General features: G+C 50.0%; 37 protein-coding genes across 37 annotated transcripts; 17 read left to right on the top strand and 20 right to left on the bottom strand.

Moving 5' to 3' along the window:
- Positions 1-2182: 2182 nt before the first annotated feature.
- Positions 2183-3285, top strand: FTJAE_605 (NADH-cytochrome b5 reductase 1; the record flags this gene model as incomplete). Its single annotated transcript, XM_037352623.1, has 4 exons — positions 2183-2342; positions 2407-2488; positions 2539-3082; positions 3136-3285. The coding sequence occupies 4 exons, from the start codon at positions 2183-2185 to the stop codon at positions 3283-3285; spliced, it is 936 nt and encodes a 311-aa protein (XP_037212307.1).
- A 479-nt stretch (positions 3286-3764) lies between these two features.
- Positions 3765-7464, bottom strand: FTJAE_604 (tetratricopeptide repeat 1; the record flags this gene model as incomplete). The annotated part of the gene is made up of 2 exons (XM_037352612.1): positions 3765-4802; positions 4864-7464. 2 exons carry the CDS (start codon positions 7462-7464, stop codon positions 3765-3767), a joined length of 3639 nt encoding a protein of 1212 aa, XP_037212306.1.
- A 1160-nt stretch (positions 7465-8624) lies between these two features.
- Positions 8625-10054, top strand: FTJAE_603 (aminoadipate-semialdehyde dehydrogenase large subunit; the record flags this gene model as incomplete). The annotated part of the gene is made up of 3 exons (XM_037352601.1): positions 8625-9745; positions 9795-9914; positions 9970-10054. 3 exons carry the CDS (start codon positions 8625-8627, stop codon positions 10052-10054), a joined length of 1326 nt encoding a protein of 441 aa, XP_037212305.1.
- A 759-nt stretch (positions 10055-10813) lies between these two features.
- Positions 10814-14734, top strand: FTJAE_602 (aminoadipate-semialdehyde dehydrogenase; the record flags this gene model as incomplete). Its single annotated transcript, XM_037352590.1, has 7 exons — positions 10814-10941; positions 11011-11222; positions 11279-11342; positions 11407-11591; positions 11875-12575; positions 12627-13129; positions 13189-14734. 7 exons carry the CDS (start codon positions 10814-10816, stop codon positions 14732-14734), a joined length of 3339 nt encoding a protein of 1112 aa, XP_037212304.1.
- Positions 14735-15656: 922 nt separating this feature from the next.
- FTJAE_601 (sorting nexin-41) lies at positions 15657-17772 on the top strand (the record flags this gene model as incomplete). Its single annotated transcript, XM_037352579.1, has 5 exons — positions 15657-15721; positions 15787-16126; positions 16182-16448; positions 16498-17631; positions 17677-17772. 5 exons carry the CDS (start codon positions 15657-15659, stop codon positions 17770-17772), a joined length of 1902 nt encoding a protein of 633 aa, XP_037212303.1.
- A 709-nt stretch (positions 17773-18481) lies between these two features.
- On the top strand, positions 18482-19713 carry FTJAE_600 (mRNA guanylyltransferase; the record flags this gene model as incomplete). The annotated part of the gene is made up of 2 exons (XM_037352568.1): positions 18482-18663; positions 18726-19713. 2 exons carry the CDS (start codon positions 18482-18484, stop codon positions 19711-19713), a joined length of 1170 nt encoding a protein of 389 aa, XP_037212302.1.
- A 523-nt stretch (positions 19714-20236) lies between these two features.
- Positions 20237-21587, bottom strand: FTJAE_599 (uncharacterized protein; the record flags this gene model as incomplete). Its single annotated transcript, XM_037352555.1, has 3 exons — positions 20237-21236; positions 21299-21410; positions 21467-21587. 3 exons carry the CDS (start codon positions 21585-21587, stop codon positions 20237-20239), a joined length of 1233 nt encoding a protein of 410 aa, XP_037212301.1.
- A 2684-nt stretch (positions 21588-24271) lies between these two features.
- FTJAE_598 (sister chromatid cohesion PDS5) lies at positions 24272-28808 on the top strand (the record flags this gene model as incomplete). The annotated part of the gene is made up of 3 exons (XM_037352544.1): positions 24272-24700; positions 24754-28182; positions 28233-28808. 3 exons carry the CDS (start codon positions 24272-24274, stop codon positions 28806-28808), a joined length of 4434 nt encoding a protein of 1477 aa, XP_037212300.1.
- A 742-nt stretch (positions 28809-29550) lies between these two features.
- Positions 29551-31730, bottom strand: FTJAE_597 (Snf5 subunit; the record flags this gene model as incomplete). The annotated part of the gene is made up of 2 exons (XM_037352533.1): positions 29551-29859; positions 29925-31730. 2 exons carry the CDS (start codon positions 31728-31730, stop codon positions 29551-29553), a joined length of 2115 nt encoding a protein of 704 aa, XP_037212299.1.
- A 1790-nt stretch (positions 31731-33520) lies between these two features.
- Positions 33521-35148, top strand: FTJAE_596 (methionyl aminopeptidase; the record flags this gene model as incomplete). Its single annotated transcript, XM_037352522.1, has 4 exons — positions 33521-33611; positions 33837-34025; positions 34087-34899; positions 34958-35148. 4 exons carry the CDS (start codon positions 33521-33523, stop codon positions 35146-35148), a joined length of 1284 nt encoding a protein of 427 aa, XP_037212298.1.
- A 2131-nt stretch (positions 35149-37279) lies between these two features.
- On the top strand, positions 37280-41832 carry FTJAE_595 (essential subunit of the histone deacetylase rpd3s complex; the record flags this gene model as incomplete). The annotated part of the gene is made up of 6 exons (XM_037352511.1): positions 37280-39552; positions 39825-39912; positions 40335-40666; positions 40723-41169; positions 41221-41428; positions 41497-41832. 6 exons carry the CDS (start codon positions 37280-37282, stop codon positions 41830-41832), a joined length of 3684 nt encoding a protein of 1227 aa, XP_037212297.1.
- Positions 41833-43511: 1679 nt separating this feature from the next.
- On the bottom strand, positions 43512-47134 carry FTJAE_594 (RNA binding protein; the record flags this gene model as incomplete). The annotated part of the gene is made up of 2 exons (XM_037352500.1): positions 43512-46764; positions 46896-47134. 2 exons carry the CDS (start codon positions 47132-47134, stop codon positions 43512-43514), a joined length of 3492 nt encoding a protein of 1163 aa, XP_037212296.1.
- Positions 47135-51043: 3909 nt separating this feature from the next.
- Positions 51044-54003, bottom strand: FTJAE_593 (STE STE20 PAKA kinase; the record flags this gene model as incomplete). The annotated part of the gene is made up of 4 exons (XM_037352489.1): positions 51044-51453; positions 51507-51606; positions 51652-53704; positions 53990-54003. 4 exons carry the CDS (start codon positions 54001-54003, stop codon positions 51044-51046), a joined length of 2577 nt encoding a protein of 858 aa, XP_037212295.1.
- A 2869-nt stretch (positions 54004-56872) lies between these two features.
- Positions 56873-58914, bottom strand: FTJAE_592 (glycyl-tRNA synthetase; the record flags this gene model as incomplete). The annotated part of the gene is made up of 2 exons (XM_037352478.1): positions 56873-57268; positions 57319-58914. 2 exons carry the CDS (start codon positions 58912-58914, stop codon positions 56873-56875), a joined length of 1992 nt encoding a protein of 663 aa, XP_037212294.1.
- A 1514-nt stretch (positions 58915-60428) lies between these two features.
- FTJAE_591 (AUR kinase) lies at positions 60429-61726 on the top strand (the record flags this gene model as incomplete). The annotated part of the gene is made up of 3 exons (XM_037352467.1): positions 60429-60527; positions 60586-61557; positions 61610-61726. The coding sequence occupies 3 exons, from the start codon at positions 60429-60431 to the stop codon at positions 61724-61726; spliced, it is 1188 nt and encodes a 395-aa protein (XP_037212293.1).
- Positions 61727-62034: 308 nt separating this feature from the next.
- On the bottom strand, positions 62035-62872 carry FTJAE_590 (mitochondrial inner membrane protease ATP23; the record flags this gene model as incomplete). Its single annotated transcript, XM_037352456.1, has 2 exons — positions 62035-62262; positions 62324-62872. 2 exons carry the CDS (start codon positions 62870-62872, stop codon positions 62035-62037), a joined length of 777 nt encoding a protein of 258 aa, XP_037212292.1.
- An 827-nt stretch (positions 62873-63699) lies between these two features.
- FTJAE_589 (glutamate 5-kinase) lies at positions 63700-65395 on the top strand (the record flags this gene model as incomplete). Its single annotated transcript, XM_037352445.1, has 6 exons — positions 63700-63745; positions 63814-64001; positions 64063-64173; positions 64235-64505; positions 64561-65175; positions 65340-65395. The coding sequence occupies 6 exons, from the start codon at positions 63700-63702 to the stop codon at positions 65393-65395; spliced, it is 1287 nt and encodes a 428-aa protein (XP_037212291.1).
- A 111-nt stretch (positions 65396-65506) lies between these two features.
- FTJAE_588 (60s ribosome subunit biogenesis nip7) lies at positions 65507-66132 on the bottom strand (the record flags this gene model as incomplete). Its single annotated transcript, XM_037352434.1, has 2 exons — positions 65507-65847; positions 65907-66132. 2 exons carry the CDS (start codon positions 66130-66132, stop codon positions 65507-65509), a joined length of 567 nt encoding a protein of 188 aa, XP_037212290.1.
- Positions 66133-69328: 3196 nt separating this feature from the next.
- On the bottom strand, positions 69329-71030 carry FTJAE_587 (argininosuccinate lyase; the record flags this gene model as incomplete). Its single annotated transcript, XM_037352423.1, has 6 exons — positions 69329-69775; positions 69847-70279; positions 70338-70388; positions 70445-70638; positions 70692-70909; positions 70970-71030. 6 exons carry the CDS (start codon positions 71028-71030, stop codon positions 69329-69331), a joined length of 1404 nt encoding a protein of 467 aa, XP_037212289.1.
- A 773-nt stretch (positions 71031-71803) lies between these two features.
- On the top strand, positions 71804-72711 carry FTJAE_586 (TIP41-negatively regulates the TOR signaling pathway; the record flags this gene model as incomplete). Its single annotated transcript, XM_037352412.1, has 2 exons — positions 71804-72520; positions 72580-72711. The coding sequence occupies 2 exons, from the start codon at positions 71804-71806 to the stop codon at positions 72709-72711; spliced, it is 849 nt and encodes a 282-aa protein (XP_037212288.1).
- Positions 72712-73115: 404 nt separating this feature from the next.
- FTJAE_585 (uncharacterized protein) lies at positions 73116-74888 on the bottom strand (the record flags this gene model as incomplete). The annotated part of the gene is made up of 1 exon (XM_037352401.1): positions 73116-74888. The coding sequence occupies one exon, from the start codon at positions 74886-74888 to the stop codon at positions 73116-73118; it is 1773 nt and encodes a 590-aa protein (XP_037212287.1).
- Positions 74889-75539: 651 nt separating this feature from the next.
- Positions 75540-77369, bottom strand: FTJAE_584 (RNA helicase mitochondrial; the record flags this gene model as incomplete). The annotated part of the gene is made up of 1 exon (XM_037352390.1): positions 75540-77369. The coding sequence occupies one exon, from the start codon at positions 77367-77369 to the stop codon at positions 75540-75542; it is 1830 nt and encodes a 609-aa protein (XP_037212286.1).
- A 453-nt stretch (positions 77370-77822) lies between these two features.
- On the bottom strand, positions 77823-79500 carry FTJAE_583 (uncharacterized protein; the record flags this gene model as incomplete). Its single annotated transcript, XM_037352379.1, has 3 exons — positions 77823-77889; positions 77944-79207; positions 79263-79500. The coding sequence occupies 3 exons, from the start codon at positions 79498-79500 to the stop codon at positions 77823-77825; spliced, it is 1569 nt and encodes a 522-aa protein (XP_037212285.1).
- Positions 79501-81814: 2314 nt separating this feature from the next.
- Positions 81815-83248, top strand: FTJAE_582 (uncharacterized protein; the record flags this gene model as incomplete). Its single annotated transcript, XM_037352368.1, has 3 exons — positions 81815-81884; positions 81937-82938; positions 82983-83248. The coding sequence occupies 3 exons, from the start codon at positions 81815-81817 to the stop codon at positions 83246-83248; spliced, it is 1338 nt and encodes a 445-aa protein (XP_037212284.1).
- Positions 83249-84686: 1438 nt separating this feature from the next.
- Positions 84687-85734, bottom strand: FTJAE_581 (uncharacterized protein; the record flags this gene model as incomplete). The annotated part of the gene is made up of 3 exons (XM_037352357.1): positions 84687-84763; positions 84817-85625; positions 85697-85734. The coding sequence occupies 3 exons, from the start codon at positions 85732-85734 to the stop codon at positions 84687-84689; spliced, it is 924 nt and encodes a 307-aa protein (XP_037212283.1).
- Positions 85735-91069: 5335 nt separating this feature from the next.
- On the bottom strand, positions 91070-92144 carry FTJAE_580 (transcription initiation factor; the record flags this gene model as incomplete). The annotated part of the gene is made up of 4 exons (XM_037352346.1): positions 91070-91159; positions 91207-91313; positions 91386-92052; positions 92109-92144. The coding sequence occupies 4 exons, from the start codon at positions 92142-92144 to the stop codon at positions 91070-91072; spliced, it is 900 nt and encodes a 299-aa protein (XP_037212282.1).
- A 1001-nt stretch (positions 92145-93145) lies between these two features.
- Positions 93146-94303, top strand: FTJAE_579 (uncharacterized protein; the record flags this gene model as incomplete). Its single annotated transcript, XM_037352334.1, has 2 exons — positions 93146-93293; positions 93381-94303. 2 exons carry the CDS (start codon positions 93146-93148, stop codon positions 94301-94303), a joined length of 1071 nt encoding a protein of 356 aa, XP_037212281.1.
- Positions 94304-94677: 374 nt separating this feature from the next.
- Positions 94678-96765, bottom strand: FTJAE_578 (f-box Fbl2; the record flags this gene model as incomplete). Its single annotated transcript, XM_037352323.1, has 1 exon — positions 94678-96765. One exon carries the CDS (start codon positions 96763-96765, stop codon positions 94678-94680), a length of 2088 nt encoding a protein of 695 aa, XP_037212280.1.
- A 4723-nt stretch (positions 96766-101488) lies between these two features.
- FTJAE_577 (CAMK CAMKL PASK kinase) lies at positions 101489-105146 on the top strand (the record flags this gene model as incomplete). Its single annotated transcript, XM_037352312.1, has 4 exons — positions 101489-101634; positions 101723-102122; positions 102171-104817; positions 104872-105146. The coding sequence occupies 4 exons, from the start codon at positions 101489-101491 to the stop codon at positions 105144-105146; spliced, it is 3468 nt and encodes a 1155-aa protein (XP_037212279.1).
- A 554-nt stretch (positions 105147-105700) lies between these two features.
- FTJAE_576 (uncharacterized protein) lies at positions 105701-109069 on the bottom strand (the record flags this gene model as incomplete). Its single annotated transcript, XM_037352301.1, has 5 exons — positions 105701-106995; positions 107047-107139; positions 107189-107758; positions 107808-108428; positions 108490-109069. 5 exons carry the CDS (start codon positions 109067-109069, stop codon positions 105701-105703), a joined length of 3159 nt encoding a protein of 1052 aa, XP_037212278.1.
- Positions 109070-109716: 647 nt separating this feature from the next.
- FTJAE_575 (rRNA-processing efg-1) lies at positions 109717-110689 on the top strand (the record flags this gene model as incomplete). Its single annotated transcript, XM_037352290.1, has 2 exons — positions 109717-110023; positions 110085-110689. 2 exons carry the CDS (start codon positions 109717-109719, stop codon positions 110687-110689), a joined length of 912 nt encoding a protein of 303 aa, XP_037212277.1.
- Positions 110690-111405: 716 nt separating this feature from the next.
- Positions 111406-112372, top strand: FTJAE_574 (uncharacterized protein; the record flags this gene model as incomplete). Its single annotated transcript, XM_037352279.1, has 2 exons — positions 111406-111607; positions 111675-112372. 2 exons carry the CDS (start codon positions 111406-111408, stop codon positions 112370-112372), a joined length of 900 nt encoding a protein of 299 aa, XP_037212276.1.
- A 385-nt stretch (positions 112373-112757) lies between these two features.
- FTJAE_573 (tRNA 2'-phosphotransferase) lies at positions 112758-113699 on the bottom strand (the record flags this gene model as incomplete). Its single annotated transcript, XM_037352268.1, has 2 exons — positions 112758-113420; positions 113490-113699. The coding sequence occupies 2 exons, from the start codon at positions 113697-113699 to the stop codon at positions 112758-112760; spliced, it is 873 nt and encodes a 290-aa protein (XP_037212275.1).
- A 1007-nt stretch (positions 113700-114706) lies between these two features.
- Positions 114707-118377, bottom strand: FTJAE_572 (uncharacterized protein; the record flags this gene model as incomplete). Its single annotated transcript, XM_037352257.1, has 2 exons — positions 114707-116596; positions 116782-118377. The coding sequence occupies 2 exons, from the start codon at positions 118375-118377 to the stop codon at positions 114707-114709; spliced, it is 3486 nt and encodes a 1161-aa protein (XP_037212274.1).
- A 9959-nt stretch (positions 118378-128336) lies between these two features.
- Positions 128337-130706, top strand: FTJAE_571 (tyrosine phosphatase; the record flags this gene model as incomplete). Its single annotated transcript, XM_037352246.1, has 1 exon — positions 128337-130706. One exon carries the CDS (start codon positions 128337-128339, stop codon positions 130704-130706), a length of 2370 nt encoding a protein of 789 aa, XP_037212273.1.
- A 930-nt stretch (positions 130707-131636) lies between these two features.
- On the bottom strand, positions 131637-132983 carry FTJAE_570 (HUDP-galactose transporter related isozyme 1; the record flags this gene model as incomplete). The annotated part of the gene is made up of 3 exons (XM_037352235.1): positions 131637-131869; positions 131924-132717; positions 132775-132983. The coding sequence occupies 3 exons, from the start codon at positions 132981-132983 to the stop codon at positions 131637-131639; spliced, it is 1236 nt and encodes a 411-aa protein (XP_037212272.1).
- Positions 132984-134404: 1421 nt separating this feature from the next.
- Positions 134405-135664, bottom strand: FTJAE_569 (KH domain protein; the record flags this gene model as incomplete). The annotated part of the gene is made up of 3 exons (XM_037352223.1): positions 134405-134542; positions 134622-135202; positions 135265-135664. The coding sequence occupies 3 exons, from the start codon at positions 135662-135664 to the stop codon at positions 134405-134407; spliced, it is 1119 nt and encodes a 372-aa protein (XP_037212271.1).
- Positions 135665-136138: the final 474 nt, after the last annotated feature.

Below are 136138 nucleotides of genomic sequence, written 5' to 3'. Positions count from 1 at the left end.
AAAGTCACCCTGATCTCAGGCCAATAACCGGCGAGTCCGTGAAGCTACAGGATAGCACTGCAACGGTCGTATTGAATCTACACTTGCAGGAGCTAAGTTGGGTAGTTTTCCATCCACAGAGGCCCCTGTCGAGAGACCCTTGAAAGTTGACGGCCTGCACTGCAGTCTGCAGCACCTCATGTACCATGTCATGTACTCCGTACCAGTATGTGGGTTTTGATGCTTGACACGAACGAACGACGCCGGCTCCAATGTGCTCTAAAAAAGAAACCAACGCCCCCACTGGTGGATATCCATGCTTGATGGGCGATTACTGCGCTACATAAATTCAGGGACCAGACTAATAAAAGTTGCTGTCCTCCATCATCTACCTGAGTAGTGATACTCTATTTCATGGCAGTTCCCTAGGTTGTTTGTGGATAACTCACCTAGTCACCGTCCCTCGTTGACCGCTCAATTGCATACCTACCTAGCTTAGAGACATGTGGATAAGGAGGTTCCTGATGCTTGGGAAGTGGCATGTCCATGAGGCTACTGAGGTCCAGTGTACGCTGACATCGACAAGAGAGTTAAGACTCGACATAGACAGCTAACAAATATTTAGACAAATTTAGAACCTTGGAGCATCGCTGAAACATTGAAAGTTACTGGAAACCTACGCACAGTCGAACAATATTCTGCAACTGTGTTACTTCCACCAGCTCAATTTCGCCCATCGTCTACAAGAGTTCCATTTCTGAAGGCTCTCGTGTCTGAAGTAGTGACTAGGAGTTCAATTGGGCTTGTAGTATATCTTACAACACTCTGTATAGTCTCTCAAGTATCGCTTGAGACAACAGATAAATTGCTTACCGTCGATTCCAAACATCGAGGTATGTCCGAGCGACGGCTGGCGGCAGATATGATCAAATACAGGATACCTATCCCGCAAGATGCTATCTGACGAAAAAATGCTGTTCAATGATATCCCTTACTATGGTCCTGGATGCAACCTCGTGGAATTTGCCAAGGCTCTGATGGGAGCATCCTCTGCATCTTCGAATTCCTCTCAATGTAAGTTGACTCATAAGTGTTGTTGTGACAGTGGTTCTTTTCAACACGTAGTATTTAGGTAATCATCATGCCATGCTTAAGACTGTACCAAGAGCTTTTCCTTTTTGTTTGACTTAGTTTGGTATCATGAATCTAGATGAATTTGAAGCAGGCTGTATTGTGACGTTGGGAACTATCCCATCACAAGGAGTAACAATGCTGAGGCCTTTGATTCGATGGATTTGAGTAGTGAGATGATAAAGAAATCTCTTAATTTATACAAATTCCGAGGTACGGTAGTTCTGACGGCCACTTGAGGTCCGAGGAAGATATCCCTCGTTCAAATACCAAGGTAGGTAGTTAGATCTCGGTAAGTAAGTTAGTAGGTAGAGGGGTACTACCAAACTACGGCAGGCAAGTAAACTGCCCAGACACTGAGACATAACTGTATGGTCCACGCTAGCTTGTATTAGGTGAGCTTTGCCGTAACATCTACCTAAGGTACCTAGGTATAAGTTGATAGGAGGGACATCCAATGATTTACGCCAAGGAGCAATACAACACAACACAAGGCACATTACCTACATTTACCATATATAAAGCTGCCATCTTCCTCTTTTGAACTTGACAACTCGGCAATGATTTAGCTCCGAGAGTTTTACCTGCTCGTGATACTCTGCCATTAACTGAGTATCAACAGTCATTGTCTGGCCAATCAGATCTATCAACACTCATCGATAATTATTCTCACGATCAATCGGTATTTTCGACCGCTTCACCGTCCCCGCCGTCTGACCGCCTTCCCAAACAAGCAAAATCTTCCATCAGCCATCAGCGATTTCGGAAATCGGCCTTCGGTTTCCATTTTTCATAGCAGAGCTACCCCCTCATCCTCTTCCTTTAAACCGTCAAACGCCTCAGCTTTCTTTTGCACCCCGCAAAGCAAAGGCGAAAGCAGAAGCAGAAGCAGAAGCAAAATACTGCCCTTTGCACCTGGATCAGGTATATATATACATACACGCTTCCGTACAATCTCACACGAGCTCACTTGCAAGGTCCAATTGCTCGGCCGAGAGCAATACACCAAATAAACAGAGCTTCACCTCCCAGTCGCTTTCCAAGGCGGGGATCTCCAAAGCAAAGCTCCACCATGTCTGACAACAACTCGCTCTTCGCGAGGCACTACATCGATTATGTCTACGCCCCTGGCCTGCTCCTCGTCGTTGGCACTCTTATCGTCAAGAAGGAGTGGGCTCCTTGGGCTCTTCTTGTCGCCGTAGCATTCGGTCTATACAACTTCATGGCCTTCCGTAAGTTGCCGCCAGATAAAATCTCCCCCAAGTCAATGTCGACTAACTTGTAATCGCATCGCAGAGGTCAAGACAACCCTCAAGCCCGATGTCTTTCAGGAGTTCGAGCTCGAGGAGAAGACCATCGTCTCTCACAATGTCGCCATGTATGCCGCCCCCCGTCCTCGCCCTGTTCGGTATACTGATCTCACGATAGCTACCGCTTCAAGCTCCCCAGCCCCAAGCACATTCTCGGTCTTCCAATCGGCCAGCACATCTCAATTGGCGCTCCTTGCCCCCAGCCCGACGGCACTACCAAGGAGATTGTTCGTTCCTACACTCCCATCTCTGGTGACCACCAGCCCGGCCACGTCGACCTCTTGATCAAGTCTTATCCTCAGGGCAACATCTCCAAGCACATGGCCTCTCTCACCGTCGGTCAGACCATCAAGGTCCGTGGCCCCAAGGGCGCCTTTGTCTACACTCCCAATATGGTTCGACACCTTGGTATGATTGCTGGCGGCACTGGAATCACTCCCATGCTCCAAGTCATCCGCGCCATCGTTCGCGGCCGAGCTGCCGGAGATAAGACCGAGGTCGACCTCATCTTTGCCAACGTTACTGCCCAGGATATTCTTCTCAAGGAGGACCTCGATGCTCTCGCTAAGCAGGACTCTGGTATCCGCGTTCACTACGTCCTCGACAAACCCGAGGAGGGTTGGACTGGTGGCGTTGGCTACGTCACTGCCGACATGATCGACGTAAGTTCTCTCGCGCTCAACTTTGCTACTTTCAGCGACTGACCATATTCTAGAAATATCTTCCCAAGCCTGCCGATGATGTCAAGATTCTTCTGTGCGGTCCTCCTCCCATGATTAGCGGTCTCAAGAAGGCAACAGAGAGCCTTGGCTTCAAGAAGGCCCGTCCTGTCAGCAAGCTCGTCGACCAGGTCTTTGCCTTCTAAGCATGCCAGTTTCTCCAGCTTTATAACCTGTGCCAATGCCTTACTCCTCTCGGTAAGGAATCGTACCGAGGCTCATCAATAGCAATGTAAAAGCCAGCCACCTCATATATATGTATGTGTGTATATATAGAAAAATGAGCTTACAAGAGACGGAATGATACATAAAGTCTGATTACGGGACACGGCCGCTGAGGAGCCGCACATCCCAGGAATAGATGAAGGACCACGACACGCGAAGACATGTCAATTCACGTTAGTTGTATACCACAATTTACTCACTTAATCTCAAGTATCATCTCTGTCGGGGCACACCACAGTCTATCTAGATGACCAATTGTGAAAAACTCGCTTTCCATTCATTCCTACGCCATGATGTAAAAACCTTCTAACTTATGATACAAATAAACCCAATGGGAGGGAACCCTTTTTCAGCTTATATTAGCAAAGTTACATTCTTAATTATCAACTTGTGGCTCCTTTTACTCGTCTTCGTCTGCGTCGGCCATGCTGGTATCTGCAGCAGGACGAGACTCATCACCAGAAGCTTGCGCAGGTGCATCCCCATCTTCATTGTCCTCTTCGTCACTGTCAACGACACGTCCACGACGAGCTCGCTTGTGCTGTTGGCGCGGAGCGATCTCCTCCTCGTCATCGTCTTCGCCTTCCTGGTTGGCGCCGTCGTCGACCTCCATCTTGTCATCCTCGGCAACCTTCTCCTCAGCCTCAGATAGAGGAGTCTCTTCGCGATCGATGTTTCTCTCGGCACGCTCGAGCTCATCATCTTCGTTCTCGTTCTCTTCGTCGCTGTCAACAACAATCTCGGCCGACTTGAACTTGGATGATTCTTTCTTTGTCAGACGACGGCGCTTCTTTGTGCGTTCCTCTTCTTCTTCGGACTCATCGTCTTGACGGTCACTCTTCTTCTTCTTCTTTCCTCCTGATCTCTTGGGCTTTGGTTCTCCCGAGGCCCTTGGAGCGGTCTTCCGCTTTCGTTTTATCTTCTCTCCCGTCTCGCTATCAGTCGTCATTTCGGCCTCGGCGCGAGCCCGTTCCTCTTCCGCGCGTTTTTCAGCTAGGGCCTTATCTTGTGCAGCAATCTCTTCACGTTCCTTCCTAATCTTTTCTTGTCGCTCCCGTTCTGCTTCTAACGCCTTTTGACGAGTTTCTTCACGGCGACGGAGCTCGGCCTCTCGTAGCTCTTTGGCTGCCTGTATTTTCTCCTTATTTTTCTCCTCCCACTCTTTCTGCCTACCGATGGCTCGTTCAAGCTGTTTACGCAAGGTGTTACGGGCCATGTTCGCACGCTGCTCGACATCGTGCTTAGGGTAAGGGGTTTGCGGATGCGTCGCAATCTCATCCAGTGACGCGATAGCAGCCTCGAGGCCCTCAGCGGCCTTTTCGAGCTGTTCTGTCGAGCGCTTATTCTCTGGTAATCCTTGGACCATTGTAACAAGCTGGATTTGCACAAAAGCCACGTTGAACTTGTAATGCATCTGCTCAGGAGCAACCTCGAGAGCCTGTCGAGTAGGAATAAGCATGTGTACAAAGTACAACGAAGTATGAGAGGAGGGCACTGACCTTCTGAGCACACTCAAGCGCCTTGATGTGTGCATCCACATCACGTTCCGCCCGCCCACGATTCAACCATGTTCGACCCAAACAAGCGAGGATTGTTGCATCGTTGGCTTTGCCATCTTTGGAAAGAGCAATCTCATAGTGCTCAATGGCCTTTGAGTATTGTCTGAGCTCAGCATATATGTGTCCCAGGTTAACATAGAGGTGGGAGTCCCTGATAGTTTCTCGGACCTTGTTGAAAATCCCCAGTGCCGCCTTGTATTCCTTCTTGTCCTCGACAAGAGCAATGGCCACACCCTGCGCAGCATAGGCGTTCTTTGGATCCAGCGATAGCGCCTTGTCAAAAAACTCAACAGCCTTACCGTATGTTGCACTTCGTTTTTGTTTTTCCGAGTCCGATTCACGGCGCATCTCTCGTGCCTGCATGAGATACAGATTACCCATGCCCACGAGAGCGTGTCTATCATGTTTGTCATAGTTTTGAAGCGTATGCTTGAAATGGCGGAACTCATTGTCCTCACCCAGGTTAGCTGGGCGTTTCCTTGAGCCAACCCGGCCCAGATACCAGCCGTACAAGGCCCGGACCTCCAAGTCGGTATTGTTCTCCTGGTACAACTTGGCGACAGCATCAGGACCTTCCTTGTTTGGATTCTTCCTGAGCTTGATATAGGCAAGTCTGGCGCGAGCATCCGTGTAATCGTCGTGTCGAGCTAAGAGACTTTCGTACACCTCAACAGCCTTGTCTGTGAGACCTCTAGATTCGTAGCTTCGAGCCAAGTTGAAGCTAATTGTGGATACGAGGGCATCTGTGTCCATCTCAGGGTCCTTCTCGCCAATCTTCATGCAAGCACCTAGCGCGGCCTCGAACAGGTCACTCGCAAGCTCATGTTTCTCAGCTTGTGAGTGGAAACAACCGATGTTGTTAAGTAACTGAGGGGGCAGCGATTTGCGAAGCGCAGCCTTGATCTCGACCTCATCAGTGACATCTTCAGGTCGTTCGGATGCCGGGACCTGGTCCAATTCAAGTTGCTCAACTTGTTGCAAGCATTGCAGAGCCTTGTCAGGGTGATCCGTCTCATACAGGCGTGCCAAGTTAAGGAGAACTGAGGCATCTGGCGATAATGCCTTCTTCGGGTCCTTCCAAGCATTCCGTACGCCCTCCAGAAGAGCGGTCGCTTTCTTGAGTTCAGCAGACTTATCCTCCTTGCTATCGCTTACCTGGGTAGCGAAGACTTCCTCGGCGTACAGTGTGCCCAGGAGAATCATAGCCTCATGGTTCTTGGACTGTTGGATCATCTTTTCCAGACGAAGCTTGGCTTCTCCCAGGTCATTTTTCAAAACTGAGAGCTGAGCAACGCCAAATTTAGCAGGAAGGTAGCCCGTCTCAGCACCTCCGCGAGCTTCATCGGCACGACGATAGTAATCCGTCGCACGCTCCGTGTCACCATCATAATGCTCTTTTCTCGCAAGCATGTACCAGCCATCACTGGCAATGGCATTGACGTCTGTGTACTGAATAGCTTTGTGCGCCAACTTGTCGGCATTGTCCCACGACTTTCGAGACAAGAAGTAGCCGGCAAAAGTCGAGCAGGTAAGGGGGAGGTTTTTGTCAAGTTTGAAAGACTTCTGCGTGTATTCTGTCATGGCCTTCTTGTAAAGCTTCAAGAATTCGTCGCTGTTTACAGGTACGTGACCGCTCGCATCCAGGTAGTAGAGGCCGAGGAGAATGTTGGCAACCTTTGAATCAGGGTTGATCTCAATGCACCTCTCCCATGCCATCTTGGCGTCATCCTTGAAGCCAAGCTGCCAGAAACAGCAGCCAATACCAATTCGGGGATCTGGGTCAACCAAGTCAGGCATCTTTTGCAGAACATCCTGGTAAATTGTGAGCGACTCGGGGTACTTGTGCATTGAAAATAAAGCACGAGCTTTTCCCATCAGTGCAAGCATGTTTTTACCCTGGGAGACTCGTAGGGCATCGTCGAAGGACTTCACGGCAGTCTTGAGGAGCTCGTGCTTCTCGGAACCGATGCCTCCAGTAGTCTTGGACGGTGCCTGCAAAGAGGCCCGTAGAAGGAGGAGAACGCCGCGGGCGAGAAATATGGGAGGAAACGATGGGTTGAGTCGAGCGGCATCGTTGAGGGAGGATGTCGCGAGCTGTAGATAATACTCCTTTGTCTTGGCGTCAGACACAGAGGTGCCCTCGGGTGCGACACGGGGAGCCTCTCTGCTCTTCCACAGATACATCCAACATAGACAACAGATCATGCTGACTTTATCGCGCGGGTTGGAACTGTTGCTCTGGATGGCGCTGCCGCCTCGCTGGAGCATCTCGATGGCATGATCGATCTTGTGTTGTTTGGCATAAGCTAAAGCGACGGTCATCCAGTAGGTTTTTGCGGCGCGCTCGTTCTCGAAGAGGGTACAGAGTTCAGTAGGGTCGTCGACGAGGTCCTCGAGGTCGATCTCGACAGCCTCGTCTTCCTGGTCACCTTGCACAGGGATGTCGATGGCGGAAGGGATGTCAGTGAATCGGGTACTGACCGGCGCGGACCGTGTTCCGCCATTGACACCATTCGCGGCTGCTGTTTGCGAAGAGGACATTGTGGTTAAAAAGTGGCGTGAGGATAAAAGAGTGGTGTTGTTCGTTCGGGAGTAAAAAAGTTGGTTCGAGGAACGCGTCGCTTGGAGCTGTCAATGCGCCTCGAGTTAAAGGAGGATCAGCTCATCGAGTGGTTCAAAGACCAAGGGACATAATCAATCGCAGAATCTGAGCGAGCCTGTGTGGTGTTGTCTGTGCGGGTTGTGATGATGGCGCCGGAAGTTTTGGGCGTATCAACTTGGTCTTGTTGAATTCGCAGGATGAAAGAGAATCTGAGAAGCTGCACCTGGACGAGTCTTGAATTGCGGTACGTACTTGGCGCATATTAATGGGGCGAGAGCCGCTCGCTGATTGGCCAATGACTTACACGGCGAAATCTCCAGCTTGAGGTGATTACATGGAAGGATCCTAGTAATGAGACAGTCAGGCTCTGTAATAATAAATTTCAATTTAGTAATTTGAGCTAATAGTAGCACTATGGTATTGTATGTATATATTTCTATCTGATTTGCTGTAAATAGGACTGTTTCTGCCTATATAAACTCTATAATAATAGTTTACTATATTTAATGATATTAAAATAAATACAAGTAATAGCTTTTTTTCCCCTATAAGTTTCTATACTACTGGTTATTCTGTCTTATATTTCATGCTCTTATTGATGTCCTGTATTTCCTTTTTTTTTTTTTTTTTTTTGCCTTCTAGATTACATGAGTCAGAAAGGAATATGTTTCTATGCAGTGTATTCCCCTCTATTCGTACTTCTCAAACATCACTATCGTTATGTACGGCATCGCAATCCCTCTCAGCGCTCCAGGCTCTCATTTTCAAGCGTCAAACACTAACATTTCTATAGTCATATTACTTGAATCGCTCACAGGCCCGGGTTGGTGGCCTGGCGACCACTGGGCAGCTGCCAGACAGTGTCAGCCAGCTTTGCCAACGATGAGCTATCAAGCTCGGATATCCATATCCCTCCTGGAGGTTCAGATATGTTTTTCATTCGGAGCATCTAACCTCATTTCTCTTCTTTCTCCATGCCGTCAGTTACTCGGGTGAAAGATATTATCTTCTTCGTCCTCGCCTATCCACTGGGAGGACTTTCTCTCCAACCTTACTTTCACTTAGGTGCAGATAACACAGTCCGGAAAGCTTCGATGCGATGGCCCCCGTTACTCCTATCGACCAGGTGGGCATCGCCTGTCCCAACATATTGAGCCTTCATGTTCGAGGTCACAAGTGTTTGGGTTGGGACTGCCTGACTCCCTCTGAACAAGCAGGTATTATCACCAGTGCTACAGTCATCTTGATCGTTCTTCTCTTTGCCTACATGTACTACTTAGGAAGAATAACGACAGCTCACCAGGAAATTGTGCTCCGCCGCCAACGGAGGCGTAGAAGACGCTCGTTGGCCCTCGCCCCGACTTTTTCACTAGTACAACTACCTCCTGTTCCGAGATTCCCAAGCCAACAGGTATCATATCAGCCTGTGCTCTATCACCCCCCTCTCGCCCCTCTCGCTCCAGCTCCCCTCCCGCATCTTCAGGGTCCTTCGGGAGTGATGCCTCAGCAGCAGATCCCAGTGTTTCTACCTGTTCAGCCAACTACATATGTTCAACCACAGCCAGTATTTCAACCTATGACTCACCAGAATGAGCCAGTCAGACCAATGCAGCGTTCTAGGTCGTGTCCAGCTTCTATGTCTTCAAGCGGTTTACCCCCTCGGCATCCTTCATGGCGTCAGCGTCTCCGTCGAGTGTTTGGGCTTCCTCTCGGAAGAGCTTCGACCGTGGGTAGCGAATCAGTTCCCGGAACCCCTCTCATGCCACAGCCTCAGCTTGAAGGCTCTCATCGAAAATCGAACGCATACAGATCTACGGATAAACAAACAGAGGCTCATGAAGCACCTCGCGCCAGTCAAGACCTTGGGCACAACGGCGATCCCTCGGATCACTCTCGAGGAAGTAATGGGAGTGATACAGTTGGCAGTGATAGAATCCGGTCGCCAGGTTCTGCTGCAGCGACAGTTCATAGTGACGACTTCGATCTTATCTCCAATGTGCAACTATCGCATACTCATCAGAACGCATCCGACGCGCAAAAATCTCGCGCGCAAACAAATGTGTCAAACGCCAATGATAGCAACCTGTCAAATTATCACAACCCTTTGGCCGTGCTACCTCTTCGACCCCCTTCCGATCCCATGGAAAGGACACCGACTCCCAAGTCTAAAATACTAGACACTCGACAGCATATTGACCAACTCAAAGTTGTGGTGCCTGGGTAGGGTACGCTCGTATACCAGATTCATCTAGTACTAACATACCATCAGGCGGCAGTCTCGTGCTTGTACGCCAACATTGTCCCGTCAGTCACCCGTTAGGACATATCATCCTGAGTGCGAGCAGCACCACCGAGGTCGTGAGATGCACAGAAGAAATTGGGACAGCACGTCAGTTTATGTGTTCACATTCTTGGCTTTGATTGATACTGATCTACTGAGTTAGACCTACCAATGCAAACTACATGACTGAAGGCATGACTGGCCCTTCAACACCTCAGCCCACTCATCAAGGGGGCGGCATCTACTAGCCATGTGCTTGAGACTTGAACACTACATGTGGCTTGTTAGTCTGTAACATGTGATTTCGGTTGCTTAAAAGAGGTGAAGTGTGAGGGATTGAACTGAAGGATCCAGTAAGGAGAAACTAGATTTCTTTGCAGGAATGTGTTGGCAGTTACCATTTCATCAGTAACAACATTGTTGGTGTATAGGTAATTGAGTCAATGTAACGGTCAACAACCATTGGATTTCTTCCAACAGCTGCACCCGAACTCGGCTTGGGCTAGCCAGGCTCCGCGGAGGTCACGGGCAACCAACTTTCCACTTTCCATTTCTTATGCTGTTGGCCAGGTCTCCAATGAAACAAGGAGTCAAAGAAAACCAGTCCCAAGGTCTGGTAGACTTGGAGTAAAAACACCTCAGTCTTTTTGTCATTTGGGTAGGAAATCACTAACTACTGGTACGTATTTGTATACCTTATGTAAAGCGACGTCCAAAGATGCGTAATAGGGTCACGTGCCCACCTCCACATCAACTATCTTACCCTATACTGGCCCTCCGCTCTCGGAGCTCCATAGAAATTTCCTGTGTGACGCATTGAAAGCCACAAGCCATATTCATCCATTCTTAAATGGCCTCAAACTGTCGCTCTGTTACATCTGGGGACGACATATCGAGAGTTTAAATTTATCAACGCCCTTGGGCCCTCAATCCTTTTGCATTATTCATTCATTGGCTGTAACTGTCAGGAATTTTCCTTGCATTGTGTACAAGTTCAGCCGGGCATAATGTCGCTACCTGACCCTACTGAAGATCTCGACTGGGGAGGCTACATTGGAGGCATTCATGAGATATTCCACAAGAATGCCGTGGCTCATCCTGACAGGCTTTGTGTGACAGAGACTGTGACCTCGAAGTGGGTTGACGATGTCCCTTTGCATTGAAACATGGTCGCAATTGCATCAGTTGCTAACAACGCATGCAGGGCGCCAACAAGAACCTACACCTACCGCCAAATTGATGAAGCAAGTAACAACATCGCCAATTATTTACGCGACTCCGGCATCCAGAATGGAGACGTAGTCATGATCTTTGCGCACCGTTCAGTCGAATTGGTCTGTGCATACATGGGAACCCTGGCTGCTGGTGCTATCGTCACTGTCCTTGATCCTCAGTACCCCCCGCAAAGACAGCAAAGTATGGTATACACCGGACGAGAACGAAAATCAGCATTAACTAACATACCATACCAGTCTATCTTCAAGTTTCCAAGCCCAAGGCGCTCATCTCCATTCGCAAGGCTACGGAAGAGAGCGGGTAAGGCCAACCCCAACTCTTGATAACCCGAGAGCTCCCCTCCCTGATTAACGTCTTGACACAGTCCTCTTGCTCCTCTCGTACAAAAGTGCATTGATGATGAACTTGCCATTAAGATCAAGATCCCAGACCTCCGCTTCACCGAAGATGGCGAGTTGATTGCGGGCGAAGACAGTGCTGATATTTTTGCCAATGTTAAAGGGAGGGCCTCAACACCCCCCGATGTGCTCATTGGACCCGACTCCAACTGTACGCTGTCATTCACGAGCGGAACGCAAGGATTGCCCAAGTACGAGCTCTTCTTTTCTTTTTTTCTCCAGCTTTTTAAGAGCTCGAACCTTTATTAACGTTCAATAGGGGAGTGCTTGGCCGTCATTACAGTCTAGCAAAGTATTTTCCGTGGATGGCTGAGAGGTTCGGCCTCTCATCAGAAAGTGTATTCGCCTGTCTTTCCGGAATTGCCCATGATCCAATCCAGCGAGGTGCGGGATTCATTCACTATGTGTTGCAAATGTGACTAACCCTGGCTCAGATATTATGACGCCTCTGGCCTTGGGCGCAAGCCTAATCCTACCCGCCAAGGAGGATATCCAGCACGTAAGGTTGAGCGAATGGATGAGAAAGTGGTCACCAACGACAACTCACCTCACGCCTGCCATGGGACAGATTCTGGTTGGTGGCGCCACAGCGCAGTTTCCTAGCCTGCGCCAGGTCTTTTTCGTTGGTGATGTCCTCACTACTCGGGACTGTAGGAGTCTCCGTCAGCTAGGTCCCGCCTGCACCATCATCAACATGTACGGAACCACGGAAACTTCTCGCGCTGTGTCCTACTTTGAGGTCCCTTCCGCCCAGGAGGACCCTGCAGCTCTGGACTCGCTCGGCGACTCTATCCCCGCTGGCTGGGGCATGAAGGGCGTCCAGGTATTGGTTGTGGATCGAGAAGATCACACCAAGATCTGCCCGATCGGTGTGGTTGGAGAGATCTATATCCGCGCTGCTGGTCTTGCCGAAGGATACCTTAATGATCCTGAGAAGAACAAGGAGAAGTTCATTGATAACTGGTTCGTTGATAACGAGAAGTGGGTGGAGGCAGACAAGGCCAACGATAAGGGCGAACCTTGGCGCAAGTACTACAAGGGGCCGCGAGACAGACTTTACGTCACAGGTGACCTTGGAGAATATCGACCAGACGGAGCTGTGCGTGTCCTGGGCCGTATGGACTCACAAGTTAAGGTGGTCAACGTTTGATTCCATTGTGCGTTTTCACAAAGCTAACTCTTACAGATCCGTGGATTCCGCATTGAACTCAACGAGATTGATGCGAACCTTGGTGGCAGTCCTCTGATCCGAGACTGCAAGACACTGGTTCGAAGAGATCGTAATGAGGAGCCGACACTTGTCAGCTACATTGTGCCTGAGATCGCTGAATGGAAGCGTTGGCTTGAGACTCAGAGCCTCCAGGATATCGACGAAGAGGGTGTAGAAATGGGACCCTGTACTGTCTATCTCAAGAGGTTCCGCCGTATCCAAGCCGAGGTGCGAGACCACCTCAAGTCTCGCTTACCGGCGCACTCCGTTCCTTCGATCTACATTGTTTTGCAGAAGCTGCCTCTGAACCCGAACGGAAAGGTTGATTCTCCTAATCTTCCTTTCCCCGATGCCTCTCTCATGACAGAGGATGCTTCGGAAGAAGATCTGAAGAGCTGGGAGAGCCTATCTGAGACTGAAAAGACGATTGCGACACAGTGGTCGACCCTAATCCCGGGTTTGAACGCCAAGATGGTCAGGTATGCTTCCACTGATAGTTCACATATCCACCATTTCAATACTGACCCTCGATCTCCAGGCCAGACTCAAGTTTCTTCGACTGCGGTGGCCACAGTCTTCTTGCCCAGCAACTGTTGCTTGATATTCGCAAGGAACTACGTGCCGATGTCACCATCGGTGTCCTCTATGCAAATCCCACTATTCGAGGCCTGGGCAGCGCAGTCGACAGTCTTCGCAGCGGCCAGGCTGTCACAGTCGATCATTCTAACGATAATGTTTACTCTGACTCTCTCGATGAGCTTACCAATACTCTAGACGCGAAGTACCAAAGTGCGGATCCGGATGCTCTGAGCCCTTCTAACGGCGCCACTTTCTTTCTTACCGGGGCTACTGGCTTTCTCGGCGCATACTTAGTCAAGGATATACTGGACAGAAAGAACACTAAGCTGATCGCTTGTATCCGGGGAGCCAAGGACCTTAAGTTTGCCAAGGAGCGTCTTGTAAGATCCCTCAAGGGCTACGGTCTCTGGCAAGACTCTTGGGCTGATAGGATCTCCTGCGTTATTGGTGATCTCTCTAAGCCTCGCCTTGGCCTAGACGACGCTAGCTGGAAGCATGTCGCTGATACAGCTGATGCATTTATCCACAACGCTGCGTACGTCCACTGGATCGCTCGTTACGAACAGATGATGGGGCCGAATGTTCTGTCAACTATCGACGCTGTGAAGCTTTGTAACGAGGGCAAGCCCAAGCTCTTCTCATTCGTTTCCTCAACCTCGACCCTCGACACCGACTACTATATCAACCTGTCCGATGCCCAGACAGCTACCGGCCGAGGCGCCGTCCTTGAGTCCGATGACTTGCTCCCCAACCGAACCGGTCTAGGCACTGGCTACGGGCAAACTAAGTGGGTTTCTGAGCAACTCGTCCGCGAGGCCGGCCGCCGTGGTCTCCGTGGCGCAATCGTCCGACCAGGATACATCCTTGGCAGCCGCAACAGCGGTGTTTCCAACACCGACGATTGGATCGTACGCCTCTTGAAAGGCTGTTGCCAGCTTGGTGCTCGTCCTCGCATCATCAACTCGGTCAATGCTGTCCCTGTCGATCATGTCGCACGCGTTGTTGTCGCTTCGACCCTGAACCCTCTCCCTGGCATGAACGTGGTGCATGTTACTGCTCACCCCCGCCTGCGGATGAACGAGCTCCTCTCTGCGCTAAGTTACTACGGTTACGAAGTACCCGAGGTAGACTATGACATCTGGAAGTCGCAGCTGGAAGAGTTTGTCTCGGCCGGAGCCGTGGAGAAGGATCAGGAGCAAAACGCATTGATGCCGCTATTCCATATGGCTACTGCAAATCTCCCAAGCACTACTCGTGCTCCTGAGCTAGATGATAGGAACGCTGTGGCTGTTCTTAGGGCCGATGCAGACCGCTGGACAGACATTGACGATAGCGCAGGAGACGGCATTTCTCGTGAGGATATCGGGAGGTATCTACGGTACCTTGTTGAGATCAAGTTCATGGCCGCACCCACGGGTAGAGGACGTAAGCTGCCCGAGATTGACACCTCGATCGCCGAGGCGCAAGCCCAGTGGGGAGTTGGTGGTCGCGGAGGTACCTCATAAGAAGGCTCTGTTGGATAAAGGCATTGAGTTATGTTTTTGTGACAAGAATACTTTCCGTAGATAAGTAGGTAGGTAGAAGTTCAACGCGGAGTGGCTTGGGAGAAAGGGAATCAAGAGTGCGCTCGCGCGAAAGACGCGAGCATGAGAACAAGGCTTTGTCACCATTAAGCTTGGCTTGTCTAGTAGAAAAGCAGAGTAGAAAATTGACATTTGGTTACATAAAGCACCTATTTTGGTACTCAATATTGACTGATGGAGTTCATGTGAATACCTATTTAACTCGGGCTGCCATTAGAAAGGTTGTTCCACAATGGAACAGGCGGAGCCCCTTCCATGTCACTTGTCCATCCCAAGAGTGGGTAACCTAGGTACCCTAGGCACTTAGGTACGGCACAGAAGAATTGACTAATTGATAACCTAGGCCAACTTCAGCCATCCATAAGGTAGGAGGTACCTAGGTAGCCAACTCGGCCCAGCCCCATTCAACGTCATCCTATTCCCCTTCATTACCTTGCCTAGGTATCCGAACTATAGGCACTAACCTTACTCCCACCGACGACCAACGACTGCGACATCCATCTTCACCTGGGCTTCTTCTCATACCTGGTCTGCTTATTTCTACTCCACGGCCAGGAACAATAGGCCTGAATGTACCCAAGGTAGTCAGCTCCAGCGCATGAATTATCGTCCATATCGTATCGCTTCATTCGACCCATGCTTGCCCCTCCCCCGCTAGCTACTATCTACTTTGCGCTTGCTTGAAGCTCTCGTCCTTCACCCGCAGCCTACCAGCTTCTTACCTTACCGTCCAGGCTCCTGGCTTAAAAGCGCGAAATACCTACCTAGAGGTAGACCACCTTGAGCTGTATTGAGTACCTCTTTCCGCAACACCTGTCGCGATTGCCCTCAGCAAGTCGTCAGAATGTGGAATGACGAGGACAATAACCCGTACGGCACCAGCTTTGACAGGCGGGACTCGCAGTCATCGTCTGTCAATCCGACGTCCCCGTCAACTCGTAATTGTACGTCGATTACCCATACCATTTCACTAGACAGCATTCCCAAACCGTCGCTGAGATGGTTGATTCAATTCTGTCAGAGGCCGAGGACCAGATCAATGATACTTACGATTTTCTCTCAGACCAATCGTTCGAGCCACCTCAAACACCAACCTCCGGTAGCGATGATGAGCATGGCCAGTTTGGCCACGGCGGTGATGACGGCGATGGGGACTCGGCGCAAGATCCCGGCCCCAAGCGCAAACCTGGTGGTTACGACAGTCGCATCGAGCAGATCCTATATGAGAACCCCAAATTATCTATCCTCATCACGGATGCTGGCAAGAGTCTAGAGAGCGGCGGCAGATATATCGTGTACACTATTAAGACTGGCGTACGTCCATCTACTGCTGGTCCTTCGAAATATTTCACTGACGACTACGTGACAGGATCTCGAGGTGCGCCGCCGATATTCAGAGTTTGCTTCTCTGCGCGATGCCCTTACTCGCCTCCACCCTACCTTAATTGTTCCTCCTATCCCTGAGAAGCACACGATGGCTGATTATGCTGCGAACCCCACGAATGCGAAGCAGGACCAGCAAATCATTGATCTTCGAAAGCGCATGTTGGCGGTCTTCTTAAATCGCTGCCGCCGAATGGACGAAATCCGAACAGATGGAGTTTGGTGGCGATTCCTGGACCCTAACGCTAGCTGGGTATGTCGTGTCTCTGAACGCGCAGATGCCACTACTAACTGCATAATAGAGCGAGGTCTTGCACTCTCATCCCGTGTCGTCAATTCCCAAGTCGATCTTGAAAGCGCCTCCGTTGGACCCCGCAAACCCAACTCCGGCGCACAGCTACTTGCCAATCCCAGCAGCATCGGCAAAGCTCAAGACGGCGGCTGGTACCAATCACGATAATAGCTCGGGCCATATACAAGCAGGGCCTCACGCCTTTGGCCGGTTTCCACCTGAGGGTCACAATCTGGGCGAACAGGAGCTGGACCCTTATTTCATCTCATACGAGTCCTCGATCAAGGAACTCGAACAGCTTCTTACCGGCCCAATGGAAAAGGTGAACAGACGAACTCTCAGCCATCTGTCTTCATTGGCGGCCGATCTCTGTGAGCTAGGTTCCGTCTACAACGCCTTTGCGGTTTCAGAGCAGGCACCATCACTCGGACCGGCCATTGAGCGAATTGGCCAGGCAGCTGATCTATCATATATCGCCACAGAGGAGCTCTCGGGTTCCCTGGGTGCTAGCTTTGCTGAGCCCATGCGTGAGCATGCGCAATTTGCGGGTGTTGTTCGAAGTGTACTAAAGTATCGTGTGCTCAAGCGTGTACAGCAAGACTTAACTAGCGAAGAGCTGAACAAGAAGCGAGCGCTGCTCGACCAACTAGAGCAGAGTGAAGCCGAGGCTCGAAGGATTGAGAACTACCTCTCCAGTAGTCAGCAAATATCACCACCACCAAAGCGATCGACGAGCCTCAAGGAGCCGTCCTCTCATCAACGGCGTGATGGTGGCCAGGACGACACCGAGTCCATCGACTCTGACTTTCCTGGGACCCACGGAGACTTTTCCTCACACACACCTTCGGCCAGTCAGGGGTTACCCGAAAGGAGTACCAGTGCGCCGTCCCATAAGAAGATGCCCAGTGGGAACTCGATAACGAACAAGATCTTTGGACCCATCCGACATGCAGTACAAGGGGTCGTTGACGTCGATCCAGAGAGGACACGCCGCGACTTGATTGGAAAGACGAGAGAGAGCATCGGTCAGTTAGAACAAGCTCAAGTTGTCTCGGAGCGCGATGTCAAAGAAGCCAGCGCGAGTGTTTTGAAGGATATGAAGCGATTCCAAAAGGACAAGGAGGACGACTTGCGACGCTACATGGTGAGTTTATGAGCTCAGTCTTGACTAGTCGCTAACATCCACCAGCTCGCCTATGCTCAGAGCCAGATCGAGTGGGCCAAGAAAAGTAAGCAACAATGGGAGGAAGCTCGAGCAGAGGTAGAGAAGATTGACGAGTCTTAAACATGTTTTATTCTGTTGTTTTGCGTGCCTGATGGGATGGTTTGAAAGCCGTAGATGATAAGAAGAGAGGAATAATATTCCCATATAATTCGTTGGCTTCTTCTCTGCTTCGGCCTTTGCACTGACACTCATGTTACTTATGGTTTATCGTGAAGTTGTGCAAATCTGCGAGTTTCGTGCAGTCCTTCTCTGATGAATTATTGGTCTCGCCAGGAGAGCCACTAAAGACCGTACAAGTGTCACAGGAATGCATACCTTGCAAATAAACATTGCACGTCAGCTCTGGGAAAAGAAAAGAAGAATAATTGAAATAAAAACTTATAATTTTATTTTATTTTTCTTACCATTAGCCTTATACAAGGCCATCAAGCTCTTAACTTTTCAAACTACCTAGGTAAGGCTCAAACAGTGAGGCCCCTATAGTAAGCCAGCCTCATGGAGGTTAAAATCAGTAAAGGTCTACCTGGCTCAGTGGCGCAATTACTATCTTAACTAGGTAAACTAGCAATATAAATACAGCCTACAGGTCCCTTGACAGCAACCTACCTACCTATCCATGGATGGCTGGGAACGCAATGAGGTAAGGTAGTACGCGATCCTGCTGTAAGTGTTCCTTATCGATAAGCATTTATCATAAAGGACAGTAGCTTCATTGTCGCAACAACAATCAAACCTCCCTCCGCCATTGCTCCTCACCGCAGTCATCGCGATGGCCCAACAAGATGGGCCCATCGCCTCTATCGCGGAGCCAGGCATCAAGGCTCAAGGACAACTACTCCACGAAATGCGCAAGGAGGTCGCAAACCTTCTCAACAGGTCTGCCACTGGCTTTCCCGGTGCGCAGCCCGTGAGCTTCGCCCGTCAGCATCTCGAGGAGCTCGCTCAGCACGAGTAAGATTGACATGGGACGCTGTCTCGCTACCTAGAACCACCAGCTAACGGCGGCCTTGTAGTTACTACGTAGTCGAAAAGTCCGACGGTATCAGATATCTCCTCTATTCGACAACAGACGAGAATGGAAACGAGGCTCACTACCTAATCGATCGCAAAAACGACTTTTGGTTCATCACGAACAGGAGCCTGCACTTCCCTCTCGAGAACTCCCCAGAAGCATTCCACACCAACACGTTGATCGACGGTGAACTGGTTTGGGACACAGGCTCCGACGGGAAGCGCGTCCCCATGTTTCTGGTCTTTGACTGTCTGGTGCTGGATGGTGCCATGCTCATGGAACGAACGCTCGACAAGCGGCTCGCATATTTCGATCAACGATTCTATCGCCCCTACAAGAAACTTTATCAGGAATACCCTCAGGAACTAGAGTTCCAGCCCTTCTACGTGGAGATGAAGAAACCCCAGTTTGCCTACGCCATTGATATGATGTTCAGAGATATCCTCCCCAAGCTAAAGCACGGCAACGACGGCCTCATCTTCACCTGTCGCACCACTGCTTACAAACACGGCACCGACAACCACATCTTGAAATGGAAGCCGCCAGAGGAGAACACTGTAGACTGCCGCCTGTCCCTGGACTTTGTGGAAGTTGAGCCCAGCGACGAGGAGCGTCGCGAAGGCATCAGTGAGCCATTCATTGATTATGACAGCGTCCCCAAGGCTGATCTCTACGTCTATGCGGGGGGCAGCGGCCCCGAAAAGTACGAATATTTTAACAGCGTGTTCATCTCCGAGGAGGAGTGGGAGACTCTAAAGTCGCTCAACGATCCGCTCAACTGGCGAGTGGTTGAATGTAACATCGATGAGCAGGGTCGGTGGCGTATTGTGCGCTTCCGTGACGATAAAAACGAGGCCAACCACATCAGCACAACTAAGAGTGTGCTTCAAAGCATCGAGGACCGGGTTTCGGAAAAGGACCTCTACAGAGCAGCTGGGGAAATCAAGAATGCCTGGAAGGCTCGGGCGAGCCGGGGCCCTGCAAGGTAGAATAATCGACAGGCAAACACGGCGTCTGGGGATATTGGTTCTGTATCGATGGGGCAAGGCGTTGGGAAAGGATTATGGATAGGAGATTCTCAAATTTCACCACTGAACCGCATAGCATCTCGCAAGTTCGATTTGAACAGACACCTCTTCTTAGATACAGTCATAACCGACATGAAACTAGGAGTTATTAACAAACCACCTCAAGTAACGTCAACATCAAGAATTCGGTGCGAAATTAATAGTACCCGTGCTGCGTTATTGAACTTTTTAACCTAGACCTAGTTCCCGGCGTCCCCTTATTCATTACCTAGGTACGCAGCATAGCACAAGCCAAGAGCGGATTTACAGATCATCTCAATTCCATTTCCAGTTTGGATACCAAGTCCAATGCCAATTCTGACCGCAGAAACTCCAATTCTCCTGACGTGGCCCATGCACATCTTGCAAGTGCTTTCTTGCCATTCCTTTCCTTGATCACATTTTCTCAAAAGGGCAGCATATGCGCCGATAACCACGTCAATGCTCAGAGCGCAAACATGATAATAGCCACTAGCATGACGGTGCAGCTAAGATTGGTGGTTCCGCTGGTACCTCCCCACCCACGAGGCTCGGGCTTCTTGGTGCCTCCTGAGACGACAACAGGAGTCGGAGTAGGCACAGTAGGCACAACAGTAACGCTACCGGATGGACCTGGAAGTAACGTATTGTTGGCGGTTGGGTAAGGTGGGTAAGCAGGAGGCGGAACCATGATAGTTGTTGTAGAAGTTGAGGGCACACCAGCAGTTTCGTAAACAGTCGTTGTGGTGCTACTGGTAGGAGAAGCGGTCACGGTGGGTGAACATTCGGGGCATTTGCTAGTCAAAGTGACAGTGATGAATGAGTCGGGAGCTGTGATGGTCTTCTCAACGGTGGTGTACTGGGTGACAGTGCTCAGGCCTTCCCGAGGTGGATAGAGACTTTGAATGGTAATAGTTGTGTGCGGTTTGGGGAGGATGGAAGATACCTCGAAAGAATTCGTGGTGGTCTCAGGACTGGAGCTGGTGAGGGCATTGGATGAACCAACAGTGAGAGAAAAGTCGGTTTTGCTCTCAGTCACAGTCTGTGGGTTACCGGTGACGATTGCGTCGGATGGACCACTGGTAAGAGAGAAATCTGTTTTATTCTCGGTCACAGTCTCTGGGTTACCGGTGACAATTGCATCGGATGGATCACTGGTGAGAGAGAAATCAGTCTCGTTCTCGGTCACAGTCTCTGGGTTGCCGGTCACGGTGGCTCCAACAGCATCACCCGAGGAGCCCTGGGAGACCTTGTCGTTAGGTACAGTGATCGTGTAGCTCTCTGTCATGGTAACGATCTGAACCTCACAGTACTCGATAGTGCTCTCCCGTGTGGTGACAGAAACGGACAGGGCTTCACCAGGCACAGTGACATAGCGGGTTCCAGTAACGGTTGCAACCTCGGTGACCACATCAGCATTCGAGGTGTAGCTGACACCATAGATTGTAGATAGAGCCGTCTTGGTCCTATTTCTAGAGGTCAGTGGCTTCTCGGATATCATAAAAGTACCAGTGAGTCGGGCACATACGAGATTGGGTATGAACCACCGGTGCTCTCGAGATGGCGAGCAATGTTGTGCGCCTGACCACTTGAAGGAATATCGGCATTGTCGTTTCCCAGATAATTTAAATGGATGTTGGCTATTAATTGGTCAGTTTGTCGCAAGTTGTGGAAACAGCAAGTTCCAAAAGCATACCGTAGGCTGCGCCAACAACACCCACGCCAAACATGACGGGGATTGCACATATGACAATCAGAAAAGCAACACACAGATTGACAAAGAATCGGGATCTCTTCTGCTTGCCACCCCGGGACATTTGGGGAGTTCGGGCAGAGCCCTTCTCGGGATTCATCAAGTCCGCCACTGGAGATGGAATCAGCCTTGGGGAGTACTGGAAAGCAGTTGCACACGTACTTGGATCAAAATTGATAGTGAGTAATACTGGATAATCAAAGTCACTGCTATTGAGATTAGCAAGCTATTCGACAGGTAAACAAAAGTACACAAGCGCAGTTCGTGATGAGGGCGATGCAGTCCCTGACACCCGAGACCAAGTGAAGGGCAGTGCTATAACTAACAAAAGAGTAGAAAATGAGATAACAGATACATACCGATCGAGTGGATAGAATAAGGCCTTTTCTGGGTGGAAAGACAAATTATGTTAGACGACGTTGGAGTAACGAAGTTTGGAAGATGGAGGAGTAGAGTACAAACGAGGGACGAGAAGAGGAAAAGGTAGTGAGGGTGGGAGAGGGAAAGGAGCGGATGGCCTGTTGAGTGATCCAAGGAAAGAAGCAGGGCTGGAAGGAGGTTCCTTGGCGGCGGGAGAAGGCAAAATTCGATGAACAGAGCAGGAGAGGCAGTGATTCATCATGGCACCAAGCAAGAGCAGGGCCGCATATTACTCTGCTGGCAGCTGGCAGCCAGTGGCAGACTTAACGCTTGCAGTAGCACTTAACAATCTTGTCTCCCAACACCTACCTTGGGACAATGGAGTTTCGAAGTGAAGCAGCGATCATAAATCTTGAAGGATGGAGAATAATGGCTTACATTGAACTACGGCGATTTCAGTTGCCTTGTTCCGCCGTTGATCGAGTGTTAGATGGGAGTTGAACAGTAGCTAGATCTCCCAATGGAAAGGTGACTAAAAGGATCGGCCTGTTTTAAAGAGAGAAGAGGCATGAAATAAGAAGAAAGGTAAAGAGGTTGCATTCTTCTTCTAAAGGGGCAACGGCTCAACTTGTACTCAACAGCTTGTCACCAAAGCACTACAGGCAGTCGAGATATCCCACGTAACACTATCGTCCATTTCCATCCACGGAAGATGCCCTTTCATAGGCGGGTACAAGTTAATTATCCCGTGGGCAGCAACTTACAGGCTAGCAAAATAATTCGACATATGGTAAACGATGGGGCCAAACTTGTGCGACAGACATTTATCCTGAAATGCTCCAGGCCGAAACCGCAAGGGAACTTTCTAGCATGAAACCTCACAATGGAGGCTCTGTGTGCCAGATTCGCCTCACGGTGAAATGAAGCAAACATACCCATGGTCGTACATAAACGGCTCTGTTGCAACGATTCGAGGTATCACGGTGTTCGCAACACTTAAATCCAATGTCGTGCATGTACGTACCAGCAGAGCCAGCAGAGTTGAATTATCGGTTAATTGTTGAGCTTCTAGATACGAGATAAATATGTGATGACAAGGTAATACAGGAAAGGTAGTGCTCGTGATATTGCTGTCTCTCAACTCTCACTTGGGAGCCGTTCACTTGGGACCCTGGCATATCTCTGTCAATGGGCCATCCATATAGACTTCAATTACCAATGCGGAGTTCGATTGCCTTGGCAGTGAGTGGGCAGGCAGCTAAAGGTATATATATCTGGAAGCTATGCCTGAAGATGGTATCAACGACGCTTGACTGTCAGACAGATGCTATGGGCTACATAATCCCCAATTAGGAGCCACGACCATGTGACAAAACCGTGGTAGCTCACAATGGAGGTTTTGGTTGGTTGCTTTAACCTAGGTAGGTATATCTGTCTCCAAGACAGGGAGCATTCAACCAAAGTACATGAATAGGGCGATAATGAGAAGAACAAATTAGTGTCTCAGTGTGAAGTTCCAGATCGGAGCCAAATCGCCATCTCAGTGAACATCAACCAACAATGACGTGCCATGTTGTCGAATGGTGGTTCAATACCTTGGCAGTGCAGTTGTGTTAAAAAAGAAGAGGAAATTAATAAAAAAAGCGAGACTTGAAGTTGAAGTTTTATGTGCCTAGTTGCCTCCATGGTAAGGAAGCATACTGGTAAACATCAAGGGCATATCCTATTGGTGGGGCAACTTCCCAGGCTATTCAGGCAGTGACTGAATTACCTACTTAGGTATAGGTAGGTATCGGCTTTCTGGTCGGGTGCTACCTTAGTACTAAGCTTTCCTACCTTACCTATACCTTACCTAGGTACCTCAAGGTAGTGACTTAGTAACTACCTAGTAGTACCTATCTTGGTCAAGGAGGCTCCTGTTCATGCTGCTTGGCTGAGTACTTACCAACCCACACACCCACCCAACATCCATCCCCCATCGAAGTGGAAGTGGAAGTGGAGTGACTAACATCCAAAACTAAAAGTAAGGTCGCGTCGCGCGCACGGAACACGCCTCCGCTTATCACAAGAACATCTCTCCTACTACGTGTCTAGCCTTGAATTTATCGTCGCCCTCGAGACTTTGCTGTCTTTACGTTAGCTAACTCCATCGCTCTGGGATTACCATACTTGCGCTACCTCCAACGGTGCTGGTAACGCATCGTTCAGGCCTTTGCTACAGCAAGCGCATGCGATGCGGTGTTAGGACCATTACGCACCCCAAATTTCGTATCCCAGGCCAAATAGTCACAGCACGCCGTCTGCCGAAGCATTATTGTTGGGTTCACTCCTACGCCCTCCAGCTCCTTCAAGAGAAGAATTCAATCGGCGGTTTTTGTATAGCGCATGATGGCGCGTCGTCGGCGCGTCGAGAAGCCTCCTCAAGTGGTGGAGGAGGAGGAGGAGGAAGTCGTTGAGCGGGAGGACGAGCAAGACCAAGAAGAAGAACAACACGAAGAGCGCGACCATGACTCGGAGAATGAGGAGGAGGGCGAGCAGCGCAGCTTGACTTTCGACGAAGAAATTTCCTGGAAACCCGCCAAGCCAATTCCTACGAGCACTCTAATAAAACGACTCGATAAATTATCCAAGGAGCTCTCCGATCTTGATCAAGGCGCCGCCGACCTGGACTCCATCAGGCATGTGGCCAAACAATTGGGACACCGTAACCTACTTCAGCACAAGGATGGTGGTGTAAAGGCATACACAGCATGCTGCCTTGTCGACATTCTTAGGCTCTTCGTTCCCGATGCTCCTTTTACCGACGACCAGATCAAAGTGTGTTTCGCACGATTCTCCATTTGTACCTGTACCATGCTGACATGCTCCAGATGATATTCACATTGTTCATCAAGGATATCCTGCCGGCTCTGCACGATCCCACAAATCCATATGACAGCCAGCACAAATACGTTTTGGCATCCCTTACGGAAGTCAAGAGTATTTTGCTCCTCCACCAAATCTCAAATTCTGACGATCTACTGTTAAGGCTCTTCAACAGCACATTTGACGGAGTGTCGGCGTCTGGTTCTAAGGCAGCGTCTGAGGAACAGGTCGCTAAAGATGTTGAGATTCACCTGACAGAAATGCTAATGCAGTTGATTGACGAGGCCGAGAGTGTGTCAGCTTCTGTTGTCGACGCGATTATCAGTCAGTTCCTGAGAGCTGCTCCTCCCGGTGGAAATCGACATAAAGGACAGAACGGGAATCAATCCACTCTTCTTCTCAAGGAGGAACCACCAGCATATGTTATGGCGAAAAATATATGCAATGGATGTTCCGACAAAATGGCACGTTACGTAAGTCAATATTTCAGTGACGTTATCCTTAACGCTTCCGGCTTCGCTACGAAATCCAATGGGCAGCGACATGCGGATGATTCTGATGATGAAGACGGGACTCTTGGCCCATCAGAGGCAGATCTGAGGAGTCTCCGCCAAGCCCATCTACTCATTCGCGAACTGTGGCGAGCCGCCCCGACAGTTCTTTCCAATGTAGTACCGCAGCTCGATGCTGAGCTTTCAGCCGACAATGTGCATCTTCGTCAAATCGCCACAGAGACAATTGGCGATATGGTTTCAGGCATTGGCGCAGCGGGACCACCACCTCCTCCTTCGTTGGAGCCAGCGGCTTATCCTCCCATAAAATTACTGGATGATACTCCACCCCCGGCCGTCGAGAACGTCTTGACAAAACCTTACTCTCCTCAGTCTTTTGCTCAAACACATCATGCCGCCTATCGCAACTTCGTTGGGAGAAAGAACGACAAGGCCGCCATCATTCGTGCCGCCTGGATATCTGCTGCCGGTTATATATTGGCCACGTCTGCAGGAGGCATTGGTCTCAGCCGTGAGGAGGAGAATGAGCTCATCAAGGCACTCTACGAAAAGCTTAATGACAGCGAAGAGAAAGTTCGACTGGCTGCGGTACAGGCAGTCGAACTGTTCGACTTCCGCGATATCGTTCTGAAACTAGGAGCTCTCGGAGGTGTAGAGAAGACTGGCTCAATATTCGCCAGTTTGGCCGATCGATCTCGTGATAAGAAGCCTGCCATACGTGTTGAAGCCATGGTTCTACTCGCAAAGTTGTGGTCAGTTGGTGCTGGGGAGATTGCTGATGGGCAAGAGGCTGTCATATCCTGCTTAGGCGGTGTGCCTTCCCGTATCCTCAGTGTGTGGTATATCGGCGACGAGGATCTCATCATTCTTCTTGAACGGGTCATGTTCGAGTGTTTGGTCCCTTTGAAGTACCCCTTCATAAAGGGCGCAAAATCAAAGGCGGCCTCTCAGTCACAGACGGCCAATAGCCAGGCGGATCAGGACAAGATTCGCGCAGAGAGGATCTTACTGTTGCTTAAGTCATTGGATGCGTCAGCCAAGAGGGCTTTTTTCATTATGCAGGCTCGTCAGCCCCAGGTTGCCAAGGGAGTTGAAGTGTTCATTCAACAGTGTGAAGCCTATAACGGTGGGGTGATCAATGCGAACGAGGAAAAGGTCAAAGCCGCCTTGAGCAAGACCTTCCAGTGGTTCGGTGCTTTTTTCCCGGATCCGCTCAAGGTCCGTAGCGATCTCCAGAAGTTCGCGAAACTCAACGATCGCCGTTGTTACCAGCTTCTCAAGTTCATTATTGCATCCGATACCGAATATCTCCATGTTCGAAGAGCCATTAAGGAGTTGATTGCCAAGGTCCAAAGTAACCCAGGGTCATCGAGCTGTTTGGATACCCTCATCCCTCTAATTTACCGGGCCGGCTCTTTGATGTACAATCGAAGTCACTTGGCTACGATCATGAACTACTCCAAGAATGACAAAGCTGGATTCTCTACAGTTGCCCATGAAATCTTAAATGACATTTCACAGCGGAATCCTGCGCTTTTCAAGGCTCATTCGGACAATCTCAGAAAGGAGATCATCAGCCAAGCACCGTCAGGCAGCCAGCCTAACGAGCCCGCCGTGGTGGATATTCTCAAGGCATATTCGTCCTATTCCAAAAGATATCCCCAGGAAATTACCTATGACAAGAAGTTCATACAGGTTCTTATGGATTACGCCTTGTGCGGTGTTCCTGCCAGGAGTGCCAAGTATGCAGTCAACATTCTGCTTGCTAAGAACGATGACAAGAGTAAAGTTACTGCCACTGCTCTTCTGCAAAGAATCATGAAGGACTTGAAGTATGGCTCGCCGCATTTCTTGACGAGACTGGCTGCAGTCAGTCAGCTTGAACGCCTAGCACCAACAGTCACTCTGGACTTTGATGAAACAATCAACGACCTGACAATCAAGCAGATTCTGCGTCAAGTACATACCGATGACCATAACCCCGAGGTTTCATGGGTCGAGGATGAGGACATGAACGAGGAACTGCAAGCGAAGTGTCTTGCCATGAAGACGCTGGTCAATCAAGCGCTCGCCAATCAGGACGATGATGACTCCCTGACTCGAGTGAAACTGGTCTTTAAACTCCTGAAAGAATTTGTGGTACAAGAAGGAGAGTTTTGCAAAGTCAAGGATACTCCATTGGCTCACAAAAAACGACTCAGACTTCTTGCTGGACTTCTGATCCTGAAACTATGTACTGTCAAAAAGTACGATGACGAGTTTGACCCCGCTAGCTTCAACAAGCTTGCAGAGCTCGTGCAAGACACAGAACTTGAGGTTCGTCGTCATTTCATGGAGAAATTACAAAGCTACATCACTCAGGGAAGACTACGGGCAAGATTTTACACAATGCTCTTCTTGGCTGCTTTCGAGCCAGCAGCAGAACTCAAAAGCCGGGTAGAGACCTGGTTGAGATCCAGAGCACGACTCTTTGCTCAAAACAAGACTCACGTACTCGAGGCCATGATTAGCCGTTTCATTCCTCTACTCGCCCACCATCCTGACTACAGCTCTGACGTTGATGACCTGGCCGATTTCGCCAACTATTTCGTTTTTTATCTTAATGCTTGTGCGACAGAAGAGAACATTTCCTTGATCTACAAGTACGCGGAGCGTGTCAAGCAAACACGCGATGCACTAAACCCCGAGGCTAGCGAGCGGATATACGTGCTGGCTGACATCGCAATGGCAGTTACACGCAAGTGGCAAGAGAGGAAGAACTGGGTTTTCCAGGCTTATTCCGGCAATGTTGGCCTGCCAAGCGGTCTTGTGCAAAGCTTGCCATCGAGTACCGTTGCCCATGAGATTGCACAGAAGCAATATATGCCAGAAGAGCTGGACGAGAAGTTGGACGAATTGCTTAAAGCTGCCGATCGCAAGAAGGTTTGTGCTCCTTAGTCACTATGAAGATTACTTCTAATGATTGATCATAGAAACGAAAATCAACGGGAGAAAAGCAGGATCCTCCAGCAAAGAGGGCGAGAACTCAAATCAAGACAGTCATTCGAGAGAAGCGTGATAGCAGGCCAAAAAAGGTCTCGAAACCTAGGAAATCCAAGCCAGTCAAAGACACACCACCGCCTTCAGAACGTCGTCGCAGTGGTAGGGCTCATAAGGTGTCTGTCTATACAGAGCGAGAAGACGAGGAAGACGAGGAGGAGATGCTGGAGGGTGTAGCCGACTGGGAATATCCAGAAAACGATGGTGAAGGTGGCGAGGCCAGTTCAGGCGACGATGAGTCAGAGCTCTCGGATGCTCCCCCAGAGGAAGATGAAAATGGCGATAGTAATAAGGCATCGGACAACGACGAGCCTCCAGAAGCGGAAGCGGATAAGCCCGAAGAAGCCCGATTCAACGGAAGAAGCCCAGCTCCGGCACTGAAGAACAGGGGTGCGTCTAAGCCAGCTGTCAAGGCTAGAGAACTTGCAGAGGTAAAACGACCAACAAGGTCGACGAGGCCACGACGAGGCAAGGGCACAGACGATATGGAAATTGACGCTGACGAGTAATCAAGGGGCCTAAGTACCGTGGTTGGGATTACAGGATGCAAATATATTGAAATCATGCCTCTTCTATTATTGTTGGGTCTGATCTTCTCTCTTATATAGATACAAGAGTGGTGACAAAGTTGATGAGATTCGGGGAGTCCATTTGACTTCTATCATACAGGGAAGGGAGTCTTTGGTTTGTGGTTAATTGTCTTGTCGTATACCCTCTCATACGGGACTCGAGCAATAGCATTTCGTTCTCATGGCATTTCAGTCTCGATTTGCAATTCGTGAGTGACCTTTCATGACGTATGTACCTAAAGGGCCAGTCATAGCTATACATGTCAAGCATGAGAAACATGCGCTCTGATATTGATATTGATATTTCATTCCATGTCCTAGCCCAATTGTACAGCGCCCAGTTCTCCCGTAGACTCCAAAATGAATAATAGACCAACCTGAAGAGGGGGAGACAGCTGTTCGTTTCGTCGGTTCCTCATGACCCCGTCATTCCCTTCTCTGCTCACAGAACTCGAGGCTTTATGTACAAAACAATGATGAAAATCCACCAGTCACAAACTCTCTGTCTTTGAAACTAAAAATCCCGAGGCCATGTAAATTTGCAAAGAACCAACAACGCCCCTTTTGTCATCGAGCAAGATGCAGCCCAAGACAACAAGGCCGGGCAGTAAGGTATACGTTACAGTGGCGAAACCTCTGTTTCACATGCTGCTCGAGAAGCACCCTCATAATGAATCGAAACTCAAGGATTGGCCTCCCTCGCCACGCGCTTAGCAACAGCATTCTTGTGCCCTGAGAAATCGAGATGGGTCTCAAACTTCTTAACCGTCATATCTGGGCCAGGTGTATAGAGCTTGGTTGTACAGTCCAGGCAGCGGATACGCGGCAGCCAGGCATATTTAACACCTTCGGGCAGAGGCTGGCCTTGGATAGGTAGCTCTGTCACGGGGTGCAGAAAGGAGTACTTCATCGTGGCCTCGAACCTGTCGCCACGGTTATAGGTCTTCTCTAAATCCTTGAGGGCATTGACAAGCCATTCCGGGGCCGGGGGCTGGAGAAGCATTGCAGTCAGTACCACTGTCGATGTGCGTATTATTCAAAGGCTTGGTGACCTACTGATGGCATGTGAGAAGACTGTCCAGGAACTGTCGGAGGGGCCGGTAGCCGGCCAAGTTGGCCTGGCGGAAGGGACGAGGATGGAGTTGCTGAAGCGTGAGGGATAGCGCTGGACGGGGTCGAGGGTGGCGGTGGCATGGATCTTGAGGGAGTGGAGGAGCTTGGTGCTCGTGGGAAGGACACTGGTGTCTGAGACGGCGGCCTCAAGTCTGAGTAGTCGCGGTTCATCAACCGCCTCAGCTTGTCGCGGGACAGCTTTAGTGTCACGATCAACTGCAAAGGCTCCTCTGTTTCCTCTCTGAACCGGCGGGAGGTCCTAGTCTCGTGGTGATGTGTAATGGCACTCGATTCAGGGGTTTCAGACCGGCCGAGGTTGGCCATTCTTTGCTGAGCTGCAGATGCAGCACCGCGCATACCTCGTGTTCGAGCAGTACCACCCGTGATTTGTGAGGGGGCGGGTGAATCAGGAGCTGAATCGTCGCTATCATCTGAATCAGAGATCTCCCCATCACGTACAACGCGCTTCGCCCTGGGGCCAGCAGCCCGTTTGAAGAGTCTACTCTCGTCGATGGTAGCTGCAGCCCCAGGCAAAACAGAAGAGACGACCAAAGTTCGAATGGTTCTTTGCCGCTCTCTAAGATCGGGCAGCTGGGGACCTCCTCTTCTGTTGATCGATCTCTTCTGGCGACGCTGCTCACGAGAGAATATCGTCTCATTCCGCTCCAGATCTGCTTCGCTGAGTTCGTAGAGATATGGTGCGTATTCCTTGGCCTGCTGCTGCGGTCGGAAGACCGTGGGCAGAGGAGTCTGGAGAAATGCGCCGACGAGATCAGGGTCTTCGACTGGCCGACCATCGAAAGGATGGCCGACGCTGTATAGACTCCTGGTAAAGAGCTGTGTCTGCTCTCGAATACAGTGTGCGATGGCGGTTGTAAATTCGCCAGATAGGGACAGATCCCGAGCCATGTTGGCAGCAAAGTCCTCTGGCGAGTTTGACGGGTTATTGATTTCCCATTCGAACTGGTCAACAAGGGTATGCTGGCCAATCGTGATATTCAGCTTGACGAGGATTCGCATCTCGTCGTTTTTGTATGCTGAATAGGGGAGCTCGGGGTCAAGCGCATCATCTTCTGAGTATACCAGCGGGTAAAAGTCGTTGAGCTGCTCTCGCATTTGATGAACAACCTGCTCGTACACCGGTTGAGACGCGGGTGGCTTTAGGCCCATATCTTCGACAAGTTGCGCGGCGAACAATTCGACCTGGAGAAGCCTCTCGTGCAAATTCCAGGTAAAAGTATCGCGCAGCTTGATCTTATCCCACTCGATCTCTAAGCGCAACGGGACCAGCTCCTCGTGCTGCTCGGCCTGCTTCAGCATATCCTTGCGCTTGTACTTGAGGGGTGGCGTCGTTCGTTGGCCAGGTCGGGGCTTCTGGGAGGGATAGATGATTCGTGAGGGTCCTTGGTTCTCTGTGTATCCATTGGCGAAGCCATTGTAGCCCTCGCCGTAGAGCCTCGACGGGGGGAACCATTGGCGGTACTCGGTGCGGACCTGGCGGTATTCTTGGATCTTGTCGCGCGTGTCGCTCATTATCCTGCGTGTCTGGTCGAGCTGACCGCCGAGCGCCGCGGCGGCGATGGCATCGCGGGTGATGTACCGCTCGACCATGAGTTTATCGAAGGACTCCTTCGTGCGCACCGGCATATTACTAGGGGAGTTCGAGGAGGGAACATCCTTATCTGCGCCAGTGGCAGCCGAGCCCGTGGCCGGCGCCGAAGACGTTGACGCGGAGGGCTGAGCGGCCATGTTCAGACGGTAACGGGGGCGCGGATCGCGGTCGCGGGTCGCGGCGCAGCGGAACTGCCGCGTCAGAAAGGAAACAAGCGAGAGTTTACAACTTTTTGTGTTCAGTACGCGGCGGATAGTTGGATGTCTTATCTGAGCGTTGACCTTGGCCGGTGGAATCGGCGTTGTTGGGTGAAAGGCTAAAGGTTAAAAAGCGCGAGGCGACAACCTTAAGGTAGGCTTGACGATTTGTTAAGTTCAGTTAACTAAGGTTGCCAATGCTGGTGCAGGCTGGCCACGCTGCGACGGGACTGGGACGGAGTTTGATCAGCCAGGGCGTCCTGTGGCTGCATGTAGTTGTACACTCTTTAGACGTGATGTTCTGTGGGAACTGATGTATCTCGACTCGGCTGCGCCACTTGTGTCTGTATCCAGGTGTGGCTTGTAGTTCGGTGAGTTGAGGTACCAATGGATCTGACGTTTTATGCGTGCTTGTAGTATCTACCTTGGCCTATCTGGCTTTACTTTATCTGTGTTTTGGCTTGGGATACCTCATGTTACTATACAGTTCGCAGTCTATAATCCTAAGAACGACTGATACTGAATATTCTATCAAATGACAATGCCAAAGTACCTGCAGCATATTAAATACTGCAACTACAGAGCTATTATTACCAATCATATTTATTTTCTTGGCCAATTGTGAAATTTGTCATATGTATGTGGTCTACAAGCTTTTAAGTTTGAGGTTGTCATGTTGATGTTGACGTTTGTGATGTGCAACTCATAAAGGCTGGAGACAAACAGCTTGCACATGAAATGTATATCTAACTGAATACAAGTTATCAAGTTATGATACACAAGTGATCCTAATAAACCGCCCTGAAGCCATAACCCAAACTCAAGAACTGTCAATAGGCGCGGGACCTGGGAACTCTAGGGTATGTACCTTAGCCAACAGAGGCTGACGACGGATGGGAGGGGCCGACAGCCCAAGGCTAGTACTCCGTAGGTAGATGCCCAATATAGAAATAGCCCAGGGCTGGATGAAGTCATGATTTGTGGCATGGATGTGTTCATTGCCCCTCATCACCAAGACTGCTTGGTTTGTTGCAATAAATGAATGATTTGTGTCGCCAAAAAGGTGGCTATAACGTGAGAAAGTGAACATGTGGAGAAATACAGAGCACATGTTCAGGCTTCTTTGGATATCAGAGAAACCATTTACTGAATATCGTCGGCTTGGATCATCATCAAGAATTGCTCACGGACGCTCATGTCTGCCTGCAAGCATGTGGCGGCTGCTTGCGCACACAAATACGCCCACTACATGGATATTTATTCGCTGATACTAACTTAATCTGCAGTCGAGGCATCGAGGAAAGGCATGAGCCGGGGCAACAAGAGGCCAAATATGTATACAACGACTACAACCCACGACAATATCCAGGTAGATACCTAGGTAGGCAGGCAAATGCCTGATGCCGAATCCGGAGGATAGTTGGTAATAATAAATAAACACTGCCTCTTCAGGCTCTAGGTATCTTCCACCAAATATCCCCATACCTTGGGTAGAACAATCCAAACCCTGTTGTCTAAACCCTCGCAGCTCAAACCCCACTTCCAAGTCCCCATTCCACACTGGGCGCTGTTCGTATTGGATTGGATTCTGATTCTTGTGTGCGCGTGCGACTGACCCGACCCGACCTGACTTGACTTGCTCAAGCTTTCATCCACCTTTCCCCGGCATTTGCATTTGCAGTTCTTCTTTCACCTTTTTAAACCTAACGAGTCAACAAGTATTGCCCATCATGTCGTCCGAGACGAAGGAAATCGGTGAGCTCCCCCCCCGGAAAAAGCCCCAATTAGCTGTCCCATCCAATCCCTCCTCTTCCATTCCATGTATGTAGGATCTCAGAGCTCCTTTGTAGCTATGCCGTGCCCTGGGCGACTGTCCCGTCAGAGGCACACGACTGACCGTTGCTACCCCTCGTTGCTCCTCACTGCCCCGCCACCACACAACAACATTTACTGCGAATGCCCTCGTCATCAGCACCCCGCGATGGCCTCACACGGGCACACCAATTTCGTCGCATTGAGCTCTATTGTGCTGACATAACCGCACAGACTACTCTCTGGCCAACCCAGATACCCTCACCAAGTACAAGACCGCCGCTCAGATCTCCGAGAAGGTTCTTGCTGAGGTGTCCAAGCTCGTCGTTCCTGGCGCCAAGATCGTCGACATCTGCCAGCAGGGTGACAAGCTGATCGAAGAAGAGGTTGCCAAGGTTTACCGAGGAAAGAAGATCAACAAGGGTTCGTCGCACACGCAAAACTTGGTCTGTGAGACATCGCTGAAGCTGACACCGCTTAAAAGGTTTCTCTCACCCCACTACCGTCTCTCCTTCGTCCTACGTCACTCCCTACACTCCTCTCACCTCCGACGAGGCTGAGGCCAACACCGAGATCAAGGATGGTGAGGCTATCAAGATCCAACTAGGCGCCCAGATCGATGGCTTCGGTTCCATTGTCTGTGACACCGTGATTGCCACCCCAGAGGACAAGGCTGGCGACAAGATCACCGGTCGCACCGCTGACCTGGTTCTTGCCAACTACTATGTAAACGAGCTTCTCCTGCGACTGATGATCCCCCCTGGTCTCCTCACTCAGGGGAGCGAGGAGGAGAAGGCCAAGGCGGCCTCTCAGAAGGCCCCTACACAGGCCAAGATCACCAGCCTCCTGGAAAAGGTCACCAAGGCCTACGAAGTTAACCTCGTCGAGAGCACCACCTCTTGGTTGTTCGACCACAACGAGATCGAGGGTAGCAAGAAGATTGTCCTTGCCCCCGCGGAGGGCACCAAGGGCGAGGGTGTTCCTGAGGTTGGTGAGGTATGGGGTGTCGAGACCGGTGTCAGCCTGGGCTCGGGCAAGGTGAAGGGTCTTGATCAGCGTGCTACCCTCCACCGACGCACCAACCAGACTTACGGTCTCAAGCGACCCACATCGCGAAAGATCCTCAACGAGGTCCAGAAGAAGTTCGGCATCTTCCCCTTCAGCTTGCGACAGCTTGAGGACGAGCGTGATGCCAAGTCTGGTGTCGTCGAGTGTGTCCGTGGCAACGTATTCCGCCAATATGAGCTAGTTGGTGACAAGGACAACTCCCCTGTTGCTCGATATCTCACAACCCTCGGTAAGTCGCACATCGAGTGGTTGACCAGTTCGAGAGTTGATACTGACATTACATGCAGCCATTACCAAGAACGGTATCACCAAGCTTGGTGGCCCACCCCCTCTGGACCTCGAGAAGTATGAGTCCGACAAGAAGATTGAGGATGAGGAGGTTCTCAAGATCCTGGAGCAGCCCCTGGCCAGAAACACTGGCAAGAAGAAGAGCAAGCCTAAGAAGAAGACCGCCAAGAAGGAGGATGACGAAGAGTAAAAGAAAACGACAAGATAAGACGAACAAGCTGGAGAGTTGCTGAACAATTGATGAAAGAACTCGAGGATATGCAAACAAGAATCAAGTCAAACAGGTTGCAAACCCAACATTCAGGCTCACGAGCATCTCCACCGTTGGACGAGCTGTGCGGATGAAACCACTTCCATCGAACAGAGTGGGCAGCTGGATGGTCAATATGCATGATTGGAATCTCGAAAAGTGAAACCCACCGTGTTGGCCAGGTGGACTGGCATGACCAGATATATATATATAAGTCTAACACAACCTGATACTGATCAACCATGGAATTCTGTCTCTGTGATGCATGTTTGCAAAAGTTCAACCCAACTGATTGAATCGTCAAGGCATACCAAGGCAGACTGGGCACAATAGCGATGAGACTGACAAAGATGGTTAGCGAGCGAGAGGCAACATGACTGAGAATGCAAATTAGGGAGAGCCCACGATACTGCGCGCGCACGTATGTTTCTGCGCAGGGGCTGAATGCCAAAGTGCTGAGTGAGCGTGAACCACTCTTTGTCATTCCCGCTGATGGAGCAGACCCCCTGATAGCATATGGGTTATGACGGTATATGGTAGCAAAGTGCGGAGAAGAAAGGCCAGACAGTAATCGTCCAGTTATTGGTGATGTGGCTGCCTTGAGTACCGGGACTTGCAGATAAAGGGATGGCCCAGTTGCGTCGTCGTTGAAACACAGTACAGTACCAACAGGACCATGCCAATTTGATGTCTATTACTGTCGACATAGGGAATCATGTACCTGTCGCACTGTCAGCTGCAGATATGGAGGTGAGCCAAGCCAGCCCCTATTTATCTATTCATACAAACAACATGATGAGTGACGCTACTCTCGAGTGTTACTACACATACAGACAAGATAGGAGGGTGAAAAGAAAAAACAACAAGAGCTGGAAATAAAATGCTTGAGAATGTATGAGCTATCAGGCTCCAGCTGCACTCAGTAGCACATTGAGCGTGAGCTGCCTTTGTGGACGGGTTGGGGAGTGAGTGTGGGTGGCTGATTGCTGGGGGCGAGGGAGGAGAGCTCTACTGACCTGGGCTCTATCTATGACCTGGGCTCTATCTATGACCTGGGCTCTATCTATGACCTGGGCTCTATCTATGACCTGGAAGCTCAAGCTATTTGACCTCGGGTAAGACGCAGAGCTCTATGCGGAATTGCGTAGAGAAACTAACATTAATCCAATGGAAAGGGTGAAAGAAAAAAGAATCCATGAGGTAAAAATGTAGGAAAGGAGGCGAACCCGGAAAGAGTGAGCATATCCAATGCCCATAAATAAGTACTAATGTACCTAAAGCCAGGGAGGGTGCCTGGAAGCTTCAGTGCTACCTACAGGAGCCGCCACTGAAAAGTAACCAGTCTTAGTGGAGGACCTACCTACCTAGATCTACTATATGAAGCTTCCATCCATTAGGTGCAGAGCCACCTGATTTCCATCCCATCCCGTCCCCTCCTGGTTGACGAAAGTAGGTAGTACCTTATTTGTGGTCTGTACTTTAACTGCCACTTATAAATTAGGTAGGTATTGAATAAGAGGCTGAAAGAGAAAAGGGAAACAAGATAAGAGAAAACCGACTCTGCAGGTCAAGAACACTCTTTTCTCCCCGTTATCCCTGGGTTACCTTCCACCCCCGGTCCCTTGCCTGTCCGACCCGCGCCGTCAGCTCCGGTGCATGCATGCACTGACACTGACTGACACTGGGTCTGGGGTCTTTTTTTTTTTTTTTCAAGGACTGACCTGTCGAGGCGAAGAGGCAGGCAGGGCGTTGACCATAGCACAGCAAAAGCCGAGTCTCAACCTGCTACCCACCCACTCTCTCTTCAACATCATCATTCCGCGTTCACGACCTTCAAAACACGCGATACTGTTGCAGTAATTCATGCTGCTTCCCAAGATAAAAGTATTAAATCACCTGGAACCCCCCCTATTGTACATTTTATTTCAAGAACACTGCTAACCGAGCAACCTTTTTAGCTGGCCTAGAGAGGTGCGCTGCCCCGTCCCGCGGCAACTGGCACACGCAGAGAGAGGCACAAACACAACACACCACCACCATTACCAGGTCAGGCATGCCAAAGGCCGGCACAATGATCTCGTCAAATACCAGAACTACACGATCTCGTTACTCTAGTCCCGCGCAATCACAGAATACCAAATGGAATGGAGTGCTAGACGCGTCTAAGGGGGCTACCGAGGGTTCAAGAGCTTTCATGCAGCGCTGGCTAGAGCCGACCGTGCAGAGCAAAGCGAGCTTCGAGGATGATGGGCTGGTTCGATATGGGGTCGTTGAGAACATGGCGCCTCTGGGAAGCCTGCCCAAACCCAAGAAGACGGGACCGGAGACCAACTCAGGAGTAAAGAGGATTATTTTGCGGCCTTCAGGGGGAGGTGCTGCCAAAAATGTAGCGCAGATGGGCTCCAGCGACCCAGTGGTGGATGTTGACGTGGATGTGGATGTGGATGTGGATGGGGATGCGGAGGCGGAGGCGGATGTTGCGATTACGGCGAGAGCGGCAGACTCCTCCCCTCCACCTGTGGCTCTACCCCCTACACCGCCACGGAGAGTATCTATTGTTCTCAAAGACGCGGCAGCAGCAGCTGACGACGAGAACGATGAAGACTACGATCCGAGTCGACCCAAGAGACGACAATCAGGACGCACATCTCTAGGAAGACGGTCGCGACGCTCCTCTGCCGGTCGCAGAAGCTCCATCGTGACCAAGCCCTCAGTAAAGGAGGCAAAGGAGCGCAGAGAGTTGGAGAGGGAGCCGAAGAAGACTGCAAAGTCGGCGGAACGGGCCAAGTCTTTCAAGGAGCTCGAGGCGGATGAGGAGCTGGAGGCAGCAGGGGCAATCACAGCCGAGGCGACGATTCACGCAGCTGAACCTGTAGAACCCGAAGACAAAGAATTCACGGACAAGGTCGTCGAGGCTGCAGTGGACGAAGCCCTAAAGCACTATCGATATCCGACTGCGTGGGCTCTGCGGACCCTATACGACGAGAAATCAAGCGACCCGCGGTTCGTTGCCATGATCGAGGAGGTATTCACGCAAACGGCAGATGAGGCTACGATGCAAAAGTTTTCAAGAGAGATGCAGAAGAAGAAGCGAGAGGGCAAGAAGGACAACCAAGGCTGCTACTACTTCATCCCTCCAACGACCAACAGCAGATTCACTCCTCACAAACCCAAGGCCGCGCCGTACGGCAAACTCCTGCATCACAATCAGGTGGAAGAGGTGGTCGAGGTTGTAGAGGTTGGGACTGAAGACGAGTCAGAGGTGCATATTCTCGACTCGGAGGAAGCAGAGCAAGTGAAAAACGCGGATCGACATCCAGTTCGAGCTACCAAGAGGGCAAAGACATCTCACTCTCGCGCTCACTCTTCTTCCCATCACAGCAATACCCATACCCATACCCATACTCAGACTCACGCCCACTCTCACTCGACCCGCAACACGCCACGGAAAATGTCTTCAAGTAACCTACCCCAAACACCCTCGCGCAAGCGAAACAGACGAGATTCGGCATCCAGTGATTCCTCTCTCTCATCGGCCCTCAGTCTCTCGTCACCTGAGGCCATGATGGGCAGCCCAAGCCCTGTCCGTCGAACAGGCACTGGCAACAGTCGCCCCGGGCCAGCTGGGCCCGACTCCAGTGATGCGCCAAAATCTCGACCAATCACCACCCGCCGCAAATCACTCGCCTCCAAGGGAGGTGCCAGCAGCAAGGCCAAGGCCAAGACCACCAAGCCTGCTGCTACTAAGCAGCCATCACCCTCAGCTCCCACACTGTCCACCTCAGACATCACCAAAGGCATCAAACTCAAACCCACTGATGCACCCGCAAGTGCGGCCATCAGCGTGAGCGCCGACGCCAGTATGCCAGGAAGGGTTTCTGCCGGCCAAATCTTCCCAAATCTGCCTACAAAATCAAAGACAGCAAAGAACAAGGGATCATCATCTGCCCTGGCTCCAGCTCCATTCTCGGCTGATGACGCTGGCCATGATAACGACGACTCCTTCTGGGATCGGAGACGCGATGCGCAAAAGTTTGCCAACAGTGTCACGGCGACCGAGAGTTCTATTCGAGGGGGAGACGAGGACGAGGACCCCTTCACAACTCCCGCAAAGTCGACGAGGAAGACGCGTCAATCCATCGCCGCCATAGGCTCTGCTTCAGCGGGAACAACGAGATCCACGCGCTCGGCGAGCAAGAGACCTCACGACGAGATTGACTCTGCCGTGTCCCCTGTTGCCTGGTCTTTCCAGCATGATGACAGCTCAGTCGGAGGATCACGGGCTGCGACGCCCACGCTACGCCCCCCAAAGAAGCCGAGAACTGGCCTTCGTATCAAGTCATCGTAAGTTTACATCTCAATCATCATCTTCATCACCAGCTACTTGGCGCGCATCCCAAAATTCACGACTATTGCCATCGCTCTATCTACTTCACCTTTGGATGAGACTCATGGATGCGCATGTGAGATCATTTATGTCATGGCTTTTGACTCTTGGCTTGTCTTATCTTCAGCCTCTAGGTTTTCATCCGGGATGACTGTGCCGTGACTCTCTCATTTCATCATCATCAACATTCTGCTTTGGTCGGATTATGCTAACTATGTATGATTTCTAGTCCTGTCAAGAAGAGAGGAGGAACTGCTGCTGGTGTCCCTCGGCCACAAGGAGAAGCCCTAGCAACCAACGGCGTAGCCAAAGACCAGGTATGTATCTTTTTTTTTTTAATATTAGTTTTGCTCATTCATTCATGCTGTGCAAATTCGCGACACCCGCCCTAGACTTGACCATCAAGATTGGGTCGTCAACATCATGGACTTTGCTGGGAAATTCACCAGATGGTGGCCAATTTTGCGACTCTGTCTGTACCTTGTGCATTGTCTTGCCGGGCCAAGGCCAAGATGGCCTACCACTCACTACTGTACGGGGTAATTTCTGGTGGCCCCCGAAGATCCGCTTTTCCGAGCCAGCCCCCAGCAGTTGAATCAGCAACCAGGAGCCGGTGACCAGAGAGAGAGCCAGGGACATGTTGAAACGCGTAGCGCAGCGCGTTGTATCGAATTGCACAGGCTGAATTGAGTATACTTAGCATGGCTCGTGTTTGGCTAACTCTACCCCCTTTCTCCAGGTGTCGGACAACGACGAAGATTGCTCTGCCTGCGGCGCCGCTGGCGACGTTGTCTGTTGCGATGGATGCCCAAGGTCATTCCACTTCGAATGTGTGGGCATGATACCCTCGGACCATCTTCCCGACGAGTGGTTTTGCAATGAGTGCCTATACAAGCGATACCCAACGCGCATGCCCCCATACAAGGGTGTCTTTGCCGCTGCCCTCATCAACCTGGAGAAGAGCATTCCTCGCGCATTCAGCCTCCCTAAGAAATTGCAGACCCGCTTTGAAGGCGTCAAGGCCGGTGCCTATGGCGAGTACGAAGAAGTCACCACCGCCAAAACGACCAAGTGAGTGATATTCCCCAATAGCAACTTCAATTCTAGACATGCTGACAAGGGCTCAGGAGGAAGAATGGCTACGAAGAGTTGCCCGACTTTTTCAAGCAGCGCGACGAAGGACAGGCTGTGATCTGCCACGGCTGTCAGAAGCCTGCCACAGATGTTCGAGCCATCATTCCTTGTAGCATTTGTCCCTTCTACTGGCACATTGACTGCTTAGACCCCCCACTCGCTGTCCCGCCTGTCCTCAAGACCTGGCGATGCCCTCTACACCCAGAGGAAATAATGGCTGAGGTCCGCTCATTGGCACCTGCTCACCGTTTTCGCAAGATCAAAGGATCGCAGACCATCGTACCATCTCTCACACGAGGTACCAAGAACAACGGGTACATCGAAATTGACTGGGAAGATGAGCCCGAGCCCACGAACAATTCCGGCTGGCCGGATCCTGACTCGTTCGGTCGAGCTTACAAACTACCAGCAAAGGGCATTGTCCTTGATTTTATTGAGCAGTAGGTCCATTACTCGTTTTTTGCATATTCAACTTTCTGATGTCCGTACAGGCTACGTCGTCAACACGCTGGCTATGGTCCTCGCCATGAAGAACCCAGATGTGTGTCGTATATTCCAACAACTGGAAATGGCCGAAGTCGACCCCTTGCGGGCTCTGAGTTACAGCGGACTGTCGATGAAATGCAGTTAGCATTGACCCTGACCAGTCTCAAAGAGCGCAAGTCGGACGGCGTTGACCAACTGATCACGGCCCTTGTGGTAAGTCGTCCCAACGAAATTGCCTCACCTCACCACATGTGCCACCTTACTGACGATCAATCAATCAGCAGGAGACAGCTGATGCTGGTGTTTTGTCACTCATGGCTAAGGCAGATGCCAGTAATTTATCTACTGGTCATTTGACAGAGAGCGACAAGCTCAGTCTGCGTGTCCTCCTAAATCAGATGGATTCCATGGGGACTCGCATCAGACATCTGCTTGGTGAGCCAGAGCCTGTTGGTATTTCCGCTACCATGCAAGACCAGGATGTCATACCGAGCATCCTTTCCCCACAAGACTCAGCCATTGCTGAGCCGCTCGACAAGGTTACGGCACATCCTGTCACGGAGCCCACGCCCCCTTCTACCATTGACCACGCTGAAGGCTCTATGGATCTCGACTGAACAACCACAGCTCTCTCACTCTCACTCGTACTCGCACTCTTGAGTTTCCACCTTAACATTCACATGGAGTAATTGCGATAAGATCGGTTCTCTGCTCGAATTCACCATAGTCTTTTCCCTATCCTAATTCATTCTCGGAGGAATCAAACAGGACCTTTGTACGGATCTCTTCGACCTCTGCATGTATCTATGCAAGCGCCTAGTGTAGCATTACGCAACCACTATCTGAAGCGCCGTCTTTTCGCGCGACCTTTTTGACTATGGAACGCCGAACTCTGGAGGGCTTCGCTATTTGAATCACGAACCATGGTTATAAAGACGATCTAGATGCTCTTTGTCCCCATCAAGTCAATGTTTGTTAGTTCGGCCTCGTCTGAAAGGGACCGTAACCCAAAGGCAACCAAAACACACACGACCACCCCGCCTCTGAGCATCACAAAAAGCCCAGGCATCGTCTGAGCGGTGCCATTACTTCATTATCTCATCCCCCCTTTGTTTCTTTCTTTCCGATTTCTATATTATGCACGAAACCACCCTTGATTCCCCAGTTATGGTGGATATGACATTAGTAGCAGCTAGTAGACACAGGGTGTTTCGAGATCGAGATAAATAAGTGCTGCACTAACTACTCTTTATTTGTATCATAGTTGAGAGTTGGTGAGGAGAAAAAGCGATATTGATCGATTGAAGCTCCTGGGACGGATTCAGAGGCTGAGGCGATAGAAGTATTTGCTAATATAAGAGAAACATGAGACTGAAGACGAGCTATTGAATCCTTCATTATCCCAATAATGGCCATCCCCTGACGAAACGTGATATGGTACAAAATGTCAGAAAAGTCTGCCCCCTAAAATCTGCTTCTCTTTTCGGGTCACCCCGATGCCAATATCGTTATGTGCCGTAAGTCTATACGTCTTCGATCCAGGTTGTGCACCACAGGAACTCCATAAAAACATCAATTGCTAAGTCGTAAAAGCTCAAAGACGGAGATACGTCAGGAGGCTCTTGCAAATCTTTTAGTTTTAATATACAACAAACCTCGAGGAGGCATGGCTTGCAAGGTTAGCCACTCCCACCCAAGGGTTGCAAGATGAAATCGTGGCATCGTCCTTAATTACCCAAACAACCCCCCCAAACCAAGCCTACCATCGTGTCTATCATCAAACGCTGCCGTCGGACTGGGCCAGACCTATAAAAAGGACTCATCACAGACGCAGCCACCAATGGCTCCACAGTGACAACAGACCTAGACCCAACTGCCGTTTTGAACAAGAATCGTAGTGTTTTATTCTGTTTAGAGTTTTCCAGGGTCTCCAGGTTCATTCAGTCGTAGAAGTAGCCCTGCCTCTCCTCCATCTCTTGCAAAACTTCCAAGACCGGCCTGAGACGAGCTCTGCAAGAAGTAGAAGGGAGGTAGGTATCGAAACAAGAGGACAAGACATCCAAGTCACGGGCGAAAAACGTCAGCCTTGGCCGAGTCACTATGACAAACACGGTCGTCTTTGAAATGTGCATCCGTAGCCGTTGCTCAAACGCCGCTCCAGCTCCCCAATGGCTGCATGCTAGAAATGATTTGAAAAAAAACGAGAACAAACCCCAAAGATCCAGCGAATATGGTGTCGGCCACCCGAAGGGGCGCGCGAACTGCGGTTGACTTGATCATCTCTGGGAATAGTTGATTAGCCCCCTCTTCTTTGTTGCCCATTGCGTGACTGAGGTTGTCTTACGCGGCCTCGTCGAGGGTTACCCTGCTCCTGTTGCTGCATGTAGCCCATGTTGGGCATGCCTCCCATGTTACCATAACCATAGTTGCCCATTCCCATACCAAATCCTGGGGGTGCGAATGGAGTCTGGCCAGCGGGCATCTGGGGTATCTGTGAAACAGGCGGTTGGATGGGACTTCCATTCGGAATGTTCTGTTGGCGGTACTGGTCGACAGATGGGTTGGGACCATTGAAGCCACCATAACCAGCCTGCATAGGAGGATAGTTGAAATTCATGGGTGGCGGCCCTCGATTCATCATCTGCTGGTACTGCATCTGTTGCAAGTTGGCAGGCATCGGACCTCCGGGTGCGTTATACATCATGCTCTGGTTGAACTGAGGGAATGCGGAAACGCCTCCATCAGCAGGCTCGTTTCTCTGGCCGCCATACGGCATATCAAATCCAGGAGGGTTAGTTGGTTGGTTCATCGGGTTATAGAAAGGCTTATTAGAGTGCGCAGAATTGGGATGATGGCCATTCGAGTTTGCCTGTCGCGAGGATGGACGTTGGCGTTGCTCAGCATGTGTACTAGCATCCCGGTTGTTACCAGTGCTGCGAGTCGACAGGCCAACCTCGTCCATCAGGCGCTTGTAACCTTGGTTGGGCTGGGCCTTGATTCGCAGAAGAACATTCTTGACATTTTCAACAACCTGGTTGCGGATAGACTCGTCAAAGAAGGGCGTGGTAAGAACCTTGAAGATCAGTGTAGCACCGCATTGGTGGTCCTTCAGAATGGCTTCAAGCACTTGGTCATTAGGCGTGAAGAACAAGGCTTGAAGGATGGCATCGCGCGCATCCGCCTCTGCCTTCTGATTGATGACCTTGAGCACTGTGAGATAGGCAACCTTGTGGGTGCAGAGATGAACCAGATAAGGCACTAGCTGGGGCGACAGAACTGTGCGACGTTGGGGAAAAGTGCAAGTGTCAAGGAACCAGGTCAAGAGTAGTGCACCATTAGCGTTGGTTGCCAACTGCACGCTGTTTAGGGCAATGGCAGCAGCGAGCATTCGCTGTTGGTCCTTGGTCGAGTGATGGCTCTCGAGGCATGCTCTCATGGCACGAGCACCATACCGGCCCTGTGAAATCTCCCACATGCGGGCAAGCATCGTCTCAAAGATGAAATCATTGTAGGGGGCACCAAACTTGAGACATCCTTGGAGAACATAATTGCCGTATTGGTCCAGGAAAAGAGGAATAGTGTAGGGGCGGATGTGCTCAACAATCAAAGACATCTGCGCGGGGGTCTTGCAGACATCAATGATCTTCTGGGCCGCCCAGGTACCGTTTTTGTGCACCCCAATCTCGGCCATATGAGGCGCAATCTCGGACAGCATGGCATCGCGGAGTTGATCGGAACAGTGCTCAAAAAGCTTCTGTACCACGGTGTTACCAAGATAGTCGGACGAGAGCTCGGCAATTTCCGGAAGCATGTCCACAGCAATATTCTCAATTTCAGCCTGAGACAAGCTCTGGTTATCAATTCGCTTGCGGATATCCCGAAGCTTGGGTGCGTCGTGAACACGAGTGTGAGCAGGCTCGCGGATAGGCGGGATTTCCTCAACAAATGAGTTGAACTGAATAGCCGACTGCAGGTTACGAGAGATCCTGAATCTATCCTCTTCAGACGCGCCAAATTGCTTAACAATATCGAGAATATTAGTGGTCATATCACGGAGAGCAGGAGCCTTAGGGGTTGCGTTTGTGGTGGAAATGGCAGGGGTAGTATCGCCCGCTGGGGTACTGGCGTTCGTGCCCTGGACATTATCTTGTCCCTTCGCAAATGGGTCAGGGCTAGGGGAAGGGAACACTCCGTCGTGGCCGGGAGTGTTGGAAGCAGACGGAGGCTTGGCGAAGTTGATGCGTATGGGACCAGCACCGGGAAAGATTTCCTTGCTGTTCATGCTTGCCTTGGCAGAGATGGCGCTTTCCACCCTCTCGAAATTGACGAACCCGCAATTCTTGTGAGTGAGGACACGAGCTGACAAGATGGGACCGTGAGACTTGAACATCTCAATCAATGTGGAAGTGGTTGTGGAAGTGGGAATGCTACCGAGCCAGAGTGCGCTGGTAGGACCCTCAAGACCTTGCTCGTCAGCACTGAGGAGACCAGCGTTACGGCTGCTTGATCTGCCGAGGTTGATCCCAGCAACGGCCTGAGGAAGATCCTCGTAATCCTTCTCGTCTTGCAGTCGAATCTCAGCAGGGGCAACAGAGTTAGACAGGTTGGAGTTGCCGGACATGTATGTTCTCATAAGTCGACTTCCAGGAGTGTCCAAGACACCAGCGGTACGCGCGCGAGGACGATTGGCCTGATTGGCAAAAGCCTGGACAGCGAGATTGTGGTTGTGAATCGCAGCGTTGGTAGCGGCCAGCTGATCTTGCAGAGCTGCCACATATTGGGGGTCGAGGGGCATTTCATTGTCGTAATCATCTTCGTCATCGGCATATTTGTCCTTGTTGTTGACCGAGTAAGATCGGAAACGGCTTGCTTGCTTCGTGAAGTCGAGATTGGCAAGGTAAGGAGTAGCAAGCTGTGCTCGGGGAGGTTGTGGGGTCTCTGCAAGTCCAAGATAGTCCAGGGTTCTCATATGAACATCGGACTCCCCGCCTCCTTCTTTTGAGAATTGAGATTGGGCTGGCGAGCTAGGGCCGTTAGAGCCGACACTGGCAATGCTGGCTAAAGTGGAGGCTCGCTCGCGTCCCACACCTGTCGGATTCCAACTGCTGAAGATAGAGGGACCGAATGGCGAGCTGGTTCCAGGAATTGGTGCAAACTGACTTCTCTGAGGCATGGAACCTGCACGGAGTCGTGAGAGTAAGGTTGAGCTGCTGGAACTATTCTCCTGTACATCAGGATTAGGAGAAGGCGACTTGAAAGGGCTCTGAGTTGGCGTGGGCCTGTTTGTCTTGGCAGCTAGGCCAGGAATACCGATCATGCCGTTAGCTGCACCTCCAGGAGAGAATCGAGACGGCACCGTTCCAGCTCGAGCGCGCCTTGTCTGAGGCATTGAATCCGGCGTAGGAAGCTGGGCAAAGTCCGGGAAACCATCGGTTGGGGACTCGGGAATATTCTCACGTAGTGGCGTGGAATTGCCGCTCGTGGGGGGGCCGCCCCAAAGGCTTCCCGGCATACCAGGGACTCCTTCTTGGGCCTGGATCTCGCGAGCTCTGTAGGGTGGGGCCAGTCAGCGTCGGCGCCATCAACATAGGACTAAGAAGAGCATCGGGTTGAGACCTAGGAAAGCTCGGTATCCTGGGGTGGGGAAGATGAAGGAAACGCGATTTGGGGGCAGACGAACCTCTTGGAGAATAGACGGCTTGAACCAGGGATTTCGTGCGACGGAGAACCAGCCCCAGATCGCGAGTTGCCCGCCATCTTACTGGAAGGGTTGAGACCACCAGACAAGCCGAATGGGGAACGAGAAGGTGGAAGAGGATCGATGGGGGAATTGCTGGCGGATGGGGAACCAGAACGAGGTTGACTGCCAGACTGAGAGGCGTAGCCGAGAGCCAAGTGTTCGGATCTAGAAGTTGACATTATCGATTATCTAGCCGACCTCATGAGACGGTGACACAAGCAAGCGTCGGGCCGGATAGTTGATTATTATTTCTCAGCGGCAAAAATTGATAAATCGCTGATTGAATCAACGTTTAGACGTTTCTAACGGCAAAAAAGGACAACCCCTAAAGTAGAAACTCGCCGGGCGAGAACAGTCTAGTAGTTGTGTTTTCGACGACCTCGAAGCGATGGACGAGGGAGACGACAGCGTGGAAGCGTCGGAGGATGTTCGAGCGTATTCGAGAGAAACGGGGGGCTGGATTTAAGGAGCGCGATGCTAACAAGAGAAAATCCAGGAACCGCCGGTATTACAAAGGATGCTCGTGCGAATTGGAGGAGGCCTGTCTGAGCCGAGAGCAGGGTCGTTATTCTATAGCTGAAGAGACCGAGGGGACTAGGGCAAGCAAAGCAAACTGCTGCTCGGACGAAGATGCAATTGAGGTGGATTTAGGTGTGGATGTGGATTTGGACAACGGTCGTCCAGCGTCGTCCGAGCCCGCGGCTTGAGAGAGGGCGCAAAAAAAAAAGAAGACAAGGGAATGTAATAAGGAGACTATTTCGGGCGGAGGGCAGGAGGGCACAAACAAAGATATGATCAATATACAGGCCTCATTGAAGAAGTACAAAAAAAAGGAAGATTTTTTTGACTGGGCCTGGAGAAGCAGACGAGACGAGCGCGCGATTATGGGGAATGGGGCACAAACGGGGGGTGAGGAAGGAAGAAGGAGGAGGAGTCGAAGAAGGAGGGATGTGTGATATGTGATGTGCGATGTGCGAGGAGGTGAGCGGGAAGGAAAGGCCTTGGAAGGTGCTGTCCCTTAGTAGGTACCTACCTTGCCTGCGGACGGGGCGGGAATACCTACAGAGCACTCCACTCCACTGTAAAGGTACCTGCCTGTAACCTTCACCACTAGGTTGACTGGACATGGACTTGCCCGCTAAACTACCTACTACCTGACCAAGGCTGCTTCTTGCCCTGCCCTGCCAACTGCTAGCTGGGGAGCAAACAGAGTTGAGGCCAAGACTGAGTATACAATAAATAAACAGTCCGAAGCTCGCGTATATCGTACTGGGAGCTGGCAAATGATTTCTATCACCTGGAACTGATTTCTACCTACCTACTAGGTACTCAGGTATCTACCCAATCTAGGTACTAAAGTACTTATGTCTACTTTCACCCCCTAGCTATCCAGGCAAGAACGTTGGAGGGGGCGGGAGAAGCCACCGTCCCGTCAGATTTTGCTTTAGAAGACGCTTTTTATAGTGGGCTGGAAGCTCAAGCGAAGCGCCCCCCCAAAAGAAACGGATAACTCGACGTGTTCCGACCAGTAACTCCAAAGTTTCCTACAATCAAGCTGTGGCATTCTTGTCAACCTGGGGACTGTATACGCGTCCAGCTTCGTCATATATGTTAGTACCTGGGCTGTTCGTTCGCTCAATTGCTACCTACCTTATGAATAGCAACTCGCCCACAGTCCAAGGCCCTTACATTCGATACCCAGCGGTGTCTGTTGGTTGATGAGCCTGCCCATTGATTCAGCCAAGATCTGATGGTTCGAGATGCCGGAGGGCTACCCGCATAGACAGGTTCAGGTATGAAACCTAATGCCATCTCTTATTTGTTTCTGACGGGTTGGTTGAGCACCTACCAGTTGACTTTGAGCTATAATGTTTATCATAGCTCAGTTCTTTTCAAGATATTCGTGGCAGACACATGGCAGCAAAAACATGCGGTTTTTTGCCAAGGTGCCAGAAATAACTACTACTAGGTGGTTCAAAGATCTATTGAGCTACTTACTGTGTGCAAGGTCTGCTCAACTTACCCAAGTCTTTTCTCACCACTAACCTAGGACAGAGGCCCTAAGCTTTTGTCTCCTCCAGGTGCGAGAGAAATACTACCTTAGTACCTACCTACTACCTACGTACTAACTTGGCGGTGAATTCTAACATTGCCCCCAAAATGGTCATTTTTAGAACATCTATCAATGAATGTTTCGTCGGGACTCAGTTTGAGTCTCCTATACCAATAAGCGATCTATAAGCTTTCAGGTTGAAACTACCTAAGCTCGCCAGGATATCTTCGAATTTGTATCCGTATCCGCCTCTCAACTGTTGTCCCTAGCTCTAGTTTGTTCTGTTTACCAAATATGTTCTGTTCTGTTTGTGCACTGGCAACAGGCAATACTCACTTTGTTTCTCCACATCCATACTCCTTGGATATCCATATCCAGAGGTCGGCAAGCATCCGAGCATTTACTCCGTACGGCACTGTGCATCGGGAACTCTGCCAAATATATCCTCTAGTCGATGTTATACCGCGGAAGAGCTGAAATGGGATTCCTTCAGCTTCGTCTTGGAAGTCAATGAAGTAGTAGCGAGGGGTTTAAGGGGCTGGCTGCCAAGCAAGCCATTTCTCTCTCTCTCTCTCTATTCTATGGTTAGGAAAGGTTATCTTGGTACTTACTGGTAGTTTGTTTGTCAGTCCTGTCACTACCGTCAACTTGTACTACCTGTACTTGACAATACCTAGTACCTATGGACTCAGGTACCATGGTCCTATGTGGTATCAAACTACTATAGGTAGGTATCCTCTACTCTGCCTTACAACCTTTCACAACCAGCAACGAACGCTTCGCCAATGCTTGAAGGGCTGTTAGGCACTCTGCTGCTTGTCACTCGGCTTTGAGATTCCACGACTTATAATCATAGTGCTCTTAGCTCGCTCGTAGCATTCAGCATCCATACCTAGTTACTACTCCGTACTCGATGTTACCATGATTCGACGGGGTTTTCTTATTCTTCATTTTCATGCTCTTGCAGATGCACATTCCGATTGGTTGCACTGATGACACCTCTCCATCTCCCTTTCAGCCCCCTGTTAACAAGAGGACCAATCGTGACTCTGCACCTTGTCGTTGGAGGATCTATTAGCCTCTTGATGAAACGAGCCTTACTGTGACCCCCTGTCTTTTCGACTCCCTACCCGTACATAACACTCACAACGTGGTAGCTCAGGGGCTATCATGAGTATTTCGAAACACAGCTCTTACCATCCCTCCCCCCCTTTGTCAGTAGTGTTTCCAGAGCTATTACCAACCCTCCCTGTCTAAGTTTCGTTGCTGGTTCTGGACCATGTCTCAGATAGCGGTCCGCAATCCCCGGGCACTATTTTAGAAATTGTCCAATTCAATATTATTTTTGACTGTCTTCAACTCAAGATTTTGACACACGGCGCTCTCATGAGTCATAATCTCAAGGAGTAGTTGACCTGGATGTGTTAGAAATATTCATCTGTTGTAAAGATCGTTGAATCCAGGTGGGTTTTTGTACAAAGCACAGATTGAACAACTACACCGGATGATAACTCATCTAGAAGCATCCAGGACATGCATTGCTGTGACCCGATTTCATATTTTCTCTATATACGTTGCCCTTTGATTATGCTCTTTCAAAGTGACTCTGCTGCGCCTCATAGTTCCCAATTGCGCTCAAAATGTCACTGTTGTGTCATGGCTAGGGCAGACAGTCTTCCCATGTTCAGTCTTTTCTTTAAGAAAAAAAAAGGGTTCATCCAGTCCCTCATGTCACCCGACTCCTAGTACATTGGGTATTTGCCCGAGCTTTCATCGCCTGTCGTCATCATCGATACCGCGGAGGGAGACTTCTTGGACAATGTGGCTAAATGCCGCCAAGTAGGTGTAGAGACATCCGCACATACGCAATGTCCTTGCCAAGTGCGAGGTGCCAAAGAACTTTCGCCCGTAAACGCCAAGAGAGAAAAACACCATCTGTGGGGGAATATATGCATCGCCTTGCTTCTGTACCTCATTCAAAATGTCGAGCTGCAACATGAGCGCCCAACCTTATGTATGTCTCGTGTGCGTCCTCTTATTTGGCGTGCTTCTTGAAAGCAAGAAGATCTGCCAAGCTAGCCAATGGGCAGCCATGACGCAAAAAGTCATGAGCCAGGAGCTCATCAGCAGAGGCACGGCTCTTGACGTCCACGCACAGGCAGACAGACAAGAATGCCTTCAGTTCTTTGCTTAGTTTCTCAGGCTTCTTGAGCCGAGGAGTTCCATTTGTTGCGATGAGGTAGAGAGCTTTGAGAGGTTCCTCGTTAAGATATGGCGGCTCGGACTCTATCATCTCAATCGCCATAATACCCAAAGACCAGATATCGACCTTGGGACCGTATTCCTTCTGCTTGACAACCTCGGGGGCCATCCAATAGGGGGTTCCCACCATGGTGGCTCGCTTGGATTTTGTCTCCGTGAGCTTGGCGCAGAAACCAAAATCGGCTACAGGCATGTCAGCATCGTGGAATTGTTCATGTTAATGGTGATCGACTTACTGATTTTCACGTTTCCACGAGCGTCGAGTAGAACATTATCACTCTTGATATCACGATGAATAATATTCTGTGAATGCAAGTGCTGCAAGCCGCGGCAGGTCTATGGGTGTCAGCAATTACAGTGTGGACGAGCCAATGTACGTACCTCGTGGCAAATAGTCGAGATTTGCTCCTCGGAGATGGACGGGTTGTTGTCAATCACGTCAGTAAGAGCACCCCCTTCCATGAATTCCATAACGACCCAGAGCTCCGCGTTGTTATTGCGTAGGAAAGCATCTAAGAAGTTAACAATGTTGCGGTGCCGGCTGTCTTTCATAACCATGATTTCGTTCACGATGAGCTCCTTCCTAGGTTGGTGAGCGAGGTCCATTTGTTTGATGGCAACCTGGGCCCTAGGACCCTGGGCACGCAGAATATCGCGGGCGATGCCCACAGCTGTCTCCTTAATCTTAGCAACGTAGACAGACCCTGATGCACCCTGTCCGATCTTCTTCTGCTTGGAATAGGAAATGTTTGGGTCGTCCTTCGAAACGGCTTCCTTAAGCTTGGCCATAACCTCACTTTCGGACATAGTAGACATTCTGACATCCTGCTTACGCTCCGAAGGCGATGGCTTGGCAGTTAGAGCAGCTTCGGCGGCCTTAACGCCATCAACCTGCTGCTGGGGTTGACTGGGCTTGGGCGCAACATTCAGGGGCTTGACGGGAGCTGGTAAGCGCGATGCTTGAGTCTGTTGCTGCGGCTGTCGAGGTTGTGAAGCCTGGTTTCCATTGGCATAACGAGGTGCGGCGTTGTCGGCGCGAGGAGTTCGCTGCGCCTGACTAGGATCCCTTAAAGTACTGGAGCTAGGCTGAGAGGCTAGAGGCGGCCGCTGAGAGGTGGTAGGAGGTGAAGGAGCAGGCCGCTGCGCCTGCAGGCTGCTCTGCTGTTGCGAGGCCTTTGGTGCAGGTGGAGCTGCTCGTGTTGGATTGTACCGGTTGGGCTGGGGAGAAGGTGATGAGCTATAACCACCACCAATTTCCTGCTGGGCAAGCGGAACCTTGGTTTTGGGAAGAGAAGCGTTGTAGGCTTCAAGGTCGCGTCTGTTCTGCTCCTCAATTTCGCGCTCCCGCTGTCTCTGAGCCTCCAGCTGCTTCTTACGCTGCTCCTCTCTCAGAGCATCCTGAGAGACATAATTAGGGGACATCTGTTGCATCTGCTGGCGCTGCTGGTACTGTTGCTGCTGATCCTGCTGGGCAGGGCGTTCATCAGGGCGGGCAGGGCGACGCGGAGCATTGGGGTTGGGTTGGACAGGAGAAGGGTTGTAACCTGGGCGCTGAGAAGCGGCTGGCGGCGCAGGTCGCGGAGGCGCCACAGAAGCACCACTGCCATATCCCAGCTGTTTGTTGGGCTGGCTCTGGGCAGGAGGAGTTGGCGTCAGGTTGGGATATTGATTGGGATTCTCAGCCCTTTTAGCAAGATCGGTGTAAAAGTCCAGAACCTCGAAGACGGCTTGAGGGTTGCGCTCATAATCTTCTTTAGTGATGGCTGATGAGTTGAGTAGTTTCGACCACTCCGGTGGCAAACCGACGAATTCACCAGTCTTTGGATCGAAACCAACATGCACGGCGTGAGAAAAGTTAGTAGGGTTGCTGACTCCGCCCATGCCTGGGCAAGCGCCGTAGATAAAGTCGATCCACTCATATAAGTCATCGTCACTCTTTACCTTGATTTGCAGGGTTTTGGTTTGACCGTCGTCGTCGCCGGGGCTGTTAGACGAACCATCTGGTTTGCGCTTGATCTCGAAGATGGTACCGGCGGCTTCGACTCGTCCGACGTTGACTACATCCCTCAGATAAAGTGTGTACGAAACCTTACCGCCCTCGGTCTTGTGAAAATCGAGCGACTCTTTGCGAAGAATCAGGTACTTCTGCTTCCAGGGTTGGATAAAATTCTTGCTCTCCTTGACCGACGCCCAACCCTCCTTCTTGACAGCGACTCCACCCAGACCATCGGTATTGTTGGACTGTTGGCGGGCGATCGGAAGCGAGATGGTTGAGCCGGTGTACGTCGAGGTTGCAGTACTTCGGATGGGGGAAATAGCCATGTTGGCCATGCTTCCTGGAAGGTTGGCATTGGGCGTTAGGTTCAAACGCGGTCGATCGGTGGGAGGCCGAGGCGCAGGGCCCGGGTTCATAAACTGGCCGGACGAGTACATACTGCGAACCGTTAGTTGCTGAAGTTGAGAAGCAATCTTATTCGCGTTGTTCGTTGCTGACAGGCAGGAACCCCCTCTTGAAGAGTGCCACCACAGATTTCAAAAGTAGATCCCAGCAGCGTCAAGAAATATGAAGCAAGATTGGCACGACATCAATCTATCAAGCCGACGTAATGAATTTACGGAGCAATATGCGTGTGCCATTCAAAGAGAGGAGAGCCTTCACCCCACCTCTTTGCCATGAGGCGAGCGCCTCATATCACCGAGCCAAGGAGAAGCAACGTACCTGTTTTGAGCCATCTTGAATTGCTTGACCTGCGAGGCGCAGCAAGAGTTATCTGATGGTGGCTATAAAGAATAAGACCGTTTGAAATCGATATATAAGTAAGGTAGGTTATTTGGCGGGTCGTACGCTTGCTGGCTCCCAGATCTAATAGCGAGCGGTGGACGGGAGGTAACCAACTCAGGAGCGCTCACAGGGTTGGTTCTGGGCGGTCTGGTTTCGACGATGTTGGAGAGCACCCGAACAGAGATCAAAGAAAGATTGATCTTGGGCACAGGAAAAGGCCTTCTCAGCGACCGGATGGAGAGGTCATGTATTCGAAATCGTGTCGGAGCAGCGGTCAGGGTAAGACTGAGAGTAAAGGTAGGTAGACAAGGAAGCTCGTCAGTGACAAGCACGGGGGGTTAGGCAAGGTAGATTGGAGTGGAGGTAGGCGAGCGGGACTGTGCTGGGATAATGGATAACGCACGTAGCCGCAAAACGGAGAGGAAGACGGCGACGAGAAGCAAGTTTAACTTTATGAGCAGCTGGTGGTGAAGTACCAGAAGCCGCAAAAAGCACAGGCGAGTTCGACGTTGTGAGGGAGAACAAGAAATACTGGATAGATAAGGTAGGTACTGAGGTAGGTAAGTATGGAGGTAATAAGGTACATGAGAACGAAAAGCCAGGTGGGTTTGGGGGAGGGAGCGGCCTTCCAAGTTTGGACCACCTACAGAGAATGAGCAGGAGAAGGAAGAAACGAAGAAAGGTGGGGAAGAAGGATTAAATGACCCCTAGTTCCCCAGCGCTGAGATATTCTCCCGCCGCAGAAGTGTCAGATGAAGAGTGACGGGGAAGTTCCAGTGGCGTTCCAGTTGCACGCACCTGCCCGCAGCCAGCTCCTAGGTCGTTGTAACTTACCTACCTAGGTACCTTACCTACTATACCTAGGTTAGTAGGTAGGTAGGTAGGTATACATAAGGTAACTAATTCATAGAATCAATGGTGGTCAGTGCCTCCACTGTCACTAAATGCATACCTAGTACCTAGAGTAAGGTAGGTGCCTAGGATCCAATGGATGGATACCTTAGTCTCATGGTGCAAGAAAGCATTAGACCTTGATGTAAGGTGTCAAAATAAACTCAGCAAAAGATATCCTAAGATTTTCCTAATCATGTATAAAGTTACTTAAGTATTTTTATCATCTAGGATTGAGGTCCTGAGTTTTCTTTCCTTACGTAGGCTGGGCTCCAATTCTTCCTCAGGTAAGGCACCTAAGACTTCCGTGTAGTGGAACTTGACCCCTGGATTCCGGATTGCCAATGCATGCCCGTTGCTTCTTGAAGGTGAAAGGGTCCAATTACTTGCATTGGATAAGATGGTGAACCTGGGGGACTTTTCAACGTGCATGAGTTGAGGTTGTAATCGAGAGTCTCTCCATAATGACGGCTACCTACCTACTTGCCTTGAGTAACTGAGGTTGATTTCAACTCCGTAATTACATCTACCTACATAAACTTAATAACTAAGGTAAGGTAGGTACGGAGTAAGGGAATGAAAATATCCCATAATGCCCCACCTTTCTTTGTGCTGATCATACCTATGTCCACCCAATCTTGAGTCCATACCTACATAATAGAGAGTACATATCATCGTATGGTATGTACACGTACCAGCGGCGGTCATGGCACGGGCCGCTGTTGGCCAAAGTGAAGTTTCCGGCTGCCCCATCTCAAGGTTGGTAGGTAGGTAGTACTGTATATACGATAAGGTAGTAGGCAATGAATGATCTCAACAATCAAGGTAGCTAGAAGGACTAAGCTATCAGCTTGGAAGATATATCACATTGTTCATAAAAACTAAAACTCCTGGTCAATTCATGATACATAACGATTGCCCCTCATCTCGGTCCCTATCAAGCTTTATTAGCGTTCTGAATACTGTTGGCTTGCTTGTCTCATGGTTATTGGTGTCAAGGTCGTCTGTTGCGTTACAAGCGCGCCCATTTGCCACGCACCACCATTCCTCATCTAGCGGCCATCGACGTCTGGATCTTTCATGATGCCAGATCCCTTGAGAAACTCCTTGGAAACCTCATAAAATGATCCTGTCTAGGAAATGCAGAAGGAACGCTTTGATCAGTTGTGGCTTTCCTATGCAGATGATGAGACCGAAAGACTCCGTCTGCTTGGCCTATATCATGTGTCCTATACCAATCTCCGAAGCCCCCCAGTCGCACAAGTTTACTGTATGATGATGATGGCCACGGATGCCAAGAACATGTCCTCAGACTATCGATACAAAGTTTCCGCTATCCGTGGCGCAAAATAGCCGCCGATGCTTGCTCAGAGCCCAGGCCCATCCCAAATGACACTCCTAACAACCTCATCTGACTGTTCGGGTCTTTGCTACCCAACACTGTCGATTATCAAGTCGCAGTACATAATAGTTGCGGTGCTTAACTTGATTACAATATCAACGCCATGTCATGTCTCCAGTAAAACCTCGTCTCATGATTGATTGAACCTTGTCCAACCTCACAGTTGAAGATTGGAGATTATCATCCTTTTTCTTCAGCAACCAAAGTCTGCCATTGCAACCCAATCTCAACTTCTCCAGTTTTGCATTCAGGATCAAAATAAAATGTTGCAGTCTCTAGAATAAGCCAAATGAGCCAAGGGAGAATTCGTATACTCAGCCAACAGTGGCCTTGTCAAAGACACCAGTTGTTTCACAACTTCAAGACACTCAACTCATTACTGAGCCCTTCAACTTAGCGCCAGTGTTTTGTCTCGTGACTCGTAGACTCAACCTGACGAATTCCAACTTCTGCCTTGACATTCACCATTTTGATAAATCTTCAGCCACTACGGCATCTATATTACATTTCTTCTAACCTTTTCTACTCTATCGTTGAGCAACCTCAACCTCCTGGCCCTCAAACTTGGGGAGCTCATTCTCAATCTGAGACCAGGTCTTACTGCCATTCACAAGTGACTTGATTGCATCAATGATCTTCCCCTGCTCCGCTCGGACTTGGCTGGTGCTGTCACGATCTCGCAAGGTAACAGTGCCGTCTTGAACTGTCTGGAAATCGATGGTAATGCCGAGAGGAGTGCCGAGCTCATCGTTTCGGCTGTATCGCTTACCAATGCTGGCAGAAGAGTCGTCCACGCGGCTGGAGATACCAGCACTGCGGAGACGTTGGGACAGCTGCTTGAGGAGAGGCTTGAACTGGGTATTGGAGGAGAGGGGAACAAGCAAAACCTTGGTAGGGGCCACAGTGGGAGGGAAAGATAGAACCTTTGAAGTGTTAGTATTTCATCATGCATATTCAGGGGGTTTGTTCTTACACCACGGGCTTCGTCGCCGCCCTCGGTGCCACGAGTCCAGAAGCTGTGCTCCATCAAAGAATAGAGAATACGGCCAATACCGAACGAGGGCTCGATAACATTGGGCACAAACTCGCGCGTGTTCTCGACCCTCTTGCGGAACTCGATGGCAATGGAGTCCTTGTTAACCTGGACCTTGCCGTCGCCAACACCAGCGACTTCGAGAGTGATGCTGCCGTTGTCGCTCAAATCCTTGGCCAGCTTTTCTCGCTGTTCTTGTGATGTAGCCAAGAGAGCACTTTCGACAGTCTTGGCATCCTTCTTGAACTGGGGGCCAAACTTCTTCCTCTCGATGTCGATTTGCCATTCCTCAATAACAAGAGGAGTCTCGCGCTGCTCGCGGACAACCAGAGGGGCGCCGGTCTTCTTGGCGTGAACACTCAAGTCGTAGGCACTTCGGTCAGCACAGCCGACACACTCAATCCAACCGGAGCTGGTGAAGAGTTCAGCATCCCAGCAGTCGGTGGCATAATGAGCCATCTCGTTGGCCATGTGCTGGCGGAACCGCAGCTTGGTCAGATCCACACCAATCTTTTCCAAAAACAAGTGAATTCGGGCAAGAAAGTAGCCCAGAGTCTCGTTGTCAACAAGACCATCCTTGACAGCCTGACCGATCTTGAGAGTTCTGGTCGTAGTCTTGCCACTCAGCTGCGTATCACGGTCAAGGAGGACAAGCTCAACATCTTCAACCTCATGGAATCGGTGGTGCTTCTTTCCACCCTCAGGATCGACGAAATGCTCAATCTCAGCCATAAGGAACTCACGCACTCGTAGAAGGCCGGCACGAGGGGAGATCTCGTTACGGTAGGACTTGCCAATAGACGCAGAGGCGAAAGGCATCTGAGATTGGTTGAACTCGAGGAGCTTGGCAAAGTTCAGGAACTGGCCCTGGGCAGTCTCGGGGCGGAGGTAACCAGGGTAGTTGCTGCTGGGACCAATGGAGGTTTGGAACATGAGGTTGAAGGAGACAGGCTCCGCGGGCTGAACACCAGTGGCGGGGTTTCTGAGGTCGTACTTCTTGATGAGCTCGCCAAGCTCTGGGCCACCGTAGTTGTCGATTCTGGCGAGAACCTCCTCGTACTCCTTGACGACAGCGTCGTCGAGTTTCACAGCTTCAGTCTTTGTCTTTTTCTTCTTCTTCTTGGGATCCTCCTCCTTATCCTCCACCTTCTGGCCACGGGCCTCCTTATCGCCGTTTAGCCGGGCCTCGAGAATGGCTTCGACAAAGTGGTCGGCTCGAAGAATCTCGCCGTTCTTGGGGTCCTTGCACATCCAGTCGGCGAACTTGTCAACATGGCCACTGGTCTTGAGGACCTCGTGAGGGGTCAGAACAGTGCAGTCAACCTCGAGCATATCCTCCTCGAGGATGAAATGCTTGCGCCAGATATCAATGACACCGGCCTGCAGTGCGCAGCCAGGAGGGCCATAGTCGAACAAACCACCAACACCGCCGTAGATTTCGAAGGACGGGGTGTAAAACATGCGGCGTCGGAGGATGGATTCGAGGACAGCCTTGTCGAGGGGCTGGCCCTTGAGAGTCGTCGCGGCGGAAGTCATCTTATCCTTTTTGCGCTTCTGCGACGTTTGCAGTTGAAAGGCGTTGAGGGGTCGTGAGGTCGCAAAAGTGCGGGAGTCTACGACAGTGCGGGGTGGTTTTGCACAGGCCGCAAACCGGAACCGGGAACCAGAACGTGACAGATAAAGTTGCCTTGATAGAGGGAAAGCTGTGGAAAAGCTTTTCTTTACTGTCGTTGGCAGTGAGGCTGGAGATAGTGATACGGGACGAATTGGCTTCATCCACCCTGATTGTGAAAGTCGTCAGGTAAAGAGACAGAGGAGGGCGTGAGTCACAAAAGACGACTCTGTAGGTGGCCTAAAATGGCTGCTATTAGGTCAGACCAGAGACTCGTCTCGCTGTTCGGTACCTACAGTGGAGGTAATGGATGGACAGGTAGCTGTGGGTGGTGGGGGAATTTTGTGAGTTTCTCTGGCATCTGCTGGGCGCTGATTCGACAATTTGGTGGTTAGAGACCCTAAAGAGGGAGTTCTGCTATCGTGGGTGTAACAGGCATGTACTAAAACCTGCAGCAGTTTTGGGAGGATATGGAAGTCTGGCTGGTATCGTCGGGTGTTATTTGACCCCCACCACATCCACGTACTATACCATTTCTACCATTCACGGAGTAAACTAAGGTCGGGTACCATTCTAAGGCACTGTTTGTCACAATGCACGTGCCGGGACACGGCTTGATCATGAGAATCATGACATTGGATGAATTTTGCGTTAAAAGTCTTTTTTTTTTTTTAATGAAATTGATTAAAACGATCAATTGCCTTAGTACTGGGTGAAGCGACTGACTGGCTCTGATAAGAATACCATTCATGGTAACAAGCTGTGCTGCTTGTTGAGTGTGTGGTGATATGCCCCTTAGTGCATAAGTCGTCTGAATCTCTCAAGACGAACTCACAGATATCTCCTTACGATATACGCCGATTTTCTTCACATTCATCATCTCTCTCTCTCTAAAAGAAAAAAAAAAACTGAGAGGGAGAAAGAGATAGAGGAAAAAAAGAGTCTGCCTAACTAAAATTTCGTCCCCATGTTATCTGAATGAAGGCGAAGTTAGCACTGACTCAATCTTTACATACCTCCATACCTACTAGGTAGGTAGTACCTAGGTAGATATATTGGCCCCCTCAAACTTGCCAGCTCAGCCGTTGCATTGACGACGAGCGAGTCAACGGCTGAAGAAACCAGCCCGGTCAACGTCTTGTCTCAATGCATTTTAGTAAATGCATGATATGAATATTTCACAAGGTAAAATAGGCAATTGTGTACGGAGTAACAACCCTCAGCTTCTGTGGTGGTCCGATCTCAAGCTCGCCCCAGATTTCTAGCCGCCCCTGGCATCAGTTGCTCGGCAACCATATGTTTATACTAACCCCAGCCAGCGAGCGACCTGACTGACCGCACCGAAACCGTTCAAAAAGGCAAACCGCGATCGTCCTTCATCATCTCTCCGTTCGTCTTTCACTAACATCAACAGCCCATCCCGCCCTTGCTCTCAATAATGGCTACCCGTACAATTGAGGCGCGCTTCGAGCGCATGTCCGTCAACGATGAGAATGATCCCCTTGGCGACGGCTCCAAGCTCTACAGCAAGACAAAGGTATGCGTGTGTGTTTGCTGTGACCGCTCCATGATGGCTTGATCACTGACATAGGTAGACTATGGTCTCATCTACCACATCACAAAGTCTACATGGAGCCTCTCGGCCCAACCTCTTCAAAGTCGCCCTCCAGTCGCAAAGCAGCAACACCAACGCTGCTGTGATGCTGCCATCCCAGGCTGCTCAACGAAAAGTCAACAACGCGCCTCCATCCCCTACAAGAAAAGCACTTCCATCTTCTTCAAGGACGTCGGATGAAGCTCAAGATGAACGAAAATCAGTCACACTGCCAGAGCAAATCGGCGTCCCGAAGCAGTTCCACCTCGGCATGTTCGAGATTGGCCGACCTCTGGGCAAGGGCAAATTTGGACGAGTGTACCTTGCTCGAGAGAGAACAACGGGCTTCATCTGCGCCCTCAAGGTCCTCCACAAGAATGAATTGCAAGCAGGTCGTGTTGAGAAGCAGGTTCGCCGAGAGATCGAGATTCAAAGCAACCTGAGACACCCCAACATCCTTCAGCTCTACGGCCACTTCCACGATAGCAAGCGAGTATTCTTGATTCTTGAATTCGCTGGCAAGGGTGAACTATACAAGCACCTCCGAAAAGAGAGCCGGTTCCCCGAGTGGAAGGCAGCCCAGTACATCGCCCAGATGGCATCGGCATTGCGCTATCTGCATCGAAAGCATGTCATCCACCGGGATATCAAGCCTGAGAACATTTTGGTTGGTATCCATGGTGAGATCAAAATCTCGGATTTCGGATGGAGTGTGCACGCTCCTAATAACCGAAGGAAGACCATGTGTGGTACTCTTGACTACCTCCCTCCTGAGATGATCAAGCCAGGCACCTCTGACAACTTTTACAACGAGAAGGTCGACCTGTGGAGTTTGGGCGTTCTGACGTATGAGTTCCTCGTGGGTGAAGCGCCCTTCGAGGATACGCCAGTGATGACTCAACGAAGGATTGCTCGTGCTGACATGTCGATTCCTTCATGGGTCAGTCCTGAGGCTACTGACCTCATCAAGAAGGTATGTAGCCAGCCCCAAAGATTTCTGTATCGCCATACTGACATGGATGAAGCTCTTGGTGTTGGATCCTGAGAAGCGAATTCCTCTAGAGCAGATTCAGCAACACCCCTGGATCATCAAGCACTGCGTCAAGGGTGAGCGTGCTTCTAACCGCGAGAAGGTGCAATAATGATATAACGACAAATAGCATGAATGGATAACGGTTGAAAGGCGTTCATCGGCAGTTGATTGACTGACTTTCTAATAATCAAGGACGGAACCTGGCCGTTTGCATCAGTTGGAGTACGGGATTTTCTTTTGTGGCGTCATTCCAACAATCATTAAAACGAATACAAGAATTTGCTCCAGCGTGTTGGAAGGGTATCATTGAGAGTATTGTGGTACGCAGCAGAAAGGCATCATACATTTCATTATAGGCGCCTCTCGCCCGTCTTAGATATCGTACACATTTCCATCTGCAGGGCAGACTGCTAGCAATTATCGATAAACCTCGTCGAATGGCCTCGTGTCGGCAAAGCAAGAGTCCCAAACCTGGTTGACAACGTTGGTTGCTTGGACGTCGTCCTTGCACGTGGATCTGGCCGTGACAGAATCAATGGCTCGTCTGCGGACGCAATTTTGGAATTGCTGCGTCAGTCTCCAATTCCCTCGAACAAAAGCCTCTTTTGTCCATCTGCACTCGCCACTGAGCATTGAAGCTCGGATCTTGACATGAGTTAGCATACTTGTTTGTAAGGAAATTAATCGGCTTGCTTCCTTAACCCACCTCTGTGCATGCGGCGTGCTTCAAGTCCTTTTGGCCCATAAAGTCGACATTCTTCCACCGAACGTAGTCCCAGGCATGCACCATCTCATGCGCAAGCGTATCCTCGAGATGCTTTCGGTTCTTGATGTGGTTGGCACATATGAGGATGCCATGATTGGGGCTGAAACCACCAGATTGCCAGTTGACAGAGCCATCAGCCCTCAGAGAGGAGGGACAGCGACGGCAGTGAACATTGGAAGGGTCTATTCGTCCATTGAGGGCTTGAATCTTGTCGGACATGAAGCGAACGACGGGTGAATAGGTAAAGAGCCAGTCGCGGTCTCTCTCACAAGCTTTGCAGTCTTTTTCTTCCTCGATTTCCGTTGTGTACTCTCGGAAGAAGAATTTGCCCTCGGGTGTCATTTGGCCCGAGAGCATCTTGAAGTAGTTCATCCACCATGAGATCTCTGGAGAAAACCCTGTTTTTGCAGGGTCGTTCTTGATTTCTGCATTTGAAGCACTTGGCGTTCCAGCGGGGACACCTGGGGGAGGTGTAGAGTCAGATGACATTCTGAAAAGGCGCGTGTGTGTAATCTCCTATGCCAACTGAGTCCGAATTAGTATGCTGTGGCTTCGGCGAGTGAATTCGGCATTCGGCGTAAGACTCAGAATCTCAAGGTGATCGATCTCTCTTGACCTGGGCTTCTTCTCACAAGGCAGTGGAGGCTTTAGTTTAGCTGGCCTGGCCTTAGCTTTACTTTAGGTTACCTTACTCCAGGAGCCTCCCTCCACTGAGTGCAAATTCTGCCACGGACCCGGACAGCCCGATTCGGCCAGGCGGTGAAGAGGCTGATTGGATCAGTTTTCCGAACAAATGACCCTATTCGTGATGCTTTCCCGGGCGACATCGGGGTCTGGGGAACTCTTCAACAAGGGCGCAGGAGCACAGTCCAATCAATTCGACTCTCGCCCAACGTTTGCCCAGCTCCAGCTCCAAACATCCTGACACTCCCACTCACATCCCATCTCATACCATCCCATCCTACCTATCCTGTTCAACCCTCGGTTCCACACTCAGAGAGAGCGACAAGGGCGCATGAGAAAAATGACGAGTGAAAGCATGTTTCAATGTAAGCATTTCTCTCAATCCCTCTTCTCTTTGCTTCATCCATCCGTCCTTCTTTTGATTTGTGTTGTGGAAGGAGAGTCAAGTCTGTCTTGATATATATATATGTACCTATATATATACACTACCTCCCTACCTTATACGCTTCTTCACACGTGCAGTGTGTAGAGACACCCATGTGAAACTGCCAGTGTTTCTTACAGGCGTTGCATCATACCCCCAAAAGCGGCATTAAACTGACTTGTTTTCCTTTTTCTTAAACCTCGTAGTCATGAGAGGCAACGGGACAAAGTCTCTGACCATCGTCATCAAGCTTGGTGAGTTTACTTTACGGCTCAACACCAAGCTTGACTCATCCCCCACTAACACTCGGCCTTCATCACAGGAACAAGCTCCATTGTCGATGAGAAGACTCACGAACCACTTCTTCCGATTCTGACTCTCATTGTTGATACGGCTGTGAAGCTTCGCAAAGATGGTCACAGGGTGGTCATTGTTTCGTCCGGCGCTATCGGTGTTGGTCTCCGGCGTATGGACGTCGAGAAGCGACCTAAGCATCTCGCACAGCTACAGGTTGGAACCGAATGTCTCTATTGACCATCTGTAATCAAGTGACTAACGTCAACGTCTACAGGCTCTTGCAGCGATCGGCCAATGCCGCCTCATGAGTCTGTGGGATAGTCTGTTCACCCACCTCAGGCAGCCAATTGCTCAGATCCTCCTTACACGAAACGATATTGCAGACGTGTGTCCAACTCTTCTGTCTTGAATCTTCAGCGGTGAACTAAAAAAAATATGTGTCGCAGCGAACGAGATACTTTAACGCCCAAAACACCTTCCATGCCCTTTTGGAACAAGGTGTAATCCCCATTGTTAACGAAAACGACACTCTTGCCGTTTCCGAAATCAAGTTTGGCGACAATGATACTCTCTCCGCCATCACTGCCGCTATGATACACGCTGATATGCTGTTCTTGATGACGGACGTTGACTGTCTCTATGACAAGAACCCCAGAACCAACCCGGATGCTAAGCCTATCGAGGTGGTCGAAGACATCGCTGCACTACAGGCTGACGGTAAATTTCATCTTCAGGCGCGGGCTTGTCTCACCGGAAACTAACTCTCGAGCAGTATCCAGTGCTGGTTCGTCCCTTGGGACAGGAGGCATGAGCACCAAGATTATTGCTGCTAGGCTGGGCACTTCCGCTGGAGTCACGACTGTCATTACGAGGTCTTCTAACCCGGGAAACGTGCTCAACATTGTGCAGTATCTACAGTCAATACAAAAAGGGAACACTCCCCCCAGTCCCGACGAGCGTGCTGAAGGCTTGTCACGATCGGCATCAGCTCTGACGCTCTCCAACTTAAATGGCGCCCCTTGGCCCCCCTTACACACTCGCTTCATCCCCGCCAACGATCCCATCAGGGACCGTCATTTTTGGCTGCTTCACACTCCTCATCCCCACGGCACCCTCTACATCGACTCAGGCGCTTACAAGGCTCTTGTTGGCAAGGCGGGTCTGCTTCCGGTTGGCGTCATTGATGTCGAGGGTAACTTTGCCCAACAGGAGGTGGTGCGTCTCGTGGCAGTCAAGCGGCGATCAACCCCTGGGCCTGATGGCAAAATGTGGGAGGGCACTCCTGAAGAAGTCGGCCGAGCTCTGGTCAACTATGCCGCCGCTGAGATCGCGCGGATCAAGGGCAAGCAGAGCGTTGAGATTGAGAAGATCCTTGGCTATGCTGATAGTGAGTATGTCGCTCACAGACAGCATGTCGGTTTCTTTAAGAGAGACAGCAGGCCAGTGAGTCCAGCTCGAGAGATAAACGGTGCAGTAATGGAATAGGCAGGCAAAGAGATGGCTTCGAAAATGGACAAAATGGGGTAAGCGAATACATTTCAACATATACAGCGCTTTTTGATGGCGATGACGATGACGATGATGATATCTACCAATCTACCAAATAACACAAGCATGGTTGACTTGGCCACAAGTTTCTTTTCCGCCCTCACTCTCAACGCCAAAGAATGAATGATTAATATAGCCCCAACGCCAGACGAAGCAAACCATACTGCCCTCTACCCCGTCGCAAACAAGTTGTCTTCGTCACGGAGGTACTCTCCACAGTCGGCCTGTCTGAAACAAGTGACACCGGTGGGATCCAATCTTCGGGCCTCGGCAGTGCTGCGGGCAGTGACACCAAATCCGAGCGGTGTATCGTTCATGCTGTAGACAACAACTCCTTGGTGTTCGGGGCAGTCCTCTGACCAACGACCGACATGCGCCTTGACGATGTTGCTGCCGTATAGGAAGGGCATGGTTCCGTTTTCCTTGACCCAAATCTTGTAGCGGGCGTGCTCGGCGATGATGGGAAGGGCTGTGATGTGCAGGCGGAACTTGCCAGACTTCGTGAACTTGCCTGTAAAATTTGAAGGTTAGCTAGAGAATATTGCGACATGTATCAATGCAAAGACGTACCAAGACAAGTTCCTAGAGAGAGAAGCTTATCACGCGCAATAGAGGTAGCCAGGTTGGCGATCGAGAGACGAACGTAAAAGACACGATCGCGGACTAGGCGGAAGACATAGCGATCAGGGTTCGGGGAGTCGTCGAGGGGTGCGATCAGGTTCTTGAGGGAGCCGCCAGTGTAATTTGCCAGTTTCTCGAACAGAGTCTGGGTCTCCTTTTCTGTGAGAGGGCGCATTTTATCGTTAGGATATGGTAATTGATGGTGTTGTTGATGTTGTTCAATGGCGGGATGGCTTGGCTTCGCAAAGGAAAAATAGTTGATGGAGCAGAACTGATAAGGATTCTTATCAGTCGGCGACTGGAGGTGGAGTGGATATCCGTAGACGGGAGGTTTAAATGGATAGGGGGACCCTTGACTTAGGTACCTTAAGGTAGGTAGGCACCTAGGCTGACTTGGCTGTAAGAAAATGGCTGTGAAAATACCTAAACGTCATTGCGGCATTACTCAAATAGCAATAGAAAATTTTGCATTAGCATATATGTAAAGTCTGTATTTTTATAGCTGTCTAGTTGTTAGGATTGTGGTGGTTTCTCTTCACATAGGTACCAGATGTTGGCAGTTCAGGTAGTCCAATTCACAAGAAAGCGACTTACAACCTTACTAACATTACATAGTAGGTTGCTCGACAGCTTGGATAAGGTAGGTCTCAGACGTCTTATATTATAAACATGAAGAATATATACACCAGAATAGAGTATGAAGACTGAAAGTGAAACCCATAGATCTAGTTATAGCCCTGTTAGCTTGTTCATTCTTCGGACAGCGTTCCTCAGACTAAACGTCAGCTGAATCCCTGGAACGATTTATCATTGCAAAGAGAGATTATGACGCCTGGTCAGGCACCCACATAACGCATTCGAGCCAAAGAAAGAAAACGAAGACATGTTGTTTCCATACAACTTAGCACCCCAACACATACTCCGTCAGCCAATATGTCTCGTAGCCTCCCGATTCAGATGCTGGCTAGTATCTTGCCTATACTTGTCGCAAAGGGCTTGCCTAAGAGTCCTGAAATCCTGTTTAGCACAGTAAATCAGTGTATTCATCTCTATCCATCTCCTGGGAGTTTCTGGGAGCTCGAGCTCAGCGATGACCAGTCTCATGAGGTCGGCCTTGACAGTATGAATGATGTCTCTTAGTTCCGAGATGGATTCTTGACCAAGGACAGACAGTCTCAGGCCAGCAAAATCTTGTATAACATCGATCTCCTTGCCCCAGTGGAGACGGTGAGATATCAAGTACTTGATGGCCTGATCTTCAAGGTTATAGAGGTCCATGAGATCCTCTTTAGTCAAAGATCCATAATACGAGGGTTTAATCGTTTATAATGTCTCCCCACATATTCATCTTTGGTCAGCTCCTGGAGGCAATGCTTCTCAAGATAGGCTTTGTGTCTTCAGGAGACCTGGGGTTTGTATTGACTTTGAATGTGTGCCATGTTATGCGCCAAGCGAGGTAACCTTTTTGAAGTTCATCATATCCATATTTCGAGGGTTGCTCAAACACCAGACCCACGATGAGGCCAGGTGGACAGGTTGAGAATACGTTCATAACGTTTTGCAGGCATCCATGCTTTACATGTCGTATTCGACCCTCAGTAATGGCATTGTGTGACAGGCTGTTGGATGTGCCCAGATCAGTGCTATCTGGTCTTTGAGACACATCTTTGACTTTTGTTGTTGGATCTGTTAGATCGCCTATGCTCGCCTGAGATGCGTGCTCATCCAGATACCGTAACATGCAAGGTTTGCAACTGACGCTGTAGCATTCGCGGGTATTTAGACAGTGATTATGGTCTTCGGAAGCCCAAGATCGCAGGCGAGCATCTATAGCATGGACTTCGATTTGTTACATGTGAGCTTTATTGTCTTTCAAGCTCTGGAATCGATTGTGCCTATCGTCGTAGAAGCCGACATCTCTGACAAACGAAACTCACTTGGAGAGGGATCTAGTCCGGAGGAGCTCGGAAGCTCTGTGAGAGAAAGACGAACACGGGCTTCGTGTGATTACAGTGACGGGCCAACGGACGGAAGTGGTCGACGAGGAAAGGAAGAGTGATCTGACGAAGCAAGGCTCCAGTAAACGGTATTGAGAACCATCTTGTCTCCGTGTGCTTCAATCTTATATTGTATAAGTAGTCAGAGAGTGTACCTGGTAACGAATAGAGCTTTGAAGACAGAGTGCACAGGTAAACGGCGGGCGAAGGATGTAGCGACGAGGGGGGGTGAACCGGTCTCTTGGCGTGTAAGTCTATCAGTGGCGGGATAGTTCTCGACCCGAACCTCAACTCGCCTGTTGCAACCTCTCTTATAGTCCAGTGCAGAAAAGAAAATACTGATTGTGTTCTTTTCGATCATGTATGTGTGTGAAACAGTTGGTCTCAGACTTGGTGCACTATCGAGTGTCGATATGGGCGTCCTGTAGAGCTGTAGAATGCATTTCATAAAGGCAACCACAGAAGCAATTGAAAGTGGTCCTGGGTTCTGTAAAGCTATGGTTGTCATAGATTTCATATGAAGGAGGCGATTCTCGCTGGTTGTCTGATGAGTGATGCTCACGAACGATCACTGGTTGCAAAGGACAGCAGACTGCTTGCCATGGAATGTATCACAGAGTTTGATGTGCGTGTCATGATATAGGTAGGTACATTACCAGGTGTTCTTGGCCAATCTTGAGGCAGTTAGCTACACACAGATGTTTACGTGTGCTGCTTGATAGATCAGCTCTTCCCGTTGTAAATCGTAATCAAGGCAGTGGTGGTGGCATTAGGATTTGGATATCCTTTTTCAGTCTGATGGCAAGCATCTAATCATAGAACTTTCACTTGCTTTATCCAATTCCCATTCACGGTTCACTACCTGAGATTACTGGAAATTGTATCTCTATTTGAGGCTTATATATACTGACAGGGTTGCAGCTGTTCAACATAGAGAACCGTCTAAAAGCCTGCAAAGAGTCGAATCACTGAATAGTGCTCTTTGGGGAGAGCCCTCTCAAGCTCTACGACTCCGTATCCCTTGCGGTCGGTGGGTTTTGCCTGGTTCGTGGCTGTGATTCCTACTTGTTGCAATTGGCTTCATATTAGCAGCATGTCGGCGTGTTGACTGCCGTATCTCCCTAACTCATTTTCATAGGAATCTGCATTGAAGAATTTCCATTTATCAATCCAAGACCAAGACTACTCCTTTGTCCGGTCGGACCGGCGGTTTTCCTGTTGCAGTTTCTCTTAACAACGTGGTGTTCTTTTCCCCACTCCACGCTCTTGAATCATATTTACTTCCACAGCGTGAATCATGTCATATCATTCGTGATGTCTGTGCCAGATTCCCTTACTCCAGACGCACTCATCTTGCGCCAGGCTATCAGACCCCTAATCCAACATAGCCTTAACGACCTGGATCTGCTCCAGCACGGCTGACCGACTAGTACCGCCTTTTGACGATTTCGCCTCGACGCTCGTTTCGTACTCGAATGCCTCCGCAATGCCCGCTGTGAACCGCGGATCAATAGCTTGCAGTTGCTCCAGTGTCAGCTTGTCCATCGAAACCCCAGAGTTTTCAGACAGCGCAACAACACGTCCAGAGATGTGGTGAGCTTCTCTGAACGGACATCCATTCCTCACCAGCCACTCCGCAACATCCGTCGCTAGCATCGTTTTATCTAGAGCAGCCTGCATCCGCTCAGGCCGCACCTTCAGTGTGGAGATAACCCCGTTAGCTATGCCAAGACTATCGGACACAGTCTCAACTGCATCGAGCATAGGTTCCCATCCCTCCTGGGCATCCTTATTGTAGCAATATGGCAGGCCTTTCATAGTCTGCCAAGTGTTAGTAGCTGCTCTCCATACGCTCTTGGTTGCAAACGCGGGGCAATCATATGAAGACTCACCATCATCAACCCAGCCATTTGACCGAAAGAACGCCCTGACTTGCCGCGCAAAAGCTCGCAACTATCGGGGTTATGTTTGTTTGGCATTAGAGAACTACCCGTACTGTATGCGTCGGCCAGTCGGAGGAAAGAGAACTCAGAGGATGAGTAAATAATGAGGTCCTCAGCCCACCTGCTGATGTGGCTGGTGAAAACGCTCGTGAAGATTAGGAAGTCGAGGATAAAATCCCTTTCAGCGCTCGTGTTCATAGAGTTTAAGGTGATTCCGCTAAAGCCGAGCTCCTGAGCTATTGAGTCTCGATCAATTCCAAAGGGGTTGCCAGCCAGAGCGCCGCAGCCAAGTGGACTGAGGTTGACTCTTTCGAAAACTTGGCGGAGTCGCTCGAGATCTTGCTTGAACGAAGCGGCATGCGCCATCAGCCATTGGGCCCACCTGAATTAATAAATAATATGAGTATTTGGGAGTGAAATGGAAGGGCGTGCTGATATACCTGACGGGTTGGGCGCGCTGAAGATGGGTGTATCCTGGCATGATGTAGTCGCTGCGGTTGCCAGTCAGTAAGGCGGTGATTCCGGCCAGAGATGGGGCTGGACTTACATCTCAGACTCGGCGCGCGCGATAATGACCTTGAGAAATGCGACAAGTTGAGTGTCGATTTCGCGGATTCGATCGCGTAGCCACATGCGCATATCGCAGACAACCTGCTCGTTGCGACTGCGCCCCGTGTGCAGCCTACCCGCGATATCCTTGCCGATAACCTCTCCTAGGCGACGTTCATTTGCGGTGTGGATCTGGCCCATTATGTTAGCTTCTAGATATCGAGTAAAATCAAGTAGCGTCTCACGTCTTCGTCGTTCGGCATGATGGTGAAAGTTCCTTGCTTCCATTCCTCCATCACTTGGAGCAAACCACGCTCAATCGCCTGGAAGTCGTCTTGGCTAATAATGCCAGCCTTTGAGTTGGCACGGGCAAAAGCGATAGATCCAAGGATGTCTTCCTTATAAAGAGCCTTGTCGTAGTTGATGGAGGCATTGTACTTATACATGAGAGGATCAATTGCACCTGCAACACCATGTAGTCAGTATACAGCATTTTGAAGCTTGCTTTCCGGGGCATTCGAACCTGTGAACCGGCCTCCCCAGAGCATGTTAGCTGCTGGAGCGTCTGCCTTGTTCCCTGCCATGATGAGATCTTTGCGATTGGTGTTGTTTTCGTTCGTTGCTTTCGTTATCGAGGTCAAGGGTGGGAGTTGTTGTTAAATGTCGAGAAAATTGGTGGGGAGCAGCCGATACCGGCTAAAAGTTATCGCGTATGCGGCCTAGCGCGGATGCCAGAGAGCAACGGACAAGAGCTTGGGACCAAATGAAGTGTAAGTTACCCTGCGCAATAAGAGTCACACTGAACTTGAACGGATTCCTGGATTGATTGAGCTCGTATCTATTGTCGTGAGTCAGACTCTTATCGGACGCAATCAATTGACTGACCGGAGACAAGGATCGCTGACGGTAAAAGCAAACCATTGATCGTGTTAAAAGAAAGAAATCAAACTACTAGTAGAATACGTCAAACTCCCTGTTTTCTCCCCATGCCTACCTATTCTGTTAAACTATTAGCTAATGTATTTCTTATTAAGGCAGTTTTCTTTTACTTAGTTAGCTTGATATCACATATATATAATATTAAGCTTTATAAATTTTAATAATATGCTATAAGGATTAATATATAATCGTTTTTTCTGGATTTTGTAGCAGACTACTGCGGGAGGTACCTAGATATTAAGGTACCTTGTCCTAGGTACCTAGCTGCTACCCCTCCTACTCCACCAACCCCACCATTGACTAACATCAATCCATAGCTTCCAATCCGTATACGACCCAGCCAGCTCTCGATTCTGACATCTCTACCTCCGTCTTTTCAAAATTGGAATCATCAAGACGAACCCACCCCCCCAAAAAGATGCAGCCCAACCATATCTCAGATCCGAACGAACCGTTCCCTAAGCCACAGGCGCTCGCCTCGGCCACAACGACACACTCGCAAAGCAGATTCCGCATCTCGACCCGCAAGCTACCCATCTCCAAAGCCGGTACCATCGATGCACTCACCGAAAAGATTGGCATTCCGATGCCCGAGATGATATTTGGCGAAAACGTCGTCGGAATTGAACATGTGCCTTCAGGCTGGTCCCTGAACTTCAACACTCCAGATGCCCTTGACGCCGTCGACAAAACAGATCGCCACATGCTCAAGGTTGCATATGCCCGAGACTGGGAGAGCACCCGAGAAGGCACCACACAGGGTATAAAGGAAGTTGTTAAGCCCTACGACTGGAGCTACTCGACGACATACACTGGTAGCATCGAAGCCTCGGCTTTGCAGTTTGCGCCTACCGACAAGGTGATCCCTATTGAGCTCCTGAAGCGCCGAGACCCCATCCTGTTCTTTGACGAAGTTATGCTGTATGAGAGTGAGCTGGACGACAACGGCATATCCATCTTCAGCGTCAAAGTCCGAGTACACGAGAAGCGCATGCTTTTGCTGTGCCGGTTGTTCATGCGCCTGGATAATGTTGTCCTGCGAATACGTGACACCAGGGTCTATGTCGATTTTGAGACAGATGAGGTTGTTCGCGAATACTCGGCGCAAGAAGAGACCTACGAGAACGTTAAGAGGGTGAGTAGATTCATGGAAACGGTTTGACCTCAGTCTTCCATAATGCAATACTGACTTAGGCTCTGCAGAAACTTCTCATGTCTGGAAGACTCCCAGACGACATTACAATCGCACTGAGAGATCCCAACGTCCTAGCTCCACTGCTGCCGCTTGTAGAGCATCGGGCAGAAGCTGTCAACCCAAGTGCATGAGAGCAAATCAGGACAGGAAAAGATGAACACCAAGTAACGGCGTTTCTGGAGTTGAGGCATATCACACATTACACAATGTGTAAGGAGCGGGATGAAACTCGCAAATCAATGATTTAGTTGTCTGATTACAATAAGCCATCAGAGTCCTCTTTGGACACCCGTGCAGACCACTTCGCCTTTTGACCCAACCATGAGATGGCATCCATTCTTGCCCTCCCCACTGTACAATGAAATGTGAGCCCGAAACAGACATCATTCAGAAACATTCATGAAATTACCTGGCCTAGCGAACTGCCTTTGTGTAACTCCCAAGGGTTTGCTCGAAAACAGTTACTCCAACCCGCTAAACGCCTCGGCCCTTTCCCTTGCCTATTACTTAGCGCCCTCATCTCGTTCCTTGTGCTTCATCGTGCAAGTGGAGACGAACTCTGCGTAACCTCTTCAAAGTCAAGTTCCCACCGGTCAACCTCTTTGAACTTCCTTGCTGCTTGCTTAAGCTCATCAGCTGATGGAGTGCTTGCGTTCTCACCACTTCCGTTCTCAAAAGTATCGTCTGGTAGTGGCTGGAAACGACTGGCTTCGTGCTCATCCTCGTCTTCATCACTACCAGCATCATTTTCATTCTCCTTGTCCGATGACCGACGCGAGTAAGTCTGTGCATTGCGACCCGTTTGCTTGTCAGAGGTTGGCTGTCTGGGCTTAAGAGCCTGCGTTGGGCGCCCAGCTCGCGAACCTGGTCGCCTTGCGCCTCCGCGGCTAGTCGAGCGTCCGCCTCGTCTTCGGCGCGCAGCCCGGCCGTCAAGATACGATAGCTCATCCTCGTCCTCCCCGATACCGGATGTGTCATGCTCGTCGTCGCTTTCCAGTCCTAGTGGGTCCCGCTGCTTCTTGTAATGGCGCTTCGGAAGTAGACTCGTCAAGTCGGCAGTTGTTATCTTTGGTGATGGTTGCTGACGTCGAGTTGTAGCCCGACCACGGGACTTGGATGCCTCTGCATAATTGGGAGAGTGCGTTAGAGAGGGAGGTGAAGAGACATCCGACAAGCTATCAGTGCGAATAGGTGTTGTGGCGGAAGGTCTTCGGCGCCGCTTAGCTAAGGTATGAATATCAGGCCAGTTCACGTCTTCCGAATCACTACTGGCAGGTAGAGCCATGAGCTCCTCGTTATTGATGGGAGTAACAGGCCTGTCCAGAAGTACCGGAGATGGTCCTAGGGGAGAATCGAGATCTGACAGTGAAGAATCGCTTGCATCATCAGAAATCACCTGGGGTGCAGGTCCCGCATCTTCCTCGGATTCCTCGCCCGCATCTCTCTCAATTCGCGACATCTTGTCAGGCCGATCGCTACTTGGTAATGCATCTTCACTCTTTCTTTTCCTGTGCTTCGGTCCTGCAGAGACTTCTGGAGGGACAGGAACCTCGATCTCCAGCTCGGTCTCGGGCTTTGTCCGCCGTCGGTTGTTCAGAGGTGTCGACTCGGCTTCAGGCATAAAACCGTCCTCGTCCTCGCTTGCTGAATCCGGTTCCTGTCCTGCGGCATTCCCTTCTGGTCGAGGCTTTCGTGCAGTTCCCAGAATGCTCGGCTCTCGTGCCCGCCGCTTGAAGGCACCAAAGTGAAGTGTCGAGCTGATACTGGGTGTGTTGCCGCCGCGGCTACTGGGCCTAATGGGAGGGTCGTTGCGCCCAATAATGCTGGATTGGCGTGGTCTGCGCCTGAAGTTGCTCAAGTTGAGAGAGGATGCATCAGCTGAGTGCAGTCCTAGTCGGGTATCATCGTCCTCGAGCCCAAAACTATCGTCGAGATCGCCAAACACGCTATCCGCTAAATCTAGTCCAGTCGTGTCCCTTCTTCGAGTCGGTGTAGCTGTCACTCGTCTTCCAGCTTCAACTGAGCTCCCAGAATCTCCATCCTCAACATTGTTACTGGCTGTAGAAGTAGGATCCTCGTTGGCTAGCCTGTCTAGCGCTGCGTCGCGACGCCGATTTGCCGCGAGAACATCTTGCTCGTTGACGGCACTTGAATAAGCACCTGAAGATCGTGTCGTCCTCCTACGGCCTCTCTCGGGAGACTGGGTCGGTCGGGGAACTTGGTTGTCACTTGCATCGGGTGAAGGTGATCGTGCATGAGACTTGGCAGATTGTGCGGGTGCACGACGCGCGCGTTTAGCTCGAGGCATTGAGGTGACAGATCTGGAATATGTGTCGCAAGCAGGTTGTTAATAGAAGTGGTAATTGAGATACTGTTTGCGACTTTGGAGAAGAGCTTCTCGAGACAAATTCCGGGGGTCGAGTTTTGGGTGGGATGAGAGTATGCGAATAACCAACCTGCCTTATGATGATGATGATATTGTGCGAATGGGGAAGAAACACGTCAAAGAAACGCGACGCGACATCGAAGGTACGTACCTAGTGGGAGTGACTCTATTACCTCACGAGGTACCTACTCCGTAGTAGTGGGTAAGGTACGGATACCCACTACGTACTGGTCCCATGGCCCACCAAACAACAACCTAGCGCTTTGACCCACAGAAGCTTGACGATCAGAATGCTTTGGTAGAGCCGCTTGCCTCTTAAATTGAACTGCATTATTCAGATGATGTACGACAGATTCGCGATTTTCGTGATCTTATGAGGTAGGTACTTAGGCACATAAATCATCAAATGCTTAGATATTGTACATTTCCTCTATTGAGATATTCATAAAAACCTTGACACATCTAGGTATGTAGATACACTCAATCCAACCTAATAACCTTGTAATCTTACATATTCATCCAATTACTCCATTCATTGTACATGATGCATAAAATGAAACAGCATAGCGATGTTTAAATCAGGGCCTGTCCTCTGAACATGCTGTTCTTGACCTCTGCGACAACATCCTTTCTGTCGTCGTTGCCAACAAGCACAATGCCACGACCGCGTCGACCCATTCGTCCGGCACGACCAAGTCGGTGGATAAAGTCAATGGTTGTATGAGGGACATCGTATAGAATCACATGACGGACTGCAAGGGTATCAATACCCCTTGAGGCCAAGTCTGTAACAACCAGGACTCTCACGTTGGCCAGTGATCGAGCCTTGGAGGCAATTGACGGGGTTGGGATTCTAAGAGGCGCGGGAGAAGTAAAAGTCTCCAGAACTTCGCCGTGGCGCTTCTCAGGTGTATCCCTGTGGAGAGCCTCGGCATTGATTCCCTTCTCTCTGAGGTAGTTCGCCAATTCCTCGGTCTTTTCCCGCTCGTTGACGAAAACCATTATGCGGCGAACATCAACCTCGCCCTTTACTGGTCCCTCGTGACTGGCAGACTCACGGCCGATGGAGTAGATAGCATCCGCACAAGCGAGATCCTTCCTGTTGCGGTAGGGTTCCCGGGAAACGTCAACAACACCTAACTGGACACGTCGAGGGATAGCGTGGAGGTTGGGTGTGGTTATTCGGACCATCTTGGGGTAGTTGGTGGCGAGGAAGTTGTTGAGTTTGCGGGGAATCGTGGCTGAACAACAGACAAACTGTTTCATGGAGGGTAGCGCTCGTTCGACAATACTGGTGGTGACTGGAGCAAAACTTCGGTCGAAAAGAGAGTCTGCCTCGTCGACGATTAGATGAGATACGCGGGAGAGTATATTGGGATCTGAATCGGCAATCGATGCGAGAAGATGAGGCGTCGAGACGATGACATCAACTCCCCTGGGTCCGTAGAGGTTACGCTGAATCTGCTGGGGTTTCAAATCCGAAGAGAGGAGTTCTGTCTTGAACTTGGCCACGTGTGATAGAGCTTTGGATACCTTTGTGACCTGGTGCGCAAGCTCCGCCGTGGGCACAAGGACGACAACCTTGGGGCGAGCCATGGTAGGATGTGGCTCGTCAAATGGCTTGCCCTTGGAATGGCCCTCCAGTTGTCGTTGCTTCTCTAGTTCCCACCGTTCACGGTAGGCCTTTAGCTCAGGGTCCTCTGCTTCGGCTGTCTTGAGAGCATCGATAGCCGGTAACAGATAGGCCAAAGTCTTCCCGGAACCAGTCTCTGCCGCTAATAAGAATGACCTCATCTCTTCTGTTGGCCTTTTCAAGTCGTCTGGACTTCTTTGTCCTAGCAAAGCGGGTATCGCTAGTCGCTGCACAGGGGTTGGTTTGATATCTGTCATGCCCTTAAAGAGCTCTTCGTTGACGGCGACTTGAAGGGAGGGGATGAGATCAAAGTTATCGAACGTCTCGTAGTCGGTCATGCTTTCCTTCATCACGGTTCGCTTTCCGTACGAGACTGTAGCCAGGGCCCTCTGCATCTTGAGCGCCTTTCGGTCGTCTCCGTCTCTTGGCTCTCCTCTCCTGTTTTCCCTCTCTCTTGCCTTTCCTCCATTGCCATCTTTTCCTCCTATCCCACGATGCGGACCGGCTCTCCGGCCAGGATCAATATTGGCATATTTCTTGTTCATTCCTCCAAATGGGCCTGGGGCTTCACGCCGTTGGCGCCGGTCATCGCGAGACGGAGGCGGTCGATCAACTCGATCTGAGAGAACCATGCGCGAGGGGCGAGGTTTGAAATGTTGCGAAGACAGGCGCTGGCTCATGCATGTTTGTAGGGATGGACGTGCAACTGTAGTCGGCCGAGATGAACGAATACAGACCGAGCAAACCGAGCTCGTTGCTATGCGCTGCATAATTGCCGGTGTCATGCGATGAAAACAACTGTGTTGCAGAAATATTCTTGGTGACAATATGATACTGATCAATGGTGGAGTTTTCTTTTTTCAGTTGAAGTCGGACCTCGGAGTCTTTTTCGCCGATGCAGATAGACACCCCACATTAGACCTACTGGTACCTCACCTTACTCCGGATACAATACGAAGACAACATACAATAAGAGTACATGATAAATCGTGCTCATTGGTTTATATTCGCATCGACAAAATAGAAATGCTTCCTAGTGGCTCCTAGGACTCGTATAGGTTTCTACTGTCCATTGCTCATGGCCCTGTTCTGTTATCAATCCTCCTCGGTTCGTACACGTACAGTTGCTGTTTATCCCTGCATCGTCGATGCTTCCTATCCTTTATTATGAAAACTACCCAATCCAGCCCAAAGCCAGAATCAATGTTAGAAGGTTACTACTCCTAGTGGTCGGCCGCCTGCCACCACCCTATCCCAATGGCGACAGCGAGGGCTCCCGCCGTAATGATTCTGAGGCATCATTGTTAAGAAGCATTCTTTCCGGCAGGTCAAGTAGGTACTCACAAAGGCACAACACTGCCACGCGGCGGTGCTTTAGAAGGATCCCCTGAAGCCGCCGTTTTCATGATATCTTTGCCGATAATTGGATCTGCTGTTGGCTGTGGCTCTTTTGAGGATTGAGCTGCTTCGGACTCGGGGGTTCTGGACGATTCATTTCGCACAGATTTACCGATCGATGGCGTATCGGTAGATGGGCTGTCGATCGCTTGGGAGATTGCAGCCGCCGGGGTATCTGCAGCCGTGGTGGCGCTGGACGCCTTATCGTGTTGGGTATTCTGGGCCTCATAACTTTTAACTTGAGATGCTGACTCGCCATCGGCTCTCGTACTGGGTTTTACCTCTGGGGTCTTCATTACGACAGCTTCATCTTCCTCACTAGGGGGTGACTTTTGCCCGACCGGCTTGCTCTTGGAGTTGGGATTCGGTAGAGATACAATGGCGGGGCCTGCGGATTGCTTGCTTGAAGCAGGCTTGGGCTCCTCTTCGATCGAGCCTAGAGATACTAAGGAACGAGTTCGCCCGAAACTATGAGAAGGTCTGCTGTCTCGTCTCCTAGTGACAGTAGGACTTAAAGACGCGGGCGACAGACACAAGTCATCGTTAGAATCCAGACTGGTCCTTCTAGATGAGATTACACGAGGTGACAGAGGAATGTCCTCGAGATGGGTGTGGTCTTCTCCAAGGTGAGTCTGAATTGTCCGAATGGCATCAAGAATTGAGCCGCGATCGGAAGGGAAGGTTTCTAGTGTAGGGTCGTTGACGTCAATGTCGGAAGATTCGTCGTGCTTCGATTTGACCCTTGAGCTTTGGCCTGGGCTATTGACTGCGATCGGAGTCGAGCCTGGCTCTTCTCCAAAATCATAAGCACCGAGACACTCGTGTGCAAACAGCGGCATTTTCATTTCCTCAGAGTCCTCCTTCGCATCGTTTCCGAGCGTTTCGTGCGCCAAAAGAGGTGCCTTGAATGCCTCTACTTCTGCCTCCTCCTTGGACTCATTGCCCAGAGTTTCATGCGCCAACAACGGTATCTCGCTGTCCTCGGTTTCTTCTTCGACGTCTTTACCAGGTGACTCGTGTGCAAGTAATGGAACCTTGAAATCTTCCGTGTTCTCGCCGACGGATTCTGCTTCTGTAGATATTGAAGGGAGCTGACTGGCAGGGTTCAGACTGATCGCTGGCGTATCGACGCCGGCGGGTGCGATCTGCTCTTCAGCTGGCTTTTCAGGTGCACGTATAACATTGTTCTGATTTCCGGAATCATCGGTTGCTTTGGAACTCAATATCAGGGAGCAGATCGGGATAGGGAACGGCTCTGAACTCACCGGTAGGATAGTTCTCGGCTAGAGCCCAGTTGTCATGACCTATGCGGAGCTTGAACTGGTAATCCCGATCAGGTTCCAGCATAACCTCGGACTGAAAAGCATGGTCTCCGTTTTGGTCAATAGTATATTCCATCTCTTGAAGTTGCCATTGTGGGTCAGTAAAGGAGCCTGCAAGAAAGACAGGAGGTGAAGTCCCAGGCTTCTTGTAGGTAATTGTACATGGCACTTTGGAGGACATGGTGGGCGGGTTGAGCCGAAAGTGCACTGATACAGTAAGTAACTCGCAGCCGAGACAGAAGCGTGGTCAAAATGCATACGCGAATGAAAAGTTAAATGATGAGGCAAAGGCGTGATTAAAGCAAATCGCAGGTTTCTAAGAGGTTACTGAGTTGGCATCGATGCTCTGATTTCGGAGCGCGCGAGAATCGAACGACGGACAGGGATGGATTGGATGGATGTTCGTACCTCTGTCAACACAGGGTTATGATCCAGAGATCGATATAACAGGATCACAGCGCATTGACAATAGGTCGAAAAAGCGCGACACGTAAGGAAAATGAGAGAAACTACCTAGGGATAAGGTGAGGTGAGGTGTAGAATGACGAAAGAAAGAAAGAAAGTCAGAAAGGCTAATGATGGAAGTTGGGTGAAGACATGAGTGAGGAGGAGAAGGGAGGGAGGAGGCGGGATGACGACAGCTGAAGGTCAATGCAACACCAATCTGGAGCTGGGGCTGGGGCTGGAGCTGGAGCTTTGAGGTCGATCGATGCCTTTGGTCTTTGTGAGGAGCAAAGCACCTAATAATTGACAGTCGAGGGCCAATCTCAAGGGCAAGAAGACAAAGGAGAGAGAGTAACGGAATAAGACGTTGGAGTCTGCCGTTGGGGCCTAATATATAAACACGTGAGTTTGCATTGACTTTTCCAAGTCACTCTTAGTTGAGGTACTGGTCTCAGTAGTACCTATGTACTACCTTATGGAATCTACGTACACCGGGCGAGGATACTTATTAGGTACCCCCTAGAACATGGAAGTGCTGGATAGACGTCATTAAGCTCAATGGGCGAGAGTTGAGGGGGCAGAGAACTGTAATTCGTAATCAAAGAAGTGGCTAGTGACTGGATCTCATCCATGTATATAAGAAACTCGCTCTCGTATGATCTACCGTAACTAAAAGGCGTTCAGCAATCCATAATCCTTTGCCCAACTCAGTACCAAGCTTGGTGTTGACCTAGTCGCTACTACGCCGTAATCCGGGGTTGATCACGATCTGCAGTGACGACAGGTCTTTACTGATCTTGTAGTTTACCAATTAGCTTTGGTGCCTCGTTTTATATTTCATAGCCGCCGATCCGATGCACGGGCAACGAGATACCTCTCCGTCTCCTTGACAATTGGTTATATCGCAGTTGATCTCTTGATCCAATTTGACCTCTTTTCCATTATATCACTGGCAAAAATATCACCTTTGAGGTTCATGCACGTCAATCAACGGGAGCAGGGAAGAAATCAGCAACTACCCGTGGGTTGCGAATACATTAGTAGGTACTTAGGTAGTCAGTACGTACATACGATGCCCCAGGACTCAGGTTGTGAGACTTAAGGTACCTTACCTTATGCGCTTAGGTTGTGGGTAGACTACGGTGGTCCGTGCGCCCCCGCATTCCAACCGTTTTCAAGGTGTCGAAGCGAGTTATGAGCATGTCTGTCTTCCTCTGCTGTAAACAGCCCAAGCGATTGGGGTTCAAGAATTGAAGCCATCACGCTGGTCTGGACCTCCAGTTCTCAAGATTTTTGTGTGCTGCTTGCTTGCTTGTCTGCCTGCCCGAGTAGGCATCAGGAGATTCTTTATCCCCCAAACCCCCGCCACTATCCAACTCAACCTTGCACTATCGAAAGCCAATTCAAGAGCAGCAGCCATTTTATTTTAGAGACAAGACGGGGAATGTGATAAGATGGTGTATCTACCTAGTATAGGTACCTGATTACCAAGTGTATTACTAAGGCACTGCTATATTTGTTTCTGGTTTTCAACCTCTTTATTATGCATTTCTCAGCTTAAGTCGGCTCACTTCACTTCAATGACTGAATGAAGCTCAACCACCAACCCCCACCGATTAGATTACCATGGAGGATACATAACTCGCTCCGCTAACGCAGACACTAAAACGAGGATGGCCCCACCTCCCAGGAGGCTCTTTCGGCGGCTCTTCCCACTGAGTAGCCCCACCTTTAACCTACACTACCTAGGTACCTTACGGCAGGTGGATGAAAAATTGAGAATGGAAATTACCTACCGTTGCCAGCTTCTGACCTCACCGTTCACGGCGAAAACACAACCTCTCACATGTATGCATGCTCACCTACCTACTCACGCAACCTGCGCATTCAAGGAACCTTTCTCTAAAACAACCGTCATTCTAGCCGCATAAGAACTACTTAAGCTTGTCTTTTCTGCTTCATCTGTTGTACATCTAGACTCCATCATCTGCAGACTGGTCTGTTTTCTTGAGTTGCATTTCATTCATCTCGTCGAATCACTATTCAGCAATATGTCGATTCCACCTCAACTCATCCGCGTAAAGCGCAAGCGTGACGATGAGTCTCCTGTGACCTTTCTACGTACGCCTTATTCCACTGCGCGCTCACTGCTGCACAACCTAACTCGATCCAGAGTTTGACGAAGGCGCAAAACGCCATCGAAGTGATAGTAAATGGGTCTATCAAAGGAGGCACCCCGGCCCTCAGTCCCCAACGATAGAGAACCCATCACTGTCTCTTCGTGATGCCAAGCCAGTCATTCATGTCTCGGGACCAAGCGATAATACACCACCAATACAGAAGAGCGTCGACCCTGATGATGCCGCCCCTATAACGGACACCAAATCAGTCGAACCCTCCCAGGGCACCGAACCACGACGCTTTCACATATCGAGGAAGATGATGATGGCCTCTAATGCGGCGCAACCATCAGGTGCTGGCCTAAATAAGCGAGCACGCTACGGACCTGCTGTCTTCGTCGAACGAAGTCGTGCAAAAGCCAGTCAACGAGCCTCTCAGGTTATGAAGACCATCCAGGCATCTATGACAGTACCGAAATTGCAATCAAGTCAAGACATAAAGATGTCTTCGGATGCCTCGTCCGAACTGCGGCCTCCAGAGGAGCCACCACAACAGGAGCGACGACTTAAAAAGCCAGCAGCGAGGAGCAGACAGAACTCTCCTCTTCCTGGCCCCAACACACGGTCTCCTCTCCCAACTTCCGTTATGAGTCCCCACAACCAAGATTTATCAAAGATAACTGCTGACATGAACGACTGGGTTATGAAAGAGATTGGGGCTAATCTCGAGGATATGGAACAGGAAAAGCAAAGAGTAGCCAGATTCAAGCCTAAAGCCCCAGCTAAAAGATACCAGGAGCGTCACCCAGAAGTGGCTGCAAGCACATCGGAGCCAAACGATGTCAGCATGAATATGGGTGAGAGTGAGGCGGAGGACGACGACGATTGGATCATTGAGGAATACGTCCGCGTCCCTGCACATGCCATGACTGTCGATGTGGCACCAACCGACGTTGGCGTGTTGGTTCTTGATGGAAAAGAGGAGAGCAACCTATTCTACGGCCCTGAGCGTGATGAAGACGAGGGCCTGGACGAAGATGACGAGGATGAGAATGGTAAGTCTACCGGCTAGTCTCGGGCAAAACCACCGAGCGTGAAGAACTGAGAACCAAGACTAACAAATCAAACTTGCCAGCCGAGAACTACTACACAGCTGACTATCCAGAAGACGAGGTAGAGTCAGATGACGAATACGGACGCCATCCTTATGGCTATCGAAATGGAAATGCATCAGACGACGAAGAGTTTGACAACATGTACTATGACGAAAGCGACAATGACATGGTCCTCGACGGCGACGGTGACGACGATGCCACCATGGCTCGTATCAGGACCTATATGAGGCACAGCAAAGCCTTTCAATAGAAGCACCTAGATAGAGCAACAAACTAGTCTAAAGATTTTGAGGCGTTAGACTTTCAGCCCAGCAGCAACAAATCTACATGTCCCAACATGTTGATCACCACAAGCAGATCTCACACGCCCTCGCCGTCAACAGCCAACAGACAATGCAGGATGGCCGACCCCCCCGGACTTCTCTACCTCGCATTATTATCCAGAGGTCCCTTCTTTGTGTAAGCCACAACGGTGTACCCCTGAGGCATGACACCTTCATCATTTGTCGCACTAGCCAACCGTGCATTTCGAATCAAACACCAACAATAGATGCAAAGCTCCCGATCTGGCATGGCCAGTCGTCTTTTGTCGACCTAATAGGCTTGGATGATCCGTCACACGGTGGACGTTGTCCATTCTTTGCCCGCGCCAAGGGGGAGGAGGGTGTTTGATTGTGAAATACACCAGTATCGAGATAATGACTGGTTTGATCGCCAGGTTTATGTCGCATACCCCACGATATGTGTCGCAGCATGTCGGTGCCGGGGCTCTGGCATCTAACCATGCTCAGAGAAGGTTTCTTGTATCTGCACACCGTCTAGATACACCGTCCTCGAGACACGTGCCATGCCCGAGATGGTATCAGGACCTTTCAGCCCTGCACTAGTGGCCTGAACGGTGTTACCCTGCGGGGATCTACATGTTTGCCTTCGCTTTATCAAAGCAGACGCGAAATGCCGAAGGAACTGACTTGAATTCTTGGCATCCGCTTATCGGGGAAAGGGGCGCAGGCAGTGGCTTTAAGATTATAAGCTTGCAGAGCATGACATCTACATCTGAGCTTAAGCTTACTATACCTAGTCAAATGTCAAGTGAATCACAATAGATTTCAGATACAGAAGCTTTGTGCCAAGACATGGAAAAATACAATACACTTGGCGTGGTATTAGCAACTGAGGTGTTTTGTATGCCGATTCTACCATAGTATTGCCTCTGCTATATCCATTGGTCTCATTATGTTGGGGGACTTAATCGTGATTCGTCTAATAGTACAAACATATGGAAAATACACCAACTCAAAATGTCAACCAGCTATTTCTTTTGCCCGCCCCCAGTGTTATCCTTCCCCGGCGGTATTGTGCATGGCGCCGATACATCAGGTCCAAGAGTGGTCTGTAAGACACTCGACGGTTGGAAAAGCGAACACGAAATAAATGTACGTGTATGACAAAGGAGATTTTAATTACATGCTTCAGGGTATGGTAGGAACATGATCGTCGTGTCGTCAGAAGTTCGGTCGTTGAAAAGCGTGATATAGAACTCTTGGAGTTCAAGCCAAATAGGAAAAGGAAACAATTCGCTTCATCAGTGGTAATGGTGGTCGAAATCACCCTGCTTTCATCAATATCTCCGCTGATTGTTGATTCGGGCTGCAAGCTTGGTCACAGGGGCCAGCATGCTTCATTCTTCATAGCTTCAGTCGTCGCTGCTCCTTTCTTCTACGTCTCTCTCGCCTGTCACGGTACTGCAAAGCTCTTTTGGCAGCTATAAGAAGTGTCAGTTTCATCTCCATGTCTTAATGAGTAATAAATACGCACCCCAGTCTTGGGCCTTGAACTTAGTCTCAGCGTCGACCCACGAGTAGTGGATAGCACGTTCAGGGTATCGCTGAGCTATTCCCAGTGGCTCCATGGGTTTGTCCTGACTATCCCGTTCGCGGACCTTGATGCTGACATGCTGAGGTTCAAGGTCATCTTCGTTGTCGAAGCAGAGCCAGCCCTCCTGATCCCAAACAGGTATGCGTTGGTTCATACGGTAATACCACGCTTGGAGACCTTGGATCGTTCGCTCAGGAGTAGTGCCGAACCGAGCTGCAAATTCTTGCTTGATGCGCTGCCACTTCATCTTCTTGTCATGCCAGGCGTATATGATGTAGTCACCCTCCTCTGTTGTGTACTTTTGGTTAATGTGCCGACCCTCGCCGTCTGGTGGTGGACTTGGATAGCAATGCGCGTTTGATGGTGCTTGAAGAGATGGGCTGCCAGTGCCATAGCCGTAGTAAGTGTCTGGGTTTCGATAGTTTCCCTGCAAAAGTTGCTGCGGATGATCAACTGCAAGCGAGTATCGATTATGCCCGCTGTTTCTCCCTCTGCTTGAGATCGGGCAGTCATTAGGAATATCAGCAGTTTGGAAAGACCATGGCGGCTGCGGTTGTGTAATGGATCTCATAGGCTGAAGGACCATGGAGTTGCCAGAAAGTCCGGGGAGCGGAGATAATGGAGTCCAGGTCTTCACTGGTCCATGTGTTCGAATGAGGGCCTCGACTCCTTCGTCAAATTCTCCCAAACTAGGGAGCTTCACAACATTGTTCCCTTGAGGTGATACGGCGTCATGTAACCTGGGGAGGCTTGTGAACTCTTAGTGTTGTTAGTCTGGGATATTATGCTGAAGAGCTGAGTCTGATAAACCAGAACTTACCCTCGAACTTGATCCTGGGGCTTCCTGAAGTTGAACATGGTGGGGTTTGGGGTTGGGTCGAACATTGATAGGTGTGTGCCTGGCTCGGGTCTTCTGCCGAATGTCTCCTAGAGGCCCCCTCCATCTTGAGGAATGGATGAATACTCATTTCGACAGGCTTCTGGCAACTGTCACACAGCAAGCAGACGAGCCGATGTAAATGGTTCTGGTTCTTTGTTTTGATCCAGAGTTGTTTGTTATGATTCAGGTGGAAATGGGTCCCCTCTTGAAGAATTATCAGGGAGGCGTCTGGCGGTAGTTGAAAACTTCGAGACTGGCCGAGGGCAAATGCAAGTGGAAACTAGATACGCCTTGGTTTGCAAGACCTAAGCAAGGGGCGAAGGGAGAGTAAAGGGACTATAAGGAAGAAGGGAGAGTTAAAGCCGGGAATATCCACTGGAAATGCCGATATCTTTTCGAATGTAGAAAGCTCAATGGGAGGGGGGTCGACTCTCTTGTATTCGATTCGCAATGCATTGAAGGTTTTCTTGTCTGTAGGGCCAAGGCACGCTTGATTTCAGCCGACGCAAACTCTCTCGTTCTTTTGTCTAGTACCTGAGCGCCGGTAATAAGCCAACATCAAAGGACGAGACGATATTAAGTGATTGTGTCGACTTATGAAGGGGTCTGTGTGCCACCCCTGTCCGAGGTGATAGACGCTACCAACAGTCGGACTTGGCGTTAGACAAAACGCCTTTCTTTTCTGGGGGACACCCTCTCTAGCCTCTCCAAGACCCTCCCCGCTTAGAGGAGATAAGGTGGAGCAAAGAAGCAAAAGCATCAACCGGGATCCTATCCGTACCTGCCGCAGGGTTATAAAGATACTGTAGTTTCGTGCGGATGCGTTGCTGCGAGTGAGGGCGCCGCTGCGTCAGAGCAGCCTGTCAGCACGTGCAGGACTCGCCCGCCGACTAGGATGATCGTCCTGCTTTGCCATGCCTTTTATTACAAGTTGCTTCTACTGCCATCCTTGGTGGAGCAACAAAGCCTGCGTATCGTATGCATGATACATCCAACCAACCATGGTTCCGTAGGGCTTATCCGCTTGGCAAACAACTCCCTCCTTGGGGTGTACAGTCACCTATACATTCCCCAACTGCAAGTCGAGTTCTTAAGAATATCTCATGGGCAGTCTTCCGTCAAAAGAAGAGTGCAGCAAAGAGTAAAAAAGAGCAGCACATACCTAGATGGCTCATCCTGTCCAGGGAGACCCGCATCGCGTAGAAGCAAGGGGCGGATAGTTGAGCGGAGTGATCTATCCCTCAAAAGAGGCACACACACTCTGATCGAATTCGAACACGGAGTACTACTCCATAGCTGAGGCGGAATTTCCAAGGGGAGACGTGCTAACCAGAATCTATCTCAAAATCCAATCGCGAAATTTGTCGCTTCCGATAATCAAACAGTCTGTCTTTTCAAGGTGAGCATTTGCTGTTTTGTGGATAACAAGCTAGGCCATGGTCAAGGCACCCTAGCCCATCTGGCTCGCTAGACTGGGGATGATCCATTTAACGCAGCCTCTGAGATCGCGTTAAGCCAAATTTGCACTGTCCGGGGCAAACCCTGTCGTTTAGATCCTAGCAAGATCTCACTTGAGAGATGTGCGAATGATATTGGCCAGGGGGTTGCCACTGTGTTGGTGCTTCCGATCTGGGCCAATCTGCTGCCACTTTGAATGTGGCCGGCAGCAGGCTATTCAAAACCAACCTACAGTACTGAGAAAAAAAAATGTTTGCTCGGTAACTTAATATGTGCAGTGCTGGTTGGGTGTTAATGCCAGTAGCGTAAGCCTCAACCGTCCTGCTGGGACCATAGCCGTGGGTCAACTGTTTTCTGGTCGAGCTGGGGGTGTTGTTAAAAACTTGACACCAATACCTAGTTCCTTCGTTGACAACTATGATAAAGGCAACACTCTTCTGACCAGGATTGAGTGTCGGCTACCAGCATATATTCTCTTGCGCATGGAAGTCAGTGATAGTTTTCTGACTCAGATGGCAACCGAATGTGTCCATTGGCTGCCGCCAATCGCAGCAGGCTCAGCGACTCGGTGGAGGCAAGAACGAGTACCTATGTGGCCGTAGCGGGGAAAACAATTCATGAGTTCGGGGGGCCAGTGGGAGCTCTTGTGTGAAACATGGCCAATGAGAGAAAGCTCCCGTTGCTATTCGTACGGGAAGAATAAGGTGCTAGGCATTCTGCACCGTTGGCCATCCAGAAACTTACATACATGCTGCGGGCGAGATGAAAGGGTAAAAGTGTGCAGGAGATGCGTCCGAGTCTGATTGCAGTACAAGCAGCGGTGTACGCCGGTGAGTACATTTCATAAAGAGAAAAAAGAAGCAAAGTTTAGAAAGCCACAAATTCTGCAGGGTATTCTGTCATATTTGATGTGTATCTTGTGTGGGAGCTCATGCTCCGCTTGGGTGCAGTCGACTCATTACCAGCAGACTACGCAGGCAACGCAGGTCCAGTCTGAGATTCAAAGCCATTTGTTTGAAAGGTATGCGACGACCGTTTGCTGTGTGTCTTGTATTGGCGATGACGATGCAGGATTATTTCGCGGGCTGGCGGCGCGAGGGAGCGCCGTAGCGTTGAGGAAGCAAGCCTGGAAGAGATGAGCCCAGAACCCATTGTGAACCGATCCGGTCAATGATCTTGTTTACCCTTTGCTGCACTGTTGGTTGTTGCTGGTCATCATTGTTGATCTTGATCGTGGCGATATAATATGAATTGGTGATCGTTGTTTGGATCCCGTAGACATGTACTGTTTTCTTGCTTTTCAAAAGTTGATAGATGATCTGTCTGTTGTATTAATCATAATTTCTTCAGTATGTATATCCGAATCGGATATTTGCAGCTAGCAGCATTGTCAGATCGATAACTTCCCACAAGGTCGGACTGAAGAACTCAGTGCATAGGCGCCTAATAGCGTCTGAGGCACCCGTTAATGCTACTGTGATAGTCCCCAGCAAGTCTGCAATACCATGCAGGCGTTCGTCATCGACTCCTCATTAAGACGAGATGCTTAAGGAGATGTGCTGCATAACCAACAGACGACAGATTTGCTTTTTGCTGCTAATGCCATGGCCAACACATTGAATGGGTGTTCCGCACTGGGTGGCCAGCCACACCTCTCGAATCCCAACACGGTAAACGTTGCAGAAAGATTGTCGTTGCTTTGAGGCGGTGTCGAGATTTTGTTGCAGTCGGGAGCTGAAGAAAGTGAGAGCTGACAGATGAGCAACAAGGATCATGAGGGTATGAGGGCGACGAGAAATATCGGCCAACTTGCCAAGACAAGATGGACTCTGTTTCAGCTGAAACCTGAGGTATCACCCTCGTGGGCAGTCATGACTTCCATTCCTTCCATTCCATTCCATAATATCAGTCAGGACCAGGTGAAGTTGACTTGAGCCTCATTACTTATTGAAAGCACCTGCCTTGAGGTGTGTTGAGTCTAAAGATCAAGCACATGACCTAAGGGTCTAGCGTTTGTCACGCTACCAACAGACCTAGTACCTAACGTCGATCTTGAAATACTACAGGGAGGTTGTAGGTGCCTGCCTACCTACCTACCTACCTACCAAACCTAGGTACCTAAGATATCTGAGGCTCGGCCGTTAGATTAACGAGGTCCTTACCCAACTTATTAAGCGTCTCATCTTTCTATAGACCCACAAGCTCGAGGCGATCGGACGCCTCCAAATCTATGTATCATGAAAATATCCTGACTTCATAATTGAACCGATCAGTTGAACTAGTATGTAATTATCATCTTCCCTCTTTTCTCCTCAAGGCCCCTCTCCACTCTCTCCACCTTTACATCTATTAGGTGCCTACACTACATACAGTGTTGTGTGTCAATTGGGTGGAGTAGCAGGTAGTGGAGGTCTGGGCATGGAACCTGTGTGGGTTCCTCTCGTCCATTAGTTGATCATACTCAGAGATTGTGTTTCCTTTAGTATATTTTGATCATCCATATGATATGGTTCATGTCCGGGTCTGTCTCTTGGCTCTTGACTCCTAACCACCTGACTCCATCGCCATGTTAAACTATCATGAGAAGGATATCTGCATATATTATTGGGCACGTCTGCAACGCCGTCTCTCGGATCTTATACCCGAGGTCCTAACCAGCCTCCTTGCTTGCCCTGTGTAGATGGAGAAAATCTCACAACATGCAAGGCATATCATTGCTGTGAACCTCGTAATAAAACATGCATCGCATAGTCTATATCGTTGCTTCGTGTTCCCGGACCGAGCCCTTGTCAGTCTTCCTCCAGTCTATCCTTGCTCTTCTCCACAAGTTCGCATGTGAGCGATACACGGATGACACGGGCCGTTGAATGTTTCGTCAACACCAGCTTCTTATTTGCTAAAGGGATCTTGTTAGTTGTTTATAGTCAAAACGCTAATCGAGACGACGTGAGCTGAGGATCAGTGTTCCTAGCTCCATTCTTGAAAGGAGCAATCGCTCAGATGATGACCCTTGTACTGCTGCTACCTAGGTACGTAGCCTACTCACGAATGCCTACCAGGTATTTTCTAGTGACGCAACTCATTACCCAACATGTTCGTCTCCGAAGATGGTTGACCTAACGGCTCAGCAGAACAAGGGTCGAATGATCCATTATGGGGGTATTGTCACCTCTTATCTTGGGTCTGGCCTACATCTTGATGCCTACAGTACAGTACCTTCAGATTTTTCTTGACCTCAATGTAAGGGGGCTTTGCGATTGACTCAATTTGATTGACTCGTTGATTCTTTTCAATTGCCGACATGTCGTCACCGAGTCACAGAACACTGAACTGTCTCATGTGTCGTTTGCAACGGGACCCAAAGTATCTAGCTACAGAAAAGAAATCCGTTGTGCTGTTATACAATCCAATCCCAGCTGGCTACTGCACGTAGATGCGATGCAGGCACGTTGAACCTAGTACCAGGGCAGCAGGGGTTCAAACATAGAAAGAAGTCTTGTATGTAGCCTCATTCATAAGTACACATGCATCCTCAACGGGACGGGAATACAACCAACGCAATTCAGATTGAACACGTGCTGTTGCATCGGGCGTGCTCTGGTCATTGCTTGTTTCCGAGGGTGTATTCGGTAGAAATCAACTCTTGGGGTTTAGCACTGGGACCCTGACTTTTGTATGATACGAGCGTCACGAATTAAGTTTTTTTTTTTTTTTTTTGTATTCCAGAGTTCTATATCTGGTACATTGTTGGAACCGTAGACTCAGAACAAATCCGTCATCTGCCAGTTCACGACCTGAAGTTATAGAGCTATCATTACTCGGCTGTATAGTGGTACGCTGCTCGTATGAGTGGCACTATAATTTGGACTCAATACCTTCTTGTGACATGGTGCCGGTTCCTGGGAACGATTCATCGCCCGAAAATTTCCTGCGTCCTGGGTCAGCCTATAACTAATTCGGTATTTGTCGCGAGACTGGAGGGTATTGTTGACTTGCCAGCCTCGCTCCTCTCCAGACGTCAAGAAACCACAATCGCTGTCGACTTCGCACTGCCACTCCCCTGCTGGGCTGAGGTCGCTTGTGGGTGGGTGAGATTCGTCTGTGTTTATGTGTTTGTCAATATCCCGCCGCCAATGTTGGTCACTTGATATCCACTACCGAACAAACTTACTGGGGCCCAACATCGTAGTTCTCTTCAGGCCTGGGCCTTGCCGGCGGTACGTGCTCAGTCCACACGTAAAGGCGTGGAAATCCTCTTCCTCGACAGCCTTGGGGATACGTCCTGTAAGGATACGGCCCAGGGCTATGACGACCGCAGCATGTGTGCATAGCACCACAGCACGGTGTCCCTCTGCGTCACAGCGCTCGATGATGGCCCGTACAGCTGCCGTGACTCGCCCATACAGGTCACTGATCGTTTCGCCTTTTCTGGAGGGCGTTATTGCAGACGAGTAGTCCTCATCGAATGCTGGAAATAGCTCCTTGAGTCGCTTGGGGGCGGCGGGGGTTGGATGGTCGAAAGGTGCTGCCCCAAAGAACTCGCCTATTCCATGTTCTGGGCGTATTCTGGCCGCCGCAGAGCCTCGAATGCCTGGTTGGTCGTTGAGCTGCTGCTGTTTGAGCTCAACGAATGGTGTTATCGTTTGCAGACATCGATAATACGGGCTTGAGTATACAGCATCGATGGGAGGATCCAGGGTCATGAGATGTTTGCCCATCTCTTTTGATTGTGAGACCCCATGAGACGTCAAGGCCGGGTCCGCGGGGATTCCTGTTGGCGATCGTATGAACCCAGTGTACACGCCAGTGAGAGGGTCGACACTCCATCCAGAACGGAACTATACTCGGGGCCAGTTCATCAATACCGGGACGAAGAAATCTATGGCGAACTTACTCCGTGACGAGTGACATATATGACCTCTAGGGGCATTTTCCTTGCTAACAACTTCCCTATATTAGGTATCTTATGTAGCGGATGGTGTTAGGCCTCGTTGTGAGTCCTCCGTCACGAAGTTGTGAAGTTCGAGCTAGGTATGGACCCATTGATGACCTCGGGACCTCGGCGCTCGGTATGTACATAGGCCACATGCCCGGCCCCACATTCCCGTTCAGCCATCCAAGACCGGCCCGGCCGAGAGGTCGGAGCCGTTGACGCCACGGAACAACCAGTTCTCGGTGGAATGAGAGCTTGTGATGGTATGAACGGGAAAATTTATAATAAGCCGTCCAAAAGTCCAGATGTCGGAGGGTTTGAATACGATTCTTCAGCGATTTAGATGGGACGATCAGTTTAGCGTCAGGCTAATAGGCTACCATCCGCTGCATTTCGTCCGGCCCAATCCCGGAGCAAGCCATTGATCATTGCTAGCTTCCCATGACGCATAGATGCATGATAATATCTATCGGTTGAAGAGTTTCCGATATTCCTCCCAGTCGAACCCATTGACGACTTTAGCCAGAACAAGGATACGATTGGTGGGCTGGCTCCGTCAAACTGTCAACAAACCATTAACCAAGAAGAAGCTAGGCAAAGGTCGGTCGTGACCGAAGGTGACGACATTATTTGTGAAATGTAGCGACAGATGTTTTATTCTAGTCAATTTGGATAGAAACACACCCATAGGTCTGTATTGGGGACTGGTAGTAGTACACAATTACGATACAGCCTGACAGCCCACAGTTGATGGTCAGAAACCACCTTGAAGAAGAAACGATTGGATCAGGAGGGAACGTATAGGGTAAGTCAACTTGCGATAATAAGATTGCACTGATGTGGCCCAAGTGGCTCACGTCAGCCATCAGACATACCAGTGGCTTACATGAATCCTCGCGATGCCTTCACTTCACTCCACTCCACTCGAGGCGACCAACTCTTTCAACAGTATCTCGCAATCAAAAGGATCGTGATATCTATCTTCCAATCAGAAAATAATGGGACAAGAACGTTCCGACGCCTCTCAGCGCTCAACGAATCCCGGCCAATCTACCCAAAAGGAGCCTTCAGCCATCAAGAAGAAGGTCATCCGCCGTGATCTCGAGAAGAGGCGCCTACAGAACCGCTTAGCTCAGCAGACATACAGTGAGTTACACCAAGATGCGGACCAAAGTCTCTTTAAATAAGCCGCCTGGGTACTTTGCTGCTTGTGGCTGACATGATCCATTTCAGGGGAAAAGCAGCGGAAGCGCATACAGGAGCTAGAGCGCCGGGCAGCCGAGCAGGGAGCTGCATTACAGGAAAACAGTGACAGGTCCCTCATTCACGTGGGGGATCCAGAAGGAGGCTTTGCTTCAGCCCCTATGAATGAAATACTCATAGATGCTGAAACTATCAACCCTTCAACACTCCATCCTGATCCTGGAAACTCGGTGTCACAGTCGACCGCGGATGTAGCCACGTGGGGTACCAGCCTCATCTTCGAAGACTTTGGCCAATGGGTTTCTGAAAACCCCATATACGATGAGTACACACCACCAGTGCTGTTCTTCAACTGTGGTTGCCCTACACTTCACATTCCCAACCATTCCAGAGAAGTCCTTCTCCCTGTTATCCCAGATCCATACAAAAACAATCTCCAGATCGACATCATATGCATTATCAGCGCTATGCTCGAGAACTGCCTCTCACTTGGGATAACAAGATCGATGTATTGTTCTGATGATGCCGTTTCACCCTTCTACAGGGCTCACGCGGTTTCGGATCCCAATCTTGAAGCTATCATCACATCTGTCCAGCGTGGATCCCGGACCCTGCATTTCGATCTCCGCCCTACGCGGAAGCAGGTTGTTGTTAATCACCATCCATTCATCGATGTCATTCCCTTCAAGGATATCAGGGACAACATCATCGAGAAGATGAACGAAATGGATGAGGATGAGTTCTTCCATGATTCACTTAATCACCTGACTTGTTGGGGAGGCATTGCAGGCGCACATACTGGAACCCCCTGGGACTCAAGAAGTTGGGAGGCAACGGAAGAGTTCATACTCAAGTGGTCGGATATCGTAGGGGGTGACGAAGGCGAGCTGGCGAGGAACTCACGGTGGTGGAGATTACATCGCGGTGAACGGATAGTGACGGAAATGTTCTAAACCTCCGCGCGAGATTTCAAGAAGCGTACCAAGGTTCCCTTCCCGCACATGTTGGTTTCGAATCTACCTTCGTTGTATTTGACTGTCTAAACATATATGCGTAACGTCGTTCAATATGCTTGGTGCGCTGAATTGCATGCCACCATCGTGGCATAAGGACCGCCTTGGAAAAGAGAACGCCGTGATCTACCATAACGCCGTTAAGAACAAGAAGGCGAGCAGTCCCCGCCAAAAGAAATATCCACCTATTTAGCCAAACCCCAAGACGCCTCGAGAAAAAGAAGAATAAAAAAAAGCCCCAACATATTCGTATACCATTCTGCTGTATATTGATGTGCATTCACTTAATGTATCGTGTGTATCGCATTCACGGCCTACATGACAGCACATGAGCCCAGGGTGCGTGCCCTCCGACGGCGGGTAGGACTAAAACCACCATCCTCTTCGTCTAAATGGAGGGCCTGGGCTTCTCTGGCTCGACGCCTGCGTCTTCGGTAGCCTGCACCTGTCATGCCTGCTTCTTCTGTGGCTTGCATGTAGTCTGCCCATTTCCTCTCTAGGCGACCAGCGGACGCAAGATCACCACGCAGAACTCGCTTCTGATGCTCATCGACGGTCATCTGGAAGCCATAGAAGCACTTAAGCCCGATCATCTCGGTTGGGTAGCTCACACGGCCAGGTTGGCCCGATACAGCTTTGACTTGGGTGTTGCGGAAGAGCACCTCACGGACACCTGTCCAGGTCACGTTTTGACAATCGTAGACGACCATTTGAAGGGACAGTTTCGGTCGTGTTCCCGTTTCGATAGATCGCCGAGAGCGTTTCATGACCATTGCGGCTGCTTCGGCGAGGACGAGGTCGCTGACTCGGGTGTTGTCAAGGTCGACGTTCTGAAGGTTCGTGCATGTTTGCATAACCGGAATCATCCCAGTGTCACCCAGGTTTTCGCAGTAGCTAAGAGAGAGATGCTCTATCGAGGATGCACAAGGAGCTTTGACGAGATGCTCTGATAGGATAGAATTGGTGAGGTTTTCGAGGTCCTCGAGTTCGAGGTGTGTCAACCGAGGGGTGGTAGCGAGAATGGACTCGAGAGCGTCGTCATTCAACAGCTTGCAGCCTGAGAGCTGCAGACCCTCAAGGTCAGGCACAAGATGACCGATCGCCTTCACGCCTGCATCTGTGAGTCGGGCACAGCGGCTCAGGTCGAGGTGACGAAGCTTGCGGGCCGGCACAATGGGCCGTTCAGACAGGATATCGATTTCAGGCTCGACCCCATGCATCATAATCTGGAGGGCCTCGTCATTGAGTTCGGCGCACCCGCTCAGAATCAACCTCTCCAGGTTATTTGTCTTGAAAATAGCCTCGGCAGTGGCCACATTGTCGAATCCTCCAACTTCACCAGCCCGAAGATCCCTCAATCTCGGGCAAGCCTCCACAACTGCCTTGACACCTCGAGCATCTACCCTGCCGCACCAGGAAATATTGAAGGTCTCGAGCTGAGGGCAGGACTCGGCAATGATCTTGCAGGATGTATTTGAGACCGCAGTCAACCCCGTGAGGTTGAGGCTGACAAGTTTCTCGTTGTTACGTAGCAAGCTATGCAGCGTGCTCTTCTGAAAATTTTGGCAACCTTCCAGGGTTGCGTTCGTGAGGTTCTTGCATGCTTTTACAATGACCTCGGTGCGTTTGTAGTGTTCGACCTGCACACAGCCTCGCAGGTTGAGGTCCTTGATGAAAGGACCAGCCGAAACAATAATCCTGGCGAGTGATTCGGCTGGAATCTCGCGATAAAATTCCGAAGCATCGAGGGATGTCCACAGCTGACCGTCAAAGCATGCCTTGTAAAAGGCCTTGGATACTCGAGATGCCTGGACGAGTTCTCTCGGCTGGAAGAAAGAGAATATGTGAATCTGGAGCTCATTGGGCATTTTGTCCCAAAAACGGAATGGTTGCTTCTGAATAGGTTTTACACCAGGTCGGGTTCGGATCTGTACGTCCTGCTTGGACCGAAACTCGGATGGGAGAGGGGCGGTCCCAGGCGTGGTGATTGGAGTTGCATTTTCGACCTTACGAATGGCCAAATAACCATCAGGAGTGTCGAATGGAAACTCCCCCGAAGATTGGGGGGTTGAGCTCAAAGCGCTGGGTAGACCAAGAGGCGACGGCTGTGGGGTCGATGAGCGGGCGCTGTAGGGGGTCTGAGGCGGTCCAGTGGCCGCAAGACTAACACACGAGAGAGTGCTTCGAGTGCTATAGGGACTCCCACGGCTTCCAACCGACCTGGAGCGACGCAGACCACTCAATGAAGGCGTTGAAGATATTCGCTGGATTCGCTGGATCAGACGGTGTCGGCTTTTGCCCTTGACCGGCATGTCCGGCGCTGGCGCAGTGGATACGCCTTCTGAGCCCGGGCTCGGGCTCGGGCTCGGAGCGCCGGGCAGTGTTATCTCGTGGACCTCCATGACAAGAAATTCCAATTGTGTGGGAAGCGTGCTTGTATGCTCTTGTACTGTATAGAGAGCGAAACGCCTAGTATCACAGATGTCGTATGAAAGAGATGGACAGAATAACACTCGATGCTAACAATTGAAGATAATTGTCTGATTCAAGTCGGTCGATCTGTCTGTCTGTCTCTAGGTCGGTCGATAGTGGGGGGCGGCTTGGAGCCTTGCTCGCTGGTCGCTTACAGCTAATGCAGGGTCCTTTATTTCATCGCTGGCAGAGGAAGGATGTGTATCAATATGAGTCAGGAGCAAAACTGACGGACGAAAGTAGGAGAATAGTAGAATAGAAAAGAAATAAGTTCCAAAGTAAAAAATGTCGCGAAGAAGGATGGCAGAATAAATAAGCAGGGTCCAATGTTCTGCTGGGAAACCAAGGGGATCAGCAGACGAACGGGGGATTCGGAGAGGGTGGTGGGGGGGTGGTCAGCGGGGCCGTTTCGTCGTACTGGGCTTCTAACTTGCGGCAAGGAAGTTTCCAATAGAATCGAGTCTCGTTTCTTAGTTGAAGTTGGAGAACAGGGTACATGCCCGTGAGGAGATGAACATGACTGTGAGTATGAGGTGACCACCAGAGAAGAGAGATAAGGGAAAAGGAAGGGTTGAGAGAGAGGAGGGGATGGGAACACAAAATAAGTAAAGAAAAGCAATAAGGTGCCTCGTAGGCAGTTGAGGCTTTTGTCCAAAGATGGATGCTCTAGAACATTACCCGTCAGTCCAATAGTTACATCTACATACTGTCTAGATCCCATAGAGTTTTAGAGTACCAACCCAACCTGCCAACCCAACGTCTACAGTTAGACAGCCTAGACAGTCCATACACTCAGTACCTTACAGTACCTATAGTACACGACACTAGGTGCAGTTAGTCCGTTGAGGACCCTTCGTTCTCGGGCTCTGGGCTATGTCACGCTAAAAGCCTCTTCTTATCGTGCCCGTGCGGGCTACGGCGGGGTGATCGGCTTTACGCGACTCTCTATGGTGGCCCGGATGGCGAAATTCGGCGCCGTATCTTGTATCGATGTAGCCAACATTGTAGCCTTTCGGCGAATCCTGGTTGGAATGAGACTTTGAGACTACATCGAGGGCAAACACGAGGCTAGGTACTAGGTAGGTATTAAGAGCGAAAACACAAACATAAGAAAAGTAAAAGAACCCAAGTCCTCTTGGGCAGTACGTATGTGCTTAGGTACCCAGTCAGACAAGCTCGGATTCTGATTGCCAGAGACCCAACGGGACGGTGATCCGGAACGCAAGCCAATCACTACAGTGCACTACATACATACGTACTATTCTTTTCCCTGTCGCTTTCTTCAGGGGCTTTTTGAGGGTCTTGTTGGTGTGTAGCTCTCCCCACCTTCTCGCCCATCCTTCATGCATCTCACCCGAGCCAAACCAAACCCGGGGACAAGAAACAAGTCAGTTTCTCTCGTGTGTCCGCGTGGCACATTTTATCTCTCATTAAGACGTTTCTTACAAAATAACACTGAGGCCCATTGATTTCTCATGATAAGACTTTGAGTGTGAAACAATCATATCATATCCAGTCACAACCCTAGGGTGAGCTGTCTGGCTGTTCAACCAGGGTCTGAACTTGGTTAACTCATTATGTAGCAGAGTAGTTTGAGGCACAAAAGACCCATCATTACTTCAAAGGGCTACCCGCCGTTTCTCACCACATGTATGTATGTACCTTGCCTCTGACTACTGCACGTCGAACCCACGATGCAAAAACGTCCCTGACTCAAGGGTCCAGCCTCTATGAGCTGACTGCTTGCCCCGGACCAACCATGAAGAGTCAGCTTTCTCCGCATGTCCCTAAGTTGGTTCTGGAAGGCGGTCAGAACAAATGGATGGCGATTGAGGGAATATGTGCAGGCAGTTACATGCACAGCACAGTAGGTAGGTAGGCAGCTCAACAAAATTCATACATAGGTAAGGTAGATTAGCCTGTACGGCTTTCCAATAGTTCTACATCTTTGCTCGTCTACCTAGACCTTAACGTTAGTACTTACCTACCTAAGTACTAACTAATGGGTTCAACGTCTCAGTCTTGTTTCCTTCCTCTTTCAGCTTCGTCTGAAGGCAATAGACGGATAAATGGTCGCGAAAAGCCTGGGGAAGACCCCACTACCTTGGAAGAAAAGAATGAAGTGCGTGCCCTGCCCCTCATCTTCCAAGACTCCTTCCTATACCTTACTTACAGCTGACCCCGCGCTATTCGGGCTGTTATCACCCGATTTCTTATCGGTGCGATTTGGAGGCATCAGGTTGAGAATTAGGTACGCTACCTTATAGGATGGATGTCTCGGCATGATATACTTTGGGACCTTATTCTAAACGAGGGTTACTGCGGTTGTGCCGAAATGCACAATATCTCAGATCGTCCATGTGCCTCTTGGTAGGGCTGGCAGCACACCATTGAGGTCACCGGGTATCATTTCTGCCCGTCTCAGGTGGAAAGATAACAATACAGTGATCATCCGTTGTCTTGATAGGATATCGAGGGCGTCTATCAAAGCCATTACAATCGATGCAGTATTCTTTCATGCACGGTGTCTTGTCAGTTAGTGTCGCGTGGTTGCAGACCCCGGTATTGTGTGTGCCGTATATAAGACATGACTGTTGGCTGACCTCTTGAGCTGATCGTCTGACTCGGTCAGACATGAACTTTTCTGGTGAACCAGATTACGTGCTGATTATCTCGAATTACCGAAGCCAACAATAGCCAGTACCGCTGAAACCATTACACCCGTGTTTACATCGCAATCAATCCAAGCAGCCCGCAATCTGTAAGCATCAGATAGGTAATAAGCTTATGTTTATTAGCACCCTAGTCACTGTGAACACCGTACAAAGAAACATACAGCTTTTTTTTTCTTTCTTTCTCCATAGCACATTTGTTTAGGGGGGGCAGTTGTCGTGAACCCGATTCAGTTCAAGAGGCTCACGGACTTGGCAAGATGATAAGGTATTCGGACATATATATATCCATTTGCGGGGAATATCTCACCTCTCATCAAATTCCTCTCCACGTGGGCATCAAAACCAAAGGAAACATTTAGGTTCAAGTTTACTTATTTTGCTCCTCTGCCGTTTTGATGTGGCGTTGCTTGGATAAAGCTGCTTGGTTGGTGCATAAATCAAGAGGCAAATTCGCTGTCTTATAGATAGCAGACCTACGAGCAACATCTATCTACCAATCAGCATGGATCCAATGAAACTTCAACTTCGGGCAAGTTTGGAATCTTGGCTCTCAGTTACCATGGGTAACAAAAGGCGTGTATTCTTGGTTCTAAGGTGCTGGCCCCTTGATTCAAATGCCTCTTCCACTGACTTAGCCCTTGGTGCGTAGCAGAGTCATATTCAATTTCTATTTTTCTCACGTCTCGATTATTTCCTCATGTGCCTCGATTGCGAAGTCTTTTACAATGAGTAACTACCTATGGCTGATGGTTTCAGTAAGAGATTGAAGACCTGTATTGGATCGAATGGGGATAATAAACCTACAAGCAAGATTGTGGCGAACGAATTAATTGTCTCATATGAAAACAACTCCAACTGCGAACCCATAGTCTAGTTTGTTGACAATCTGACACTAAATGCGTTCTTTCATCTAGTAATACAATCTAAACTGAAATCGAATCTTGTTGAAGCCATAGAAATCAGAAAAAGGATGCTGGCGTTATTTGTCTGGTAGTAATGCGTACCTTATTATCACGGATACAGCAAATGCTCCGTATCGCAACCTACGGTTGAGCTTGAGCTTGTTACCTAAGGTAAGGTAGGTACCATGTACCTTAGCCCTGCTTCCAACGCTATGCTACCTCCACTGTATCTCGGGGGTTTTTCAGGGTCAAGCAAGCACTAAAGGTATCTATCACCAGGCAGTGGCTTCAATCCAACCCCTGCCAATCAGATTGTCTGATGACTTCACAAGTCTTGAGAGCAGCCTATGATAACGGCGCAAATCCCCGTCTTCTTCACGCTCCTCAACATCAATCTCTCAGGCTCCTCTGAAAGCTCCCATCTCGACAATCAAACTTTCTCCTGGTGGTAACAAAGTTTAACGTGCACCACCAACGTTCATCTATTTCCTTACCTATAATATTCTAAATCCTGCGGGGCAACGCCCAATTCGCCCTCTCGGCATTCCCTTCGACTCACGCTGACTGGGCTGTTTTCTTTGTGTTTTGGGTCACAAGCCAAGACATAGCCCTGGCAATACCGCTCCATCCCCATCCTTAACATTGACGGTCTCATCCGTCGTCACCCTTCAAGGCCCAATCTTGGAATATCGATAATTCAAATTATATCCATACGCATCTTGCTCTATCATCTATCCATTCTTTCTTGTATAAGCGAATTCCTCTCCTATCTGACGGCTGGCTCCAAGTTTTCAATCGACTTCCAGGCAATCGAGCCAACCGAGATTTCCTGCTCAACCCCGCCATCCTGGGAGCAGACCTCGTAACCGTTTCATCACGACTTGACCTGTGGTTTCGGCCTCTCCTTGGCCGACTCCAACTATGCTACAGATGCATGGAGGACAAAATGATCATGGTACTACCTGCTACCTGCCACCACTCTTGGTCTATGTCCTCCTGTCAGCTAACCAGGGTTTCTTGACACAGGAGCCGAAAATCACACTGGGGACGATGAACGTGGACGAGAGAAGCTGCCAATGCCCCTCTCGTTGCCAAAGAACCGTAGTACGGGAAACTTGGCTGCCGCAAGGAACTCTTCAGCTCAAGATCGAAGCAGAGCACGCATGTCCCTGGATGCGTCCGCGGCCGCGGCGGCTGCCGCTGACCTTGAAGCTATCGCCAGGTATGCTGAGTGAAATCATGCGTCACGGAGCCCAACTGTGGCGCCCACCCTCAGTCTGCTTCCTTGCTGACCACCATATCAACTCCAGGTCTCCCATCATGACCGATCACGAGCATGGCTTAGGCCTGTCCGGCCTTCGACGAATTAGACAGACACGCCCACCATCCAGGAACCCTACTTTACCAGGATCCCGAGCATCTTCGCGAAGCCCATCCGTTGCCGCTCTGTCTCGTTCCACTTCGATGAGTGCGATGGCTGCCAGCACCGGCAACTTGTCGCTCACTGGTGGTCCATCGAATCCCAGCTTCTCCGACGATCTTTCTCGCTTCCCCTCCGAGTCTTTGCATTCTTTCTCTTTCGCCAATCAGTCCGAGGACTTTTTGCATAACCGACAAAATGCCCTCAAACGGTCCGTTGAGTTCATGAAGGACCATATGGGTCTTCCTATGAACTCGTCGCAGGCTGCTCTTGCAAGTGCCCAGGCAAGAGTAAGTGGCGATGTCGAGACACAGAATATGCTTGACCTACTCGCACAGGCACAGCTAATTAGAGCTCCAAACTTGCCAAACCCCGACGATTCTTACGCCCCGGCTCCTCTGACCGGTCCCGCTGAGGTTCAGGAAAATGTCTTCGACAAGAATTTTGACCCTCGAGCATCCAGCACAAATCTCATCAGTCCTCGCCAGACATCGCCACCACCTCGACGGTCAAGGGTTGGGACAACAAGAAGATCCATTCCACTCGAGCCAGCAGCCTATGAGACTGTCCATGTTCAGGATCAACCAACTACAGCTTCTGCTAGTGGAGGTGGCACTTCAGGCTCGAAAACTACCCCAGTCCGTCCGACTCTGAGCCTCAAGCGAACAATGACAGATATAACGGCCGTGTCGGCTCAAGATAAGCTTATAGATACAGTTTCGCAGCCTTTCTTAAGTGGTCAGCCCATATATCAAGAACCATTAAACTCGCCATCCTTGGCCCAACTCCCCAGCGCCACAGCGACCAGTTTCCCCACCCAGTTAGGCCCTTCTGTACATGGACACACAAACCGCTGGGTACCCGCCGCTCAGGCGATCTTTACCACAGAAGTTAAACCTCCATGGACCATTATTGCAGCAAACGATCTCGCCTGTCTGGTATTTGGCGTTACAAAAGCTGAGGTGCGCAAGATGGGCATCTTGGAAGTTGTACAGGAGGAGAGAAGGTCATGGTTGGAACGAAAACTCTTGAAGCAAGCAGATGATGAGCTTAATGAAAGCCAAACGCCCTCGGGCCAAACAACGCCTGCCGCTTCAGCAGCTTCGGCACTGCTTAACGGGAGATCTGGAATAACAGCCCAGCTCCTAAGCAAGCCAAATTCGAGGACTCAGCCACGAAGTTACATACAAAGACGTGCACAAACGGTTCACAGCGGCGACCCAAGCCCGCCCAAGACCCGGGGCGGCGGGCATAATCAGACGAATTCCTCTAGAGGAGTGCTGCTATGCGGTGACGTGGTCCCCATTCAGAAACGCAACGGTGCGACCGGTTCTGCTAGTCTGTGGGTCAAAGAGAAGAAGGTCGGATTGATATGGGTTTTGGAAGAGATTCACGAGGACGTCGCCTACATCACCTTGGACGAGGACGGCATCGTTCAACAGGTCACCGGCTCTACTGCTCCCATCTGGGGGTTCGAGTCAATCCCTACTGGATTCGATATAGCAAGACTCGTTCCACGGATTCCCAGACAAGGGATTGACCCCAACACAGGAGAAATCGACTTTGCGCAGGTTTCAAGGCGGAGATACTTCACCTGTCCTCACTCACCCCAAGTCAATGTGCCTTGCACAGTTGAGCAAACCCGCGGCAAGCTAGAGCTTCGTGTTTCCACGTTCCCTCACATGGCTGGAATTGTCGTGGTAGAGCCAGAGGGGCTTAAGATCCGAAGCTCAAACGCAGCCTTTTGCGGTGCGCTCTTCGGGTTCGAAAAGGCCGATGGCATGTCGATAAATGCACTAATCCCAGAATTCGACAACATTCTGGGGTCACTGATAGAAGAGGATGGTATACAACTCCTCGATGGTATGGTTGTTTCTGAACATCGTTTCAGAAAAGCTTCGGCTTTCCTGGCCTTGAAAGAACATAGACCTGACGCTGCATCTGCTTTCCTCCATCCTGCAGGATTAAGCGCCAAACACCGAGACGGATCCGATCTGAAGGTTGACGTCCAGATGCGTGTAGTCAAGAGTGAAAAGAAGACCGTTGTGATGAACGAGACGGTCTTCGAAGGCAGCGATGAGGACAACGCCACCGGAGACGAAGCCTTCGAAGTGACCCATTCAGAAATAGTGTATGCTTTGTGGATTACTTATTCTCGCCATCTCCATGGCACTCAGCCTCATCTCGGGCTCGAAACCCCTGCCCGGGCTGGAGCTTTAACTCCTCTCCACCAGCCATCACCTGGCCAGACCCCTGCTCATACGCCTCTTGAGATTGCTTCAGATGATGAGGGGCCCCGAAAGAACGTGTTGATTGCTGCAAGTTCACTTTCCAAGCATTTAAAGGATGCCGCCATGAATGCTGCTGCTAAGATCACGGGGCAGCAACCAAAGCCCAAGCCTGAAGAGGCCACTCCAGTTCCCAGGGTCGTCGAGCCTGCCCATAAGAAAACGATCAACGACTATGTGATATTGGAGGAAATGGGCCAGGGTGCGTATGGCCAAGTGAAGCTAGCCCGGCACAAACAAACTGGCAAGAAGATTGTGCTCAAGTATGTTACCAAGCGACGTATTCTTGTCGATACGTGGACTAGAGACCGAAAGCTGGGCACTGTGCCCCTGGAAGTTCACGTCTTGGAGTACCTTCGCAAACCTGAGCTACTTCATCCCAACATCGTCGAGATGCAAGGATTCTTTGAGGATGACGTGAACTACTATATCGAGATGATTCCTCATGGTCTGCCAGGCATGGATCTCTTTGACTACATCGAACTCCGAACCAACATGGACGAGTCTGAATGCCGCAGCATTTTCGTACAAGTAGCCAATGCAATCCACCACCTCCACACCAAGGCTCGCGTGGTACATCGCGACATCAAGGATGAAAATGTAATCCTTGATGGAGAAGGCAACATCAAACTGATCGACTTTGGGAGTGCTGCATACATCAAGAGCGGTCCATTCGACGTCTTCGTAGGCACAATCGGTTAGTAACTCAGCCCGCCTATAGACATGTCATAATTTGCTGACTTGCTACCAGATTACGCCGCTCCTGAAGTTCTCGCTGGCAAGCCTTATCGGGGCACAGAGCAAGACGTTTGGGCATTAGGTATTCTCCTTTACACCATTATTTACAAGGAGAACCCATTCTACAGTATTGATGAAATCATGGACCGTGACCTGCGAATACCCTATATTCTGAGCGAGGAGAGTATCGACCTCATTCGATGCATGCTGGACCGAGATGTCGCTAAACGCTACGATATCAACCAGGTGCTGGAGCATCCTTGGTGCCAGGCTGCTGTTGAAGAATAAAACATGAAATTTTACAAGCCATTGAAACAATAAATCGTTATCAAGCCTTGTCAACGGGAAAGGAAGCCTTTCACCTGTCACTTGGTGACTCATTTGGTTACAATACCCCTTTTGGAAAGTCGAAGCCTTCTCATTTCCCCTTTGTTTTTTGCGTTAGAGATTATTGACACGGAGCGATCGAACGAAGATAGAAGAAACGTACGATACCTACTTTGGATACTAGGTGCTAGGCTGGGAAGGACAGGCGAACCCTTTTTTGGAACCTCCGGCGTGAAGGATACAATGGCCGGATTCTCGAGGAGCGGGGTAAATAGGACACGGAGTTGTTTCTTGGCTGTTGATTTTGCGAAACCTGCGGATAGAAGCGAAAGATAAAGGATATATTGTTTCCTCAACTGCATAAGCAATCCAAGTTAGACACACTCTTCATATTAAACTGTATATATGTCACAGATCTTATCCAGTAAATGAGATGTTCGGCGACAATTCCCGTTTGGTTGGCCCGTCGGCCGGGCCAACCTCCTTTGACTCTAAATGTCTAGATCATGAGCATCCTAACGATAACTCAACTCAGGGTTCGCTCTGAAGTTGCATCGGCATCGGCATTCAGGTACAGGGCACTCAACGTGTCTGGCAAACCACTGGCGGGCGTGGTCCAGATGCAAGACATGTTCGCATCGGAGGCAAAATGTAGGAAACTGACCAGCCATCTTCGACTCACTCTTCTCTTCTGGCTTGTCGGAACGAGGGACGCCCACGATCTCGAGACAGACCACACAACGCGGGAGGTGTCGACCGCAGTTGGGACAACTCACACCCGCATTGATGCTCGTCGCGAGAAGTGGGTTTCGAGACTCGAGAGCCGATGCTGCTTGCGCAGAAGAGGCACCTCCAAGATGCGGCGGCTGGTTGGCATTATTCGCGAGTGATGTCTCAGCGTCGCAGAAAACACAGCGGAGGGCAATTTGGCGTGATGGTGGTTTCAATTTGGGGATGCCGTCCCGTTTCGAACGCTTGGTTGACTCGACGTCAAACTTTGTGCGCTGGAAGAAGAGTTTATGGCGCTGAAGATGGGCACGGTAAGTGTTGCGCCAGGCTCGACAGCGAATGTCGTCTATGTATCTCGGTGCACAAATGGACAGCACGAGGGTCGCTGTCTGAACGTCATGAAACTTTTGGATGTAGCGGGCAAAAATATCAACCATGGGTTCTGTGATACCTGTGAGGACGATGCCTTCTATATCGCCGTCTGCTATCGCCAAGGTGATTTGCTTGTTGAGCCACTGTGTGAGCTGGTCATCGTCGAAGTTGCGAATTGCAACGTAAACTCGGTCAGAAAGGGGAAGAGATAGCTGGCTGGCTATAGCCGTCCAGTCACCTGTAGCAATCAGCGATGATATTGCTCGGAGGTAGGGGTCGGTTTTGGAAGCAACAGCTTCATCAAAATCAAGCTGTTCCTTGTTCTTGGCAGGCGTGCTGTCCCCGCTGCCCATAAGCTGTAGGGCCAAAGACACGAACAAGAGTTCAGGGTGCGCAGTGCTGGCTTTCTTAAGGATCTGTATGGCTTCCTTATGATCCCCTGTAAATAAAGCACGAGCTGCGGCCATGGTATGAATGGTGGTGGGGTACTCGGGATCTGCCTTTCGATTGCGGCCTTTTGGATCATGCTTTTCAGAATCACCCCAGCCGCAGATTTCGAGGCATAGCTGACGATGCGCTGGCCACTTGGTAGCTGCTCCGTTGAACTTGGGAAGATGGTTTTTTTTGCCGAAACTTGCAATGGTACGTTCCCATGTTGCACGATCAGGAGGCGTTGCGCCAGGAGGTAGTCGAGTAGAAGGATCACGGCCTATGGCAAGGTCAGCTGGGGTCTGGGCCATTTCCGCTTATTGTTATTCACCAAGATTATTTGTCCATATTGAGTGAACACCGACGTAGCTGAGGTCAATATTTGAGAGTATCATGCCTCCATCATCAGCGTTATCCTCAGCAGCTTCAAGATGTTAGTATGCCGTGAAGAAGAGTAATGTCCGGATACTTACTCGCCACCCAGTCCCATATATATTTCACCCACGGATCGTCGGCCACAATGTCTCTGTTTGCTACTGCGTCGAATAGGTATTTCTCTTTAGCACGTAACAACATATTGTGATCAAGTACGTTCTGTGCTTCTCGGGGGAGACCTTCAGCCTCAGCTAGTGAAGCCAACAATGCGTCGTGGATTTCTCGGCATGAGCCCAAGCTATCGGATGCTAGGGACATCTCACTGGTCTCGCTTTCGACGATCTTTGTGTCTCCAGCACGTGGCTTTATACCTTTTGGAGCTTGGAACTCGTCTCTTACGAAGGCGCGCAGGGCTCTTATCTTAGCTGCAACGGTGGAGGCTTTGTGAAAGGCTTCAGGAAGTGGCCTCGTGGTTGCCCCAATGTCCTCTATAACCACTGAAGTCATGTTATTTGCCTTCAGTAAGGCCTCCGTATCTGCCCGGACATTTGCACTCTCTGGTCCGAATAATGGCACTTCTGACAAAGCTTCTTCGATAAGAAGAGGTCCTAGCATGTCAGGAGCTTGGGATGGCTCAAACTGCATCACGCTGTGGTATGGGGCGCCCTCTATGCGGGGTTAGACATGTCCAAACCAACGGGGATCGGCTTGAATTACCTTCGAGACCGCGATGCGGTGCTTTCCATGGTACAAGTTTGTAAACATGATCTGATGTTTGCGATGGCTGTTCTAGGATTTCAAAGTTTCCATTGGCTCGTAAAACGAGGAGCCGTGGACGAAGGACGGGTGAGCTCAATGTCACCCAGTCAAAAGCAACAATGCGATCATTCTTCCTTGATGTTTCGACATATGAAACATCCATCTCATAAGATTTTTGAACTTGGAGAAGTTCCGGGTTGCTAGACCCAGAAGATGGGGCCTCTTTATTGGTGTTCAAGACCTTGAGCTGTCCCGTACGAGATAGCACAGCAAGCAAACCACGATGATCACGGCAATATCGAAGTGACCGAACAAGGGAATACTTTCCATCGGCCAAGAAAGGGTCAGAATCAGTCTCGATGACTCGGTCAAGACGCAATGCTCCACCCCACGGAAGTTCATCCTCCTCAATTGCTTGCATGTATGCATGAGAAGCCACGGGTCGAGATGTCGCTCGACGGTCCCAGATCATTACTCCAGGGTGGTCCAGGGCGGAAGAAGCAAAATAATTCTGATCAGCATAGTCGATTGTTAGATTGTTATTGCACTTTGTTTGAAATGTGACAATGCTTGAAGGGTCTGATAATAATTGAATATGTGTCAGTTTGCGCAAGAAATTCTCTTCATCTGCGAAACCTACCTCGAAGGTCATGTATTCGAAGACCCTGAGCCTTAATGCCCACAACAAGAGTTTGAGGGCTGTCTTCGAAGAACTTGATGCTCGACACAGAGACACTAGGTTCAAGGCGGGTTTTTGGTTCAGCAATGTTTGTGGCATCCGAGGGAAAACCTTTTGTGTTCTTGTCTATTGAAGACAATCGACTGACATCCCAGATGTGAAGGCATTGATCCATTCGCACTCTGTCCAGGCCAACTGCTAATAGTCCGGTTGTATTGAACGCGACGGCTTGACAAGTACGAGACATCTTGAGGCCCAGCTCCACGTACGCATTAGATCCATCGTCAATCCTGAGCAAATTCACAATGCCACTGCCCGTACCAACGGCAAGAAGGCCGGGATTGGTTGGCGACCAATCGTAGGTTGTGAGGGGAGGAAAGTCATCGTGGCGGGCGAGTTTCTGGTAGTCGAACTTCCCAGCTCTTGCATGACCAGTTGGTTCGTAGACCTGAACAACGCGGTGCTGCAGGTTGATATGAATGAAGTTATCATATGAAGGGTTGGACGACCATTTGACGAGCCCAGGTTCAGGGCGATCCATGATGAAGGAGAATTAGCCCAGTGACGGGCTTTTACATAAGCATCAATCAGTAGTTGGGCCTCCTGGTAATTGAGTTTATCTTGAATGAATCTTCAAGAAGAGAGGTTGGCGGCGCCTCTAGCTCAGAGATGAATTCTGGTGATGGATGAGTCGAGCGAACAAGGTCCGGGCCAGACTCTTGAGAACGGCTTGAAAATAAGTTTTAAGAAAATTTTTGATATCAGAGCTTCCCCTTTGGGCATTTGGATGCTATAGAAATTAAAGGAAAACGTTCTTGATATATAAAGAAGATAGTCGTTGGTATTGGATTCGATGGTGTCGAGCTTAGATGATGACCCTCTGTGCCAGGTGCCTCCCAGGAACACAGAGCACCTTCCCTTCCCCACAAGCCCGAGCGTCCGACGCTACCCCGAATCGAGACGTGCCTGATAAGATACCGTTGCAAGTCCGGACTAAGAAGTGCCTAGGTACTAAGGTAAGGTAAGGTTAGGTTAGGTAGGGGAAAAAAAAAAGTTGGCCATCTTTGTATGCAATTCTTCAGTAACTACCTATTGTTCAACCTGACCTTGGACCTCTTTTGAACATTCTCCTCGCAATCCCACCCCCTTCTCCTTTCATAATCCTCTCACGAGCCATATATCGTCACCATGGGGCAAAAGAGGGGATATTCGGAGATTGGGTCTCCCGAGCCTCGTAACCGTCCATCATTCAATGGTACAAAGAAGCACAAGTCGAGCAAGTCAAAGCATCGACCGAACGAGGGAACTTCAACGTGGGCCAAGAAGCGAACGCGTACTATCGAACGACTCCTGAACCGAAACCAAGAACTTCCCGCCAACGTACGCAATGATCTCGAGCGAGAGCTGGGCGCTCTCAAGGCAACAGTCTCAGACAAGAGCTTCCAGAAGCTACGAAGTGCTATGATATCGAAATATCACATGGTTCGGTTCTTTGGTAAGATCTTTTCTGGGCGTGATTCTCCGCTTCAAAAGAATGCTAACAAGTCGCGATTCAGAACGAAAGAAGGCATCGCGGTTAGCAAAACAGCTGCGCAAAAAGATTGAAGAGACCGAATCTACAGAAACGGACGAGATCGAGGCATTGGAGCGTGACTTGCATGTTGCCGAAGTAGACGAGGCGTACACACAACACTTTCCCCATGCTGAACCCTACATCAGCTTGTACACCAATGCCAAGCCAGAGAAGGAAGACGACGACAAAGACGACGACAAGCTTGACTACACACCGCTCAAGCATAGGGGCCTACTGCATACAGAGCGACCGCCAATATGGTCGGATATCGAACAGGCGATGAAGGGCGGCCCCCACGCGTTGCGTAATTTAAGAGAGAGACGGCCAACTGAGCTTACAGAAGAAGCACAGTCAGAGCGCCGCCAGAAAAAGCCCAAGGCAACGACTCCAGACGGGGCTCTCAAGACGCAGCCGAAACCACAGGCCACGAAGGAAAAGCCTGCACCTTTCACCAAGGTCAAGGGGAAAGCTGCTGTTGCTCCAAAGAACCGCAGAGAACGAAGATTACAGGAGCGTCAGGCTGCGCAGCCAGTCGTCAAGAGTGACGACGATGATAGCGACGAGGGTGGTTTCTTTGAAGAGGATTAAATACACCATGGGTAGGAGGTTAGAAGGGTGTGGCTGAACTAGAGAGAGTTTTTACATATTGCATTAGGTGTTGGTAGATACCCTGCGACGCTGATGGGTCAACCCATTGTATGGACCTACCTATCTATAGCATAACCGACACAATCAATCAAGCGTTGTTAAGTTTGGTTTTTCAGAGCCTAGTTCTATCTCAGGTCAGGTCATCCCTCTGTGTGTTTCGATTGGCGCACCTCCACTCTAGTTGGCCAGAAAAATAGACCCCTCACAGCCACTCTCACCACCTCACCAACTCCATGATCACATTGTAAGCGTTTCCTTCTCGAAATGATGCGGATTGAATGCGCATTTGACACGCACAGTAACCCGATCGATTCGGAAATAGCAGTTAAAGCCGGTCAATCTAAGCCGTTCTACCAATGAGATCTGGTGGCCTTCTTGGAAGCCTACTGTATGTATGTACTTCGCTTTTGCGATATTCCAAGAGGCATCCATCCACTCTTCACTAGGTACTTACCGCAAGGCCTCGCCTGGTCATGAATCACAGCTATAAATTGCAGAGCCAGCTCTCCACCTTTCTTCCCTTGCTTCATGTAATCAATCGAGCTCCTCACCTCCCCCAAACTTCTCCTCTCATCGTTTGACATTTCATCACGCTCCGCCTAACTACACCTTCGGTACCCAAACACTGCGTCGGCCAAAAACACACCCAAACCACAATGGCGTTTCACGGCCCTTCAACTGTCAGTGGTGGTATCCCTTGGGATGAACTCATAAAGTTCGCTGAGGAGAAAAAAGCCGAAGAAGCAGAGACGGGGCATCCGGCGCAGCTTAACAAGCAGCAGATCGCCGCCATCTCTCAACTCATCGAGCTTGTTCATGAGATTGAAGTGGAAGATTTCTGGGTTGGCGATTTGAATCGTGAGTTTCCCCGCCAAAAGTGAACGTCATCTTTAATATCAAATTCCTAACCATGATCATTTGCCAGAGTACTGTCAGCAGAACAAAATTCCAACTCCTCAGTTCACTCAAGAGACCTTCAATCAACAAGTCAACGGAATGCCTTTTCCTCGATCTCGTGTCTTCTGCAATCTTCCTTCTGAAAACATCAAGTTTCCCCAGGAGGGCCGTGGCTACGAGACTGGTCAACAGGTTCCGACGTTCAAAAAGGTTCAAAAAGCTAAGAACTTTGCTGCCATGCACGCACTCAAGTACCTCCGCATGGAAGATCCAGCACCTCGAGGCAGCAAGAGAGCCCCTCCAGGGTCACAAGAGTCTCCTGCGCATGCTAGGATCAAGATAGAGGAAGACAACTCGGATGGCGATCTCTCCATGGCTACATCTCTTCGTTCAGGCGCTCACGGCGTCTCAACTAGTACTCCATTGGCTTCTGCCACCACTCAGGGCCCTACCGTTCGTGAGCGTGTCGCTGGTCTCGGTGAGCGCATGGGCTTCGGTATTCCTGAGTACCATATCGAACAGGACAATGAACAAGAAGATACCTGGAAAGGGCGTCCTATTTTCAGGCATGATGGGCGGATTCCGGAGAATATGGGTGTTGTAGAAGGGATCGTGGGAAGACAGAAAGCTGAGATTTTGGTCGCGGAGAAGGTGCTTGAGTGGCTGGAGAAGGAAGAGAAGAACAGAGGCGACCAATATGCGAGCCTCATGGACTCGACCTCCTGAGCGCTGCTTTATGACTCACTTTCAGGTTTTGCCGCTTATGTAGGTTCGGGTTTCAAAGAGACTGAAAATCCGCAATGGATATGAATCTGAAGAAGAAGAAGAAGAAGAAGAAGAAGAAGCCCAACTTTATTAGGCTTGTTGCACCAAGTCTGAGCTAATTCTATTATTGGGTGCCGATGTCTTTAGGAGTTCTTTTGCTCCTAGCTAGGCGGTAGGGCGAATCGAGTTGATCAAAATGAAGAGTCAACTAAGCGGATGGTTGAATCATTGAATCAATCCTTTCTCCAGTGACGGTTACGTGTATCAAAATAGTCCTAGTATGCCGCCTTATCAAATCTCGTCTATGAAATAGGCGCTTTTGGGATGACTTCTGATGTCCACGAGGTCAACGTCTATCTCCCCTTCCTCCTCCTCCTCTTCCTCCACCCTGTCGAGGACCCTTTCCAAACGGGGGACTTATCTTCAGCCCAGCTGGTAGATCAGAAATCCACTGACCGTCTTGCCACAGTACCCCAACATCAACCTTGCGACCTGTCACCAACTTGAAGTACTTGGTGCTCAAAACCCCCTGTTCGTCGCCTTCCGTCAGCAACACTCCATTGTCACTCAGCCACCACTTCACGCCACCCTTCAAGCTTGCTTCAACGTCTATCTCGATAATCAGCTCTGCATCCTTACGCATCCCGCTAACGACGCCTTCCTCGGGCGTTCCAGTTGAGCAGTGGACATGATTACGACTCATGGGCTTGAGGCCGCCGGACTCGACAATGCGTGGCCAAAAGTAAAAGAAGGATCCGTGAAGGACACGCTCAGGGACGTTACCTCCCTCTAGTGTCATGGGCGCCAGAAGAGCTGCTGACTCAAGCTTGATGGAGTGGCCTTGGTTGGCACGGATGAGATAATCGGCCGGTGTGGTGGATTTAGTATCCAGGGAAGGGTTCTTGACGGTGTTGGGCTTGAGTGTAAACCGTTGCTTGTCGTTAGAATTGACAATGGACTGGATGTCATCAAACGTGACCTTTAAAGATCGCAAAGGGCCCCAGGCGAGCTGCATGAGAAAGTCAGCAAGTCTTGTCCGCAGGGGGAATATTCAAGGTGTGTTTGGATCCCCCCGTACCACAGCATCCAAGGGCGCATAGCCTTCATCATCGAGTTGAATGCCAGCATTAGCTGCTTGATGTCTCAGGAGCTTGGATAAGGCCTTCGACACCTGCACCTCTCTTCCATGACCTCCGCCGCCGCCTTTCCCTCGTCCCCTATCACCTCTTGATCTTGGGGGCCTATTCTGCATCTTGCCCTCAACATCGAAATGAGCCTCGTCAGCCATGATGCCGTGTTTGCGTTGTGCAAAAAAGTTGTGATGAAGTGGTTGATGTGCAGTGAAACAGTTCCGAAGTAGAAAACGTGGTTGGATGGAAGTCGAAAAGATGAGAGGGGAAATGCTTCTTTTTAATGTTTTAGGTGTTATGATAGAAGACATGAGTCGAAGTCCCTCCGATTAGTGACACTCACTTAAAGGTGTGAATTCTTGCGAGAGTCCAGTGGGGCCAACCGACCTTGTGGACGACATGCCTCACCCGCATCTCCCATTTCGGCCTGACTCAGCCTCTACGTTAGTTACCTAGAAGGGGTGCTACGTCTGCATCAACTTCATCCGTGTCCATGTAGCCCAACAGACCAATTGCAGCGAGAATAACATACCCATTGAGTCTTTTAACAGAATCAGATCCAGCAGGCACTCTAACATCAAGGTATTGCTTAAACTTTGGTGCTGCCACCACGTCAATGGCATGTATCCCTTTGTCTTCAACTCAAGGCTCTTACAACGACATCACCAAGGTCAAAGTCAAAGAAAGGGTAACAAAGAGCCGTCATACGCGACCAAGCCACATCATACATTAAAATAAATCGGTATCCACATGCTTATCCTGATGTCTTCTCGACTGCCAACTCGATACAAAACAGATATAAAGCCCAGGCTCTCTCTGTCTTGTTTCTTGCATGGTCGCTCCTCATGCGCCGTTTTCGGAAAGCAAACCTCCTCCCAAACACCATAGCACTGTCCTCCCTGCAAAGATGCTGTCCTGTCAAGCAAAATGAGCTTATCTATGGACAGTGTATGTACGTCAAACAAGAACGACAACGTAATTTGTCGTCCCCAACAATCGCCATGAATCATTCGGCCGAGCTGGATGGGAATCAATGGAGGGAATAAGAATAAGATGTTTCCCGTACAAACATAAAAGTATATAAATAGCAACGTCCGGCGCTCGAATCGTAATGTATAGGTAGTTGTACAGTCGTTAAATCAATCAAAGTCATTGGTCATTGGCATCATCTGTAGCTGCCAGCAGCTGCAGAAGGATTGGCGGACGCAATGCTGTCCCGTTTGGGTCTTCTGATCATACTGCTGGTCCGATTGACCATGGTTGTTTGCCCAAGAGAGGTGTAGCGTTGTGCACGCTCTTCGGCAAGTTTGTCGACAGCGCTATGACTGTGGTCTTGCTGTGCCGGTCTCTCCATGTATCTTCGAGGAGGTGTTGCTGTGTTGACTGATGGCGTCGCCAGCCTAGACACACCGAGGTTCGACGAAACAAAGCGCCGGCGCGGGATGGCAGATGTACTATCAGCTGACGGTGAGTATTGCTGCTGCTGCTGCTGTGACGTTTGATCCTGCGTCACAACTCGAATTGTACTGCCAAGCTCAGTAGGTGCTCGAGAAGGCGCTCGGAACCTTGATTCTTCCTCGCCCTCTTCGCCGACCGTGTTTCTACGGTTGCGGACGAATAAAGATGTTCTACGGCCTTCATCAGGCTCCTCAGTACCAGCTCTTCTGGTTCTTAGTAGGAGCGATGACTTCCTGCCTTCATCGGGTTCTTCGGTACCAGCACGGCGAGATCGAGAAACCAAAAGAGAAGAACGCCGATTCGAGATCGGCTCGATCGGTGTCGATGGTATCGAGTTGGACACACGTGATGTAGTAGGTAGAGAACTACCATTAAGAATATTGAGTCTTCTCTCTTCAAATTTGGACAGAGTCCTGGGGCTGGTAAGATGTTCCTTGGCGGCACTCTGATCGTTTCTCCCAATGCTCTGTCGACGTTGAGAAAAGCCACTAAAGCTTTTGCCAATCGTCGGTGTAGTGGGCGCGTCAATCTGAGCAGGTGGTGGGACTTCAATTGACTGCCGCGGTATACGTGTCTGGGTAGCGTCCTCGCCCAATGCGAGGCAAAGCTCTGTTAAGCTGCGACACACACTCTCAGCCTTTCGTCTCAGTTGGCGATCAGTAACAGTTGCGTTAGAGCCTATCGTGCTGGCGCCGCTCGAAATGGGCCCAGGTAAGCCAGGCGTTCCCATCATGGAAGCGAGGGCCATGGCATCGTTAGCAGCAGACTCTAGGGCCTGGTAAACTTCTGTGTCGAGTAGAACCTTGGACTTAGCAAGGGCGGAGTGAAGAATGGAATGTGACTCTCGGTGGTGGGAGGACGTGGTGCTAACGGCGTCGGCATTCGTGTTCTGATGACCATTCTCAACTCGCTTGGGGGAAGAAGACATAGTCGTCGCTGTAGTAGTCGCCGTCGGCGGTCGGTCGTCTGATAATCTCGATACTGCGGCGCCGGAAGTTGAAGGCAGCTTACCAGTCAGTTCCAGCCGATGTATTCTTGATTTGAGGTCGTCTAGTTCGTCCCATACCGTGGAAGGGGCCGTATTCGACAAAGTCGATTCCGTTCCCTCAGCCCCGTTGCCAGTCTCATGATTTGCTTGACGCTGGAAATCGAATGACCGGACCAGAGGGGAGGAATTATACGTCTTGTTGTGACCATGACCCATGAATTTGTACGCAGAGCCTCGGTTTTGCCCACTTACATTATTGTCCGTAACAGAGGATCTTCGACGAGAATACATGGAATTTTCGGAACTAGGTTCCTGAAAAACTATCGATCGAGGTGTGACGGGGGACGGCCGCATGGTTGAGGTCGAGCCTCGCATGCGTCCTGCATCTTCTCCAGGATGCGCAGATGCTGCTTTTTCTCGTGGCAGTGTGCGGTAAGTTGGCATGCGAGAAATTTCAGTGGCCCGGTCGTCTTCGTAGCCTCTTGATCGTGATCGCGCAGTGTCTTGTTGATCAGAAAGCCGGCGCCGAACCCTAGGAGGGGACGCAGGCTGATGTATAGGGACTACGGAGGATAACGGTCTTCGGTGGGTAAATCGCGTTGCTCGGGACTATGCAAGTTAGCCTCAGAGCTGGGACGGATCAAAGTCGAATTATATCTCCGTAAACAAGCAATTGAGTACGTGGTGGATCTGAAAAAGTTCTGCACAGCCCGGGTAGCCATGCACAGCGCTTATTCGGCATCACAAAAAATGGCGAGGGAGACAATGAGAGGCGATAGAAGGAGGGAGCTTACCACTACGCTGCGGGTATCTTCTTGGGAGTGCTCATCTGTTTGTCGCTGGGAAGTTTCCTCCCTGGCAATCTTAAGAAAAACGTCGCCAGTATCTTCATTATCGAAGGCGCCACGGCGGCTTGAGGCTAAAGGAGCTGATCGAAGTGCATCATCATTACCCCTGCCTTCCAAGGCGCGCAGGGTACGGTCATGGTTGGTGTCTTCGACTTCGTCGCCGGAGTCGTGGAAACGCGGCCTCGAATTCATATCGAGAGTGAGACTCTTGCGGGAGCCTGAAGATCGGAAAGATCGAATTGGGGGAACACGAACAGCGGTTGACGGCGATGATTCAGTGCTACTATTGGAGGTGAGAGGCGGTCGGTATGAAACGGGAGGGCGATGGGAGGCAGATGCTCGCCTCTCATCTGAGTTGGTTCTGGACAGCGTTTTGGGCAGAAGTAATTCGCGTTGGCCAGATGGCGATTGCTGAGGTGAATTGTCACTTGAGGAGGGCCAAGTGGATTGACCTTCCTGGGCGGCTTCGATGGCTTGCAGGCGCTCAGAGTTCAAAGAAGGTGGCGGGCCGATGGAAGAGGTGCCAGCAGTCGATCTTCGCGACACCAGTGGTCGCCGAGTCCGAGACTTGGAGGTTGGAGGAGCAGGATGCGGGGAGATCGCGTCAGGTGCATGTGCGTCAAAAGATGCGGGACGCTTAACCCCAGGCGAGAGTTGGATCACTGATGACGATGGATGAACCGAGGACGTCCTGGAATTGTTTTGTGTGAGCAGTCTTGTGTCGGATTCGTTGGATGACTTGGGTTCGTTGGGCTGCGAGGTTGAGGATGCCGTGTTCGTTAAAGGGTCTGTGGGCGCAGATGAAGATGCAGGCGCAGATGAAGATGCAGAGACAGCGTGTTTTTCGTCGCGGTGATGCGTTGTCGGGTGAGAAGTGTAAGAATGGGACGTCGCGAAAGTTGCTGGTGCTGGTGTTGTGCCGGGGTCGGGCGCTGTCAATGGTCCACTAACAGCAGGGCTCGAGGGGGACACTGGGCCTGGGTCTACTGATACAGATGATACTGTGGTCGGGGCGACTGAGACAGTCGGAGTAATAGTACTGGGGTCTGAATTGGGTGATACAATTGACGGCGCAATTGAAGACTGCAGAGGAAGCGCCGCTGATGCGCTATCCAAAGTATTGGCGGGTGGTGAGGTTGGTGTTGAGGCTGCTGCCGATGTAGTTGGTTTGTGGTCAAGGTAATCGCTGGTGAGGTCGTCCTTGTTATTGTTTCTCGAATCGAGATTTTGGTTTCTGTTATGGTTGTACTGGTTGCTGCTGCTAAGGGACAGGGGGTCACCCTTATTAGCTAAGGGCACGCTTCCACAGCTGCTGCTTCGCCGGTCAGTGAAGCGGAAAGCGGGCAACTTGGAAGAACTGTGGCTTTGCCGGTGCGAGTCTGCGTGGGCAATGACAGTAGATGAGGAAGCGTCAGATTGGAGATCAGCTGTGGCCATAGGGAAAGGCATATTCTCAGACGCAGGCTCCTGATGATGATGCTGCTGATGCTGACTGTCAGGGCCTGGCTGGCCCGCACTGGTGAAACCGCCTTTTACAGTCATGGTCTCGGCCGCCGGAGCATTAGAGCATCCCAGCAAGTGCTTGCAGACAGATACGACGTCAGTGGACTGCGAAAAGTCTCGCAGGTTCGCCGCAGGATAATTTCGTTGGAGGATTGGTTTCGCACAGAATATCCTGATGAGTTGAGAACACTTTCAAACTGAGAAAACGCCCAATTCGTCACGTATTAGTTATTACAATGATTGCATGCGGCAGTGGTCGTCTCAGTTTTGGGTCGTCTCCTAGAAAAGAACAATGGGCTGAGACACTCGAATGCCTATGACTCGAGAGGCCTTGGATTTTGGTGTTTGGTCGTCAGAGCGGCGTTCTTGGAGCGCGCGAAACGGGCGAAGAGGATCAAAGAAGCGTCGTCGAGGAAACCTGGGCAAGTGAAGTGTGCAGAAGTTGAAACAAAGAGGGGAGCCGAGGGTTTAGGTTGCTAATACGATATTATGATGTGAGCTGAAACCGCGGGACTCAAGTAAGAGAGTGATTGATGTTGGCAGACACAAGGAAAGAAAGATGATGAAGTCGGTGTAGGTGAGGGGACGAGTTTGCCCAAGCTGCCCAATAAAGAGGAAGACGATGGGAACCCAGACGACGTGTCCGTCCAAGAGCAATGGAATTGAGGAAAAGACTGAGAATGAGAAGGAGACCAGGAGACCAGGAGAAAAGATAGGTAGAGCAAGGCAAAGGCGAGACAAAGAAGAGGATGGGTTTCTAAATGCTCGAATAATTAGTAGTTGACCTCGCCAGAAGCCGAGACGAGAGGGGACGAGAGGAGCAAGACGTCTCTACAAGGGCTTGAAGATCCAGGATGGACGGGACGGTCCCTTTTTCGATCCAACAGCAAGCAACGGATGGATGGTAATAACCAAACTAAACAGGGGACCTACTCAACAGCAGAGATTTAAAGGATGAAGGCACACGGTTAAACTCTTGGCTACCTTGTCATGGATATAAAACACTGCCGATGAGTGGTAGAAACTTTGTTTATATGATGGGCTATTAAGAAGGAAATGCCTCAATCACAGCTTCAAATGCAGTCATGGTCACCAATTGCTGAAACATCCATATCAGCACACGACGATATCATCATCGTTTGCGTGCGTGCGTGCGTGCCTCAATTGACTCGCTCGAATCTGCGAACCCTGGTAAGCAGAGTGGCATCAGTGGATGCAGTTTCCAGCACAAACGAGACCGGAACCATCTTTCTGGCTTGCAGCAGCAGCAAGCACATCAACAAGCCTGGTCTTTTCTGACAAGGAACAAGGAGCAGGGGGCAAGGGGACGACGTTCGTTTGTTGGATCTGCAATTGAGACTTTGGAGGTCTGCTCCCTGAGCCTGCAGCGAACCTAGACGCCGTCGTTCGTTGACATTGGCATTTGATGCTGTGTTGCAGTAACCGACAAACCATCTGCTGCTTTGAGGCACACTCGGCAGTTTCTGGAGTACAGCCTACCACGCGCACTGGTACGGAGTACAGAACGCATATTGTAGGTTAGTAGTTACCTACTAAGGTGCTGTACCTTAGCTGGGTTGGTTGGTAGTCTATGAACAGTGTTCATGCCCCTTTTCCTAGCATATGCTCTCCATTTATACATATCACTTCGCTTTGCTCCTCCAGGCATGATATCCGTGATCTGCCAGTGTCTGTTAAAGATAACGGCTACACTACTGACCTTACGGGCCACACATGTATCATACCCTTAACGGGCCTAAGCTTCGTCTCGTCTTGTCCTTGGGTCATTGGGCCCCTTCGGTTTGCGGCTAAGCATCGCCTCTCAATCCTCAGTCTGAGTCTCAAACCCACTCCCTTTACGGGTATCAGCTCCCATCGTCCATTCGGGAATGCAACTCACCTCCCTTGTCGTCATTTATTTAGTGGCAGAGCATAGACCACCGTTGAAATCAAGCACCCGATGACCTAACGGTAAACGGAGGTCGGATGTGGTAGCAAACCCTGCACTAGGAGCCAGCCCGTGGCTCGAGGAGGTTGGTTCAGCAACTTCAGCTCAACGAGGGATAGCCGTAAACCCCTCAGCCCTTGTTAACTTATGTATCTGCATCCTGGTGCTGAAACAGAGGCTCTCTGGGGTTGCGTTGCATCGGACCACTCTCATCCTGCGATACGTATTGACATTTTTGACGCAGTGTCAAGGGGCACAAAGCCACAAAGCAAACATGGAATAAGCTGATTGATTGAATAAATTGTCATGTTTTCATCTTGAGCAACAATTTCCAAGACGCGTTCGCTTCGCAGAAGTGTCTCTTAGCATGATATGTACATACTTAACTGTTGTGATCAACGGTTTCAGTACCACATAGCGCGGAGTTCCACATGGCTAGCAAACGGCAACCGGGCAAAGGAACAAGTCCCCTTTGACGCGAACCATTCTAGCCTCGCTCAATTTCTTGCTCCCTCTCGGTTGCCGCCATATGTAGTGGTTGAGGCGAGCAAGGGCATCCCCTTGTCCAATCCTGTGAATACCCTCAGCGTGCGCTTTCCTCCTCTTAAACGACGGCTCGCCTATTATTCCTGCAATAGAAAAGGTGGCTAGCTGTTTTGCTAAAGGTGCAGATCTATGGATTTTTGCTTCTTCCTGTCCGCGGAGTTGATACCCTTATCCATTGCATTGGGAAGGGCCGTACCCCATATCAGGAGCGAAGTCGCTGTTAGGACAACAGTCCCTCTATCGTAAGTTTCTCAACTTGCAAGGAACCTGCTAAGAGGTCTTACTCGTCTTGTGGTGGCCGTTTTACTTTGTCACGGTATGCCGTCCTCATGTGAAAATGTAAGCCGAACACTAAGACTAAGAGACATAGGATACTAATCCCGATTGATGCCATAGGCGAGAGCATATATCACTCCACTTTACTTATGTCTAATACTTGATCCGTCCAGCTACATATAATATTCCTTTTCCATTTCAGGTCCGTTCGGTTTATAAATCCTTAGCATTTCACTAAGCTTTCCAAGTGCCCTAGACAGGAAATAACATGGAGATATACAACCGAAGGGCATACGCCTGTATACTTCCATCCATTCATGTTAGTGATACTGGGGTGCTCTTGTCGTGACATTGGACAGATAAAGTGATAATGGTAGTTTCTATCCCTCGAAGCATCGATTTCCCGTGTTGCTGGTGAGCTTGCTCAAATAATGCCATCCTTCGAGATTAAGTACATAGCATGCTTTTGGATGCAAGGCTACTCTACAGGGTAACCAAGCTCGATTGGAGCTTTGACAACACTCCTGGTCGTCGGGCTTGATAAATCTTTTCTAATGCTCAGATTGTCCATCTGGAGGTTCCACGTCACACGTAACGCTCCTCTTGAATTGTGACCATTACTTATGGTTTTTTTAATTAGTGGTGTAAATTTATCATCGTCGTTGATTGTTATTTAATGGTATATCCAGGTTTATATATATAGAGAACCAGCATGCACTAATAAAATTGATATAAAACAGATATAAAAAAAAAACCATCTCAAATGCAAAAAAGCTCTATCTAGCAAGAAACCAAAGCCAGTTAGAACAACACCGAGCTAAAGCATACATAGTATAGCTGGAGTGTTTCCCGGTAATAAATGGATGAAAAGAAAACCAGGTAGCTTACCCTACGCGCGGGGAATGCTGGAATATCACGGATACATAAGGACTGGGTAATGGCAACAAACGATAACATATAACTGTCTCGCCTATCATACCAATTATGGGGGATATAAAGAATTATATATAAGGTGTCTTCAGCAGAATCTTGAAGGAGACAAAGTGTTATCATTTATCTCTAGCGTGATTTGCCTTAATTGCTTAGCCTGATGTCAGTCAACATATAAACAACCCTGGTGACCAAGAAACAGATGATAAATTAAGTAACATAGCTCCAGCTCCAAGTATCTTTTAATTATCATCGTCCCCCTCTGACTGGTGATCGTCTAGATTGAGATAGAAGTGTATTTAGAGACCTACAACCTTTAAGGCAATGACAGAACTAACAATAACCATGTATGATACTAATGCTATATACCAAATTTAACACGACTTTATTCATACTGATGCGAGTTATTGGCATTGACTAAACCCAACAAGGAAACATAACGGCTTCACTATATAGAACAACCCGCCTAATACCAGTAGATACATAGTCACACAAGGAGAAAGTAAACAAATCACATGAAATCATGGCAGTAGAGCTTGAGTAGAACACCTCTAGGTCCCAAACTTGATCGGGTTCCTCGGGACATATGTAGTGTGCTCACGTTGAACCTGAAACAAACAACCCTATACCCATGCACGGAAAAATTTCGTTGCACCTGATATCCTTCCCTAATGGACCAGCCAAGAATCAGCGTTTATTTCTTTTGATGGTGTCATATGATCCTGGGGGATATCTCGTTGATACCACGTAAGTGATCCATTCATACGCGGACAACGATTAGGTTTCGATGCAATTACAAGCCTAAACAAACACTGGACCACATCTTTGTTTCACTATAAAGAAATAATCAGTCACCTCAATATATCAGTTACAGTGTGCAGAGTCGGCTCCCAATGTATTAAGTTACCGGCATTCAGTATTATGTACGTGTAAGACGGTCGAGAAACGACGGAGTACGGAGGACCGAGGTCATCAGTAGCATCGAATGGAGACCTGCTTTTATATGAGGTATACTTTCCAATAGAAAGTACGGTGTGCATAGTAGAGAAACAGGCCAGTTCTATCATATACCCCTACTGATGTTACCGGAGCCTCAGTTTCAAGTCATCACTCAGCCATACGTGATACAAGGACCAGAACCATGGGTTGCCCTGGAGACATGTGATTTTCGTCTCAAATTTGCTGTGTCCGAGACTCACAGGCGAGCAAGTTGCAGCATAAGGAATCTGTGACTGGGTAGATATTGAACCGGCGGCAACACAATACAGCACAGCCATTGACTCGAAACAAGCGCAGTTGAGGCTATGCAGTCTACAAGGTAGTGCAATGAGATGAGAACGACTTTGTGCTGTGCAATTGACTGATAAAAAAAACTCGGGTTGAATCCTAGAAGTAGTTACGGAGTACTACTGAGAGGGCTAGTTCAAGCTTGGGACGAAATTGCACAAACTTGCTACAAAGAAAGAGACATCTACTATTCTGCAACTTTGCTGAACCTCGAGGGCACTCATGAATTGTAGAATCGAGCAGCCAACTCCAATTCCTAGTCTAATTCCAAGCCCAAGCGCCTGGATCTCAGGAGTCAGGGGATAGGAGAGGCGGGAGGATGTTAATGATGATGGAAATGGTGATCGAGAGTTGCGCAGTCGAGGGCGAAGCGACCCTGTAATGGAGAGTCTCGTTTCAGATCAAGACCCGTCTTATTTTTGGGTCTTGTGAAGGTGTGTGTACTTTTAGCGGCGAGGATGTAGACTATGGTTCCCAAGAGGACAAGACAGCCCCGTGTACCTTGGTAGTAACTAAGGTACAGTCAAGTACTCCCCCATCCTGTGCTGCAAGATTCAGGTGAACCATACTCCGTACACATCGCCTCATCAAAGGAACGGTTGGAATCCTCTTTGGTCATTCAGAGGCGATTTCTTAAACGGCAGGAGATGATGGAAACCGACTGTATTGACGAACCCTGCAGGGGTAATAATAAGGGACATTTTAACTTAGTATACTCCGTACTCCATACATAGATTGCTGATCAAAACGTCTAGCGCAGAAGGTCACGAGTTTTGGAAGAAGAAGCCTGCAAGCGCAGACTAAAAAAAGGGACTCAACTCGATATTGGATGTCATTGGAGATTTGGGTCCATATGGTCCAGGCAATTTGACGTGCAGTAGTCAACAGCCGACGCAGCCAATCTTGTCTCTTGACTGTGCGGTCTGAAATTTCCTTCTTCTCCTTGGGCACTTGGGCTTCCTCTGACTGAGTGCATCTGGTAGGCGAGTGAGCGAGCGTTAGAAAAAAAGCTGAAACTCGATGGGGCTCATGATTTTCCCACTTTTTCATTCCCTAGGCCAGGGGTTTCAGACTGTGAGCCACTCTTGTTGTAGCTTGGCGTCATTTGATCTGCCGTCAGAGGAGGCTAAGGAGGAAAAGTGCGGCCCGGTCTGTTTCTGAACATGGTTGAATTGATTGGTGACTGAACTTGCTGTGGATGAATGGAGATGGACAAAGTCACGAAGAGCTTGGGTAGGTTAGTAGCTCGGCTTGGATCTGCTTCTTTCACATACCGATGGGAAATATCTCCGACACAGTTTTCAATTCCTCATCAACTAACTCCTAACTTGACTTGAGGTACTTACTTACGTGCTTGGCAATGGATCAGGACAGTGGCAAAAAGGGAACTTGACTCATTGCAATGTTGGATTGTGATGTGGTTCTCAGCTTAATAAAAATAAACCTTCGTATTATACCACATCTTGGGTCCAACAAGTCGTTAATCTCTTTTTTGAAGGTCTCCACCACTTTAATGTCAATAGTCCTGGATGAGTATGTCAGCTTCACTTCTGAAGAGACATTGTTCCTCTACATTCAAGTTGATCACTTGTTGACATGCTACATGTTCTTGGTCAAGAATAGAAATGTCTCCCAATACTGGAGACGCCGCAGTGGCGCAAACCAACCGAGGCTAAGCCGCGAGACCAGACAGCTCAACTTCGACGGCCACTTAACCCTAAACAAAGGCCACGCGAGCCGAGCACTTGGTTGTCGCGTTTCGATCGCTATCTATCGTATCCAATTTGTATGACACTCTGCTGCCCGGCCAGCGAACCCCGAAGCCATAGCCAGACCGCAGCCAGTGCACTTTTTTCCCAGGCCCCAAGGCCCCAGGCCCCAGGCCCCAGAACCCAGGACCCAGAACCCAGGTATAGCCAGGCTGGGCCGGTCCCGTACGGCAACAGGCGCAGTAACGTTAGTTGGCGGTGGAGGAACAGGGGACACCCCTTTGCCCCCGTCTCTGCACTGAGCCGCCTATCTCTAACAGTTGCAGAGAGGTTAGATGTTGGAGGTTACAGAAGGCCCCTTGCCCGCCTGTGACGCCGCCAACAGATGGTCGAATCACGGCCAACGGCCTGGGTCAGGCCAGGCTTTTTTGCCATTGCTCGGACTGGCAACGGCGTTACGGAGTGGCGTGCACCAGCAGCAGAGTTGAGACGATAAGTGCCAAAGAATTATATGGTCTGTCTGAATAAGTTTAATTGGTTCTATAATTCAGCCAGTTATGAGACAGTAAGAAGAGCTGCAGCCCTACATACCCAACAAGAGGTTAGAGGATAGAAGCTTAATAAGGTAGGTAGGCACCTACTACGCAGCAAGGTAATAATAGTACATAGTAGGTATGGAGGTCTAGGTAGGACCTAGTCGTTTGGAATCGAGTTGAGGAGGTTGGATGACAAAAGGGTAGACTAGGTACCTAGGTACCTTATAGATGAGGTGCATGCGTACAGAGTACTGTACCTCAACGTTGGATCTTGAAAGGCTGTTCTTGTCTTGAGCTCCTGATTGATTGACTGATAGGTAGATGCATCGCTGACTGGCTCGATTGTCTTCTTACTTGCCCATCGCTTCCTAATCTTGTCAAGATCTCAGATACCTAGCCCCATTGTCCTTCAGTAAATTAATAACCTAACCCATTCGACTGTACCGCATTGCACATGATGGAACAAGCAACCCAAACGCTCTCGTCAGCACAGTGTAGCTTCGACTGCTGAAGAGGAGGTACCTCTCCACCTGCGGGTTAAATTTAAACCCTCGACCCTGTCCTGGCGTTTCGACCTCACACCCCGCCCCCCTGTTCTGCAGTTCTCTAGTCCCCAAAATGAGCCACGGAGATATGATTGGCTGGCTGTAGGCGCCTTCCATGCTGCAGAGTGCTGCACGAGGTCTATATTTAGGATCCTGAACGCGTTTCGTGCAGCGAACCCTCCACTCACAAAGCAGACTTCACGGCCGTGGCTAACTTGGAACGGAAAAGAGGAGCTCTGAGTGGTTCATTGTAGCGCCCTTGAGGTGCTCGCCCCATTTTTGCTCATCTGAGTGAAAGTGAGAGAGGAGCCTACACTACCGACTACATACCTACTGACGAGAAGCGAGAGTTGGAGATCGATCTGTAAGATTGATTGATTGAGTGCTCATTGAATCCAGTTCAGTTGGGTCTTGCAGCAGGCCGCCTTGGCCTGAGGATCGATGTATGTTCTAGGGCGACTATCGCAATTCGCATGTTTCTTTTCCATTGGACACCGCTCGTCACATTAGTTCATGGTTGGGTACCTTATGTATTGTAGCCATAGCCATATTGGCAAGGGAGTGACATATGAAGCAGGGCTTGGATTCAGCCAGTCAAGATGACATTATTCATCAACTCAATAACTACCTTACTCTAAGGAGAGATTTTTTTTAATACCAAACACGGCAAGTTGAGCACACAGGTATGATCAATAACCTTTGGCAAAACTGGTTCCAAGCATCGTCAACCCTAGTGCATGTTTCGTATACCATTCTTGCTTCCTGTGACCTGTGCCATTGCAGGGTCCATGGAGCTGACACTGCTTGGGCTTTGCCATGTCACGTTTCCCTGGGATGCGGAGGGCTTCTGGTACAGGTCTCTTCTCGCCTTGTCCAGCAGCATGCCTGACATGGCATGACAGTACATTACCTTAATAGTTGACTTTTGCCATACATGGCCGCAACCGCCAACAAGCAACTCAGCGCATGTGTAGGTGCTGCCGCTTGCAACGGGCGGATATTTGTTTCATACCACGAAAATAAAACACATTTTACTTCTTTACCGCCGATGCACTGTTGAAAAACTTGAGGTCTTGAATTAGTTGCTAACGTATCGGCTTGGACTGGGACTGGATACCTCGATAACTGTTTGAGATAACCCCCGTTGCTAGGTACCTATGTCGCCAGGGAGCCAGTGGAGGTTCTTCTTCTTACGGGGCACTGAGCCTCCACCAAGCAGCTGACTGGCCTGGTGGCCTGGGCTCCTGTGAGATGCACCCATAACTACCTAGGTAGTAGGAAGGACCGTATGAAATATCCTTGGAAGACACTGTCCTCAGGTAGCGCCTGCTTGCATCTCACACCCCTCAACCAGTTCTCCCCCAGAGCTAAACTCAATCGAATCCAATCCCAAGACTTTCTCGCTCAGTCTCACACTCCCCTCCAACTCGTTACTCTTCCTCTCATCTTTCTCTCACTTCCTCTTGTCACTTCGATCTTCAATTTCAATCTTCTTCTCTTCGCCCTTCCCTTTACCCTCTACTTCACCTCAGACCACTACGCTTCGGCCTGATATAACATCTTATCTCGAACGACGGCCCAGTCTCCCTCATAAAGGGAAATAATGATCTCGCGACTCTGACAGCGCCACTCGCTGCCCTGCCCTGCCACTACCTTATCGCCGAAGCGCCTGTTCTTTGTCTCATAAGTTCTCTGGGCTCGTTCCTTGGACTCTTCTCCCTGCTACCCGCTAGACTCGACAGTAGCAGTAGCTTCTTTCTCGACTGCTTCAGAAGCCCAAACTGCGAATTATTTCTGAGCAAGAACTTCATTTCCCTCTTTATAAGACCGCTATCCACTACGAGGCTTGTCTCTCATTTACCAAGTCGAGCAACTTGCGTGCGTTTACTGGTACGCTCAGCGACAAGATCAGCTGCGCTGACCCATCGAACGACCGACTTGACCTGCTCTCGATCGCACCGCGACCTGCGAAGCCATTCGTTTCTCTTGCCGGACTATTTATTTCTGGCCGGCCAATTTCAAATCTTTGCACATATTCACATAATTTCAGCCATATTTGTCCCAGGTGGAAGCCAACTGGTGTTTCAGCGCCCTGATCAAACACTCGAATTATACCCAGTACGCAGACTTGAGACTGTGATTGTCCCTCACCATCTGCTTCGCTTCACTCCACGTCAGGGCGCAGACTTGACTCACTAGATCCCCAAGCGGATAACAAAACATGCCTTCAGTTACGGATAGAAGAGTCTACGAGGATCAAATACCGCCTTTCATGACAGTATTTGATCTAGATGCCGAGACCATGGCAGATCAGGACACTGTGACACTCATGGACACCAAATTCGTCGACATGGAACCAAAGCGCCCTGGCATGATGGGTGCTTCTCCTCAACATGGTCTTGGCCCCAGCATGATGCCTGTTGACCCAACACACAAGCATCACGATAGCACTTCCACACAGACCTCCGAGTCGGCAGACTCTTCACCCACAACGACCTTGTCTACAACCGACTCCTCGCCCCTCTCAGATGCGTCTCCCTCGTCTTCTCCCGATTCTCCTATGAATCTGATTCCCCTCAACAACTATCCTGCCACGAGCTTCGGCAACCTCTCTACCAATCTCAGTAGCACAGCCACCACTACCCTGTTGAGTGAGCCTCCTCGGCTTCAGCGACCAATGACATCACCCTCACCTCGAAGAGGGCGCAACATGAAGGGCCTTTCTATCCAGCCCCCATTCGCTTCCTCGACTTCAACGACAAATATTTCGCTGGTCTCCGAGCCTTCTTCTCCATCATTTATCAAACCTACGATTCCCGCTATGAGAAGAAAGCCTAGCCAGCTGAGTCTCAAGACCAATACTTCTGACTTAATCCATAAGACCACCCTGGAGGTCCCACCCTCACCAGCCATGCCGATGCTCCAGCGTCGAGCTCTTAAGCATTCTTGTTCCTCACCTCACATGTCTTCCGGTCTGAAGTCCGCGACCTTCGGTCCACCTGGCGGTATGACTTTTCCCAAGGTTTTGGAAAGAAACGAATCCGGACTTTCAGAAGTATTGCGGCCCACAAAGTCGAGTATGAAACCAGCTTTCCATTCTGCGATTACTGAGGAAGATTCGCCAATTCGTACTCAGATGGCCATTCGGGATGATGACCCTTACCGCGATAACGAGAACAACGAGGACATGAAGACGCCAGGCTACCCTGATGGGCCAATTGCGATCTACGGAGACAATGTTTTTCTCTACTCGGAACCCACGGCTGACGAAGCATCGCGGTTTGACGTAGTCATCAATTGCGCTCGCGAAGTCAGCAACCCTTTTGCAATCCGCAAAGTGGCCCTTGAATCACAGTCGCAGTCACCATTCCAGTCTATGCGACGCCCTGTTTCTGGGGTTGAAAGCCCCATCCCCGATACTGCTGTGTCTACAGCCAGTTTCATGACAGCTTGGGAATATCCCCAGGAGGATTCAGCTGAGACACCTACCACACCAAAGGCATTTCAATTTAAAGAGCCTGAATACATCCATATTCCTTGGGACCACAATACCGATATTGCACCGGATCTTATGGAGTTGTGCGATGTTATTGATAAGCGGACAAAGGCTGGCAAACGTGTGCTTATCCATTGTCAGCAGGGCGCAAGTCGATCTGCCAGTCTGATCATTGCCTACGGCCTGTTCCAGAAACCGCATCTCACCGTGAATGATGCTTACTACGCGGCTCAATCCAAGAGCCAATGGATCAGCCCGAACATGAAACTCATGTACTCGCTGCAGGATTTCCAAAAGGAAGTGTCAACGAAGCGAACGGCGCTACCGTCACACCGTCCCCGTCCTGGCCGTAGCCCTTCGAAGCATAGAATCACACTCTCTGTTGATGCTATCGATATTGGAGCCAAGGAGCCACAGACTGCTCCTCTTCCAACACAGAACGAAGAATCGAAGGACTCGCACTTGAATCCGAGCCCAAATCGACTTCGCGGCAACTCAACACCTGGACCCCGACCGGTCTCACCTGGCCCAGCTTCAGCACCCCCTACTTGCACCTGGAAAGATGAGGTTGAGCAGCACTCGTCAGAACACCTGGATCCTCTGAAACTGAGCGACTTGCCCAAGAGGCCTGTGTCTAGCCAGGGCAAGGCGCCACCAACTCTAGCCCCGTCTCCCATGATGGACTCGATCATGAAGCCTCCACCTTCGCCCGGGTTTCCCTCTCAGGCGAGTCTTGGCTTCCAGTCCATGACTTTCCCACGATTCAATCCGGCACCATCGGAAATGAGATTTAGTGATGCGCCAGTGGAGAGAACCATAACTCTTCCTGGTTCATACCCGGATGATAATGCTCTATTGTCACCGAGAGCCGAGACGATGACTAACAACCCGCTTCATGATGTCCATGAAGTCGCTGGGATGCGATTCGTCGAGAGCCCACCATCCCCGAGCCAAGGCTTGTTTTCTCCTCGAGCGGGCATGTTCCCTCGAGACCCTTTCTCAACCTTCGGAAGACCACCGGTCGTTGCAGATCCCAGGAGTCCACCAACCAAAGGCGAGGCACCTATTATTCGATCAATTGATGATCTCTTATGATGAACCTTGACCCTGTGTTTTGCTGTCAAGTCGAACAAACCAATTTCCAAGGGAAGAAGTACAACGAATTACTATCGCTATTGTTTTCATTCTATACATCCTATTCGCTATTCTACAATATGAACCACAGCATTTCAGGGGGCGTTTAGCAACAGGGCAGGGTCATAACTGCACTCCATCCGACCCTCGATTCCGGATGGTCTCTCAGCCTTCCGCACGATGACACGCAAATAACCAAATACATCTTCTTTGTCACCGATCTTCTCCAATCGTTGTCTCCTCGTCATTCCAAACATTCGCTTTCTCTCTCTCCTTCTTTTTCAACAGTGCACAGCGTATGGCGTCGGATGGGTTCACGATGACCTAGTGTAATATAGACAAAGACATTCGGTCCTGTCACTCTTGTTTCAGTTTTATTTTTGGTTCTCGCTTTGTCCGTTTTGGACAACAAAATACAAGTGGCGTATGGCTTCAGGTACCCCAAGGGGAATCATTGGGAGGGCTCAAATACCCAGTCATGGAAAGGGGTTGTGCATGTACATGTGTTGCTCAGGAAAAGACGAGTTACTGTGTTGGGTTATAGCATCACGGCGTTTTTTTCCAGGAAGCAAAAGGGTTCTTGGTACAGCAAGACCGTGTGAAGAAGGCTTTACATAGTGCTTATCTACCTAGGTGTTAATCAAAAAGATTATACCTCGTATCGGCCCTCGTTTCTTCTATGTGATAGATTATGAAGTTTGCGTTTCCAAATCAGATGCACTCGGGCATTTTGCCCCGAATTACCATGAGGGGTTGGGATTGGGTTAATCAAAGCCTGTAAACGCCCCTTAAACACGATATACTCCTAATTCCTTTTGACTGTGCCCCCTTCGAGCCATTATACATATTGTACTCTATTGCACAATAACAAAGAGAATCAGCGAGATGCATTTACAGCTCCTTCTTGCCGTTTTGCTGTGCCTTAGCAGCCTCCTTGGCCATCTTCTCCTGTCGTGCGATACCAGCCTCAACGCCGATGCCGCCGAACACAAGCGCGACACCAAGCCACTGCATCTGGGTGAGCCGGTGTCCGAAAGCGAGAACAGATAGTATCATGGTGAACATTTTGCGTGTTACAGTGACAGTGACGAGAAGAACGGATGAGAATGTAGACAGCGTGTAGACTGGTCATGATTAGCCTGGGATGCTGATCTGGTGGAGGGAGGAATGAGACTTACAGATAAAGACCTGACCGACAGCACCGCATGCAGCGAAACCGAGAACATCTTTCCAGACAGCGGGATAACGAGCCATAAAATCCAAAGCAGCCTTGAGCTCACCCGCGTTGCCAGCGACGTCCATGCCAAACCACTCTCCGAGACCTGTAGCGACCAACCAAGGGCTGATGATCAAGTAGGCACCCGTGACAATAGTGCTCATGATGTTGTTGGCGCACATCATCTGAGGGCCCGAGTACGGTCGGAATGTCTGGAAGATATGGTCCTGAGTGCTGTTTGTCAACCCATCGAAGAGGAGGTTGATACCCAGCAACAACAGGCCCCATGCTGTGCTTGCATCGTCAGGTCGGACCTTGCTGCCCTTCTTCTTTCCAGAGTGCAGCGTGAAGACAGCAACGCCGAGGGTCACGGCCGAAACCACGAGATACTTGTACAGCGGATATCGACGACGAAAGACAGTGATGTGAAGGAACATGACAGGTAGCAACTTGCAGCTCTTGGCGAGGAGGAACGTGATATAGTCGATATGGGCAAGTGATGCGTAGCCAAAAGGGCTCGCGAGGCTGCTCGTGACAGCAACAAGCGCGAGAGGCCCAAGGATGCGGCGCGAGGGGATAACATGAGGAACGGCGGCGTTGCTGGGCGTCGAGGCATAGAGATAGACAGCGCCTACGATGGCGGCGAAGACGGACTGGATGGTGTTGAGGAAGACGGGGAAGTGCCAGACTTCTGGGGCGTCGACGGGACCATATGGTTTTGTAGTGAGCTTCTCTTGAAGATAAGCCCAGGTGAGGCTATCCGCAAGGCAATATCAGCGATTTGGACATGGGAGCTGTTGGGGTTGAACCTACAATGAAGCATAGATTCCCGCAACGGCGATGACAAGCTGCAAGAGCCCAGCCTCTTGCGCAGACACGGAAATAGGCAAGACCTTATTCGTAAGGTTTCCGTTGGAAGGGCTCTTTTGCGATCGATTAGTATTCTCCCACGTTGCAGTCGTCTTATTGAAGAACTCTGAGGATGCCTCGCGCTTGATAGCTGGTTGCTTAGAGCGTGCCATTCCCAGGATCTTCAAGGGGGAAACGATGGAAAAAGCCTGAGTAGATAAGAAACTTGTGAATAATCCAGAAAAATAAGTCTTAAGGAGAGGATTGAGAAGTGTAGAGAGCGAAGACAAGCACCGGAAAAATGGTTAATTAAATCAATTACAAGTTGCCATGATGGACGGACCAAACTGACAAGTTGGCTTCATCAATTAACCATGAGACAAAGATGCCCCACTACAAGCGGAACCAACCAGCCACCGTTACATAGGTACATCAACCAGAGTAGGTTATTTTAAGGATTAAGGTAAAGGTATCAGCAGCTTTCTTCAGCCACACCTGCAAAGCCATAAATACATTCATTCTACGGAGCAGAGTCTAACACCACAATCACGCGACTTCACTTCAGTTTGTTTGACAAGCAACAGGTTTTGCTCATAATTTCGATTTTATTTGATGGCTCTTGAATCCGAGCTAAGTCCGTTTCATCTAAGAATACCTTTTCTGCAATCCCACATGGAATAAAAGGGTCACCTTGTCGTAGAAACAGGCCAGCAAGGAGCAGAATACACAATGGGTGAGCCAGTATAGTTGATGTTACGGGGGTGTGTGAGAGCGATGAGTGATGGGAATTATGTGAGCGATAAGACGGGAGTAGCGGGTCGCGTGACGATGTTGGGATCCGAGGATGTAAGAGATAGGAACATTTGTGCGAGGCGAAACAGAGGGGGGAAGGTGACGCGGAGCGTGGGCAGAAATTGTTTTGAGGAACCGTGATATGCCCTTCTCGGTCCCTGGGATGTTGCGCTATCCCTATCGTTAACCGCTCCTCGAAGCTAGTTTTGTGTCATTAAGCCATAACCATGTCGGGCTGTCCCGACGTGGTTTAACAGTCGTAAAAAGAAAACTGTGCCATGCGTTGCTGCACTGCGCCGCACCACGAAACCGTTTCCTCCAAAGAAGGCAGATTACTTTTCGCCAAGAAGTCGGTTGAGCTAAACTGGTACAGATGGATAGATATGCTACAGAGCTGAATAGTGATGTACCGCGCCACGAAGAGGGTAATCGACTCAGAGGAGGGAACCAGGTGACAACCAAGGTATGAGCCAAGATCAACCCAAGTTGACCCCTGACTGTGGTGCTGTAGCGTAGCAATGGTAACGAGAGGGGGAAGAATCATGAAAGGAAAACGAATTTGACGACGATGACTGATGATGAAAGGTTTCGTTTTGGATGGAAGGGCCAAATGGTTGGACAAGTGGATTGGTCGCTCGTGACGCTGTCGTCTGGTATCGTCCGAAAATGAAAATACAAGCCTCGCGGCAAGTCAGATCTGGACGTGTCCCAGCTCATCTTGCCAGAACTACTGACCTCTGCAAGTCGCAAGGAACACGAGAAAAGCAAAACTCAAAGGGTTTTAGAAAGAAACATCAGTCGCCTACTCGGGCTCCTGGAGCTGACTTCGGCGCATCTTCTCCGCCTCCAAATTCTCGTACAGAAGGAATAGCGCCGATTCGTTGGCCTTGGCGGTGCCCATGATGGTAAACATGCGCTCGCCAGTCTCATCGTGAGGTGCCTGTGGTTTAGGAGATCAGCTATGTTCACTCACGCTCAAAATACAAACGGCGGAGGTGGAGAAGGCGAAAGCTGCTTACCTTGGCAATAGAGATACGGGCGCCAGATGTCTTTCGGATCTCGCTAATCTTGCTACCGGCACGACCAATGATGCAGCCAACCATGTCCGCGGGGATGCTGATGTTTTGAGTCTGGATCTCCTCTCCATTCTCATCGTGTGTTGGCGGGCCTCGAAGAGCTGCGTCAGAATCGGAACGGCGGTTGTACGGCCTTGAGCTACCGTTGCTGAAATCGGCGCCGTTGCCCGTTCGCATGACACGAGGGCTACCACCATAATCACTTCTACCGGAGCCTTGACTGAATCCTGCACCGCCGCTCGCGTTTCCGCTGCCAGATGGCTGAGTACGGACAACAGGGTTGTAGAGGACGGTGCCAGTGCCTCGTTGCCAATCATCAACCAAGCACTTGCAAATTTCCCAGATAGCGCGCTGGATACCCTCGGGAGTGCCCTGAACTTCGACTATTCTCTCAGTGGATTGAGGGAGCATCTCCTTCTGGGCAACCATACGGACACCAGAAGCATCCTGAATGTGCTTGATCTTAAGACCTTGTCTTCCAATGATGGTTCCCATCTGGTTGTGTGAGATGAGGAGCTTGATTGCTAAGAATCCAGTTAGCGCGCAGTTCAAAGTTCGATTGCCTTTGACAGAAATCGTCACATACGATGGGTACCGTTGCTTTGAACTACACCTCCCATACCCATAGCGGGGGCACCTTCGAGCAGAGCGCGAGCTACAATCGCGTAGGCTCGAGAAATAGCATCGCAACCGCCGGTGATTGTCAAAACACGGTCATGAACACCCTGCACAACTTTGCTGACGCCGGCCTTAACGCCAGTCTCGTCTCTAAGGTCAGCAACGTTCTTGCCGCCCTTGCCAATAATGACACCCGCTTCTTTGGAAGAGACAATCGCACGAAGGGTGAGCTGGGCCTGGGCATACTCCTCGTCCGTCTTAGGGGCGGGTTCGCCATCAGGGCCAAGGCGGTCATCCATTCTAAGCTGATCCATCTGATCGAGGATGTCGCTTCCGTTGCCGGGAATAGAATCCTGGGGTGCCGACATTTTGCAGTAGTTAGGTCGGGGTACGCGAGGAGAAGAAGTCGTAATTCGAGTTTGAAGCGAATCGTTTGGATGAGAACGAACAGACACAGGTAGGATATGTCTGGTCGGATCTAAAATGCTGTCAGGATGTATTCTTCCACCGTCGCCGTTGTAGCAGGCGCAAATCAAGGGTCTAATAAGCATCCCTCATTTGCAGTGCACGTTCAGAACGGCAGAGCAGGGAAGAGGCAGATCCGAGTGCCTGCCTTCATGATGGTATTGAAGGGCATATCCTCAGGGGAGACAAGACAGAAACATAGCGAGTTTACTAACCTTATCGTCGACGCTGTGGAAACTGCGAAGACGTCCAAGTGTGCTGGAGAAGGCGGGGTTTAGGAAGATGGGGAGGTGGTGCAGTGTGTTTTTTTTCTTGCGGTCGTGTACGCGAAGCGGGATAGCGGGGTCAAGGGTCGCAAGCACTCTGGCTGTGAAAGC

Source organism: Fusarium tjaetaba (assembly GCF_013396195.1).
Source record: "Fusarium tjaetaba strain NRRL 66243 chromosome Unknown NRRL66243_c0000015, whole genome shotgun sequence".
Lineage (NCBI taxonomy): Eukaryota > Fungi > Ascomycota > Sordariomycetes > Hypocreales > Nectriaceae > Fusarium > Fusarium tjaetaba.
This window is presented reverse-complemented; position numbering and strand designations above follow the sequence as displayed.